Source organism: Quercus robur, chromosome 6, assembly GCF_932294415.1.
Source record: "Quercus robur chromosome 6, dhQueRobu3.1, whole genome shotgun sequence".
NCBI classification, from domain to species: domain Eukaryota; kingdom Viridiplantae; phylum Streptophyta; class Magnoliopsida; order Fagales; family Fagaceae; genus Quercus; species Quercus robur.
The window spans coordinates 27,117,782-27,261,960 of NC_065539.1; the positions used below are offsets into that span (position 1 = coordinate 27,117,782).

The 144,179-nt window shown below is 36.2% G+C and overlaps 3 protein-coding genes and 1 non-coding gene across 6 annotated transcripts; 2 read left to right on the forward strand and 2 right to left on the reverse strand.

Moving 5' to 3' along the window:
- Positions 1–2,632: 2,632 nt before the first annotated feature.
- Positions 2,633–2,739, reverse strand: LOC126690690 (small nucleolar RNA R71). Its single transcript, XR_007644726.1, has one exon. It is a non-coding gene; the product is annotated as a small nucleolar RNA R71 (small nucleolar RNA).
- Positions 2,740–3,430: 691 nt separating this feature from the next.
- LOC126690063 (probable glucan endo-1,3-beta-glucosidase A6) lies at positions 3,431–23,139 on the forward strand. Its single transcript, XM_050385198.1, has 3 exons — positions 3,431–4,685; positions 21,604–22,920; positions 23,102–23,139. The coding sequence occupies exons 1-3, from the start codon at positions 3,431–3,433 to the stop codon at positions 23,137–23,139; spliced, it is 2,610 nt and encodes an 869-aa protein (XP_050241155.1).
- A 17,888-nt stretch (positions 23,140–41,027) lies between these two features.
- On the reverse strand, positions 41,028–41,999 carry LOC126690065 (uncharacterized). The gene is made up of 2 exons (XM_050385199.1): positions 41,508–41,999; positions 41,028–41,459 (listed from the first exon to the last, which is right to left on the reverse strand). Exons 1-2 carry the CDS (start codon positions 41,997–41,999, stop codon positions 41,028–41,030), a joined length of 924 nt encoding a protein of 307 aa, XP_050241156.1.
- A 16,692-nt stretch (positions 42,000–58,691) lies between these two features.
- LOC126688390 (probable acyl-activating enzyme 16, chloroplastic) lies at positions 58,692–117,052 on the forward strand. 3 transcript variants are annotated; one of them, XM_050383059.1, is made up of 18 exons: positions 58,693–58,950; positions 59,527–59,718; positions 61,813–61,927; positions 63,364–63,451; positions 72,133–72,344; positions 73,452–73,570; positions 77,137–77,286; positions 77,518–77,585; positions 88,131–88,236; positions 89,300–89,458; positions 89,939–89,992; positions 90,075–90,155; positions 96,227–96,364; positions 114,201–114,360; positions 114,496–114,575; positions 114,685–114,830; positions 116,527–116,584; positions 116,678–117,052. In XM_050383059.1, exons 1-18 carry the CDS (start codon positions 58,750–58,752, stop codon positions 116,768–116,770), a joined length of 2,220 nt encoding a protein of 739 aa, XP_050239016.1. In that variant the 5' UTR covers positions 58,693–58,749; the 3' UTR covers positions 116,771–117,052. The 3 variants fall into 3 exon arrangements, with proteins under 3 accessions (XP_050239017.1, XP_050239016.1, XP_050239018.1); XM_050383060.1 differs by lacking the exon at positions 89,300–89,458 and having other exon boundaries at positions 58,692–58,950; XM_050383061.1 differs by lacking the exon at positions 58,693–58,950 and having other exon boundaries at positions 59,549–59,718; positions 63,359–63,451.
- The last annotated feature ends 27,127 nt before the right edge of the window (positions 117,053–144,179 follow it).

A 144,179-nucleotide genomic window follows, 5' to 3' on the forward strand; every position in this document is an offset into this window, starting at 1 on the left:
ACTAAATACCTTGAAACTTTTAAATGAGCCTAAAATACTCAAAACCTTCAAAATAACAAAAAATTTTGGGTCATATTGTGTCATTAAGAGGTTTCAGGGATAATGCGATCATTTTTGAGGTTTTAGGATTTTTTTGACAATTTTAGAGGTTTAAGAGTATTTTGGTCATTTCATAGATTTCAGGAGAATACTGGTCCGTTTAGAGGTTTGCGTTTAAAGGTTTCATGGGCATTTTTGGTCATTTGAGGTTTCAGGGATATTTTGTTCATTTTTTAGATTTTGGGGGTATTTTGGTTGGTTTCAAGTTTTTTTATTCATTCTGACGGATTTTAAGGAATTTTGGTCATTTTAACAATGTCATGGTGTATTTTTTTAATCATTTTAGATGTTTTGGACATTTTGGTCATTTATGAGGTATTGAGATTTGACTGTTCATTCTAGCCGTTTCAAGGGTGTTTTGGTCATTTTAGAGTTTTTGGCATTATTTTAGTCATTTAAAAGATTTTGGGGCTATTTTGGTCAATTAAGAGGTTCAGTTTTTTTGTGTGTGTGTGTGTGTGTGTGTGTGTGGGTATTCTAGCAATTTTGGAGATTTTGGGGGTATATTGGTGATAATAGCTTAATTTTGCACATTTATATCATTATTAGAAAGTATTATCTTACTTATTTTGAGTTAATTCATGCATTTTATAGTTGGTTTTGGAATAATGCTAAATAATCAATTTCGTGCTTAATTGAATTTTAATGTGTGAATTTGTCTTTTGTAGGATAATGAAATTAAATAAGTGGATTTGTGCAAAGAAGAAAGTTAATGGACTTTAATTTTACAAGGGTCATGATGAAGTCAAAGAAGGCCAACCCAATTAAATTCAAATTCAATTGGAGCAAGGAATCAAAGGAAATTTGCACTTAATCCAAGTCCAATTCGGATTAGGATTCCAGCCTGTGCACCAGTTAGTATTTGGATCATAACTTTCGGCTCCGATGTCCAATTGAGATGATTCAAGTTAGGCTGGAAAGCTAACTTAAAGGGATACAACTTTGTAGTTTACAAAAAGTCCAAATTATGAATTTAAATGGGGCAAAAAATGTCGGTTAAGTGAAGCCTAGAAACTTGGGATTTCCTCCAAACGGGAATTCAACTTGTAATAGGATTCCTTGACCTATTTATAGGCTGTTTAGGGCAAAATTCAAGAAGGAGAGCTGCTGTAGAACATAATTTAGGTTTTCTTAAAGTTTCTTTACAGTTTTTAGAGTTTTATTTGTGTTATGGCTTGCTAGAAGCCTTGCTAAGGTAAGGGGTGAAACCCAACCATTTATTGGTATGTTCTTAACAATTATTTATTGGTTTTAATGCTTATGTTTTTAGGTTTTTGATTGTTTTACTCATCTAGAAAAGTTTTTAGTTATGTATAATTCTTTGATTTATCGTAGACTCCGGGCATGTGAAATGCTTAGTATTCCCTGTGAACTAATTCACTAGTTTTGTTTTGCCTAAAATCAATCAATTGGATGAAACTACCTTAGACAATTAATTCTTGAGTTTTTATTGTTAATTCATCTGACTAAAATCATCCTTCATATGAATTTTAGTTGAGTTATAAAGTAAATATTGTTAAGACTACCAACAGATGTGTTGTGTGTGGATCCCTAAACCTTAGCACCTTAATATATTGTTATTTTCACTCAATTTAAATTACCTTTACCAAACTACCAAAAATCTCTTTATTTAAACTTTCTTATTTTAGTTTTATTCTCTTGTGGTTTGCTAATCAATTCCCTTTCCCCGGTGGATTCGACCTCGGACTTTCTGAGTTATTACTTCGCGAAAATCCTGCACATGGGAGCATTATTTAAGTCACAGCAAGTTTTTGGCACCGTTGCCGGGGATTAGGCGATTAGAGAAGCGTTCCACTTTGTTTGGAGAGGTTTTCGACATTAAATTTTTTCACATATTTGGTAATATCTCTCCAACTCTTTTATTTTTTAAGTAGTTTAGCTTTCTTTTAGAGTTTTTCTTTCATTTTTACTTCTTTTTATTGTTAAAGGTATTTGTTTTCTTTTCTTTTTCTTTTTCTTTCTTGCTTTACTATTGCATGCGTGTTTGGTGTCGTGATAGTGATAATCGCTTGATTAGAATTGAGTCTGATAATTTGTTTGGCAATTTATTTGATTCTTTTACACATTCTCACACACTTAATATCATGGCGGACTTAGAGAGTAATCATGGTGATGAGAATAATTTAAATAATGAAAACTTCCATGCTCACCAACCCATTAGAACTCTTAGGGATTATTTGCAACCTACTAGGAGTAGTGCACCATCATGCATCATTTTTCCAACTAATGCAAATAATTTTAATTTTAAGCCCGGTATGATTTCATTACTTCCTAAATTTCATGGCTTAGATTCTGAAAATCCTTACCTACACTTTAAGGAATTTGAAGAGGTATGTTCTACCTTCCATGACCAATCATGTAATGAAGAGACCATTAGGTTGAAGTTGTTCCCTTTTTCTCTTAAAGACAAGGAAAAAACTTGGCTTAATTCTTTGAGATCTAGGTCAATTGATACTTGGTAAGAGTGCAAACTCAATTTTTAAAGAAAATTTTCCCAATTCATAGGACTAATGCACTTAAAAGACAAATAATGAATTTTTCACAAAAAGATAACGAGACATTTTATCAATGTTGGGAAAGATTTAAAGATTTGCTTAATGCTTGTCCACATCATGGCTATGAAACTTGGTGTATAATTAGTTTTTTCTATGAAAGTTTAACTCCAAAGATGCGCCAATTTGTAGAGATGATGTGCAATGGAGAGTTTTTGAATAAAGATCCTAATGAGGCTTTTGATTATTTTGATCTCTTAGCTGAGATTGCCCAATCTTGGGATACCACTGATACCTCTGATAGGTTTAGAGCATCCACCAAACCCTTTGGGGATGAGTACCAACTTAGGGAAGATGATGACCTTAGTGCTAGGGTGGCTAGTCTAACTAGGAAGCTTGATGCCATGGAATTAAGAAAGGTCAATGGAATCAATATTGTGCCTAAAATTGATGAAGTTTGTAGAATTTGTGAGGCCATGGAACACCCTACCAATGAATGCCCTACAATTCCAGCTTTTAAAGAGGTGTTGCATGATCAAGCAAATGCTATGAACATGGTGAAAAAATCATACCCTTCCCCCTATTCAGAGACATACAATTCAGGGTGGAGGAATCACCCAAATTTTAGTTGGAGGAATAATAATGTGGTTGCACCTCCTACACATGGTTCTTCAAATTTTGTTCCCTATAATCCCCCTCCAAAGAAGAGTCTTGAGGACACTTTGCAACAATTCATGCAAACTCAATCCACCATTAATAATCAGAACTCATAGGCCATAAATGACATTAGGAGCACTCTCACTAAATTGACCACATCCATGAGCACAAAAGAAAAGGGTAAGTTTCCATCTCAACCACAACCAAACCCCCAAGGTCAATTTTGTGTTAATGATTGTAGTTCCTCTGAAAATAAATTGAGTCAAGTTAAATTTGTAACTACTCTTCGTAGTGGAAAAATCATTGAAAAATATATTCCTAAAAGCAATACACATGATGAGTCTTCCAAAATAAAAAGTTGTGATGAAGTCATTGAGTCTAAATCTAATAAAATTGAAAGGTGTCCCATCCCTGCTCCTTTTCCCCAAAGGTTGATTTCCCCTCAAAAAGTGAATCAAAATTTTGAAATCCTTGAAGTGCTTAAGCATGTTAAAGTGAAAATTCCTCTTTTGGATGCCATAAAGCAAATTCCATCATATGCTAAATTTTTGAAAGATTTGTGTACTGTTAAGCGTAAGCTTAATGTACATAAGAAGGCACTTTTTACTGAACAAGTTAGTGCAATCATTCAAAATAATAGACCTCCAAAGTTTAAAGATCCAAGTTGTCCCACTATTTCATGTGTGATTGGTAATTCAAAAATAGAGAAAGCTTTGCTTGATCTTGGGGCAATAAGTGTGAATCTTTTGCCATATTCAATGTATGAGCAATTAGGTCTAGGCGAGTTAAAACCCACTTCCATAATTTTACAACTTGCCGATCAATCTGTGATTGTTCCAAAAGGTGTTGTTGAGGATGTTTTGGTTCAAGTGGACAAATTTTATTTTCCTGTTGACTTTAATATTTTGGACATGTATCCTGTTTCTAATGCTAATTCTCAAATATCTGTGATTTTAGGACGCCCATTTCTTGAAACTTCTAATGCATTGATAAATTGTAGAAGTGGAGTCTTAAAATTATCTTTTGGCAATATTACCCTTGAGCTTAATATTTTTAATGCTTGTAAGCAAACTAGGGATGAAGAGGATGTGCATGAAGTTAACTTGATTGAAACAATTGTTCAAGACCAAACATTAGAAACTTGTTTAGTCAATTCATGTGATTTTAACTTTGATGAGAATTCTGAAATTGCATACATTCATTGTCTCTTGGAATTTGCACAAGAATTGGAAGTGAGCAATTGGAAATTGAAATACAATGAGTTGCCACCTTGTGAGATAAAGTTGTTCCCATCTAGTGAGCAAGTACCTAAATGGAAGTTGAAACCTTGGCCAAATGATCTTAAGTATGCTTTTCTAGGAACCGATGAGACTTTTTCTATGGTAATATCTTCTGAACTTAATTCCTTGCAAGAATGTAAGTTATTAAATGTTTTGAGTAAACATAAGGGTGTCATAGGGAGGAACATAGCTAACATAAAAGGACTTAGTCCGTTGGTTTGTACTCATAGGATTTATTTAAAGGACAATGACAAACCATCTAGGGAGACTAAACAAATTTTGGAAAAGACGGTTAACCCAAATCATAAAAATTGGTCTTTAAGGTTGAATGATGCACTTTGGGCATACCACACTACCTATAAAAATATTCTTGGTATGTCTCCCTATAGACTTGTTTATGGTAAAGCTTGTCACTTGCCTGTGGAATCGGAACATAAACCATATTGGGCAATAAAGATGTTTAACTTTAACTTAGACAAGGCTAGTTCATTGAGAAAATTGCAATTGAATGAGTTGGAAGAAATTCGGCATGATGCATATGAGAATTCTAGGATTTCTAAAGAAGAAATGAAGGTTTTTCATGACAAACAAATTTTAAGAAAATCTTTTGAACCATCTCAAAAATTTCTTTTGTATAATTCTAGGTTACATTTGTTCCCCTGAAAATTGAGATCTAAATGAACTGAACCTTTTATTGTTAAAAATGTTTTCCCCCATTGTGCCATAGAAATTGAAAATCCTAAGAATGGTAACATATTTAAGGTGAATGGACAATGTTTTAAGCCATTTCTTGATAATTTTTCACAAGAGGAGGAATCCATTAATTTGGAGGATCCCATTTATCAAGACTTGCCAAACAATTAGCACTAGTATTTGTGTCGTAGTTTAGATTGTGTGTGTGTGTGTGTGTGTGTTTTTTTTTTTTTTTTTTTATTAATTTTTTTTTGTTGTTTTGTTTTCTAACCCCTTTTGCAGGTGTTAAACTTTTTTTCTATTCATTTATATTCATCTCTTCAAGGTACTCTCTGTAATCTCTACTCTTTATTGTTTTTCTTTGTTATCATTGAGGACAATTTAAGTTTTAGGTTGGGGGAAGGAACTTGAGATGGTTTGCATTTTGTTTTATTTTATGTTTTTTTTTTTTGGGGGTTGTTTTTAGTGATTTTTGTTTTTGTTTTTAGTCCAATTTCAAAAAAAAAAAAAAAAAAAAAAAGGGTGTTGCTTTAGCAAGAGTTTTAAGTCAAAGTTCTTTATGCTACTTCTATCTAAACAATTCCACTGTTTTTCATGCTTAACTAGTATGCACATGCACTTTAGCCACATGAACATGTTTCTTGGTTGAGAGATAGAGATGACTTTGAAACTCTTGAAAATAAAATGTAGAGACTATAACCCAAGTGAGTTCTTGAGCCATTCATTTTTTTAGAGGGTTATTTTCTTTTGACCTCATTTTTCATTTGGAGGCACATAACTTTGTTGTTGCTTAGTCTCATTATTTTTTGATTTGGTCAAATGCTAAGAATTCATCAAATTTTATGCCACACCTAAATATGTTAAAGTCATGGATTTTGAAGAACTATCCCAATCCTTAAGAGATGATTTTAGGCCATCTTTGTTAATTTTGAGCCTTTATTATTTTCTTTCTTGATACATTACCGCTAGTCACCCATTTGAGCCTATTATTTTAGCCGTTCTTTCTCAAACCCTTTCCTAAGGTGTTCCAAGAATGAATGCAATCAAATTGTTTGATTACGATAAATTTGTGGTAAAATTGTTAGAAGAAAAGGAGGACTCACTCAAAAAAAAAAGAGTCATAAACAGAAAAGGAAAAATGTTGAAAAAAAAAGGGGGAATGTAAAAGAGGAAGAAATAGAGAATGAATTTGTTGATGAAATTTTGAAGAAAAAAAGAAAAAAAAAAGTGAAAGTGCGATATTCAAGAAACTTGAGAGAATAAATTAATTGTCATATATTCAAAAGAAGTTGTCTCTCTAATTATTCTTGGGAACACTTTTTATTTTTACCTATACTTTTTGTTCTAAATTCCTCCTCTTTACCCTACATTACGTACCAATGAAAGCCTTATTTGATCTTAAGGAAGGTATGGTTCGGATCTTGACATGACTAATCAATGTGTGTGGTGTAATATTCTTAGTGTTTGGCATCCTTTCATGAGACTATAAATATCTTTTATTTTGCTTCACCATTCTTCATCTTCTTTATATATGAGATATTAGTCTTTGTTTTATATTATTCTGCTCACATATGTTTGAGAGTGTTACACCCTTTTCAAAGTGATTTTATTTGTTGAGTGTTAACAACTGTGAGATTTGAGTTGAAGCATTACTTTGGATAGAAATTCAAACCATATTTTATCTTAAGACTAAGGTTGTGTTTGTGTTGGCTAAACTATTCACACACTAAGTATTGATGGCATGTGGAATGTCTTTGGTGTTTGTTAGTGTTTTGACCTTTGATTAACTATTTCTACTAAAGTAATATTTTTTTTGTTATTTTGTGTCTTTGTCTTGAGTCGCTTAAATTGCTAGGGACTAGCAATGAGCTGGTTGAGGAATGTGATAATAGCTTAATTTTGCACATTTATATCATTATTAGAAAGCATTATCATACTTATTTTGAGTTAATTCATGCATTTTATAGTTGGTTTTGGAATAATGCTAAATAATCAATTTTGTGCTTAATTCAATTTTAATGCGTGAATTTTTCTTTTGTAGGATAATGAAATTTAATAAGTGGATTTGTGCAAAAAAGAAGTTAATGGACTTTAATTTTACAAGGGCCATGATGAAGCCAGAGAAGGCCAATCCAATTAAATTCAAGTCCAATTGGAGTAAGGAATCAAAGGAAATTTGCACCTAATCCAAGTCCAATTCGGATTAGGATTCTAGCTTGTGCACCAGTTAGTATTTAGAGCATAACTTTCGGCTCTGATGTCCAATAGAGATGATTCAAGTTAGGCTGGAAAGCTAACTTAAAGGGCTACAACTTTTTAGTTTACGTAAAGTCCGAATTATGAAGCTAAATGGGCCAAAAATGTCGATTAAATGAAGCCTAAAAACCTGGGATTTTCTCTAAACGGGAATTCAACTTGTAATAGGATTCCTTGACCTATTTATAGGCTATTTAGGGCAAAATTCAAGAAGGAGAGCTGCTGTAGAACATAATTTAGGTTTTCTTAAAGTTCCTTAACAGTTTCTAGAGTTTTATTTATGTTATGGCTTGCTAGAAGCCTTGCTAAGGTAAGGGGTGAAACCCAACCGTTTATTGGTATGTTCTTAACAATTATTTATTAGTTTTAATACTTATGTTTTTATGTTTTTGATTGTTTTATTCATCTATAAAAGTGTTTAGTTTTGTATAATTCTTTGATTTATCGTAGACTCCGGGCACGTTAAATGCTTAGTATTCCCTGCGAACTAATTCACTAGTTTTGTTTTGCCTAAAATCAATCAATTGCATGAAACTACCTTAGACAATTAATTCTTGAGTTTTTATTGTTAAATCATCCGACTAAAATCATCCTTCGTATGAATTTTAGTTGAGTTGTAAAATAAATATTGTTAAGACTACCAATAGATGTGTTGTGTGTAGATTCCTAAACCTTAGCACCTTAATATATTATTATTTTCACTCAATTTAAATTACCTTTACAAAACTATCAAAAATCTCTTCAATTAAACTTTATTATTTTAGTTTTATTGTCTTGTGGTTTGTTAATCAATTCCCTTTTTCCTGTGGATTCGACCTTAGACTTACCAAGTTATTACTTCGCGACAATTCTGCACTTGGGAGCATTATTTAGTCGCAGCAAGTTTTTGGTGCCGTTGCCGGGGTAAAGGGAATTGATTAGCAAACCACAAGAGAATAAAACTAAAATAATAAAGTTTAACTAAAGAGATTTTTGGTAGTTTGGTAAAGGTAATTTAAATTGAGTGAAAATAACAATATATTAAGGTGCTAAGGTTTAGGGATCCACACACAACACATCTATTGGTAGTTTTAACAATATTTATTTTATAACTCAACTAAAATTCATACGAAGGATGATTTTAGTCGGATGATTTAACAATAAAAACTCAAGAATTAATTGTCTAAGGTAGTTTCATGTAATTGATTGATTTTAGGCAAAACAAAACTACTGAATTAGTTCGCAGGGAATACTAAGCATTTAACGTGCCTGGAGTCTACGATAAATCAAAGAATTATACAAAACTAAACACTTTTATAGATGAGTAAAACAATCAAAAACATAAAAACATAAGCATTAAAACTAATAAATAATTGTTAAGAACATACCAATAAACAGTTGGGTTTCACCCCTTACCTTAGCAAGGCTTCTAGCAAGCCATAACACAAATAAAACTCTAAAAACTGTTAATAAACTTTAAGAAAACCTAAATTATATTCTACAGCAGCTCTCCTTCTTGAATTTTTCCCTAAAGAGCCTATAAATAGGTCAAGGAATCCTATTACAAGTTGAAACTCTGAGGATATTCCAGGTTTTTAGGCTTCACTTAACCGACGTTTTTGGCCCATTTAACTTCATAATTCGGACTTTTCATAAACTACAAAGTTGTAGCCCTTTAAGTTAGCTTTCCAGCCCAGCTTGAATCATCTCGATTGGACATCGGAGCCGAAAGTTATGCTCCTGGTGCACAGGCTGGAATCCTAATCTGAATTGGACTTAGATTAGGTGCAAATTTCCTTTGATTCCTTGCTCCAATTGGACTTGAATTTAATTGGGTTGGCCTTCTTTGACTTCATCATGGCACTTGTAAAATTAAAGTCCATTAACTTTCTTCTTTGCACAAACGCACTTATTTAATTTCATTATCCTACAAAAGACAAATTCACGCATTAAATTTCAATTAAGCACAAAATTGATTATTTAGCATTATTTCAAAACCAAATATAAAATGCATGAATTAACTCAAAATAAGTATGATAATACTTTCTAATAATAATATAAATGTGCAAAATTAAGCTATTATCAATTGGCCATTCTAGTGATTTCAAGTGCATTTTTACCAAAATTTCCTACACTAAAAAAAATTATCTTACTCGTGAGAATACCAAAATATCAAAAAACCGTTAAATACCCCAAAACCTCTAAAATGACCTAAATATACCGTTAGAACTGTCCAAATGACTAAAATCCACCACAAGTGTGACAAATATCAAAAAAACCTAAAAAACAGCCAAAACGCACGCAAAACTTGCAGGACGACCACGATACCCCCCAAAGCTTTTTAAATGACCAAAATACCGTTGAAAGCTCAAAAATAAGAAAAATACAATCAAAGCCTCCAAAATTACCAAAATAGTCGTTGTTAGGACATATGTGATTCACTTATTAGGAACATTTGTCACTATTTTATGTGATTGGCTTATCCTTTGACAAAACGCATTTTACTTGTATTTGGGTAGATCTAGGATGTGTTTAATACTTCAAGAAACTGTGTTTCAAGATCAAGTGTTGAAGACATGCAAATCTGTCCAAGATTCAAGTTGAAAAAGTGATGTTCATTAAAGCTCGACTACTAGCTATCCATCGAGCTTAAGAAGTTGTTCTAGCCCCGAGGCTCGACAACTGCTCAACAGCACCTCGACAGATAACTATCTGTCGAGTTTTATGAAAAACAGAATTCCAATTCTGTTTTGACTCTAATCCGGGATTATGTGTTTGGGCTTTCTTTTCTTCTAACCCTAGACATATAAAAGGACTATTTTAAGGGCCGTCAAAGTGTGCACAAGTGTTGAGCAAAGTTTTGTTCAAGCAATTTGTAACCGGAGACAAAGTTTTGCCCTATTTCATCATTCTTGTGAAGAAGTTGCTGTGTATGTGCACCGTAGGGTTTTGTGACCAAGTATCTTTTTGATCTTCATCGTTGGGATGAACTGAAGAACTTTGCTGCCAACAACCTTCTTTAGTTGGTGATTGAAGTCGCATACTAGGATCCGCGCATTGGTTAGTCACGTACTTGGGAGCCATGCTTCAAAAGGGAAATTATCACTACAGAACAAGTCCAATTGGGTATTGAGGTAAAGGTTCAACTGTAGGTTGGTATTAGGTATTGAGATTCCTTTACTTGTAACCGCTTGTTTTGATAATAGTGGAATTTCGGGAGTGATGACCTGAAAATCACCCGGTGGGGTTTTTGCCGTTAGGTTTTCCCCATTTGTAAACAAATCACCGTGTTATTTATTTTCTGCTGCATAATTAGTTTATTAGTGATTTGTTTGTGCTACCACGCGCTTTGCATATTAATTTAATTAATTAATAAACCTGACTAATTAATCAATTAATTTATCACAAGGAGTTAATTCGTTTTTGGCCTATCAGCCGTAAACTAAACCAAAATACTAACAAAATCTCTCAAACGAACAAAATACCCTTGAAACGTTAAAAATGACCAAAATACCCTCAAAACCTCTAAAATGACAAAAATACCCCAAAAACAAGTGGCTAGCTTTTGTGGCAATGCCTTTAGTAAAGAATTTTTTTCGTCACTAATGGTGACCTTCTGTGACAAATTTATTTTTGTTGCCAAATATGTTCCCAATAAACTTATAGTGACAAAATTATTTTGTCACCAAAATGTTATACTTTTAGCAATGAAAAATTTTGTCGCCTTAGAGCAATTAAGTTTCGTGCTTGACTTTTTGATTTGGCTCCTAACTTTTGAACTTGAATTTTTGGACTTAAATAAATAAAACCCTAACTTAAATCTTTAGCGATGAATTATTTCGTCACTAAAGGTTATCTTCCGCTACAAATCTGTTTTTGTCACCAAAAATTTCCCGCAAGTTTATAGTGACGAATATTATTTTGTCACTAAAAGTTATCTTTTGTGATAAGAGAGAGATTTATGGAAAAGAAAAAAAAATCATACAAAGTAATAAAGAGTAGATGAAGAAAATAAAAAAAATAAAAGAAAACAAACGCCAATTAATCTTAATTGGAAAATAAAGAGGTTGTCAAGACTCAACTGAGTGAAAAATAAAATAGAAATGACCAAATATAGGACATTAAATAACTAACAATTAAATACAATCATACAAAATTTAAACTTAAAACTAATCAAACTTTAACGAGGGAAACGATATTTCCTATCGTAATTAAAAGGGAGATCTTCTCTAGTAATAATAGAATTTACATAAGAAACAAAATCGTCAATTTATTTTCTTTTTTTTTTATTAATTTAAACTTATTTAAAAACACAAAAGATATTAAAATCCTTAAAATGTTTATGATCTTCATACACCATGACTTTTAAAAATCTAATGAACTGTTCTTCTTTTCATTTAATCTCTATGATATGCAAATTATCAGTTGGTAAATATATGATAATGATAAAAAACGTTACAAATGAAATCATGAAAAAAATGATAAAACTAATTAGTCATTATCATTATGGAGTATTAGTCTTCTTTTTTTACGCATCTAAGGATGTGGAATAAATAGAGTTTACTTACGGTATATGTAAAGATTTACATTAAAAAAAAGGGGTATGTAATTTTTTTTTTTTTAAGAAAAAGATATATGTAAGGTTTTTATTAACTTAAAAGACAATAAAAAATCAATTATTAATAACTACAACATTAATTACTCCATAGATCACACACAATACTACATTCAATATTCTAAACATCTTATAAATTACAACCCAAATCCATCATACAACTATACAAATCAAATAGATACTCAAAAAAAAAAAAACAAAAAAAAAAAAAAAAACAAAACTACACAATAAAACCTTGAATATATAACATGAATTACCTTCTAATTTACTGCTTGAAATTTTCACTTATTGGAAGAGAATCGCTAAAGTTCTTAGGTAACACCAAGACAAGGTACACAAATTTTAATTTTCAACTTCCATTAAAGCAAAGATTGTCCACAGTGTTTCATTTAATTAGTATTACTATTGAATTGATACTACAAAATCCCTATTTATCATTTGTTACAAGTAAAATGAGTCACGCGTCTATATAAAAACTTTCGCATGCATGTTTCCACATGCCAATGGAGTATATAGACATTCAACTTCCATGATAGAAGCATACACTATCCACAATATTTCATTTGATTAGTATTACTATTGGTACTAGACTAAAGAGCTTCTCTTTACCATTAATTTGCTACAAGAAAAAATAATTCAAGCTAATATATCAAAAACTTGGCATGCATGTTTTCACGTGCCAAATGAGTATGTCGATATTACACTTGTTTAAGTAGTTTTATCACACCACTAATGTATACAGTAATTTTTAAAATACACTAATAACTAAATGCTTTTTGTAGTATTCTGCAGTAAAATAATGTGTAAAACAAACTACTTTTTAAGAGACAGAGAGAGAGGTTATTTTTATTGGTGACCTTATGGACTTCCTCAAGTTGTATATTACAACATGAATTGGTATTTATTTTTTTCTTTTTTTTTTTCATTATTGGTTTTTATTTTGGTTTCTAGGACTTTGTTTTTAGCTATATGTTTTTGTTATGGAAAAATGGAAATTTAACATAAAATTGTAGGCCAATTCTAACCGTATACAAATTCTGAGCAATATCATTCAAAGTGAAGCATTTTATCATCATATATTGGATGATTTATAATTTTACCTACAAACTAACATTTAATTTCTTTGCTTCATCAAGAATATAATCTGGCTATAAAAGGAAAAAAAAAGGGTTTTTTAACACATCAATTTGTACCAATTGCTACAACATCATATGGCTAGAAACAAATAAGAAAAATTCTCTATTAGAGCTCACAAGTATTTTGTATGAGTCCATTTGGCATCCCAGAAAGCTAAAAATGTAAAAATATTGGAGTGGGTCATTGGGATCATGAATGCTCTCCTTATGGAAACGAGGAATTGCATGTAACTTCCAAAATGTATTCGATTGACTTAGAGATGTACAAATTAGTCAATCGACTATGGTAGGATAAAGGTTTCAAAAATTAAATAAAACAATTCTACAATAAATAAAAAAAAAATGTTGCGATATGATTATGAAATGCATCCTACATTAAATTAGTCCAAATTGCAAAAAAAATAAATAATAATAATAATAATAATAATAATAATAATAATAATGACGATGATGATGAGACCACCTAGAAAAAAAATAGTTTCATCACATGAGCTTTGCATGTGCGATGAGGCTTTTTCTTTTTTTGTTTAATATTATAATTTTCAATTCATTCATCTATTTTCGTACATTGAAAATCTGTAATAAATTTAAGTTTGCTGAATGACTATAAATTTTTCTATTCAAAATAAAAGAGAACATATAAGAAGCAAGAAAAAAAAGTGTGTTTGTTTAAATTTAAAAAATGATAAAGAGTTGTGGAGGAAAATATGGTGTGTCTTAAAAAAAAAAAAAAAAAGATTATAAAATGCTGAGGATGTGACTTTAATGGAAGCTTTTAAATTGTGAGCTTTCATTTTAAGAATTTGTCACCCTTGATTGGAAACTTGTAAGTGAGCAGAGAGTAGATATTTTGAGATATCCAAGATTTAGAGTCCATGGTTTAAACGAGAATTGATGAATTATTTGATTTGTTTTGAAGGTAACATTAATATTAATGCACACAGTTGTAAAATTAATTACAAAGATAACGTTAATATTTTAGAAAATTAAACTTAAGATTATAAGTTTTATGGGCTTCTTGGAAACTAAAGAAATAAGATTTAGTGGGTCATAAACTCAAGCCCAAGTAGGAAACGTGCTTAACGTGAAAGAGCTGAAGAGTAGAGAGTAGAGTCTTATGGTTTTTTGTGTTGAAAGGTAGAGAAAGAGAGACCACGAGATTAAGAGCGAAAGAGTTCTACATCTGTGTGGTTCAAGTAGTCAGGTATACAGGGGCGGAGCCAGAAATTTTTGTTTGGGGGGGGGGGGGGGGGCGATTTGTGTTGCTAATTTATTAGTCTATACAAACTTTTATACACATACACAAACACATGTATCTATACACACACAAAAAATTAGCATCTTTCATAATGAATCCTTAAAACTAAATGTTTCATAGAATTAAATTAATCTTTCACCATCTTCCATAATGAAATCCTTACAGTTTTCATTTTCAATATAAGTTACTAAATTGTCTACCGTTGTGAGTAAAAAAATTTCAATTAAACTAATGAAGTGTTCAAAGACATAAATGATTCAAAACTTTAGAAAATACGAGAATGCATTTTACCATAAAAAATGAATTTGAGAAATAATACATTCTCTATAACTACTAGACAAATTGGACAATTTTTTTTAAGAACATTATTGGACCAACTCAAATAGTTGGGGGGGGGGGGGGGGCCAAGTCCCATTTTTGAGGGCTAATTATGAAAATATTAAATATTTCTATATAGTAAAAAAAAATTTCAAAAATTTTGGGGGGGCCATGCCCCCCCCCCCCCCCCCACCTTAACATGTAGCTCCGCTCCTGCGCGCAGGTATATATCTCTCTCAAAGATCTATGGGAATAACCTATGAAGTTAGTGGTCTAATAGATTTGCATGAAAGTTTCGAGATTTCTCTTACGGATATTCCATACGAACTCATGGATATGTAGTGTTGAGTTCATGACCCTTGTGATCTAGAATATTGTTTCAACTTTCTAAAACTTTTGTTAGTACATGCGACAGATTACTAAGTTTTCTTACAGGTAGAGATCTCTATGGTTGCTATATGATAGGGAGTATTTTGACTAACTCCATAGCTACTCTTCCGGAGTGTGCTACTCTTCCTAAATAAGTTAGTCTTCCGAAGAGCACCTACTCACCAAAAGCGGAAGACCAGATGCGACCATCATGGAAATATGTCATGACCAAAAGCTAATGAGTACGACCAAGCACACTGAACTCATGTTTCAATGCCTACATTACTTAAGACTCTCCCACATGCACACGGCTGCCGGTAATAGGATAAACTTTATCTCCTATAAACCAGTTGAGGATAACTCCTCACTCCTTCTGGATCATCTATGGGATAGTTCCCAACTCTTACACGTTAGCTATGGGATGACCCCATATCCCTACGATTCAACTAATGTGATCATCCAAAAGCTCCTATATAAACATTGAGATACTTCAATCCCAAGGTATGGAAAAATACTCTCAAAAACTCCTCTCCAAAAAGTTCACCATCAGTTTCTAATTTGACTTTTAGAGGGTCTTAGGCCGGCACCACACTGGTGTTCTTTGAAGGTGTTTCTATTTTTTGCAAGTTCACTACACTTTATCTTTCATCGAAGACGGCAGGTTTGGGCGATAGACCTACTGACGATTTTGAGCATTATCACTATATATATATCGGGTTGGTTAGGATCTGCAAGCATGTATTTACTTTGAAGTCAACTTGTACTGGGAGTGTTTCCAAATAACATAGATAATTACACAAGGTTATTTGGCTCATTGGAATTGTACCAGGTAATGATTTTTGGAATACCCGATAAAACAATTATGCCTTAAACTAGCTGTAGTTTCAGAATTAGTTGTAAGATATGAATTTTAAGCGTGCGTTTGCGTGCAAATTATTTTGCCTTTGCATTTTTTGTTGGGTCTCATGGCACTGTTCACGACCCAGCCAAAAACGCAAAAATGTGCATAACCATGCATTTCTGAGTCCCATAACATTATTCACACATTTAAAAATTATTTTGTTACAATGTTTTTAGCAATAAGTTTTCTGTTTTCAACAAAATAAGCAGTATCCAAACAAACCTTAAAAGTGAAATTTATATTTTCGTTGCTGCCCTAGCATATTCATTCTTATTGAGTTGTTTTGTCCTTATTTAGGTTCTAGTTGACATTGTTTCAGACAATTGAGGTGAAGTTTGGTTTAGTGACTAGAGATAAGTGAAACATCTCTCAAGACATGTATTATATATATATATATATATATATATATATATATATATATATATACACATTTGCAAAAGTGAAGTTTCAAAAAATTAAATAATTGTCAATCCATTATACATAATTGAATTTTATTATGTCTTGTAAATTATTTTGAAATTGTATATGTTAAGAATGACTCAAAAACTATATTTTTGAGAAAGTATTCATTATATGATATATGATTGGTATTGGTATTGGAAATACTATAGTAAAGTAAAAAATGTTTTCAAATGGTTAGCTAGACAATCTGCAGCCTTTGTTAACATAGGAATAAGTATTGGTCTTCGGTCGAAGTAGTATTATTGTGGTGTGGTATAGTGTTATTGTTTGTTCTTAGTATTGTCTCTCTGAGGTTATTGTTATTTTTTCCCATGGGAGTCACCCACCGAGTGTTTTAGCAGTTTATGTCTTGTCTAGCTAATGTTTTCTATAGGGATTTATTGTTGTTGGCCTTTATAAGTGGGAAAAATTATTTATTACTATATTATATTTTTTATACATATTTAGTGTATTTTAGCTAACTAAAATGGTTACTATTTTCTTCTTTAAAAAAAATGGTTACTATTTTATTTACTGGTTTCAGTGTAAAAGTTAAAAGTTTCATTTTTGACCATTTTATAAGATATATTATATTACTGTTAAAACTATATATAAGTGTTTTGTAAATATTATATTTTGTCAATGATACTATTATTCTATTTTGAGAGACATCCTCATGTTATATGGTCTCTTATTGGGCTTTTAGTTCACCCTCCCTTTTTCCACCCTTTCAGATTAGAGTCATGGAATCTCTTTTGGTGCATGATCATAGGAGCCATAGATTGAAGACTAAAATTGGAGCTATGTTAGTTAAATGTTTTCTTAGGATAGTGAGCTTAGTGCTGATGAAACTATTTGAGATTGTATTTAAAGACTATATTTTTAAAGTTTTAGTTTGATGGATTTTATAAAATAAACTTGATGGTTTGGTTTCTAATTTGTATATATTTAATTAGGCTCTATTCTATTATTTTAAAATTATATCAATATATATATATATATATATATATATAAATATAAAAGACAAGTTTCATATCTAAATTCTTAGTATGGGTTTAGGGCGTGATAATATATTATCATGCGCTACGCACAAATCCGCTACTAATTAGAAGTTAAGACCCTTGTATGTAAGCATTGAAAGATTGATTAAGGGGAATAAAGTCAAAACATGATTATGATAATCATTAAAATTTGGGTCGACTGTCAGTAGAATAGGAGGAAACGACTGGTGTCATTGATGGTTCTCCCATCGAGGATAGGTGTTTGGCTGGCATATTGAGTTTCTTTGATTGGATTGGCTGGTGGCAGATTAGGTAGCAAGTATGGTGGCATGGTTGCGGTTGTGGTTGTGGTTGCGGCAATGGGAGGTCGGGTTTCTTATGTTGATGCCCTTTCTGTAACTTTTTTTTGTTTTTGACCATTGCTAAGAAAGGCTCCGGGAGTTCAAAGTACGAGGTTACTTAAATCTTGTTAACGATAATTATTGATAGTACCATTAATGAGAGACTCCATTTTTTCAAAATTTCTAGAGAATGAGGAAAAATATTTGGGAAAATTACACTTTACCACCCTAAACTATACCCCATTTTACACTTACCACCCTAAATTATGGGAATGAACACTTACCCCACTAAACTATTAACAATGTAACACTTTGCACCCCACTATCCATTTGTCCGATAAGTTTGACAGAAACCAAGTCAAAGACCAAAATACCCCTATGTCAAAGACCAAAATACCCTTGTCATTCTCAGTCAAACATGAAGCTCTCTAGTCTCTCCCACTCTGTTTCATCGATTAAAAAAAAAACCAACGGAAGAAGATAAGAAAATACAAACAAAAATTTGAAACAATCAAAACCTGTAAATAATTCAAAACCATTTGATGAGATGCATAGAATCTAAAGAGTCCAGCCAAAAAATATGCAAGGACCCACCATCTTCACCGTTTCCTTAAGGTCCTTTGGCACCAGCAAAAAATAAAAACTTAAACTTATAAATTGAGATGAACATCAAACCCAGAAATTTACATGAAATCCAAAAAATGAAATGAACATCGAACCCAAAAATTAATATCAAACAACAAACCCAGAAAAATTACTTCAAACCTGCAAATTTACAACCCAGAAATAAACATAAAGAGAGATCAAGCAACAAACCCACTGAGATGAACAACCCAGAACCCAAAAGCAGCTCCTTATTTCAGTCATCAACAAACCCAGACCCCATAATCTCTACTTCGGTCATCCACTTCGTCAATGGCCAGATCTGAAACGTCACACCGAGTTTAATCCCACCCATTCTTTTAGACCCCTCCACTAGTGTTAATACCCTTTCTCTCACCACCGAGTCACTGAATTGCAAGGCCAACAATGATGGCTTTCGTGACTCGATTTCAACGAGCTCGATCTGGGCTTACCCATTTCATGGCTTTCATCTCTTCAGAAGCGCCACTTAAGACCCACAACCAGCAGCGTGATCAGCTGTCATCAACGTGGACTGGGCAGGCGAAAATGGCCAACTGGCCTTAAAATTGTAACTATCTAGTTAGTAGGTGTTGTTTAGAAACATATTTTGTTTATAGCATCTCGAGTTTTAAAGAGTCGATTTTGGTCTTCAAAATCGAGTCTTTAACGCTCGATTTGTAGCTTGGACCAACTCTGATGTGGCAGAAGTGCCACATGGCATTTACATGGAAATCGAGTCTCTAAGACTCGATTTCTAAGCCCTATATATATCACTCAGACCAAACCAAACACCAGAGAGCATCAGAGGAAAAACCCAGAAAAAAGAAAAGAAAACCAGAAACAGAGAGAGAGAAGATCGAGATCGAAGACCCAGGCGCGCGCGGCATGACCAGAAACTGACCAGCGACCCAGGCGGCCTGGGGCTCGCGCCGGCCAGCGTCGAGCGCGGCCAGGGGCTCGCGCGCGAGCCTGGGTCGCGCGCCGCCAGGGGCTCGCGCGCGAGCCTGGGTCGCGCGCCGCCAGGAGCTCGCGCGCGACGCTGGCCAGCGCGAGCCCCAGGCCGCGCGCGATGCTGGCCGGCGCGAGCCCCAGGACGCGCCGGTGAGGTTCTCTGTTTCTCTCCCTCTGATCTGATCTGACTGTGTGTTTCTCTTTCTCTCCCTCTGATCTGATCTGCTCTGCGTAGTGACTTAGAGTTTTTTTAAAAAAATTTTGGGTTTGAAATCGAGTCTTAGAGACTCGATTTCCAGGTGGAAATCCATGTGGACAAAGTGCCATATCAGAACCGGTCTAAACATACAAATCGAGCCTCAAAGAGTCGATTTTGAAGCCCAAAATCGACTCTTTAAGACTCGAGATGCTATAAACAAAATATGTTTCTAAACAGCACCTACTAACTAGATAGTTATGATTTTAAGGCCAGTTGGCCATTTTCGCCGACTGGGCAGCACCATTGGGAGCGGAGAAAGATTAAAAGAGGGAGAGAGATTGAACCTAAGAGAAATTTGAGAGAGTTCAAAATTGTGTTTTTGTTGAGGGGCATTTAGGGAATTTAGGGCTTCCACTGTAATTTCCGTCCCATCTTAACAGCTCATTAAACGGTGGGGTGCAAAGTGTTACATTAGCAATAGTATAGGGGGGTAAGTGTGCATTCCTATAGTTTAGGGTGGCAAGTGTAATATGATGTATAGTTTAGGGTGGTAAAGTGTAATTTTCCCAAAATATTTTATAAAATTGGTTCTGCATAAATTTTCAGTACCAATTTTAAACTTAAAAAACAACCCAGTCAAATGCCGGTTACAGCTTGTTTTCTTTGTTTCCAAAACTAAAAACTGTGAATCAGGCACTTAAACCTACCAAGACAAAAACCCCTTGTCAACCAAACTACAACAATAGTCCGGAATAACAACTTCTCTATTTAAAGAGTTTTTTTTTGTTTTTTTTTTATTATTATTATTTTTATTTAAGATCCGCTTTATTTGAAGTGAGATGGAATGAGGCAATTTAAGATTAAAACAAAATTATGAAAATTTTCATATAAAAAAATATATTAAAATTTTATTTTTTATATTTAATGACACATATATGTATAATATCATGTCATTTAAAATTTTAAGTGAAATGCATTAGGTATATTATAGGATCTGTAATGTTTATCACAACAATAAAATCAATTCATTTGGAAAGAAAGAAAGGGTCCATTTGGATAAAATTTGTTTTGCTGAAACTGAAAATTGAAAACACTGTAACAAAATAATTTTTAAATGTGTGAATAGTGCCGTAAAACCACTTTTTAATGAAAAAAGTTGCTGAAGAGTGGAATTTGTGGATCTATGAACAGTGCACGGGTGCACTGTTCACCATGAAAAAGTTAACAAATGCGGGCTAAAAAAAAGGGGGGGAAACGCAGAAGAAGCAAAACGTGGACGTGATAAGTTAGATCTAAACAGCACCAAGGTATACTTTTTTTTGCTTTTTTCTGATTTTTTTTTTTTTTTTTTTGGTTATTTTGTTTAACTTACCCCCCAACGACTCTATTTTTTATTTCTTCTTTTTCTCTTTTTAAAAAGTAACAACCCTCCTTGAACTGGGAAAGGAAGGATGAGAAAACAACTAGAATCCAGAAGACAAAAGAAGACCCCACACCCTCTTTGATTTCATGACCTTTGCCGTTTTCTTTATAATTCGTTATTATTAATTGGTCATTTGGGTTTGACGCTTTCTTTCGTATTCTTGTTATAGCACCATAATAGAATCCCATTTTCAATCTTCAACAAACTCACAAAGATGGTTGTGCTATATATATAAAGCTTCTACCTTCTTGAACATCTAGTCTTCACTTATTTACATTAATATATATATGCACGCTTTCTGCATTTTCTCTCTTCTTTAAAAGCAAGCCATTACTACCACCAAAACACCATTCCATCCCATATGCATTTAGGAGCTTCATTATTCAGACACATTTATTGTTGAGCAAAGCAAAAAGAAAGATGGGTCTTGTTATTGTTTTATTTCTCTTATCTCTTCTCGGTCTCTCACGTAAGTTCTTTAACAAATTGATCAACCCATCTTAATTTTACAAAGTAAATATACTAATACCACTTTCTTTTACATGACAGGTCATACAGAAAGTTGGAGCGAGGTTGGCATTAACTATGGCACCATAGGGAACAATTTGCCGTCACCACATGAATCCATTAAGCACATCAGATCTATGAAAGCTAGCCGTGTGAAGCTGTACGATTGCAATCCTGAAATCTTGAAAGCACTATCAGGGACCAGGATCCAAGTTTCCATTATGGTCCGAAACAATGAAATCTCAAGCATTGCTTCAAGCCAGACCGTAGCTGACCAATGGGTCAAGACCAATGTCCTTGCTTACTACCCCAAAACTCTGATCCGAATCATACTTGTTGGCAACGAAGTCCTTAGTTACAATGATCAGAAAATGTGGTGTGATCTTGTCCCGGCCATGCGTAAAATCCAACATTCTCTCAGAGCACATAACATCACAAACATCAAAGTGGGTACTCCCTTTGCCATGGACGTAATGCATTCAACTTTTCCACCATCATCTGGGACGTTCAGGTCCGATATAACTGCCACCGTGATGTTACCATTGCTAAAATTCTTAAAGGGTACTCACTCTTTTTTCTTCATCGATGTGTACCCTTATTTCCCTTGGTCAGCCAACCCCAACAACATTCACATTGATCAAGCACTACTAAAAGAAACTTTTCATTATACTGACCTCGTAAATGGCTTAATCTACACAAATCTTCTTGACCAAATGCTCGACTCTGTGATCTTCGCCATGACCAAGCTCGGGTACCCAGACATACGGCTTTCGATAGCTGAGACAGGCTGGCCAACCGCAGGTGATGCAAATCAACACGGAGCGAATGTCCACTTTGCAGCCACGTACAACCGAAATCTGGTGAAAAAGATTGCAGCAAAACCAGCAATTGGAACCCCAGCAAGGCCTGGCATGGTCATACCAACATTCATATTTGCATTGTACAATGAGAACCAAAAGAGTGGTCCAGGGACAGAGCGGAACTGGGGCTTGTTACACGCAGATGGGACACCGGTTTACAATATCGACTTGAGTGGGAAGCAAGCAGCTTTCTCATCAGACTTTGTACTACCGGTGCCCGTGGGGAATCATAATGTGACGCATAGGCATAGGGGAGAGGCTTGGTGTGTGGCGAAGGCAGAGGTGGATTTGAATGCGCTACACTCGGCATTGTCGTTTGCATGTGGTCTATGTGAGACCTGCGGTGCTCTTGCGCCTGGGAGAGAGTGTCATGTACCAGGTTCAAATTCATTGACTTTACATGCAAGTTTTGCGTTCAGCTCTTACTTTGCAAAGTTCCACAATCTGGGTGCGACTTGTGACTTTAACGGACTTGCTACGCTAACCACAAACAATCCCAGTGAGTTTTTTCAATTGGAACTTAATTTCCCAATCCCCCATTACATCAAGTTTGTTTGATTATATATATATATATATATATATATATATATATATATATATATATATTTATATCATACCAATTAATTTACTCTTCTGCGTGCTTTATTTTCTAACTTATAGTATTTATATATATGGAGCAGGTCATGGATCTTGCATGTTCCCAAGTGTAACTCTTTGAAGATATATGATTGTGATTCTTCCGCAAGTTAAATTGACACTTCGGCAGCTGATACACAGGAGACGACGATTCATTGATATTTTCAAACTATTATTATACATCTTTTTAAGTAATTGTGTTACTCTTTCTCCCCTCCCACCCCTCCTAACTTGTATCACGTCTACTTCATTTAATTGATGTTAATTCAATGACATAATAAATACATATTTGTAATATACTTAAATAGTGTCCGTTAATTTCTAATTTTTTATAAAAAATGTTAACGAATATTTTAAGGGTACTTGTTAGTGAATTATTTTAGGAAAATTTGTATGAAAAAAAAAATTAATATTTCGACATCTTTTTCAATTTTCAATAAAAATTGTGTCAAAACTTTCATAAAATGATTTATTAACAATTGTCCTAAGAATACTTGTTAACGGATCCCATTTTTATATATAGATTAATTAATATGTATGAGCCTTTATATTTTATTTTGGGCGAACTTCTTGGTATTGATAAGAAACCGTAGGAATTCAGGTGGTGCCCAATGGTATTGATACGCCTTGTGGTGTTAAATAACAGTGATTTAAACTCTACCTCCCATTCTCCCCACTTCTATCTAGCATGCACTTCCCTCCCTTTAATTCACATCTGAAACAATATGAAGAAAAATTACTCTTTCATTTCCTTTCAATTCCATGGTTCCTACAACAATCTAAACTTCATATCATAGACTATTCATTTCATTTTTTGTTTTCTTTTTCTTTTTTTGTTACAATTTGATAGTTACAATAATGAGAGAAGGGGATTTGAGACCTCAATGGTTTTCTTGTTACAAATAATAAGAGAAGGGGATTTGAGACCTCAATAGTCTCCTCATTATTACAATTTGATAGTTACAATAATGAGAAAATGGGATTTGAGACCTCAATATTCATTTCATTTTTCTTTTTCTTTTTCTTTTTTTGTTACAAATTGATAGTTACAATAATAAGAAAAAGGGATTTGAGACCTTAATAGTCTCTTTGTTACAAATGCATCTTTTTTTTATCTTTTTTTTTTGGATGGGACAACTGCATCTTTTTGAACTATGGGCCATCAACATTTGGCTCAAGTAATACACACCCAATAACAAACACATCTTTCACCCAATTATTGTAACCCAATGCCACCAAGTTAGTTTTGGAGAGACTTGCCAATACAATATTAGGTTTCCTTTTTTTCTCCTTAAGTTCACTTTTCCTCCAAGTATCCGTTGTAAGATCATATACAGACACGATTTTGTAGATACTTATACCAAATACGTCAAAAACATATATAGTGGAAGAAAATTTTCAACAATAATTGACAGTAATCAAGAATATAAGTTAAAAAAGTCTACGCCATTCTTACAGTTCAAAAAGAAAATATACAGCTTGCAAGTCGTTCGAAATCATCCATGTTTTTTTTTTCTTTTTCTTTTTTTTAAATGTAATTAGAAGGATACCTTTTGACAATTACCCCCATACACATAGGAAAAGAACAAAATGATCTAAAACTTAAATCTAGGAGATGCAAATACATTTTGCCATGTGAAAGAAAAAAAAAAAAAAAAAACCTGATTAGTATCAAACTATGAATTACAATGATTTAACTAATTCATAAGACTTATAGCATAAAAAATTTATTTATAAGGCTCAAAGCAAGAAAAATATTAGTCATTGCAATATGAAATGCTTATTCTATTACAACTAAACCATGCTTTTTTTTTCTTTTTTTTTTTTTTTTTTACACTAGGGTAAAAATAATGCAGTTCCGCATAGTTCGAATCTACATGAGACCACCATAAACTTGACAATTTAAATGGTGACCTGAAACCACACGCACATCAATATCTGTACAGTTATGTATTTTCAACTAAAGCAATTTTGCAAATGTTTACTCTTCAAAAAGCAACTATCTATTAGAGGACCATAATAACAATCTGGTAATAGAAATCCATAGATCAGCTAATCTAAACTAGCGTATTTCTAGTATTAAAAAAGTCAAGTTAGCGCAAGCCATTCTACATATTGTAAAATCCACACCCTAGGCAACAATTTTTTTTTTTGATTAAATGAATACCTTTTTTATTACTAAAACACCTTAGGCAACAATGCATAAGACATTAACGATTATTGTCATAAATAAAAGTAATAAAACAAAAATAAATAACTTAATTAGTGACCCATGGTCCATCATCAAATAGTTTATGCCAATTCATCTATTCCATTATCCCAAACATGTACCCCAGTTGCTCTTGGAGCCTTTTGTTGAACACCCAGTAGACATTGCCAAGAAATAAAACTTGGTTGATCTACCGATGCTGAAAAAGAGGTAAGCATAAATTTCAAGCACCTAAAAATTTAAGAATAAAGTAATGTAAATTAGAAAGCTATTGAGACACCATCATGATGAAAGAGGCAAAGAATGAAAAAATTACATGTATTCATTTTGCTTGAAATTATAATGATTTAAAAATAAATGAAAATATATACTTTAGTTCAAAATAAAATTGAATCAATCATTCCCCCTAATCGCCAATACTTACAATTTCAGCCTTAAGCAAGACATTACAACCCAAGCCCATTAGTTGCTTTTTTCAGGTCATCATCAGAGAATTCATTAGAACAATTAAACAAAGATTTTCTTACATGGGTATAAACAATTAAACCATTCACCACAACACTTTTGAACAAGGTTTTGAAATCTGGACCGTTCAATGAACCGTAAAATGGAGAGGTTCAAGGTTTTTGAGGTTGGACCGAGGTCGAACCGGGGTTGAACCGTAATGATGTCATAATTAATTTAATAATTATTTAAATATAAATAATTATATTAAATTAGTATAAATATAAAAATTAACTAAAATAATTAAATTAAATATAGAAATCTATCTTTCAAATGTATTTTTTTATATCATAACTTTCCCAAAACAAATAAGAAATATTAAATACTAAGTAAAGGTAGATATGGTTGTAGACATCAAAATTTTATGATGAATTCACAATCGTCCGATTGTTCATGATAAAATATTTGTGATCAAATTAATCTCTAATTGATGATTTGGACGATCAGCAAATGAAATCAAATCACGTGGCAACATCAAATGAAGAAAGCCATATGGCAGCGTCAAAAGAAAAGACCTATATGAAAAGTTCTTATTAAATGAAATGCCAAATTAAATTCATATATAATTCAACTCTCAATAAATGCTGAGAGAAAATTCCAAATTAAAACCATTGAGTTGCTTATAAATAAAGGCTTCTCATATGAGAAAAGGGAAGGACACTTAGAGAAAAAAACACTACCGACACTCTGCCAAAATAAAGAGTCATCTCTAAAGTTCACAAGAATTCCATTGTTCATCAAGGCCTATTCCTACTTCTTCAAATCAAAGTGGGGATTCTCCTTTAACCTAGTTCGAGATCAAGCCAACGGCCCTCGCATCAAATCAAACACGTTCAACTATTCATTCAACTTGGAGACATCAAATCACGTATCAAGATCAAGCTTCCTAGCCCCTTCAGATCGTAACGTTTCTTGGAGATCGAATCAGAGGAATTTATTGTCCTCTTTCATTGTAAAGATTCATATAGAGGATTGTACTCACATATATACAAATCAATACAACTTGATAATTTGTTACACTATTTCGTGATCGTGTGATTCTTCTTTTACGAAAAAATACTTGCACTTATTAAAAAAAAAAGTTACACTTATATTGCTTTGGAAACTATATAAAAGCATTTGTTACATATTATAAATCTTATTTTTAATCGTGAATCTAACTATTTATGAGGTTTGAAAAAATTAACTTCAAGAGAACAGTTTGTTTCCCATCACTTTAAGATTTATATTTTGTTTGCTTTAAAAATCTCGTGCAATGCACGGGTTACAAGCTAGTATAATATAAAAGCGAAACATTTAACATTTTTTTGACTACTCCTTATTGTGCCCTGTGGCTACATGATACATTTAAAAAAACCAAACAATTGTGCCTTTTCATTTTTCAATAGGCACATTTTCAGTCAATAGACACTTTTTCATTTAATAGACACATTTTTTGTCAATAGACATTTTAATTCAATAAGCACTTTTTCGGTCAATAGGCACCTTTTGATATATCCAATATGAAGGTTTATGACCTTTTAATAGACACCTTTTGGTATATCAAATTTGAAGGGTTATGATCTTTCAATAGGCACCTTTTGGCATATATATTACAACCTATCTTATATATACCTATATATACAACACAAACTAAACTAGAGACACAACATTCTGTTTTTTATTCCTTCCCACAAAAAAAAAAAAAAAAAAACTAATAAATAAAACAACATTATTTTCTTTTGCCTAACTAACAAAACTATATATACAACACAAACTAAACTAGAGACACAACATTCTATTTTTTATTTCTTCCCACAAAAAAACTAATAAATAAAACAACATTATTTTATTCTGCCTAGGTAATAAAACTTTGTGCTATTTTTTGCAATATCTTTTTTTTTTTTTTTTTTTTAGTTTCATGCATTTTTGCTTACTACTCCAACTCAAAAATAATGGGTTTTTTTCCCCCTAAAACTCATTCAGTAGCTATTTCCGTACATTGAACAGGTAACTAATATAATATAAAAGCGAAACGTTTGACTTTTTGATAATCACTCCTGTACCTTTTTAGACCCCTTAAAACACAATTGGATTAACCTAGTTAATTAGCCAAGTGATTACTTAGTCCAAATTTCAGATCTAAGTTAACACACAATCATATAATCATATCAATGTAAAGTGTGGAATATAAAGAACACAAAGATATGATGACCCAGGAAACCACATCGGTAAAAACCTGGGGAGGATTTAACCTAGCTATTCTCAAGGTAAACTTGAATCAACTATGAAAGAATCGAAGTTTTACAATAACGACTTAGACCACTAACATCCTATTGCTACCCACTAGTAGAAAACTTACTGACACGACCACGTGACAGCTCCGAGACCACGAACTCCTTCTTTCTTGGATTTCGCAGCAAGTACAAGCACTCCTGCTTGTGTATCTTTAAGCTTTTATTGCAGCAACTGAATGATCATTAAGCTCTCAATGAAATCTCCTTCTTGATAATCCTAAGCATGTGTGAAGGCAACCACCTCTTAGATCTCACAAGAGATTCACACACACATCAAATAGAGCAACCTAAAAAATGTGGCTAGGGTTTCCCTTTTATACTTGGGGTAAAATATAAAACCCTACACGTCATATGAGCTTAAGGCTGAGTTAGAAATTCTGCAGAAAAAACATTCTGCCCGACTTTCAATCGGTTGAGCCTAATTCTCGATCGATCAAACCAGACCGAATTGCACAATAAATTCTACAGCAACTCGATTCCAACTTTACATAAAACACATACTTTGAGCAAGTCTAAACAATACTATAAAACCTGTTTTGATCATGGTTTGCCAACAATACAAATTAGAGTTCTAATACATTAGTTCCTAAGTACTTAGAACCTAACAACTCCTTATTGCACCACATAGGTACATAAGTTTATGCCACCTATACATTTAAAACATTGAACAGTTGTACTTTTTCATTTTGCCAATTTTTTTGAATCTTTTAGCAATCATTTGGAAGGTGGAAAGAGTATAAGGGAAAAAAACGTGTTTTGCAAAATAGTAACCAACCATTATTTTTGGGCTTCTGCTCCATATCCATTTTATAACAATAATGCCACAATGTTATCCACAAAAAATAAGAGCATTAGCATATCCATTTTATAACAATAATGCCACAATGGTCTCCACAAAAAATAAGAGTATTAGCATTGGGGTGTAAACTTCTAGTTGCTATTTTACAACCAAAACCTCAAAAAACATGCTCCATCCGAGTATGGGTTCCCATAATTTTTTACAACCGGTGAACAATTGGTTCTTATATATAGAACCAATTGTTCCCTTGGATGTAAACACAAATAATGTATTATATTTAATTTTTTTTCCTCTCTTTCTCTCTCACTTTTTCTCTCTTTTCTTTTTCTTTTCTGCACTTCTGCCTTCTCTTTTCTACCTCAATGCCTCTCACTCTCCGAATCTTTCTTCTCTCTAACCTTGTGGTTGTCTTTTAGGCAAATCTCTCTTCTCTCGGTACTCAATGCTCTTTGTAGTTGTTCCGGTATGGGTATGTGATTATTTTGACTGATTTGGGTTTGCAATGGGTTGATCTAGTGTGGGATTGCTCTTTGTGGGTTGTTCCGGTATGGGTATGCTTTTCGTGGGTTTGCAATGGGTCACAGTGGTAGTAGACCAGTGGTGGTAGTTCAACCAATTTGGGTTTAGGTTTGGGTTGGGCTAATTCAGAGTGGGGGTTGAGTTGATCCGAAATGGGTTTTGGTGTGGTTGTTTTGGTGGTGGGTTTCGTTGGTGGCTGGGTGGTTGAGATTTTTTTGTTGATGTGGGTGGTGGTGGTGGGCTATGGGGAAGATGGTTGTGGTTTTTTTTTTTTTTTTTTTTTGGTAAAATGGGTTTGATTTTGGGATGGGTATTGATTATGGTGATGATGGGTGGTGGTGGCAATTTTTTTGGGTAATTTTGGTGGTGAAGAATTGGTGTTTATGTCTAAGTTTTGGTGGAAGGTGGTTATGTGGGCTTACCGAAGAGAGAGAGAGAGAGAGAGAGAGAGAGAGAGAGAGAGAGAGAGAGAGAGAGAGAGAGAGAGAGAGAGAGAGAGGGAAGAGAAAAAGGAAGGAGAAAGGGAAGATAAGAGTTAGATTTGGCCAAAATGGCCAAATAGCCATAAAATCCTAACTATCTAGTTAGTAGTTCTAGTTACTAAACTATATTATTTACTAGCATCTCAAGTCTTTTAGACTCGATTTTGGCCTATAAATCGAGCATTATAGACTCGATTTCCATGTTCTAATTACATCCAATGTGGCATCTTTTTCCACGTGGACCACATGGAAATCGAGTCTCTAAGACTCGATTTCTAACCCTTATAAATAAGAACAAATCACAAGAAACACCAGAACATTAGAGAAAAACCCAGAGATTCATCATCTTCAGCATCCGATTTCTAACCCTTCTTCAGCATCTGATTCTTCAACAATTCCTAGTGATTCATCATCACTATGTTCTCCAAGGTCTCGTACAAGCAGATTCAACTCATCCGAAGACTCAACATGAGCAATAGTCATAAAAGTTGAATAGTTCCCCTCTCCATCACAGCTCTCTTCAGATTCTGAGTCAGACGAATCCGAGTCACTCAAGTTCGTGGCATACACTTTACCTTTCAATTTCAAATAATTCGGACATTCCTTCTTAAAGTGTCCATGCCCATTACATTCGAAACAAGTGACACCTTGTGTGGGTTGGGATTCTTTTCCATCTTTCTTTTTTAAATCCCTCTTCTCCCTTCCAGAATCAAATTTGCCATTATTTTTGAATTTCAAGAACTTTCTGAAATTTTTGACAAGGTAAGCTACATCTTTGTCAACCACATCTTCTCCCGATGAGTCTTGATCTTCCACCTTCTCATTAATGGTCTTTAGAGCAAGGGATTTACTCTTCCGTTGATTGGGCAGCGACATCTCATAAGTCTGCAGAGAACCAACCAGCTCCTGTACTTTGATGTCATCAAGATCCTTGCTCTCTTCAATTGCTGTCACTTTAGCACGAAAACTTTCCGGCAATGATTGAAGGATCTTCCTTACAATCTTTGAGTCCTCCGTTTTCTCCCCCAAGTTGAACTTACTGACAACCACCTCATTTAGCTTTCCATAGAAAGAGTCAAAAGACTCATCCTCACTCATTTTGAGCTCCTTAAACCGAGTGGTCAGCATTTGTAACTTGGTGTCTTTCACTTTCTTCGTGTCTTCATAAGTGGTTTCCAGAATCTCCCATGCTTCTTTGGCAATGGTAATGTGAGAAATCCTGTGAAATTCATCTGGAGACACACCACAGAAAATAGCATTGAGTGCTTTACTGTTAGCATTAGATGCAGCAAGTGCTGCCTTATCCCATGAGGATTTGGCTGCCTCAGGTTTGGTCCAACCAATCTCAACAGCATCCCAAACGGATTCATCAATAGAACACAGAAAAGCTCTCATGCGAACCTTCCAAAAAGCATAATTACTACCATCAAAATATGGAGGTGCATTTAGGGATTGAGACCTATCCATCTCAAAAGGGAGTCAAGGATCACACAATGGTAATGAAACCAATAGCAGTGTACCCGCTCTGATACCAATTGAAAGTTCAAAAACGTGTACAAAACACCTTTGAACGTTTAGACCCCCAAATTACAACTTAACCAATACAAGCAATATGTCAAACAACTAGTGTGCGGAAACTTAACACATGCTATAATACGAAATTGGTTAAAGACTATCTAAGCCATAACAAAATAAAACCACAGCAGATAATAAAAAGGCAAAGATAGAGAGGAAGGAAGATGCAAACACAAAGACAACACGCGATGTGTTATCGAAGAGGAAACCGAAGTCCTCGGCGAAAAACCTCTCCGCCGCCCTCCAAGCGGTAAACAATCCACTAGAAAATACAGTTGGGATACAAGGACAGCAATAGACCCTCCAAGCCTAATCTACCCAGTGCACCTAAGCCCTCCAAGCTTCTTGCTCCAACGAGGTTGCGCCGAACCTTTTTCTTTTCTAGCTTCCCGGATTCCGCTACTAGACCGTAGCATCAACCAATGAAGATTGGTTCCTTCCTAACTACTTCCCAGAAATCCAAACAGCTGTCTCACAGTGATGATGATGGTGAGAACCAGGTTTGGTATAATGCCTCTCAAGGATTTGACAATGGAGAGGAAGAGAGTTGAGGAATTTGAAGAGACTCTAAGGTAGAGATTGTGGGTGAAACAATCTGGTTTTTCTTTAGGGTTTCTCTCTCAAAATTCTCTCTGGAAGCTCTCTTTCAATCGTGGGTAAAAGGGGTATTTATACTAGAGTGGGAGAGGAATGTGAAACGTCAGGTTTTACAAAACAGGGGTGGCTCGTGGCTTGACTAAGTCGCGAGATCCAGTCGCGAGTTAACCGTATGGCCAGTTGTCCTGTTTTGTCCTGTAGTGCTCCAGCTAGCATGACTGTTCATCTTCCAGCATGCTTGGCACGTGTGCTGCTTCTGGCGGCTTGCAATCGCGAGTCACCCGCGAGTCCCAGCCGCGAGTCTCTGTTTTCTTACACACTCTTGAGCAAACTCCACTCTATCTCACTCACTACCCTTACAACAAGCCCACCTAAATACAGGGTTACTAAATGCTGAATTACAAGCAAATTTGGCACGGAATAAAGCCAATTAGATGGTTGAATAAATTTAACCTTACAAGTGTAGTAAGTTTTTTTGTCGAATCGCATTGATGATGGTCTCAGAATCGCCTTCAAAAATTGAGGTCTGAAATCCAAGTTCTTTGACAAATTGAACAGACCATCATGCCACCAAAGTTTCCAAAACCAGTACTGAATCCGGCATGAGAATTCTTTTTGCTAGAGCTGCTAACAATTCCCCTCTGTCATCGCGGACCACAACACCTATACTTGCTGAGTTGATATCTTCGAACACTGCTTCGTCAAAGTTTGTCTTGACGTTACCTTGATCTGGTGGCTTCCAGCGTGGTCTTTGGGCTTGGATTTTTTTGTTGCGGGGGAGGTCGAGCTTTGTGGAATTCTGCTAGATATTGTTTTGCCACTTCATATAGTCTGTCAAGGGGGTGGATCGCTTCCTCTGCCCGAGCTTTATTCCGTCTATTCCAAATAGTCCAGCAAACCATCGCAAATAGATTGGCATTTTGAAAAGAGTTGAGGAAAAGCTTTAGCAAATCAGCAAAAGAGTGAGTTCTATAAAATTTAAAGGGTAAGGAATTAAAACTCTGGGACCAGACTAGTCGGATTTTTTCACAAGACCAGAAGGCATGACTGACAAATTCTTCATGAGCATTACACAGATTGCAAGTGGACGGGTACTATTTTACGCTTCAACAGGTTCTGTAGAGTAGTAGGTAGGGAATCAGTACTTGCTCTCCAAGAAAAAACTCGACTTTATTAGACACCTGCAACTTCCAAAGACTCTTCCAGAATTTTTTATCATCGTTAGAATTAGATGATGATGCTTCCTCATTGTTCATCGCCTCACAAAGAATATTGTACTCCGACTTAATATAATCTAGTATTTGTATGTGGCCAGTATAACACATCCGGTTAGGGAGAGGAAACAATTAGCAGAGACTTTATCAAGTTGGCTTCATATGGCAGAAAAATCTCATCAATAAGTTCAACATTCCACCCCCTTGTCTCAGCTGTGAGCCATCACCTATCCTCCACTTTCCTCCCATAGTAATGACCTTTCAAGCTTGCAAAATACTCTTCAACGCATAAGCACTTGCCTTAAGTTTTGCGTCCCAAATAGTGCCTCTTGGAAAATACTTAGATTTAAAAACTTTGAAAAAGAGGGAGTCTGTGTCATGGACAAGCCTTCACACCTGCTTTGCTAGCATAGCTTCATTGAATTTGTCCAATTCTCGAAAGCCCATTCGCATTTAGATTTTGGTTTACCTAGAACCTCCCATTTTTGCCTGTGAATTTTCCTCCTATGTCCACGTTGTCCCCACCAAAATTTTAGAAATCATTGCTTTTATATCATGGCAGAGTCCCACAGGGAGTTTGAAACAACTCATAGCAAATGTGAGAATAGCCTAAACCACTGCTTTAAGTAGAATCTACCTACCTACTGAGATAGTAGTTTCTCCTTCCAACCTTGCAATTTTCCCCACACCCTCTCCTTAATATAGTTGAGGCTAGCCCTTTTATTCTTCCCCACAACTGCAGGAAGCCCCTTACCTTTCATATTCCTTGATCTCCAGAACCTGTAGGAAAGTTTTTATGGCTGCTTTGGAAGAGGTAGACACCGATTTTCCAAAGAAAATATTTGTCTTTTCAAGGTTAATCTTTTGGCCAGATGCTAATTCATACTCCCCCAAGAGCTTTTGAATGACCTACACCTCTCTTAGTTCAGCCCGACAAAATAGAAGTATGTCATTTGCAAAGAATAAGTGAGATATTTAAGGACCATCCCTGCATAGAGAAAAACCCCTGATGTCATCGGAACTCACTTTCTTCTAGATTAAACCATTTAGCCACTCTAAACATAGAAGGAATAGGTAGGGAGATAATGGATCCCCTTGTCTAATTCCTCTCGTAGGTTTAATATCTCCATGAGGTTCACCATTCACTAGAACTGAATAAGAGACTGAACTAATGCAACCAAAAATCAAATTGATCCATCTGTCATGAAAACCCATCCTCTTCATCAAACAACATAGGAAGCCCCATTCAACCCGATCGTAAGTTTTACTCATATCAAACTTCATAATCATAAAACCTGATTTACCTACTCTCTTGTTCTTCATATGATGCAAAGTTTCAAAAACCACCAAAATATTATCAGAGATGGCTTTATCAGATTGGAAAGCACTTTGTGTGTCTGAGATGATGTCTAGTAAAATTTTCTTAAGCCTGTTTGCCAATACTTTTAAAACCAACTTATATAAAATATTACACAAAGCTACAGGGCAGAATTCAATGACTCTTTAAGGACTTTTTACTTTAGGGACTAAAGTAATGTAAGTATGATTCAATCAAGGAAGAATGGTACCTGAGTTTAGACAAGATAGGACAGCTTGAGCAACATCTACACCAATATTGTCCCAATAATGCTGATAAAAGATTGGCGACATCCCATCTGGGCCAGGAGCTTTTAGAGGTGACATCTGCTTCAAAGCAAGATCAACTTCTAGTTTGGTGAAGTTTGCCAAAAAAAAGCTTGGTTCATCTTAGTGGTAACAGTCTGTGGGGTGGCTTGTAAAACAGCTTCAATGTGTGTAGAATTCAAGTTTAAAGACTGAAATAACTGTTGCAAATAATCCACAGACAAATTTGCAATTTGATCCTCATTTTCACACCGTGAACCATTAGCATGCTTCAACTTTCTAATCTCATTCCGCTTAAACCGATGAGTGGCCCGATTGTGAAAGTACCTAGAGTTTTGGTCCCCATCTTTTAGCCAGGCAGATTTTGACCGCTGCTGCCACAATTTTTCCTCCATTACTAATAGGGAATGAAACTCCTGTTTTAAGAGAACCACCTGACCTCCATCACCTCCTCTTGTAGCTTCCAATTCTACTTTTTTCAGCCTTTTTTGGACATCAATGAGATGTTTTGTAATATTTCCAAGTGAGTGCCGACTCCATAATTGTAGCATTGTTTTGCACTTGTCCAGATTTTCATTTACAACAGCCAATGAAGGCAGCCCCTAAGCAACATGTTTCCAAGCCGATTCTACTGTTGAATGACACCCCTATTCTTGTAGCCAAATATGTTCAAACTGCCAAGGACATTGTCAACGGATTGGTAATCCCAATGGGTGGATAATTATTGGCTTATGGTTAGAACACACACACTCCAAATGAGCGACCTTTGTGGTTGGAAACAAAGATAGCCACTCATCAGTTGCTACTGCTCGATCAAGTTCTCCCAAACTATGATTCCCCAATTGACAGTTTTATTCCAAGTGAATTTATTTCCCACAAACCCTAGGTCCATGAAGCTACATTCATCTAGAACATCATGAAACTCCTACGTTTGCCTATTTGGTCTTGGCCTACCTCCCATTCTTTCATGAGATTTTAAGATTTCATTAAAATCTTCAGCACATAACCATGGTAGTTGAAATCCGAGGTTCAAACGGAGAAGGATGTCCTAAGATGTCGAATGGTTTTGAGTCTTAGGAGCACTATAGAAACTGGTAAATCGCTAGGCATCGTCCTTCCCTTCATCAACAAGTGCATCAATATAGTTCAGCAGGGAAGAGACTACCCTAATATTCACACTATGCTTCCGCAACAAGATCAAACCACCACCCTACGTTGCTTTTGTTACTACATGCATTGGTCCAAAATCTAAATTCTTCAAAAAAAGTTTTAGCCTAGCTTCAGTCGGCCATGTTTCGGTAATGAACATGATTTCAAAATCTTGTGCCAGAATTAAATCTCCGAGCTCCTGAACTGTCTACATGTTCCCAAGCCCACGACAATTCCAACAGAGGAGTCTCATTGTTCCTAGCGGGGCTGAGATGCAGCCGCCGCCAATGAGATAGAGTTTTCCTTGGCTTGAAGAGAAACCACTCTATGCTTAATGGGTAACTCATCGTAGACTTCTTCACCACCACTTCATTTTGAGAGAACCAATTTTCCTTTACCATTTCCCTCTATTTTTTCAGTTTGAGGGAGTCGAGTCCACTTTGCCTTGGTTTCTTTCACTTCTGTGAGTGACTGATTTTCAAAATTTGTGATAACTGGTAAGACAGAAGGGGGAGCATGTCAAAAGAAATATTATTAATAGGAGCACTTGATATGGGATAAGTACCTATTTTAGGCGAAACAGGAGTCATGGCTGGTGCTAAAACATCTCCAAAATTATCCCCCCCCCCCAAACTTTTCAAATAAACGTAACTCCTGATCAATTTCCAAGTTTTCTGATTGAGGAAATCTCCTTGCACAGCTATATCCCTAAGAATCAGGTTTAACACTTTATGATTGCCACTAGGATTTTCCATAAAGGACGCCTTTAAATCATGAATACCCGTATTTTTAGGAGTCAAAGGAGTGATATCTGGTGAAACTTCTACCACAAAATCCGTCGTATCCATATACTGCACTGGAGCTAACTGAGTTGACCTCTCAACATTCTTAGTCACTGGAGTGGACATCGGAACACCTTGAGGCTTATCTGATTTCATCTTCTTTTTCCTTGCTTCATAAAATCCTTGAACTATTATCACTGAATTTCTAGGATTAGGAGAATGGGATTCCCGTATGCAAGGTCCACAGGCTTGATTTTCGGTAGTTAGCGTGCCAATACTCTTAACCCAAAGTTCGCAATCCCTATCGTTGTGATCAAGACGTCCACACCAATAACAAATATTAGGAAGCCTCTCGTACTTGAAAGCAACCCAGTCTTCCAACCCCTCCTCCAAACAAATAATCCTTCCTCAATATAAAGGCAGGGTTATGTTAATTATGACCCGAACACGCATAAAACTACCACTTTCCATATTAGAAAATCAATAGTTTTATCGACTTCCCCAATCACTGAGCAAATATCTTCTACCACCCTTCTGTTCATAAAACGAAAAGGAATATCATGTAGTTGCACCCAGATGAAGACCTTCGAAAATTTCAACTCTCGCATAGGAGAGTGATTTTCATATGGTTGAAGGACGACCAAATGTTTATCAAAACTCCATGGTTCTCCCTTAAGAATCTTATCAATCACCTCTTTATTATCGAAAACAAATAGCACAATATGGTCACCGACATTCCTTACTTTGAAACCATTCACTGCTCTCCACAATGGATTAAAAGTCCAAATGATCGCCTCTATATTCAACACTCTATTTGTCAGGAACTTTGCTACTTAAATAAATTCAGACTAGCAGTTATTTTTATGAAAACTCATCTTAACACCCTCCCATTTATTAAAAGATAGGTTGTTCCAATGTGTTGTTAGAGCATCCATGATAGAAAAATACCTTGAAAAAAGACTGAGAAAAAGAAGGAGACAAGGAGATGGAAAAACTCACCCACACGTGTTTCCTTTTAACCCTAGAAAGGAAGAAACCACAAAGCCTAAGAGTAACTGTGTTACCCTAGGAACCACAAGCCTCTTACAAGAAGGAACCAAATATTCTACTGCCTAAGAGAAGTTTGGAGAAAACCAGACTTTCTTAGCGATAGAGAAACAAATAAATTAAAGCAGATAAACGTATCTTAAAAGCACAACCTTGCCTTTAGGGGTGTTCACTAAACCACAAAAACCGCACCAAAATCGCCTGTAAAATGGAATAACTGCACCACACAGTACCTATTCTTGATGCCAAGATCACTACAAAACTCGTGAAAGGCCCTACTGTCGAACTACAATCCATTATCAGATATAAGAAAGCCTAGCACCCCAAATCTCGTGATTATATTCTTCCACACGAACTTTCTAACATCCACATCCCGAATATTGGCTAACGCCTCTGCCTCCACCCACTTGGTGAAGTAATCAACAGCCACTAAAACAAACTTTCGATTGCTAGTGGCCTGGGGAAATGGGCCAAGAATGTCCAGCCCCCATTACGCAAAGGGCCAGGGGCTGCTGACCGAATTCAGTTGGCTTGCGGATTGGTGGATCAAGGGGGCATGCTTTTGGCATTGTTCACACTTACGCACATACTCGGCGGCGTCCTTCTGCATCTGTGGCCATTAGAACCCCTGAGTCATTGCTCGATGTGCTAATGAGCGTCTCTCTACATGACTGCCATACACCCTGTCATGTAGCTCAATAAGGAGCTCATTAACTTTCTCAGGGTGTAACCACAAAAGGTACGACCCCCCAAAAGACCTCCGGTACAGCTTACGATCTGCCGACAACTAGTACCGAGCAGTTACTCGACGAACCTTGTTAGCTTCCTTTTCATTATTTGGGACTCGATCCTTGGCTAAGAAGTCAATGATCGGGTCCATCCAGTATGGCTCGGTTGACGAAATCACTGCAACACTAACTACGGTATTAATTCTTGGCTCCCCTATGAGCTTTATCTTGATTAACCAAGGTACATCCTCCGTCGTTGATGACGTCAACGTGGCTAGAGAGTCAGCGTGTTTGTTCTGTCCTCGGGATACTTGGGCCAAAGTACAAAATTTACTCATGACTTGCTTTACCATCTGCAAGTACTCATTCATTCAGGAATCCCAAGCTTCAAAACTACCCTGCACTTGGCTAACCACTAGCCGAGAATCTGAATAAATCTCTACATCCCAGGCACCCATACCTAAAACGGTTCTTGATCTAGCAAGCAAGGCCTCGTACTTAGCTTCGTTGTTAGAGGCCCTGAATCCTAACCTAAAAGAATGCTCCAACCGTATTCCTTCTAGGTTGATAATGACAATCCCGGCTCTAGCCCCCATAGCATTTGATGCGCCATCCACGAATACCTTTCACGGGCAACATTCCACATGACAAACCATCTCCCTTTCGTTCTTAGGAGAAAACTTTGCAACAAAATCAACAAGAACTTGGCCCTTCATCGAACTTTTTGGCTTGTACCTTATATCAAAGGATCCTAGCCGAGTCCCCTATTTAGCTATCTGGCCCGTAAAGTCAAATCTTTTCAACAATGACTGTAACGGGTACTCGGTCAGGACGTAGACGGTATGAGCTTGAAAATAATGAGGCAACTTCCTCGTAGCATGTACTAGTGCTAACACCAACTTTTCCAAGGGTAAATACCTTGTCTCGGCGTCAACAAAGGTCTTACTAATGTAATACACAAGCTGCTGCACCCCTTGATCCCTTAATAGCACGGCACTTACAGCATGATCAGACACCAAAAGGTACATGAATAAGTCTTCCCTAGGTTCTGGGGCTGTTAACATGGTGCTTGCATCAAATACTCCTTTAAATCCTGAAAAGCTCTTTCACATTCCTCGTTTCACTTGAACCCCTTCCATTTCTTCAAAAGTTGGTAAAATGGATGACAACGATTGGCAAATTTAGAAATGAATCGATTAAGGGCAGCTAACATTCCGGTCAACACTTGTACTTCCTTCGGATTGCCCAGCGGCTTAAGGCGCTGCACGACTTCAGTTTGATTGAGGTTGACCTCTATCCCATGGTTAGTGATCAGATAACCCAGGAACTTGCAAACCCCCACCCCAAAAGCACACTTGTCTGCGTTTAGGCGCAACTTATGTTGCTGAAGCACTTCAAATACTCCCTGGAGATCCTCTATATGCCGCGTCTCTTGTTTACTTTTTACCACCATGTCGTCAATGTACGCCTTAACTATGTGCCCAATCTTGTCCCGAAACATTTTAGTCATCATTCGTTGATACGTTACCCCGACATTCTTTAACCCGAAGGGCATCACGGTGTAATGGTAGTTTGCATCAGGGGAGATGAATGCCGTCTTCTCCTGGTCCTCGGCAACTAGGGCGATCTGATGGTAACCTAGAAAGGCGTCCAAGAAACTCATCCTCGAGTGCCCATAGGTGGTGTCGACCGATTGATCTATCTTTGGCATAGGAAACGGGTCCTTTGGGCACGCTCGGTTCAAATCCATGAAATCTACACAAACTTCCCACTTGCCATTCTTCTTCCTGACCACCATGGTATTTGCCAACCATTCCGGGAAGAAGATTTCCTTTATTGCCCCGGCCTCTTTTAACCTCCCGACCTCCTATCTCACTACCTCAACGTGTTCCTTGGCCGACCTTCTCGGCTTCTGCTTCTTTGGGGGAAATGACAGGTCTACGTTAAGCTTGTGAACGATGAACTCGAATCAACCCCGGACACCTCATATAGGCTTCAAGCAAACACATCTATGTTCTGTATAAGAAATAACATTGTTTGTACCTTATCCCCATCCCTCATACTTGGCGCTATCTGAAAACACCGGTCAACATTTGGAAGTATCTTTACTCTAATTAATTCGTCAGCGCAATTAGCCCCCATTCCCTCTCGGGGCTCCTGTAATTGCTATAAAGAGACCTCCTCGGCTGTTTCCTTCTATTTAGCTTGATGGTGCTTCCAATCGACCACGGCCATCAAACATTTCCTGGCCGCCTGCTGACTTCCCCTTACTATAGCAATGCCCTTCTCGGTGCGGAACTTAACCTTCACATGCAGGGTGGAGGGGACTGCCCCCATCGCATGGATCCACGGCCTTCCCAGAATAGCCATATAAGGAGAAAACGAAGTGACAACTATAAAAGCCACTGTTACTTCCTTTCCTTCCATATTCACCAGAAGTAAAATTTATCCCTCGGGAATCACCACCTAGCCATCAAACCTAACCAGGGGCGTATCGTATTTTGAGAGGTCCTCCTTCTTCAGTTCAAGCCCTCTGAACAGATCCAGATACATCACATCGGCCCTACTTCCCTGGTCTACCATTACCCTCTTTACTATGAAACCCTTTATGTGGGCTGTCACCACCAACGCATCATTGTGCGGCTGAATTGTTCCTTCTAAATCATCGTCGTTAAAAGTGATGGGCTCCTGAGCAACCTTTAGCTTCTTCTCGGGGGGTTGCTCGCCCGAACCATTTTCCACGGGTGTTTCAGTCAGCACTCCTCTCCTCCCGATCACTGTAGTACGCCTTGGGGCAGCGTGGATAACTTCGATCACTTCTAATGGGGGTAGGAAAGGGTTCCCCCTTTGCTGAGCACTTTGCCTAACATTCCTATTCCTTGAATCTGCCACAAACTCCTTCAGATATCCCACATTCACCAATTTCCCTAGATGATCCTTTTATACCTGGCACTGCTCGGTGGTATGCCTCTTATCCCTGTGATAGGTACAGTACAAATTCTGATTCCTACGGGATGGGTCACCCCCCATCTTGTTCGACCATCTGAAGGATGGCTCGTTCTTGATCCAGTCTACGATTCTGTGCACCGACTCCTTAAACGTCACGTTCACCTCTCCCAGTCGCAGCTTTGGCTCTTGTATTCTTAAATCCTTTCGAGGCCTTGGCTGAAACCTGCTCGACCAAGGACGATTCACTAACGGGGCCTTACCCTTACTTTGCAACCGATCATCCTCCAGGTGTTTGTACTCCTCAATACGCCTTATGAGCTGCCTCATATCCTCAGGAGGCCTCCTCGTCAATGACTCCCATAGTTCAGAATCCTTAAGCAACCCCATCCTAAAGGTGCTCGCCGCAATCTTCTTGTTGCTCCCACCGATCTTATTATAAAGCTCCCAATACCGACTGGTATACCTACGAAGGGTTTCCCTAACCCTCATCTTCATAGATAGTAATGCATCCACTGGTTGTGGTACCCGGCTTCAAGTTATGAACCGAACACCGAATTCTTAGATCAACTCTGCAAAACTGTGAATGGAACCCTTCCGTAACCCATTAAACCATCTCAAAGCAGTAGGCCCGAGGCTTGAGGGAAATACCTTACACATCAGCGCGTCATTATAAGTATGCAGAGACATCATCTAGATATAATGGCTGACGTGTTCTACTGGATCCATTTTCCCATCGTAGGAATTGAATGGTGGGCTCGTAAATCTGCTCGGCATTGGGGCCCGTTCAATGTTTTCTGAGAATGGCGATCAAGCAGCTCTGCATAAGGCGTGGCTCAAAGCATCCATGGTCGCATTAAGGGGTCGTCGCTCTTCTGGGGAATCTGATCCCCGGTCTGCGTACTCTTGTGAACGTTATCGATCCTGACGTTGACGGGACTCCCATGAGTGTAAACGGTCTCGGCGTCGACGGGATTCCCGTGAATATGAACGATCTTGAAGTCGACGAGAACCGGACTGATTGGACCTCACCCCATAACAATTTCTCCCACTATCAGACCTCCCTTCTTAGTTGTCTCGGTCCCTTCTTCGATGCCCACCCCTTACTTCCAACTCCAAATCTCTCACTAGTCTGCGTAGCCGCTCAAGTTCTTCATCCCTCTCGTCAAATTGCTTGTGCCATGAAGCACCGGATATCTTCCAATGGGTTTGGTACGATCCCTCTCCAAGGCCGAACCGCTCTTCCTCTTATTCACAATCCCTATCTTCGCACCTCTTATGCCTTTATTCTTGCCAGGTGGATCCTCGAGAAGACCCTACCGAACCACTTTCAGCATAACTCCTCGAACGTCTTTCAGACATTTTCCCGAGCGTGAGTCTCAGTTGAACCATGACTTTGTAGGAGATCCCCACAGGCGACGCCAATTGTGCGCGCCAAGAGTGAGGCTAATGGGCTAGACCTCACTTGAGCTCACAACTTATTTGTAAGGTGGGCTTAGGATTTCCTACTTTGGGTTATTCTCAGCACAGAGACCCAACGGAACTGTCTTTCCCTTTAAACTGTTTTCCTCTCTCTATCCTACTACTGCACTGGCTTTATTCTTTCTTACTCTCTCTATTCTCAGTTTCCTTGTGAGCCTCCCCCCTCTTTTCATCTCTAGCTTCTCATATTTATAGCCTAATAATTAGTGGGGAGTTATGATTACTTTCATGGTTAGTGGCAAAGAAGGTCCAATGTCGTTAACCCTAAGTGGGTGTTTAGGTGGGAGTGGAGTGTGGTACAAATGGCCTTGGAACTGGTTCCCACCTCAATAGAGTTACTCTGTAACAGACGCCCTGAGGCATTGCTGGGCAACCGAGAGATAGTACCCCCGAGCAGTTGTCTCTTTGCTCAGGAAGTGGTTCACCAAGCGTGATCCAGGTGACGTAGCGTGGCATGTACTGATGAAGATCATTTGCCCAATAGGCTTTAAGGTGGCTTGAGGGCTGGGCCTAGGGGCGGTATGGGCCATACTATCGGGTTAGAGCTCAAGGCCTAAATGGGCCCAGATATCCCAGTGCCATACAGGTGTGATTATGATTTTGGCTAAACCGCACCGCAAAATGTGGTGCTAAAAATGGCTAAAAACCGCACCGCAAACACCCTTACTTGCCTTTGAAGAATCTGAGAGAACCCCTTGAACTGCGCGATTCGACCTAAAAACTGTTTGAACCGTGAGAGTTGACTTTATTTTAAAATAGAGAAATTGGTGCCGTGGGGAACAGAACTTGATATTCGGTGCTAAATTGAGAACAAAGACTAGCATTATTAGACCACTTGAACTCCTTGTGTTTAACTATGTTCTATTATTATATTTATTTTATACTTACATGATTTATAATTTCTCAACTTATTATATCACCTCTCTCTCAATTTATTAAATATTACTAAATTATTTTTTTCTTTGATAAATTTACTTGTGATTTAATAATAATTCATTTGCATGAGAATTTACTAAATTAATTAAAAGTGATTTTTTTATTTAATCAAAATGATTTATACTTGAAGAATAATTATAAAAGTTATTTTCATGCTTATTTATGTTGTATCATTTTCTATTAACCTTATAATATCATGAAAATTTATTTGAAAGTCTGTTTCAATTTTGGCGAAAAACACATTTTGGTCCCTACATTTTGACCCGATTCCCATTTTAGTCCCTAAGTTTTTTTTTTACCTCTTTTAGTCCCTCTCCAGAAAAACGGTTCCATTTTGGTCCCTACCGTTACTTCATAAACGAATATTGCTGATGTGGCAAACGGCATTGGTAGTCAATAATAAAATAATGTCTACAGTACCACTGTTAGTTACTCCCGCCCTTACTAGTCACTTGCCACTCACGTGACGGTCCCTAACCAAGCAAAACCCCAAATCACCCAAATAGAAATCCCTAACCCCCAAATTTCCTCAACTCCTCGCTCATTAGTCACCACACGAATTGAAGTCCCTCACCAGTCACGAACTCAAAAACACCTTCAAATCAATTGCTCCTCGCTCACCACACAACCGAAAACCATCTTCAAATCAACTGCTTTCCATGGATTCAAGCTCGATGTCATCGAGTGGAAGCTTGAGGAAAAGGGGCCCAACCCGATGCTTCTGCTCGGAGAGACCCGTTGTGGTCGTTTCGTGGACATCTGACAACCCTGGAAGAAGGTTCTACAATTGTCCAAATTACTGGGTAAGGTAGTATCTCTCTTTGTAATGTTTTTAAATTTCTGGGTTTTTAACTTTGGAAGCACTTCAGGTTCATTTTCGTTTCAATCTTGCTTCAATCTTGCAATCCCCTTTAGTCTAAGTCTAACCCAGAATTTCTTTTCTTAAATAAATAAAAATTTAAAAAAATTTAAGGAAAAAAAAAAAAAAACTCAGCTTGTTGCTGACAATATAAATTGTGCTAATACAAGAACATTGTGCTAATACTATTTTAGTTTCTGGTAAGGTAGTATTTGCTAATACTATTTGTTACTGTTTTTCATGATTTTGGATATTCATTTAACATCATTTATCTGGTCCTTGGGTGTCAGGTTGGACTCAAGTGTAAATTTTTTCAGTGGCTTGATGATGAAATCTGCGAGCGTGGGAAGGTGCTGATTCCGGAGCAGAGGCAACGGATTTTGACCCTTGAAGCTTCCATTGTAGGCTACAGGAAGAGAGAGAAGAGGCTGCTCATTTGCCTGGGGCTGTCTTTGGTGATAAGTGGGATGCTACTTTGTTTGATGCTTCTTCTGGTTGGCTAAATAGGTGGGGGGGAATGGGTCATTAGGTGGGTAGGTGTTAGTGGAAAAAGGCCTGAATTTTGTTGTATGTATTAGTGGCAAAAGGCCTGAATTTTGGTGTATGTATTAGTGGAAAAAGACCATAATTTGTGTTGGAATGTGTTTGTTTGTAGTAGTGGGAAAAGGCCTGATTTTTTGGTGTAATTCTCTTTGCAATCCAAGACTTTAGCAATGGAATATGGTCTTTTTAATTAATCTATGATTTGTGTACCAATTTATTACATTATTGTTAAGTGTTTGTGTCAAAGCAGTTTGTGATATTAACTGTGCATCAACTGTCAATTTGACACTGCAATTTTGAATGGAAACAACAATTTGACACAGCAATTTGACACAACAATTTGACACTGCAATTTTGAATGGAAACAGCAATTTGACAAAGAAATTTGATACTGCAAATTGATACTGCAATTTAGAGAGCAACTGGTTGCAAAATAAAAGAGGCAGCTCTTTATGTATTAAAGGAGCTGGCTGCAAAATTTACCAAACCTGCATGCATCACCAGCAGCCTGCATAATTTACCAAACCTGCATAGTTTCTGCATAACTTACCAAACCAGTAGCTCTTTATTCATACATCATTACACATTTATTCATACATCATACATCATTACACATTAAAGTGGCTACTCCCAGCACATTAAACTCCAATGCTCACCAAATCTGCATAATCACCAAACTGCCTAGTAAAGCTAAAAACCAGCAAATTTGAGTTTAACCATTTTAAAAACCAAAGCTAAAAACCAGCAAAGCAAATCTAAATAATGGAAGCTGAATCATCATAACAATGGGAGAATAATTACAAAATATTTAACACCAATGGTAGTTTTTGGTGTACCACAATAATTACAAAATATGGTACAAAGCACATTCATACAAAAAAGGATTTGGTCAGCCCATAAACATATGCCAATTGTTCTAGCAGTTACATAAATATATGAAGAGTGCTTCAACACATAGCACAACAACAAAAAAGGTCCTGCTTCAGTTTGCTATCTTTTAGCAGATCTCATTGCTGCCATATATCTTGCTGCATTCCTAGTTGCATTCAAGGTTTCAGTAGTGACTGCACTTCTCTTCCTCTGTTTTTTTGGTCTTCGATTGGATTGGTTATCAGTGGGGGGTGGAGGTGCACTTGTGGTCACATCATCATTAGAGCTTGGTTGTGCCCTGTGTACTGTTGGCTGAGCATCCTTGGCTACCTGCAAGCATAAGCACAATAACAATTAATAGTTTGCCAACTGAAAAACAAAACAATGAGGATATCTAAGTCAAAGTGTATACTTACCCTTCTAGTGGTCCTACTGGCTTAGGATGCACTCCCAGGCAAGGAGGAGTTCCCTCCTACTTCTCCCTTGCAGCTCCTCTTGTTGTGTCCTAATTTCCCACATAACTTGCATTGTTTTGAGATGCCTAAGCCTCTTTTTTTTCTGTGACTTCTAGGTTCATCAGGCTCCAGTGCCCTCTTCTTCTTAGGCCTGCCAGGAGGTCTCCTCTTGATAGGGGGTTGCACAGGTAGCAGTCCACTAGGATCCCACATATTCTGGTCATTGATGGGCTCTATAATGGGTTCATAGCAATCAATGTAGGTAGTCCTTTTGTAGCAAGCATTAACATACTTTTCAGCATCTTCTCTGTTGAAAAATATGCAAGAAATGGCATGGCAACATGGTATGCCAACTATGTCCCACTTCCTACAGCTGCATTTCTTCTCTTCCAAGTCCACAATGAAACTCTCAAGCCCATTCTTCACTTCAAACTTCATACGACCAGCCCAACATGCTATTCACTTGTTGCATGCCAACTTCTCCTTGTACAGCCTCTTCCTTATCTTAGGACACAACTCAGATTCCACCTTCGTAATCATTTCTCTGTTTGCTTGAAATCTAGTCATCAGATATAGTCTAATACACTCAAGCTGCAAGCACATAGAGAGAAAGGGAGAATTAATCATTCATGAATTACATAGGTCTATGGATCATAATGCACATGAAAGGGAGAATTATGCATACCATGGTGATTATAGGTTTGCTCCTGAACTTAACTATCGTGCTGTTGAAGCTTTCACACATGTTGTTCAAGACCGTGTCACTCTGCCCATCACTTTTGAACATGTGCCTAGCCCAGATAGTTGTTGACTGAGATTGCAGCCATTTGAATGCATCTTCATTCACCTCCTTTAGCTCATTCATTGCCCTCTCAAATGCTTGCCGATAGGTAGCCTTGGCTGCTTTCCAAAAAAGGTCTCTAATAATGACACCAGGATGATTTTTCCTCAAATTTTGGTATAAATGTCTGCAGCAGATCCTATGTTCGTACTGTGGCCAATTGTCAACAAAGGTGTTCACCAACCCCTACAAAGCACAATCATTTAATTCAGCAAGCAATGAAGCTACCATTAACTACAAATAATTCAACAAGCAATAAAGCTACCATCATACCTTCTGCTGGTCAGATATGAACACCCATTACTTGTCATCTCCTATGTCAGCAAGCAATAAATTAAGAAACCAGGTCCAACTATCCTTTGTTTCAGCCTCTACTACTGCATATGCGAATGGGAAGTATTCATCATTGGAATCTCTGCCAACAGCACACATCAGCTGACCAACTGTCTTGGTCTTTAGATGGCATGCATTTAGACCAATGATTGGCCTGCACCCTGCCAAAAAGCCCTTCTTGCAACCTTCAAGGCAGATGTAGATTCTTTCAAAATATGGCAGCCCGGTTGCCAATCCATGCTCAGCTGCCAAATCACCATCCTCATAAGTATGCACCTTCATCAATATTGTGCTCCCAGGACTGCACCTTCTCAACTCATCACAGTACTCCCATAGTTGGTTGAACTGTGCAGTGTGGGTCCCATCAACAGCATCTTGAGCTCTCTCTCTAGCCCTACTTGCCTTGCCTGCACTTATGTCAACCACATACTTCTCATGCACAGCCTCCTGAATATCCTTAAGCTTTATGCCAGGCTGTCTCCTAACCCTCTTCACTAACTTCTTCCCAATGTATGATGCTGTGCACCTTGGATTTCTATAGCTTCTGCTGCATGTGTGTTCCATGTTCAGTATTTTCAATCTAAAACTCTTCTCCCTTGGCACCTTTGCAAGGTAGGCAACAAAATTGCACCCTGGCTAGCATCGGGCTCTCACTCTCACCAAGTCATTTTTCACAAATTTTATACCCCACCCACCATGGACTGCATAATCAGTTATAGCAACTTTAAATTGTTTAGCTGAGATGAAGAACATATCCTTTTCAAACCTAAGGTTCTCAGCTTTGGCTACTGGCCTAAAGATTGGATATTTGCTGCTTCTAATAGAATTGTCAACCTCAGCAACAGGGATGTCATCATCACTTGAATCATCACCACCCTCACTGCTTGATGATGATTCATCAAGGCTAAGCAACTCCTCACTCTCATAGTCAGAATTCATGACACCACCACCCATTTGTCCTGCTTCAACCTCAGCATTTTCAGCTTGATTGTCCCAACTATCCGGACTATCTTCACCAATATTCATTGGTTGCACTTCTGGTTCTGGCTCTGGCTCTTCTTCTAAGTCACTCCTCTCATCCTCATTACCCTCACTGCCCTCACTGCCCTCACTACTCTCCTCAACTTGGTCATCAACAACTGGTGCTTTACCAGCCCTCCTAGCACAAACTTCCTCATCATCTACCTCATGTGGCTCACCATGGTCAACATTAACAAATTCAGCATCATCATGGCCTCCAAATTGTGAAAAATCAAGTCTGTACTCTTCATTATCATTTTGAAGCACTCTGTCACTATCAAAAACCTCTACACCTACACCTTCTACTTCACTACCAGGTACTCCAGCAGCTAAGGGATCAAAATCCTCCATTGGTAACTCAACTGGTTCATGCACTGGATGCTCCACAAAGACATGAATCTCCCTATATCCCTTCACCAAGTCAGTCATGAACATAGCAGCATCATCATCAACCACCTGATGGAAATTTGACCGCTCTGGGTCCACACCAGGCATTTTATACCATAGCTTATCTACTTTAGAGTAGCCAAAATCCCTACATATACTCTCAATCTCTACTTTTGACCACCTATCTGGGTCACAGTTATCCACTATATCAATTGTCCCTCCCACATACGCTTGAGGGTTCCACATGAAATGCCCACCATGGTGGACATGCAGAGTAAAAAGTTCATTCATCCTGCATGCAAGTCACGGGAAGAAAACAGAATGAAAATGAAAACAGATATTAATAATACTTTGTTAGGCTAATAAACAAATAAAAAAGCATATAATACCGTCAAAGGGATCACATGGACCCAGCCACTTCTTGAAAAGCAAGACACAATACAGACAATCAGTGCAAATACCAACACAAAGATTCCATGGTTTATCAAAGGTCAATATAGTGGTCCCTGATAAACAATAGTGACACATAATACAGACAAACAATGCAATTGCCAACAAAAATACAGTCAGTAATGTGGTCCCTGATAATGTGGTCCCTAATAAACAAAAGCAAAACAAAAGCTATAAAGGGAGACGCAAATAACAAAAGCAACACACAACAGCCAAACAATATTCCACTATCACGGTCAGTATTATGTCCACTACAAAAGCTATAAAGGGAGAGAGGAAGAGAGAGAGTGAAAGTGAGACACAACGAGAGAGAAACAGAGATAGATTGAAATTCCAAAGCAATAACAAAACACAACATCTCAAAATTCCCAAATTCTCAAAGCCCAACAACTGAGATTCAAACCCAGAACGATTACCCAGCACTTAAAATGGCATTCATAATATAACTAAAGAGAGAGAGAGAGTTGGAGAGAAATACAACCTTCGCAATCTGCTCAGCACAAACACACTGAAGCTTGCCGATTTGTGGGATTTTTATGCTTGCCGATTTGTGGGTTCTTTGATCAGTCTTGTGATGAGCAACGGGTAAGGTAAGGTAAGAGATTAGGGATTTTCAGCAAGTTCGCCGTTAGATCTCATCTGACTGATTTGGGGTTTTGTTTGGTTAGGGACCGTCACGTGAGTGTCAAGTGACTAGTAAGGGCGGGAGTAACTAACAGTGGCACTGTAGACATTATTTTATTATTGACTACCAATGCCGTTTGCCACATCAGCAATATCCGTTTATGAAGTAACGGTAGGGACCAAAATGGAACCGTTTTTCTGGAGAGGGACTAAAAGCGGTAAAAAAAAAACTTTGAGACTAAAACGGGAATCGGGTTAAAATGTAGGGACCAAAATGTGTTTTTCGCCTTCAATTTTTTATAGATATTTCTAGTCAATCTTGCAAATATTTACAAATTTAATGCAATTATTTTAATTTTAATTAATTACTAAATTAATTATAACATCATCATGGTTCGACCTCAATCGAACCTTAGTCCAACCTTAAAAAATTTGAACCTCTCTCTTTACCAATTCTTTGAATGGTTTGGGTCTGAAAACCATGTTTTGTACATGATTACATATTCTTTGTAATTCTTTAGACTTCTTTGTGTTCTTTGCATATGAAATAGTCTTTCTTTTCTTTTTCAATAAAATGTCTTTATAATTTAAAAAAAAAAAAAAAAAAAAAAAAAAAAAAAAAAGCAATTCTATAAGATTTTCCCTTTAACTTTATGGGTATTATACAATTACATTAGTGGATGCAAAAAATTTGGAAAAACCATTTGATGATGAGGAAGTCTTTTACAACAGTTAAAAAATATAGGGTTTATCATGTAAGGAAATACGCTTATCTGGTAAGGGAGACAAAGGTATGTTTGAAAGAAGCCCAAATGCCACTTTTTGTCTCACTTATTAGTAAAAACTCAGGGGCTATAGACATGAAAGTCTCAAATATTTTAGATCTACTAGGCTCATCAATGGTGTCAACAAGAGTGTGGCAAAAGCTTTGGCCAGTAGACTAAAGATAATATTGGAAGCATTGATTTTAGATACACAAAATATTTTTTTACGTGGAAGGAAAATTCTAGATTCTGCCTTAATAAGAAATATTTGCACCCACACAAGAGTTGCTAAATGGTTACTGTAGACACCATATTTTGTCCACCTTCAATTTAAGTGCCGGACCCCGAAAATTTCAAAAATATTATTTTTTCTCCATGGGGCCACAGAAACATCTAGATTGACGTGGCGTAACCCATTCGGGCATCGGAGCACTCGAAGTGCCATTTTAAGTCAAATTGATCAAAATGCCCTTGGTCAACCTTGTGTTGACCGAAAGTCAAAGTGAGTCAAAATCATCCCAAAACAACACTTTTCATGTTTCTACATCAAACTCACATCAAACTCGAGCTACTTGGTGATTTTTGTCAAGTTTGACCCAAGGTTGATTCCTAAGAGGACCAGAAACCCTAATTTTGATCCAACCATCAGATCAGTTGGGACCAGTGCCATTTCATCAATTCCCTTTACAAAACTATTCATGGGTTGAAATCGGAGTTAAAATAGTTGAGATATCCAGAAAACCATAAAAAGCACATCAGCACACTTCCCAAGGCCATAACTATTGATCCGACCATTAGATTTTCAATTTCTTTAGTGTTCTAGAAACTAGACATCCAGAGCTTTCTAAGGACACTAAGATCAACTTAATCCGAGTTTAGGAAAGCCTTCAAATATGCATCCAAAGTTGAACTAGGAAAATGCCATAATTGTTGACCTTAGCAAGGTGGCCGGCGGCCCTTGAAGGTGCGCCGGAAACTGAAGGGTCACTTTTTCATTATAAATACCCCCAGACCCCTCATTTTACAAAAAATAAAAATAATAAAATAAAAATAATTCTAGGAAGTTTTTGTGCAGATTCTCTTTCTCTTCTCTCTCTTATTCCTCTCCTAAACACATCAAAATACCTTATAACACCAAAACTTTCACATTTTCTCTACAGGCTTCAAGGTAGTGTTCTTGCACCTAATCTTCCTCTCCTTGGTTCCATACCTTGGATTTGAGGTTTAGGGGTGTGGATGTAGCTTTTTAGCTACAATCCACACCCCTTTCTCTTTCTTGCTTCTCCTTGCTCTTTTTGTTTAAATAAAATGCTTTATTTGCTTGTCCTAGCATGTTTTAGCTTCCTGGAATGTTTTATAGTTTTCCTAGCATGTCTACTTGCTTTTTTCCATGATTTATCATTTTGATGTTGTTGGCCTAACCTTCTTAGGACTATCTTTGGATAGGTGTCATGGGGTGCCTAACACTTTCCCTATATGTAACCAGACTTCCGAACTCAAGAATCATGATTTTTTTTCCATCCATATTAGATTAGGAAAAACGATCTTTTTCTTAGCCTAGGATCGGTTATAAAATCAAATAGAGTTAGGTGACCAATCACACATTAGAAAAAACCTAATGATTGGTGGCAACTTCATTTACCCTTGGTGATTTCCTTAAGATCGACTCAAATTCCAGTCACACACCCGAGGTACAACACACCTCTTCCACATATGCGCTCAAGCGTCACTGCGATGGGTGGTCGACATGAAAGCCGTGAGGTAAGGCGTCGATAGTTACTACAAATTTTTTTTAAGGATATAACCAAGTTTATTGGGTTCTACAAATAGAAATTTTGGAGAAGGCTCATAGGTTTCTTGGGTTTCTAAGAAAGATGAAAGAGAAGAAATCACGAAATGAATATGAATCACTATTTATACCCAAAAGTTTATGACCCTTCAATAGGTATTTTTTTTGGTCAATAGACACATTTTCGATCAATAGAAACATTTTCATTCAATAGACACATTTTCATTTAATAGGCACCTTTTTTTATCAATAGACACTTTTTCGTTCAATAAGCACCTTTAATATATATCCAATATAAAAGGTAGCCTTTCAATAGGTGCCTTTTAGTATATCTAATATGAAAGATTATGACCTTTTAGTTGGCACATTTTGGTATATCTAATTTAAAAGGTTATCAATAGGTACCTTTTGGTATATAAATATTACAAACTATCTTATATATACCTATATATATAACACAAACTAAACTAGAGACGTAATATTCTGTCTCTTATTCCTTTCCACAAAAAACTAATAAATAAAACAACATTATCTTCTTTTGTTTAACTAATAAACTTTATACTATTTCTTTCAATATCTTATTTTTAATTTGATGCATTTTTGCTTACTATTCAACTAAAAAATAATGGATTTTTTCCTTTAAAACTCATCCAATAGCTATTCTTGTACATCGTACGGGTTAGCGACTAGCTAGTATATTCTTATTCATAAAACAAAAAATAAGTTGGTATATGATTGGTTCAAATGTGTGTGTGTGTGTGTATATATATATATAATATGAGTTTATGAATCGAATAGTAAATGACAATTGATTGGCATGAATATTGGTATAAATGTTAAGAACATATAAAATATATAATCCAGCAGTGTAATTTTAAAACAATAAGACACCATTCAATATTTTTTAATTGAATGCAAATTTTAATAAATCCACTGTTAGATTACATTATCTTCGTGCATTCTCCATACTTGCAAAATTTCAAGATGATTAAATATTAATAGTCACGTCATCAATCAATTATTTAAATTCAAGTTTTTGAAGTTTAAAATAATGAATAAAATATGAGTTTATGTATCGAATAGTAAATAACAATTGATTGGCATGAATATTGGTATGCATGTTAAAAACATATAAAAGATATCATCCAACAGTGGAATTTTTAAACTATGTTACACCACTCAATATTTTTTAATTGAATGCGAATGTTAACAAATCTATCGTTAGATTACATTATCTTCATGTTTACAAAATTTCAAGATGATTAAATGTCAATAGTCATGTCATCAATCAATTGTTTAAATTCAAGTTTTTGTAGTTTAAAATATGAGTTTATGGATTGAATAGTAAATAATAACTAATTGACATGAATATTGGTATGCATGTTAAGAACATATAAAACATACTAACCTCATCACACGCGCTTCGCACGTGCGATGAGACTCTTTCTTTATTTTGAGTTATTGTAATTTTTCAATTTGAATTTATCTACTGTTAGTAAGATTACACAGGAAGAGATTTTTAAGAAACTCAAATTTAGGATTTGAAGTAAAGTAAACTGTTGGGTTTAGCGTGTGCTAGTTTTTAGAGAAAAAATGTATCAAACGTGTGTAAGATATATTTAAATTGAGAGTCTGCTAATTTTTAGGAAAAAATTTCTCTGGTAGTTTTTTCGATTTTTAATTTTTTTTTAATTTTGTTGAATTACAATTTTAACCATTTATTATTTTTTAAGAATAAAAATTATCTAATTAGATTAAGGGTATTTTTGACATTTTTTGAAGGTATAACTAACTTTCTAAATCCTCTAAATATATAAAGATAATTCAATAGTGAAAATTTTAAAATATGAATTCAATAACAAGTTATTAGGTGGAGTAACATTGTTTAAAGTTACACTAAGTTTAACTTAAACCCAATCTCTCTCTCACTCTATGTATATACACACACACAAATTTTATATGATCAAAAAAAAAAAAAAAGAATAATTAATTCTCCTAATAAAGCCATTTAAGTAGGTAAAATATTGATCCGATCCAAGTAGTTTGATCTTTGATGTGCCAGGGATGATTTATTTATTATTATTATTTTTTTTTTGCCTTTACTCTTCTATGATGTTTTATTCCACCTCATCTACTTTTCTATGCCACATAATTGGGTGGGGGCAGCAGCCATCAATTCTGGTGGATTTATTAGGATTGATGGCAAAATCAAGGGTTTATTATTATTATTTTTTATACAAGATAGAATTTCCACTCTAGCCTAATCTAAGCATATATGTGTGCAAAACTCCTTTCTGGAGATTTGAATCCCAGCCCTTACCCCCTCCCCACACCCCACAAGCATTTATACTTGTGGAGTGACTACTGCACCAAGGATGTGCGCGGTGGAAGGGTTTATTAATATAGAAGTATTATTTATGAAAAAGAAGGTTAATGTTAATAAGACATAAGCCTTCTTTCATATCTCTTATACCCATGAAAGCTGGAGCTTGCAATTTTGGCCATTTTCATCCAATTATCATGTGCAATGTTTGCTATAAAGCTTGAAGAGGATAAAAATCACCCTCATCCATTATATAGCAAAATAATAGAAATACAGCATTGTCCATTAAGCCTGCATCATCCATGTGATGAACGGCTATAACATACATTAAATGAGTTCCCCATAAATGACATGAGTAACAGTTAATGTGCCAGAAAGGCAAAAGCGAAACTGACGGACTAACAGGCAAAAGACCATTGAAGTCTATAATGCCTTTGTATTCATTATTGATAAGTGTTAATTTATCAAAATCATCTATCTCTTGACGAAAGCATAAGATGCCATTCAATGCAAGGTGTAATGTACAGACATCAATGACGGACGAAACCATAAAAGACATTCAATGCCTAAGACAGTTAAAGAGTAACACACGGGTACCAACGGACGAATAGTCGTTGGTAGACAATAAAAGTCAGCCATTAATACCAATGGCTCCATATCCCATAAATGCAAATATTCATTCAGACAATGAATACAAGGGCTATAAAATCTACACAAACCAAAGAGAGAGAGGTACACAATTCTCATCCCAAAAACTACTCTCAAGTTGAATCTTTTGCGATATACTTCAATTGAATTCCATTCTAACTTAACATTGGAGGGTTTTTGGCAAACACCACACCAATGTATTTCTTTCTCTCTATTTCATATCTTATTGCAAGTTCGTCTCTGGACAAATCCAACGCCATTGTTCTTCTACATAGACGAGAACTCAAATGATGATTTTCTGCATCATCAAATCTATTTCCAAGATCCTAGTGAACAGATTAAGGCCTATGTTGACTCGAATGATAGATCAAGCTCTAGTAGCTTTTGTTCCAAATAGATGGATAGCTGAAAACATTATTCTAGCTCAAGAAGTTGTTCATAGCTTCAAAAAAAGGGGCAAAAAAAGAGGGTATCTAAGAGTCAAATTAGATTTCCAAAAGACTTATGATTGAATGGAATGGAAGTTTATGATATCAGTACTCAAAGCCTTTGGATTCAATGATAAAACTCTTACATGATGTTTTATTTTGAGGAGTATAGCAAGTACTAAACAACTAATAGGTAGATGGGCTTGCATCTTGGTAGGCAGTGGAAATTCCATTAGAACATGAGATGATCCATGGTTCCCCAATTTGCCCCATTTTATTCCAATCCCAAAGGAGGATGCCAATGCAAATAACGCATTGATTGTCTCTCAACTCTTCACCCAAGACAAATCTAGCTGGGACTCTCATAAATCAGAAGAGTTGTTTGATGATGTTACAATTAATCATATACAAAAATACCCATTTCACCATACTTCCACAAAGATAAATGAGACTTTATCCAGCTTAGGGGAATTCTCAGTGAAATCAACCTTTTGGCTTTATAGAAGTGAAAATCCTCCATCCAATCAAGATCCATCTAGAGGCAAAAATTGGAAAACTCATCTACATGAAAGGTGCAAAACCCACTTATGGAGAATTGCAGCTAATTGTCTCCCTACAAAAGAATTTCTTTGTAGGTTCATAAGCATTGGGGACTCTACTTGTCCTTTGTGTAAGACGGATGTTGAATTTTGTCTTCATTTAGTTGCTTTATGTCCTTTTGCAAAAGCAATTTGGTATAATAGCCAATGGGGTTTGAGAATGGATAACATGGGGCTTTCTTCTCTCCTTCACAATTAATTTAGATCCATTTGATGAGAAAGCAAGAAGATTTCCTGTTATTTGGGGTGATTGTTTGTGATTTCATATGGAAGAATTGGAACCAAGTTCACTTTGAAGGCATCCCACCAAATCTCGATTATATCTTCGCAAAGATTTTCGCTCTGACGAAAGAACATGGGAATACAAGATCCAACCTTTCTAGACAACTGTTTTCCCTCTTTCAACCCTCCTTGTGTCTTGTCCAAGGCAAGAAGATCAATGTTAAAAATCAAAGATGCAACTTTAAGCACATTTTATTCTTCCATTGTTGTCGTGGCTAGATATTGGAGAGGGCAGTTGGTATTTGCTTGCTCCATGAAGGTAAACACCAACCTCCCTCCCTAAGCGAAAGCGGAAACTTTAAAATGGGCTATTTGCCAACTTGGTCTTTGATTTCATTTTCATTGAGAGCGACTTCAAAGTTGTTGTTTAGGCTCTTGCAAAGCCGGGGCTCGAAATCGGAAATTCCATGGAGAATTTACAATACCTGCTCTGACATGTCTCTTCTACTCTCCCAATTCACAATCATTTCTATAAATTGGATTCTTAGAAATTCTAATGGTGTAGCCCACATCTAGGCCAAATGGTCGCTCGATGATAATGTATTTGGTCCTTTTGATAATAGGCTGTTGTCCCCTTTATTTTGAGTCTATTATCAAGGTTTAGGCAAGTAGTCTTACTTCTTTGTAGATGGTAGTTCATTTGTTCTGTTGATTTGTTTTAATAAATTCTTCTTTTCTATAAAAAAAAAAAAAATAAAATGTTTTCTTGGACAAGACTAATTTAGAGTTATTTCCAATCTAGCATAGTGCTTCTTGTATAATTAATAATTAATAAAAAATATATAATGCGAGCGTCTCACTCACACAGCGTGGAATCCCACCACATGCGACAAAATTAAGGAAACAATTATTACTATGTTATAACAGCTGTATTTCCTCATCAAAAAAAAAAAAAAAAAAAAAAAAAAAAAAAAAAAAAAAAAAACAGCTGTATTTTGGTAAACTACAACAGCTGTATGCTAGTATAGATATTAATAATAGGCTAGTATTAATTTGACTGCGCAGCCTCCTAGCTTTAGCAAAAAACAAAATTTGTATATGAAAGAAATTCACAGAAAACATAAAGAAAAGGTTGGGGAGTCTGAGTAATATTATTTGTAATTTTTTGAAATATATGTGGATGGAAAAATGTGTGTAATATTGTTTAAAAACTAAAAATAAGTTGTTTAACAACAGGATTAAATGTGCGTTTGGGAAGCGCGTTTTGTGCTTTCTATGTCTGTTTTTGTTTGTATTTTTTTTTCTTTTTTTTTTTAAAGTCGTTAATGTTGACTTTTCTCGTAAATAATGCATACTAGTGGGTCTATGCATCGGGACTCATAAACTTCACATTTTAATAATTTTTTCATTAAAAATGAGTTCCATGATACTATTTATACATTTAAAAATTAATTTATTATAGTATTCTCAGTTATTTTGTAACTATATTTTTTAGTTTTCAATTTTCAATTGTATTTAAACGTGCTCAAAAGATTACTTTAGACGGAGAGATTTTTTTTTTTTTTTTTCAGTTTGTCACGGGCGGGTACTTCAAGATTGCACTTCGATTTCTCACTCTACAAAGATACTAACTCTTTCTTTCTCTCTAGAGAGAGAGAGATTCATCATCATGTTTGGGGCTATGCAGCATAATCATCCAATTTCATCATCTTCCATCCAAATCACAACCTCCTCCAACAACAACATTAACTACTTAATACAACAAGTCTCTTACAATTACAAAAAATTCACAACTACCAAAATCAAATATGCTAGACTCCGACGCGCATTTTCTTCCAAACCTCAATTCCGATTTTTTTGCCAATCCAAGGTATTCATTCTTCAACGCCCTCTGCTCTATTATATTAACCTTCTTCTTTTTTATAATTATAATAATTATTTTATTTATTTATTTTTTAAAAAGGTGTTTCTATGTTTGAATTCACTTGTTTTGCTGCCTGCTATTACTTTTGCAATATTATATATATATATACATATATTATTTTCTTTGTAAATTGCTAAGACACTGTTTAATTTGGATTTTCCTATGTCATATGTGCGTGGATGATTCCTGTGAAAGGGGAGGATTTTTAGATTAAATAATTTAAGATTTACCATTTTCTAATAGCTTGGGACAATCGCTAATTTATCAAACAAAACCTGCTTCCTCCTGAATACCTTACTTAATAGTTGATAATTCACAAGTATCAGGACTGCTGATCTTATAGCAATGTTCTTGTACTTTTCTTTCTTTTTTTGGTTAAGAAATCAAAAAATTTTAAAATTTTTTGGAGCTTCTTGTGAGCTTGGAAAAACATAGAATAACTGGAGTGTAATTTTGTGATACACACTGAAGAAGCATGGTTACAGGGACTAACAATTATTTGTGTTATGTTTTGTGTTAAAGACAGAGGAAATGCAGATAAGAAAGTACTCTCCTTTCCTGGAAAGTTCATTCTTGTCGGCTAATGGCGCCTCGGCCTGTCATGAGTGGAGAGCCGTTCCTGACATCTGGAGGTCTTCAGCAGATAAATATGCTGATCGGGTAGCACTGGTCGATCCATACCATAATCCACCCTCAAAATTTACTTACAGACAGGTCAGAACTTTTTTATGTTTCTTCATTCTTTGTTCTTATTAGATGCTTCTTATTGTCTCTATATTCCACAAGTGTTTAAAGAACCTCCCTTTTATCTTTTTTAAAAATTGGGTAATTAGTAATGCCAATAACCTTTAGTTTAGGTCACCTTACACTTTTTGGTGTTTTCAACAGAGACGTCCAAGGTTTGAATCCCTCACCCCCACTTGAAATGTATCAAAAAAAATTGGGTAGGTAGTCTGTAGAATCACTTTTGGCCCCAAAAGCTGAAATAATATATCAACTACAAATTAATTATTATTATTATTATTATATTTTTGGTTTTGTTGTTGCACTTGTCCCTCATCTGTTATTGTTTGTTTCTTGGTTTTTAGATAACTTATAATCTTTAGAGATAAACATGATTGTGTTGTGCTTTGAAATGGTTACAAGATATCATACTCAAAAGATATTTAGATTCTAGATGCCGGACATGGCTATGTTTTTTCCTTTTTGCATTTGCTTGTGGGAAAATTACCCATAAATCATAATATATATTTTTTCCTGAGTAATTACTCATAATATGCTTTCCTTGTGATTTGGAAAAACCACGAAAAGAATTGCTTTATTTGACTATGTACATAGTTTAAACTTTATATCACTTCTTAAGGAGAACCTTGTCATCATAATTTACTAATAGGTAGGTGACACTTATCTCTCCCCTGGCACAATACAAGCACTTTCCTCCTGATTCTGAAATTAAACTTCAGTCCCCTCTTATATTTGTTTCCATCAAGATGTCTCCCCTCTCCCTGTTGGTCAGTTGTCATTGACGTGGAAAGAATTTGGTGTTGTTCATGCTCTAAATACAGGAATGAGTGGACTCTAGGATCAATTAAGCTACCTGAACTGAACAGCTTCCATTTTGGCCCTTTAGTTGTTTGTCCATTAAAATTCTGTTGTTAGGTATGCCTAGGATACTAATGGTGTCAGGTATTGAGGATCGTATGATATAAGGTAAATTACCATTTAAATTATGGGATTATGATCTCCACCATTGTAGCTGTTTTGAAGAAAAAGTACGAAGTGCCAAACTATCTAAATTGAGGATGCATACCATTACCTCTCCCTTAACACTTTCATGCCGGATGTATGAATAAACCTGTTAGAGCGATAAAGTTGAGGCCTACTGCCATAAAAAATCTGGATGGATGCCTTTGATTTAACTTTTAAGTTCAAGCATGTTAGAAATCTCTCTCTCTCTCTCTCTCTCTCTCTCTCTCAATGTAGGGTAACCGTTGGCCTCTTCCAGCTAGTGTGGGAGATATAATGTTGCAGGTTATATTGGTTAGTCAAGTTGCCAATACTTAAAATATAGAGATATAAAGCCTTGAATCTCAACATCATATTGCAAGCAAGATTTTCTATCTTAAATTAATGGGTAAAAACCATATATAAACTTGAAATGGAATCTCTATGTTGTTTACTGTGAAAGTGTTTTAGGGTTTGATAAGTCAACCCTAACACATAAAATATTATTTATATATAAAGTACATGATATTACTGTTTTGCCCCTATTACTCATAACACTCTAAAAAATAATACACTCAAAAAAACTTAATTTCTAGTTTGGTAGAGGACATGTGGACAAAAAACTACGGTTGAAAATTCATGAAAAAAATTCTTCAACTACACCAATTGTCCCAATTTTCCTCTGGCAGCATCAAGATATTGAAACCTTGATGTTTTTAATGTTCTACAACTTTGGGCTTTGGAACCATTTTTTTGAAAATGTAAAAGAAGACAAAACAGGTAGCCACAGGAAAGATTGAAAGCAGAAAGCTTTTGGTAAAGGATTAAAATGATCTAAACAATGGATATTTGATTGCTTTTAATTCGTTGTTTAATATATATATATATATGTATATTTTTTTTCATTTTGTCAATTCAAGTTTTCAACTTTTAAGAGCTTGTGCAGCATTTTAGGTTTCCAATTGATTTATAAAAAAGGGGGGGCAGGGGGATGGTTATCTATTCCGGTGTTCATAAAAACATGTAACTATTTTGGGTTTTAATCTTTCTTTTCTAATCCTTTTCCCCTCTTTAAAATTGCAGCTGGAGCAGGAGATCCTGAATTTCTCTGAAGGCCTAAGAGCTATAGGAGTAAAGCCAAATGAAAAGCTAGCACTTTTTGCCGATAATTCATGCCGGTGGCTTGTTGCAGATCAAGGTATGCAGCAGTTTCTTTAACTTCATTTCCTAAAGATTGTATAGTCCCTTCAATCCCAAAATGAGTGACTTCTTTTAGAGGGGCTCAATTTTTAGGAAGAAAAAAAATTTGTTGACACCCCTTAGTATTGTTCTTCAAACTTTATTTGTATTCTTATATTAGATGTTGAAAAGTACATAAGGGAAACATATATTTTAGGTAAGGTATATGGGAAAGTAAAAAACTGAATGCTTTTCATGCAGCCATGGAAGATTAATTTGTTCCTACTTCACAAATTTGCCTATTCAAGATTTATTTTACGTCCCATACATGCCCAATTGAAGTAAAGATCATGTTGTTTTAAAGGTCTAGGTTGTTTTTTGGATAAATTGTTTTAAAGGTCTAGTTATGTGTGTCTTAGGGTTAAGACAATTTTTAATTTGAGTTTGGGATTTTAGTTAATAGGTTGTGGTTAACTATATATTCAGGGGCAAAACCGTAAGTTATGTCACCCTAAAAATTAAGAGTATTTTGTTAGTTTAATTGAGTTTAGAATTTTCTAGAACCTGAGAACTTTCAATGTAGCTTTATTAGGGAAGTGGTTATGGAGATTTGGGCAAGAAAGGGATGCATTATGGCGTCAAGTGATAGAGGTGAAATATGGTTGTGATTGGGGTGGTTGGTGTTCTAGCTCTTCCTTTGGTCCATATGGAGTCAGTTTGTGGAAAAATATTAGAAGGGGGTGGTACTCTTTATCTCGGTTTATTCTGTATGAAATTGGAGATGGATCAAAAGTGCAGTTTTGGCTAGATAGTTGGTGTGGATCTTCTTCTCTCGTTGACCGCTATCTTGAATTATTTAGGATTTGTTGTAGAAAAGAGGCAAGTGTGGCGGATCTAATGAGGTACACCAATGGAGTCCTCCATTGGGAGATACATTTTATTAGGGATGTGCATAATCGGGAATTGGAAGCTTTCAGGAGCTTCATCAATACCATTTATAGCACTCTTATATGGGGGATTGGGGAGGATAAGAGATGTTGGCTGCCTTGTAAGAGTAAGGGGTTCACGGTTAGTGCATACTACCATTTTCTAGTTGGCCATAGTGAGCAGTTTTTCCCTTGGAAAAGCATTTGGAAGCAGAAGATTCCCTCTAGAGTGGCTTTCCTTTATGGACCGCTGCCTTGGGGAAATGTCTGACAATTGACAATTTAAGGAAAAGAAAGAAGATATATGTTTGAACCCTACCACCCTCCCTCCCTCTATTTACCTATCCAAAAAAAGAAGATATATGCATGTATGCATATGTATATCTATATGACAGTTTTAGAATATTATACATTTATTCAAATACAAAATAAAATAAAAGGCAAATATATATTTTCAGCAGTTGTCCCTTTCACTAGTAGCTTAATTTCTGGAACTTCAAACTCACTTTCTTGCTTTATTTTAGTCTAGGTATAATGGCCACTGGAGCAATCAATGTGGTAAGGGGCTCAAGGTCTTCGGTTGAAGAGCTATTGCATATATACAATCACTCTGAAAGGTTCGGTTCATTTCAGTCAGTTTGTTTTGCTTACTGCAATCAAACTTGTCATTGTGATCTTTGTGTATATATTTATTTGTTTTTCCATATGCATAGATTGTATTTGGGATGAAATTGCCGACTTTGTTTGTAATGCATATTTGGGCATCTTCTATATGAGTATTAATTGAAGAAACAAAAGAAACTAGTAACAAGAGAAGTGAGGAATAAAAAAAATTGCATTATTGCTTTCCTATTCCATTGTGTACAACTTTGATTAAATAGAGAGACTCTATCACTTATAATAGGAATACAATAGCAGAAATAGGAAATCAAATAATCTCTAATTACTCAGTTTCCTTCTTTGAATATTTCCTTCACCTTCATTTCCAAGATTATACCATATATAGCTTTCCACACATACCATACATAGAATCTGTTAACACTCCCCCTTTAAGCTAAGGCGTAGATATCTCTCATGCCCAGCTTGTTTGGAATTTTGTGGAAGTGAGTAGTTGCTACCCCCTTTGTCAAGATGTCTGCGAGTTGATCTTCAGTTCTTACATATGGAGTACAAATGATGCCTTTACGTAGTTTCTCCTTGATTAAGTGTCTATCAATTTCAATATGTTTCGTCCAATTGTGTAGAACTTGGTTATGAGCAATATTAATCGCTGCTTTATTGTCACAAAACAGCTTGATGGGATCCTTACTGTCATATCAAACTCCCCCATTAATATCTTCATCCATAACATCTCACATATCCCATGGGTCATTGCTCTAAACTCAGCCTCTGCACTGGATAAACGCTTTTATTCCTCAAGACTTTGTTTGAGTGGATAAACGCTTGGGTGCTTTTACTTTCGTTTCTTTGCCTAATTTAATTGATAGTTGTACTTTTCATGCTTCTTTTGATGCTTTTTTTACTTTCGTTTCTTTGCCTAATTTACTTGAGAGTTATACTTTTCATGCTTCTTTTGAGTGACCCTATGTTGTTTCCTTAGTGCGCTACCTGTGTACTTGGATCCTTTGTATTCTTGATTTTTTCTTCGATAAATTTTTATTACTTATCAATATATATATATATATATATTTCTTGTATGGTTTTCATATTCTATAAAGTTCATAGCACAAGAGTTAAATTGTCAACTATAGAGATTTAGGTTAGAGAAGTAAGAAGAAGGGGAAAATAAAGGGAGAGAGTAACAGTGAAGAAAATAAGGTTTAGGCATTAATTTGTCAACCTTAGCATATATTTATATTAGGCATTAATATGCTAATAGAACAAGTACCGAGAAAATAACTCTAACACTCCCCCTCAAGCTGGAGCATTTAGATTAAACATGCCTAGCTTGAAAGATAGTCATTGAAAGGAGGCACGAGTTAAAAGCTTGGTGAAAAATATCACCTAAATGATCATTCGAAGGAGAACAAAGGGGGTGACTATCTGTTTCTTAATCATTAAATCCCGAATGAAATGATAATCAATCTCAATTTATTTGGTACTTTAATGGAACACAAGATTGCTAGCAATATAAATAGCAACCTGATTGTCACAATACATCTGCATAGGAGTAGGAACACCAACACCCAAGTCACGAAGAAGAAATTGAACCATAACATCTTAGAAGCAGTATGAGCCATAGCTCGATACTCAGCTTCAGCACTAGAACGTGCAACAACATTATGCTTTTTGCTACGCCAAGTAACAAGATTGTCACCAACAAAGGTGCAATAGCTAGACGTGGACCACCGATCAGAAAGACTACCAGCTCAGTCAACATCACTAAAACCTGTCATTGATAGAGAAGGAGAGGGCTTGTACAAAAGTCCTTGTCCAGGTGCTCTCTTCAGATAACATAAGATACGACAAACAGCATAAAAGTGAGGTTGTTGAGGAGCATGCATATACTGACTAACCACACCAACTGCATAAGTAATGTCAGGATGAGTCATAGTAAGATAAATTAACTTCTCAACCAAGTGGCAGTATCAACCAACATCACCAAACAGTTCACCTTGCTTGCCATCAAGTTTAACAGTAGAATCCATAGGAGTATCAGCAAAACGAGCACCCAAGTGACTAGTTTCTGACAAAAGATCAAGAACATACTTCTTTTGAGACAAAACAATACCTTGAGAGGAACGCGCAACTTCAATCCCTAGAAATAATGAAGAGAACCCAGGTCCTTAGTATGAAACTGCAAACCGAAATATCTTTTCAAGTCTACAATACTAGCATAATCACTACCAGATATAATAATATTATCCACATAAACAATTAAAACAATAGTGCTAGTGGAAGAGTGACGAACAAAGATAGAATGATCATAATGAGAACACTGGAAACCATACCCAAGTACAACAACGCTAAATTGATCAAACCATGCACGAGGAGATTGCTTCAAACCATACAACGCCTTTCTTAATCGACAAACAAGGTGTTTACTATCAGAAACAACATACCTAGGGGGTTGATCCATTATACCTCCTCCTTAAGGTCTCCATGAAGGAAAGCGTTCTTGATATCAAGTTGATATAAAGGCCAAGAACGACTAACTGCAACAAAGAGGAGAATCTGAACAGAGTTGAAACGAGCTACAAGAGACAAAGTCTCCTGATAATCAATACCATATGTTTGTGTGTATCTTTTGGCAACCAACTGCTCCTTAATGCGCTCAACAGAGCTATCAAGGAGGTACTTGATGGTGTATACCCAACGACAACCTACAATTTTTTTTTTTTTTCTTTCCAGGGTGAGGAGTAGTGAGCTCCTAGGTTTGATTCTTGTGAAGAGCACGCATTTCCTCACCCATAGCATGTCTCCATCCAGGTGAAGACAAGGCCTGCTTATAAGATGAAGGGATGGAAATAGAGGACAGTACAAGCAAATGAATGCAGACAAGGTGAAAACACAAGGATATGACACAAAATTTGCAATTGGGTTTTGAGTACAAGTGCATTTACCTTGTCTTAAAGCAATTGGTAAGTCATCAGTCTCTAGAATGGGAACAGATGGAGCTGGAACCTCAAATGAAGAAGATGTAGCATTGGGGCCATAAGATACAACACGCCTATCTCGAGATTGCTGATAAACTTGCAAGGGAGGATTAGAGTGGGAAGCCAAAGATCTTGGAGAATGACCAAGAGAAGACAAGGTTAGTCCCCTCACGATGAGATTAGATGACATACCTTGACTAGGTGAGGAAAAGAATGAAGTGGATGCAAAAAAGGCAAAATCAGCACTCACAAAGGAGTGACGAAACTCATGATTATAACAACGGTAGCCCTTCTGGGTATGAGGATATCCAAGGAAAATACACTTATGTGCCCAAGGAGATAGTTTATCTCGACTAGTATCAAGGACATGAACAAAGGCAACATAACCAAACACACAAGGAGTAAGTGGGAAAGGAGAGCGAGTAGGATTAATAAGATGACAAGCAGTAAGACAGTGTCACCTATAAATATTTTGGTACTTGCATATGGAATAACAAGGTACAAGCAACATCGAGTAAATGACGATGTTTTCTCTTAGCCATACCGTTTTGTTGGGAGGTGTGGGGACAACTTAGTCTAATGAATGATACCGCGATCAGTACAAAAGGAATGCATAATAGACTGTGTATACTCTAATGCATTATCAGATTGAAGAATCCTAATATGTTTATTAAACAAAGATTTCATTATAGAATGTAGAAAAACAACCATGTCATTCGAGAATAATCATCAACAAAGATAAAAAAATAATGATATCCATTCAAAGTAGAAACACGAGAAGGGCCCCATATGTTCGTACTGACTACATCAAAAGACTTAAACTGACTACTATGATTACTACTCGAAAAAGAACTATGATGATGCTTCCTTAATTGATAAGCTTCACGTTCTAGATTGGGCACATTACTTAATGTTGGAATGGAAAACTTAAGCTTGGCCAAAGAGGGGTGATCCAAATGAAAATTCCACTAGAGAGGAGACACGGTAGCACTCAAAGTTGAGAAGGTGTGGAAGATAGAATCATTAAGATCCAGAAAATATAAACCATCTTTCTCATGCCCTGAACCAATCATCATCTTGGTCTTAAGGTCTTGTAAAACACACGAAGTAGGATCAAAGGTGACGGAACGTTGTAAGGCTATGATCAATTGACTAACAGAAAGTAAATTAAAGGGAGAACTAGGGACAAAAAGACTAGATGGTAAAGATCATGACAGTAGGATGAAGAACACCTTTCCCATGGACAGGTTGAGAAGAACCATCAGACAAAACAATATGAGGTTTAATGGGAAGTAAATCAGAGAAGAGAGATAATATGCTAGATGTATGTTTATTAGCACCGGAGTCAATGACCCAAGATGGAGAGGAACCAGCCACACATGCAACATTACCTGAATCAACTAATGTAAAAATAGAAGTAGTGCACAATTGTTGAACAAGCTCACTAAGCTGAGTCGTAAGTGCATCACGAGAATCAGACCTAGAAGTTGTATGCCCAAGTGGAGTCGAACTAGGTTGTGGCTGAACACCACCATCAACGACTTGATTCACATAATCTGGCTTCCCATACTTCACCCAAGTTCAGTATGATTAAGACCACCACAATGATCACACTTCTTGTCACCACGACCACTAGTACGACCACCACCACAAGAATTACCACTACCCCCACTACTTGAGAGTAAAGCTGAAGAATCCAAGGAAGTGACAATTGAGTTTTGTCCTAACGATGAGTGCAATAGTCGAGAATAGGCATTAACAGTAGTGGGTAAGGTCTGACTGGCAAGAATTTGGAATTTTTTTTTCATTTTAACATTAGATTGCTAAGAATTTCGTTAGTTGCCCAATTTCAAAACAAAGTGGAAAAATAGCATCTCGAGTTTTTAAAACTCGAGTTCTAGGTAGAAATTGAGTTTCTAATACTCGAGATCCTGAGCTACAAAAATCTGACATGGACTTTTTTCCACGTGGAGCCACGTTGAAATCGAGTTTCTAAAACTCGATTTGTGATCATATTTCACCGCTTCAGCGTCCAGACTAGAACACTCTCGCACCCAAACATACAAACCCCAACCTGAGACAAGTGCAGACATCAAAAAACCCATCGGCGGAGACTCCAGAACACTCTCACACCCAAACATACAAACCCCAACCTGAGACAAGCGCAGACATTAGAAAACCCATCAGCAAACCCATCGGCGGGGCAGAAAACCCATCAGCAACCTCTCACTCAAAACCTCACTCAAGTTTCACTTCTTCTTCCTCACAATCTTCTGAGTTCTTCGTGCAGATCAGACTCAGATTGTCCAATCACCCACTTAGATTTGTTCTCTGTTCTTCGTCGCTGTTCCTCGTCATCAGATCGTTGGTTCTTCAAGTCTATTCTTCATTGTTGTTGTTTAAGTACCAAAATCGAGTCTTAGAGACTCGGTTTTGCTTTTTAGAACTCGAGTCTTAAAGACTCGAGATCTATGTGGCATTTTCTGTCCAACTCATCCAACACAAAGACTCGCAAAGCAAGTCTTTGAGACTTGAGTTTTAATATAGATCTCGAGTTTCTAAAACTCGAGATGTTAGTTTGCTTATACGTTTCAAACGCATGTTAACTTACTACATTGTAGACCCTTACACAACTAGTCTACAAATATCCCCCAAGAATTTGATCTTTGAATCCACGTAAATCAGAGTCTAAACCAGATAGTAAAGAAGCAATCATAAAATCTTCCCAATATCACTTCTGTTGTTCCAAATTTGTGGTAAGAGGCCACTGTAATAACTGCTCCATGCTATTCCACAAACAACTCCTAATTTGTGCATCTTCGGCTCTCCAATCAGCAAATTTAGAGTCTGTAGGTACAAGAGGATCCTTAATCACGTAATCAAACTTCTTTCTACCAAGAAGAAAGACTTCAATTGCCTGTGCCCACTGAGCATAATTACTACCATTTAGACAAATGGAGGTAATTGATAACATATCAGGAGATAAGAAATAATTAAGGGGCTGAGCACTGTCTTTGGACTCCATAATAGCAATCTGAAGAACAAACTAACACTAAAGAAATATGTTGAACTGAATTAAAACAAACTCCAACCAACAACCAATGTACTTCAACCAATTAGCCACGCCAACAACAACTCATCTATCAAAGAATCAACACCAAACTATTCCAAAAACAAGGCAGCAACAAATCCATATCAACACCAAAACGAAATGCCCAATCCACCACTAAACATCAACCTAAGGCTACCTGAACAGATAATCAGAGAATGTATTGAAGAAGAGAAGAAAAATCAGACCATGATTGAAACCCTCAATTGAAAAACTCCGACGGCGGCGCTAGGGTGCAGGAGCAGCGGCACAAGGACCGGCGAGTAATCTAGGCTGGGTCTCCGGAGGAGGGCAAGTAAAACCCTGCCTCTCTCGCGGTCAGGCGACGTCGATCTGGTGTCGCGAGACTGGAGAAAGGGTCACCGGCACTGGACAACTCCTTCAGCCACTAAATCGAGATCGTTGGTGGTCTCTATTAGGGTCGTTGGAGCTGGTGAGTAAGGTTATGGTTGTCGACGACAACAATATTGGTGGGTGGTGATCGGAGGGTTAACGACAGCGGCAGGTTGGTGGCTCTGATACCATATTGTTAACTGTGAAAGTGTTTTAGCGTTTGATAAATCAACCCTAACACATAAAATATTATTTATATATAAAGTACATGATATTACTATTTTGCCCCTATTACTCATAACAAGTAGCAATGTGAGGTTCCATAACCATCCCATAACAATTGAATCTTCACTCATCCAATCCTCATAATTTGAAGCTTTCACATCAGGTTGTGGATAAGTCAAATGTTTCAATTTCTTTTTCCCACGCAAATAAACTTTCACTGCATGTGCCTAAGCTAAATAATTCAAACCATTCAATCTTTTTGAAGTAATGGATTTAGGCATATCATCATCTCTAATCAGTGACGATTTGTTCTCTGCCATGACAGTGGTGGTATTTTCATTAGCCATGCAAAACTCAAATCAACAGTTACAACCCTGTTCTTGTGTTCTAATTGGTTTTAGGGTTGGATTGAGATGCTCTGATACCAAGTTAAATTGTCAACTATAGAAATTCTGGTTAGAGAAGTAAGAAGAAGGGGAATAAAGGGAGAGAGAGACAGTAAAGAAAATAAGGATTAGGCGTTAATCTGTCAGCCGCCACCTTAGCATATATTTATATTAGGGTTTAATAGAACAAGTAACGAGAAAATTAACAAGTTTGAGTCCATGGCCAAGTAAATGATGACTTCATTTGCATTCTACTTTCTAATTGGCTTTGCATGATTTGGAACTTGAATCTCTTGATGATTGTTTTTACAAATTCTATGTGGGGGAAGGCAATGGGAGGGGAATGGATAGATTGGCTTGGGTTAGTGTCAACAAAATCATAATTATTATGTAAGGTCTTATTATCAGCTTTGCGAGAAGTTTCATTGTCGGATTTTCAACATGAATGGTGATGAAGAATGCAAAGGTTTCAAAAATTGGCTTTATATACTTGGACAGCAGCACAAAATAAAATCTTAACAGTGGACTAGCCTAATGCAAGGCTTTGTGCGTGCTTAAAGAATTTTTATTTTTTTAATTTCATTGTGTAATACTTCAAAATAAGTAACTTTGGGATGTGAAAGAGTTTTGAAAGTTTCATTGTTGACTTGTGTGGTATGTGAACAAAAGGGAAGACAATTAACCGTCTTTTTTTGTGTTGTGATATTGCTAGGAAGCTTTGGTTGTTAGTTTTCGATTTATTTGGGGTTTCTTGGGTAATGCGTAATATGGTGAGGGAGCTTTTGGTATGTTGGAGAGATGGCTTCAAAAGACATCAAAGTTAGGATGTGTGGAACTCTATTACTTCATGTTTGATGTGGTGCATTTGGAGGGAGAGAGTTGCTGGAACGTTTGATGGAACTGAAGTTCCATTACTTAAACCGAGATTTTTATTTCTGAGATCACTTTCCAATTAGATGAGAGCAATTAGGGGGTTTTGCTTTTTCCTCTTTTTTGGATTTCTTAAATCTTATAATTTTAGATCTTAGGTTCTTGTTTGTTTGTTTTGTTTTTGGTGTGTGTAGTAGGTTGTATTGGGGCTATGCCCTTTTCTTCTTTCTTTATAGCACCTTGTTGATTATTGTTAGAAGTATGTGGTTAAATAATTAAATTTACCATATCCCAATAGCTTAAACTTTTGGGACAATTGATAATTTAACAATTATCAAGTAATATATTTCACAGCTATATGGGCGGATATATAAAGTCTCTGCTGGGATCTTCAACAGTACCACTATCTTAAATAAACATTCTGAATATTATTTGCTTCTATAAAAAAAAAAATGATTCTGTTTTATCTAATGATGTAAAAATAATAGTTTGTTGTAACTATGTTTTGATGGAGTAATGATTCTGGTTTTATCTCTTTTCTATAAGTATTTTCATTTCATTCTTTAACGTCTGGGATGTAACTGATGCCTACGGTAGTATATTTGCTGATATCCTGAAACCTCGGAAGAGTTGCTGAGAGCATTAGAGACCACTAGAACCTATGCACATGTACAATATGTGTTGTAACTTGTTCTTGAGAATTTAGTCAGTTAGATTTCTATGTCCATCTTTAATGGCTCTACAGTACATTAATGATTTTGATGTTATTGTTACTACAGTGTTGCACTCACTGTGGACAGTCCTCATATGTTCAATCGAATTGCTGAAACATTCTGTTCCAAGGCTGCTATGAGATTTGTTATTCTACTTTGGGGAGAGAAGTCATCCCTAGCTTGTGAAGGAATAGAGGGGACGCCTGTTTTCAATTATGAGGAAATTGTAGTTTTGGGAGAAGAGAGTCGCAGGGCATTGTTTGATTCTCATAATGCTAGTAAGTCAATGCATAGCTGTTTTTACTTAAAGAAACTCAATGTAATAGCAAGAATTTTTGGTTTCATTGTTCATACTAAAACCTTGTCTGCAGATATCTTCTTGTCACTTGGTTTCTCAAAGCATCAAAACAAATTAATTTAATTGACAGGTCCATGAGGTGGAATCAAAATTTCATAATAATTGATAAATGTTCTGGCAGATTGCTAGTGCATTATGGTCTAAGGCACCAGACTCAAGTTCTGATCCTCTAACTAGGGTGTGATTTCAGATCCCAGTTCTGACAAACTGCTACAATAATTTACTTACAGAAAGATTGCCTGTATACTATGCACATTACAGTTGACAGTACTGAATAAAGGCAATGGACTGTAAAGTTTTTGCTTATTGCTGGTATTATCAGTGTAGAGTTTTAACTATTTCAATCTAGACTTAGTGTTGCTAGACCATGTTTTATTAATCATATTAAAATATGTCAACCTAAAATTTTCCCCCAAAAATCCTGAAAATTTATATACATATATAATATTTTGTATAAGAAATGTCTGTAGAGGGTTCAAGATTATATAAAGTTTGCAATGAGCTCTAGTTCAAATGGCACCTCCTCCTTTTATAAGAATAAGGTGGAGGATGAGGTTGTGGGTTCAAGACCCACCAGGTGTGTATCTAATACCTAAATAAGAAAAGAAAGTAATATGTTTGTGTTGTTAGCTGGGATTTTATTATCATTAAAATTTAAGGAATCTGCATAACTGAGATTATTAAAGTTGAAATGTCTATTCCTTAAAAATTATAAAGCAAAACTGAGGCCAGAAGTAGGATAGGAGTTGCTGCCAAACAAAGTCCTGCATCTCTAGGAGGAAGAGAATAGAGTAAGTATGTAGGAATTGTTAGGATTTCAACCAAATTTATTGTCATACACTGCTACCCTAGTGAACAAACATTTATTCATATCTAAAACTGAATACCTTTTGCAATACACTCATTCTGATGATTCAAAATTGTCTGTAACTTTCTTTGATGTATATGTATCAATCTTTCATTTTGCATGCAATTAATGTACAATAAATAAGTTTTGAAGTTCTGAAACTAACCATTCTGCTTGCAGGACAGCATTATATATATGAAGCCATCAGCTCTGATGATATTGCTACACTTGTATACACAAGTGGAACCACTGGCAATCCGAAAGGTGTTATGCTTACACATCGCAATCTGATGCACCAGGTGTGAGTGCTTAATTTGGTTTGTTCTTTTCTGGTAGTGTTACTTTGGCATATGTTATATCAACTATAATTTAAACTCCATGCACTGAATTATTATTTTCTCATGTTTGTACTGTATGATTGAGCTACAATAACATCATCATCATCATCATACTCGTTATCACTAATTTTATTAGACCTGTTGGGATAGTTGTCGCCTTCAAGGCCAAGTCCTTCAACCCTTATTAATAGATTGCTTGGAGGTCCTATGTACGTACACATGAAATGATAGAGAAAGTGATCAGGGGCTAATATGGCTGTTGTGGGGAAAACGTGTCTTGGCATTGTTAACTAAACCCTAACACATAAAATATTATTTATATATAAAGGAGTACATTGATATTACTATTTTGCCCCTAGCATTATACCCATAACACTACCCTCAATCACAGCTTGTTACATGATAAATCCAAACGAGTTTTACATGAAGCTTTGGTAAACATATCAACAATTTGGACTCTTGCATAAACATATGCAGTAGAAATTACACCATCTACTTTATGCCGAGTAATGAGACAATCTACTTCTATATGCTTGGTTCGCTCATGAAACGCAGGATTGGAGGCAATGTGAATTGTTGCTTGATTATCACAATGCATATTCATAGGCACCTTCACAACAAATTTTATTTCCTCAAGTAAATGCTTAATTCACATAAGCTCACATGATGTGTGTGCCATGGCTCTATACTTAGCCTTTGCATATAACACTTTATTTCTTACTTTTCCAAGTAATCAGGTTTCCTCCTTGAAAAGTGCCACATCTAGTAGTGGATTTTCTATCTTACGGTGATCTTGCCCAATTGGCATCAGTAAAGGCTTCTAATTGTCGGTGACCATTAGCTTTATACAAAAGACCACAGCCTGGATGTACTTTAAGATACCTCACAATTCGAATAACTGCCTCCCAATGTGAAAGGCAAGAAGCTTTCATATACTAGTTCACAACACTAACTGCAAATGATATATCTAAGCGAGTAATTGTGAGATAATTTAGTTTACCAATCAGTGACGATATCTCTTAGGATTAGATAATAGCTCCCCCTGATCTTCATACAATTTGACATTATGATCCATAGGGGTCTCCACTGGTTTAGATCCTAACAAGCTAGTTTCTTCCAAAATATCCAACACATACCTTTTTTGTGATAAATCGATACCTTCTTTAGATCGTGCTACCTCAATACCCAAGAAATAACGAAGTTTGTGCAAATCCTTAGTTTGAAATGAGTTTTGGAGGAATGTCTTCAAATCATGAATACCCTTCCTGTCATCACCAGTGATTATGATATCATCAACATACACTATCAATAGAATCTTTCCTCTTTCAAAGGTATGAAAAAATACAGAGCAATTAGATTGGCAACATCGCAATCCAAACATTAAAATTGCTGCCCTAAATTTTCCAAAGCAAGCTCTTGGAGATTGGTTAAGACCATAGATGGCTTTATGTAGCTTGCACACCTTCCCAAACTCCCCCTGAGCAACAAACCCGGGTGGTTTCTCCATGTACAACTCTTCCTTCAGATCGCCATTTACAAATGCATTTTTAACGTCCAATTGAAATAGTGACCAACCCAGATTAGCAGCTAAGGAAATTAAAATTATGATTGAAACATTTTTAGTAACAGGAGAGAATGTCTCTGCATAATCAACACCATATGTTTGGATATACCCTTTGGCAACAAAGCGAGCCTTCAAACTCTCAATAGAACCATCAAGCAAGTACTTCACAATATACACTCAACAACGGCCAACGGTAGTTTTCCCTGGAGGAAAAACTAAAGCCCAAGAGGCATTTTGAGATAAGGCAAACATTTCTTCTTCCAGAGCAACTTTCCAACTAGGAATTGACGTAGCCTCCTGTACAAACTTAGGAACAACAACAAAGGACACTGACGTAGTAAAAGCAAAGAGTGCTAGAGATAAAGGGCCATAAGAGACAAATTGGGAAATAGGATGTACAAGTATGCTTACCTTGGAGCAAAACAATGTGAAGAGAGTCAAGGTCAAGAGGTGGATCACTAGGCGGGGAAGAAGTCTCAATTGGAGGTTGTTTCTGACTACAATTCACTTGGAGTGGTTTCTAAGGAGTTATAGCTAGAGACACGAGGGGTAAGCAAGTAGACAGGGGAGAGAATTGTCACTGCCAACGGAAGGAGAAAAATAGGGTTGAGATTCATGAAAGGTGGCATTATCACTAATGAAATGAAGACAAAGAGTAGGTGAGTAACACCAGTATTCCTTCTGAGTATGAGAATACCCAAGAAAAACACATTTAATTGATCTAGGATCAAGTTTATCACCCCCTAGGCCTAAGAGATTAAATAGCGCACACAACCCACAATTTTAGGAGGAAGAGAAAATAAAGGTGTAGTAGGAGATTGCACAATATAAGGGATTTGACAACCTAGAACAATAGAAGGCATGTGATTGATCAGGTGACAGGCAGTGAGCATAGCATCACGTAATCAAAGTTCTTTCTACCAAGAAGAAACACTTCAACTGCTTGGCCCACTAAGCATAATTACTTCCAGTAAGACAAATGGAAGCAATAGATAACTTGTCTGGAGGCAATAAATACTTAGTGGGTTGAATGCTGTCTTTGGTCTCCATAGCAGCCATTTGATCAACAAACTCACTATAAATAAATAAACCAGTGGACCTGAAACCAACTAACTACAACTAGACAAATTCAACACCAATAATTCCAATAATCAACAAGTCCAACAGCCATTCACCACAGCCACTCCAACAAGGCCAACAAATATCTCCTCAGCAACACAAACAACATCAAACCTACACTAGGTATTGACCAAACCATAAAAAAAAGTTCCAACAACGATTACCCAAATAGAAAATCAAAACATATTAGACCAAAAACAGCAATTTGAACCATAGAAAATCAGATCAGTACCCAAGGCTGTCCGGCAGCAGTGCGAAGATCAGAGTTAGTGTTGGTGGCAAAAAGGTGTGCCTGTGGGCCGCCGGAGGAAGACAACTAGACCCACAACAGCATTGCGGTCAGGCAACGGCGAAATAGTATCATGCAAACCACGAAGTAGTTGTCAGAGCTAGTCGATGCCTCCAGCCAGCAAACTTGGGTTTGTTGTGGCCGTCAGTGGCAGAAAGTAGTCCGGTTGTGGTTGTTGGCAGCGGAAAATGGGTGGGCTATGGCCTTCTGTGGTGGAAAGGTAGAGGGCTGTGGTTGGTGGGGTTAACAGTAGATAGAGGCTTGCTCCAATACCATGTTTTGGGGAAAACGTGTCTTGGGTTTGTTAATTAAACCCTAACACATAAAATGTTATTTATATATAAAGGAGTACATTGATATTACTGTAGCCCCTAGCATTATACTCATAACAATGACATTATGCACCAGTGAATAGTATATATTGCACTTTCCTAAGCTTTCATTGGATTTTGGCAAGCCATTTCGCTTTTCAACTTTTCATGATGTTACCACTGAACGCAACACTTTAGTAATTGGCTTATTAATGAGGCTATTTCTTTTTCAATTGTTTTCCAGATAAAAAACTTGTGGGACATTGTACCTGCTGAAGTTGGTGATAGGTTTCTAAGCATGCTTCCATCTTGGCATGCATATGAACGAGCTTGTGAGTATTTTATCTTCACACATGGAGTTGAACAAGTATACACGACTGTGCGAAACTTGAAGGTAGTCTTCTTGTGATCAATTATTATTATGCATGTTAAATTTGACTAGCTTTCGTTAGTCAAATGTTTTTGTAATAATTTTGAACAACTTTAAGAATTAATATTTCCTTAATTGTCAAGATGTTAAAGAGTGTAAATATATTTAAGTTCATCTATTTACAGTTTGGTTTCAAAGTTTATATAATACGTAGCAAAAAAAATTATCCATTTATTGATATTTTATTTTTGATAGGATGATTTGCAACATTATCAACCACATTACATAATTTCTGTTCCGTTAGTATATGAGACACTCTACAGGTATGTCCTTTTCTTGGGAATTATATTGATCCTAGTGCATCATCACAGTAATATACTGTATATTCATCAACTAATGCATGGCTGGTGGAAATTAGAAAATCCATTTTCTATAGTAATGCATGGCTGGTGGAAATTACTAGACTTGTGTGTGATCTCTATTAACAAGACAGAGTCATGCATTTATGGTGACAAGCTGCTTGAACCTTCTATTTTTCTTCTCTTTGCTGTGAGGGGCTCACACAGTCTATTTAAACTTTTGGGCTACTTTTAAATTGCTGAAAGATGATGAAATACTGTGAAAATACTGTAGGGATCCAGGTCCAAATGGTTTTACTATGGCATTTTTTCAAAAGTGCTAGAGGGTGGTTTAAGGGGATGTCATGGCTTTTTTTTTTTTCCTGACTTTCCATAGGCTTTGTGTTTTTAAAAATTCCCTAAATGCCTCTTTCCTTGTGTTAATTCTCAAAAAGAATAATGCAGTGAATATCAAGGATTTTCACCCCATTTGCCTTGTGCATAGTGTTCATAAGGTGTTGGCTAATAGATAAACTCATATCCAAGTCACATAATGCTTTCATTGGAGGCAGACAGATTTTGGATTGAGTTCTTATTGCCAACGAGTGCCTAGATAATAGAGTGAAGAGTTGTATTCTGTTATGATCCTAGTGTCTCACATGGATTAAGTGTAAGCTCAACCATGTTTTTATAAGCTCTTGGACACCCTCCTCTTCCAAGCCGATTTTCAAGGGTGAATTCTACCTATGGATTTGTAAGATATTTCGAGTTATTGCAAGCTGGACATTGAGAAAGTCTATAATCAGGTGAATTGGGATTCTTTGTTCTTCTTGTTGGATAGGATGGGTTTTGGGGAAAGGTGGAGGAGCTGGATGGTTGTTTGTGTCTCTACTATTCGGTTCTCAGTTTTGGTTAATGGTTCTCCTGCAAGAGTTTTTAGTATTTCAAGGGGCTTAAGGCAAGGAAATCCTCTATCACTAGTTCTATTTATTCTGGCCATGGAGGTTCTAAGTCGGATGTTGAGAAGATTGAGGAGGGAGGTTTTATTCTTGGTTTTTAAGTGGGACTTAATGAGACTGAAAGGTTGAATATTTCACATCTTTATTTGCTGATGATACAATTCTATTTTGTCGTGCATCTACACAGCAACTCCTATATATCAAGATGGTTTTCATCTGTTGAAGCTGTTACAAGTTTGAAAGTCAATGTCGGTAAAAGTGAGGTAGTCCCAGTAGGTGAGGTGGATAACTTGGTTGCATTAGTAGATAAGGTTGTAGAATTGCTAGTTTGCCAATGACGTATCTAGGAATGCCTTTTGGTGCACACTTTAAAGTAGTTTCAATGTGGAATCCTATTTTAGAGATGGAGAGGAAACTTTCAGGTTGGAAGAGACTATACTTTTCTATGGTGGTAGACTTACTCTGTTGAAAAGCACTTTATCAATTTACGCAACCCATTACCTTTTTTTATTCACTATCCCTAAGTCTATGGTGGACAGGTTAGAAAGGATTCATAGGAATTTCTTGTGGGGGGCTTTGGAGGAGGAGTTTAAGTACCCGTTGGTAGCGTGGGTCAAGGTTTGTTCACCCATTGAGGTAGGTGGTTTAGGGATTAGGATGATCGGGAGCTTTAATCAAGTATTACTAGGGAAATGGTTGCAGAGATTCGGGCATGAAGCTATTCACTTGTGGCATTGGGTGATTGTCTCCAAATATAGTGAGGGTAAGGGTGGATGGTGCGCAAAATTTAGTAGAGGACACACATGGGTGTAGTGATGGAGGAAAAATGGTGAAAAAAAAAGGTTGTTTTAGAAAGCTAAGTTGCTTAGAGAAAAGAATGAATGAACTAGCTCTTCAAGAGACACACTCTTGGAATAATACCTCATAGGTAGAGATTTCTTGGATTCAAATTCAACTAGTTACAATGAGGGCAGCCTTGCTTATTTATAGATACATAAGCAAGTTGCTGATTGGCTAGAAGGTTAGTTACAAAAACCTACCATGTGACTGCCATGTGATTGGCCTAAGCGTAACAAACATCTCTAACTAACTGATAGGCTATTTGCACTTATCACTAACAATCTATCAACTAACTAAATTTCTGTTACAAGTGAAAGGATCTTCTTATCATACAAAATTTTTTTTGATAGATAATAAGAGTTTTATTGATGAAAAAGAACAATGTGTTTACGATTGTAAACACACTGCCCTTGAAACAGATACAGTCAAATCATAAGGAACTTATCATACAACATAAGCACTAGTAAACAACTAGCTTTAAAAATTAACTGCATCATGTAGTTTGTGGAGGAGTACTAGATTGGGTTCGGATAGTTTCTTCCAACATGTGGCTTTCGAGGTAGGTGAGGGAAATCAAATAAGGTTTTGGTATGATCTATGGAGTGGCGACCTTCCTCTTAAGGATCTACACCCTGATCTATTCGAGTGTTCAAAGGAGGACAAAGAAGCACTAGTCTTTAATATGTTGCAATTTCAGATCAAGGTTAGGTGTTGGAATTTGCAGATCCACAAAGATTTTCATGATTAGGAGTTGAAGGCAGCTTATTTTGTTTTTGATCATAATTACTATCAGATGCCTAGAGGAGAGGGGGTGGGTAAGGATGATATAGTGATTAAATGGGAATGACAATTTTGATATTCAATCTTACTACAAGGCCATTTGCAGTACCAATGATCATTCTTTTCCATGGAATAGCATTTTGAGAGTTAAGGCCCCAAAGAGGATGTTGTTCTACTTGAGGATAGCAGCGTCGGTTAAGATTCCCACTCTTGATAATCTAATCCAGAGGGGTTTGTCATTAGTAAGTTGGTGTTTTATGTGCCAGTGTAGTGGGGAAACGGTGAATCATTTGTTACTTCATTGTGATGTTGCATATATTTTGTGGACTAGAGTGTTTAGGATGTTTGAGTTCCAGTGGGTGATGGCATGGACTGTCCCTACTCTATTATTTTGTTGGAGAAATTGGTTTGGGAAACACTCCTCTGATGTATGGAATCTAGTGTCGGCATGCTTGATGTGAATACTATGGAGGGAATGGAATAGTCGTATGTTTGATGGCGTTGAGATATCTCTTAATCAATCCTTGATGATGCGTACCTCATTTGATTGGTCTTTGACATGGTGTTTTACACATTGTTCTTCCATTTTTGAGTTCCAAAACTCCCTTAGATTTTCTATTTGATATTTTTTGTAATTTTTAAGCGACTTTCCATCGTGACCATAGAGTACTTTTCATTTTCAACAAGTATTTTACTAATCAAAAAAGATTCAATGGAGTAATAGATTATCGTTAGCTCAAACTATGAAGGTTCACTTGGTGCTAGGAATAAGTTCAATGTTATCAGAGGTTTTACATTGAGGAATGAAGGGCCATCTTAGAGAATCTGTCTACTACCACTAAAATTGAATCATGCTTCCTAAGAGTACATGGGAGTCCTAGCCTGAAATCCATGTCTTGTCAATGGGAGTGTGGCACAGGTAGTGAGGTATAAAGGCTAGTGTTCTACTTTTGGTGTTTGGCCAATTGATATACAACTAATAAGCTTAGCAATGTCTCTCTCCAGGATTGGCTAGTGAAATTGGCACTTCTTCAATGGTCTTATCATGCCCAAAATATCTGGAAAGGCCACAAACATGAATTCCCCACACTAGGGAGTCTCTTTGACTGTGTAGTGGTCAATGATAGGGCGCTGCCAGTTGCTCAAGGTTGTATATATCATTCTAAAGACTAGGCACAACTCATAGTTCTCCTTATGCCTTTCTAACCCTGTGATTTTTATGCTCATCACTAAGACTAAGGCTATTCTGCGAGTAAGAGCATTAACCACTTTGTTCTCAACTCCTAACCTATGCTTCAACACAAAAGAGTAGCACTGTAGGAACTTGAACCAACTACCATGTCTAAATTTCAGCTTCTTTTGGGAGTTGAGGAAGCTTAGGGTTTCATGTTTAGGACAGAGGAAAAACTTTTGTGGTATAACGGCATCAATTCCATAAAGCTTGTACGATGCATGGAATTCCTTGTCACATGTCAAGTAACTTTGCTTAGCCTTTTTAAGTTTCTCTCAAAAATAGGTTGTCAAGTGACGCTCCTAACCAAATACTCTACCTATGCCAACATCAATGTGTTGCACTCCACTTCAAAAACATTTGTGAAATCTGGGAGGCACATGATAGTGCTTCTGTCATCTTTTTCTTGGTCTCTCTAAAGGCTTTGGCAACAACCTTTGTTCATTTAAACTCAGCTTGATTCAAACAGTCGATGATGGGAGACATGATAGTGCTAAACCTTTGTAGAGTTTACTTGACTTCGCATAAGGGCATTTCTAAGTACTTCTCTTGGTATAAAGTGTTCTTGTACTTATCAAGATATAGGACCATTTTCTTAATATTGTATTCTTCTTCTACAAATTCTAGCTGCTTAGTCCATATGTAATATTTTCAGAAATTCAGTTACTCAATCTTCTTATATACATACTATGGAGGAATTTTCGTTCTGAACATAATTTCTATTTTCTTATCCTTTCAATTTTGCAGTTCCCCTTTTTTTTTTCTTTTTTTTCTTAATAGTGGAATCATGAATGCACTGCTTGGCTTTCTAGTATTTGCTAGAAAGGCTTTGGTATGATAAATGGTGTGAACACATTCCTCCAAAGGATCTGTACCCTAATCTGTTTGAGTGTTCAGCAGATAGGGAGGCATTAGTCTCTGCTGCATTGGATTATCAGGTGGAATATGTTTTTCCACATACTTTCGTGATTGGATGTTGGAGTCCATGTATTGTATTCTTCTTCTTCTTTTTTTTTTTTTTATTTTTTTATTTATTTTTTTTAATCATATTTATTCTCAGGAGCCTATATGGGAGGAAGTGTCAAGATGAGATGGAGTTTGAATGGGAGTGGTAACTTTGATGTTCAGTCTTATCATAAGGCAATTTGTGGCATCAATGACCATTCCTTTCCTTTGATGAGTGTTGTTAAGATGAAAGTGTTTAGGGTTTGATAAGTCGACCCTAACACATAAAATATTATTTATATATAAAGGAGTACAATGTCATTACTATTTTACCCCTAGTTTAAACTCATAACACTCCCACTCAAGTTGGATAGTATATATTATACAATTCTAGCTTGTTACATAATAAACCCAAATGAGTCTTACATAAAGTTTTGGTAAACATATTAGCAATTTAGACTCTTGTAGAAACATATGGGGTAGCAATCACACCATCTTCTACTTTATCCCGAGTAATATGACAATCTACTTCAATATGCTTGGTTCGCTCATGGAACACAGGATTGGAGGCAATGTAAATTACTGTTTGATTATCACAATGCATAGTCATAGGCAGCTTCACAATAAATCTTAATTCCTCAAGTAAATGCTTAATCCACATAAGCTCACATGATGTGTGTGCCATGGCTCTATTTTTGGCCTCTACACTAGATCTGGCAACAGCAGTTTGTATCTTACTTCTCTAAGTAATCAGGTTTCCTCCAAAAAAAGTGCAATACCCAGTAGTGGATTTTCTATCTAACAGTGATTCAGCCTAATCAGCATCAGTGTAGGCTTCTACTCGTAGGTGACCATTAGCTTTATACAAAAGACCATGGCCTGAATGTGCTTTAAGATACCTCACAATCCAAATAATTGCCTCCCAATGTGGAAGGCGAGGATCTTTCATATATTGGCTCAAAACACTAACTGCAAATGATATATCTAGGTGAGTAATTGTGAGATAATTCAGTTGACCAACTAGATGACGATATCTCTTAGGATTGGATAACAGCTCCCCCCGATCTTCATATAATTTGACATTAGGATCCATAGGAGTCTCCACTGATTTAGATCCTAACAAGCCAGTTTCTTCCAAAATATCCAACACATACTTCCTTTGTGATAAACTGATGCCTTCTTTAAATCGTTCTACCTCAATACCCAAGAAATAACGAAGTTTACCCAGATCCTTAGTTTGAAAGGAGTTTTGAAGGTATCTCTTCAAATCATCAATACCCTTCTTGTCATCACCAGTGATTATAATATCAACAACATATACTATCAACAAAATCTTTCCTCTTGCAGACTCTTGCAAAGGTATGAGAAAACATAGAGTGATCAAAGTGGCAACATTGTAATCCGAACTTTAACACTATTTCATTGAATTTACCAAACCAAGCTCTAGGATATTGTTTAAGACTTAGACCATAGATGGCCTTGTGCAACCTACACACTTTTCCAGACTCCCCTTGAGCAACAAACCCAAGTGGTTGCTCCATATACACCTCTTCCTTCAAATCGCCATTCAAGAAGGCACTTTTAACATCTAACTGAAATAATGGCCAGCCCAAATTAGCAGCCAAGGAGATCAAAATCCGGACAGAAGAAATTTTAGCAACAGGTGAGAATGTCTTGGCATAGCCTCCAGGATAAAGGAACAACAGTAGAATTCAAGGATGTGGTAAAAGAATAGAGAAATGAGGACAAATGACCATAAGAGACAAACTGAGAGATAGGATGAGAGGTACAAGAACGCTTACTTTTGCACAAAGCAATTGGAAGAGAGGTAGGATCAGGAGGCGGATCACTAGGCAGGGAAAAAGTCTTTGTTGGAGGTTTCTATCGATGACGATACACCTAGAGTGGTTTCTAAGGAGATTCAATATGAGACACAGGTGGTAGGAGAGGAAGACAAGGAAGAGAACTGTAACTAGCAACCAATGGAGAGAAATAGGATTGAGATTCATCAAATGTTACATCAACAATAATGAAACGACAACGAAGAGTAGGTGAGTAACATCGGTATCCCTTTTGAGTATGAGAATACCTAAGAAAAACACAGTTAATGGATCTAGGATCAAGTTTGTCACTCCCTGGACCTAATGTAAGCATAGCACACACAACCAAAGATCTTAGGAGGTGGATGAAACAAAGGTGCATTAGGAGAGAGCACAATATAAGGGATCCGACCACGTAGAACAGTGAAAGGCATACGTTTAATCAGGTGACAAGCAGTGAGAACAGCATCACTCCAATATGATTTGGGTACATGCATATGAAACATTAAGGCACAAGTTACCTCTAACAAATGACGCATTTTGCATTTAGCAACACTATTTTTTTGTGGAATATAGGGCCATGAAGATTGGTGAATTACCATGATCATCAAAAAATTGAGACAAAGATGTATGAAAATATTCATGAGCATTATCAGACCGAAAAATACGAAGCGAAGCATTAAATTGAGTCATTATTTCCATATAAAATATTTTGAAAATTGAGTACAATTCAGACCTTTATTTCATAAGATAAAGATAGGTAACTCTAAAATAATCATCAACAAAAGTGACAAAATATCTAAATCCCAACAATGAGGGAGTGTTTATTGGACCCCAAATATCATAATGAACTAAATGAAAAGGACTACTAACACGACTCTCATGCTTGGAGGCAAAAGGCACCCTATGGTGTTTACCCAATTGACATGCTTCACATTGTAAGGACTCAATTTGACAACACGACAAGACTAACGACTTCAAATTTTGGAGAGATGGATGACCAAGGCGACAATGATGCTGAAGAAGCAAGATAGACAAATGAGAAGCCACTAAACTAGAAGAACCACACCAATCCAAGTAATAAAGTCCACTAGCTTCATGCCCTCCACCAATAATCTTCCTTGTCTTGAGATCCTAAAAGATACAATGAGTGGATAAAAAAATGGCAACGCAATTCAAAAGTTTTGTAAGCTTACTAATGGATAAAAGATTAAAAGGAAAATCAAGAATATATAAGACAAAAGAAAGAGAGATTAGGAATGAGATTGGTAGTGCCTAAACCAGAAACTATAGTGGCTAAGCCATCTGCCAATGTAACATTGGGAAGACTACTAGAGTGCTCAAGGTCAAAGAGTAAGCCTTAGGTACTTGTCATATGATCAGTAGCACCTAAGTCAATGACCCAAGGGTTCTGAGTGGCAAGACAAGCAGTGGAAGTACCTTGGTGAGCCAAAGTAGCAATAGAACTAGACCCAATGGAGTTAGATTGCATAGATAGGAGGTGATTATACTCTTCCTCTGGTATAAAGACTACTTTGGATGTTGGTGGAAGTGACTGTGAAGGCAATTCTTCAACTTGAAAACTGGCTTGGTGAGCCAAGGGTTTTCCATACAACTCCCAACAGAATTCAACTATATGATTCTTACCACAACAATAAGTGCACTTACGAAGCCCACATCCTCTACCACGACCCCCTTGTTCACTACCACGGCCCCCTTGGTCAGAACCTCCACACCTCAGCCCCCACGATGTCAACCTCCACGACCACCTCTATTACTCTTCATATAAGTGGCAAAGGCAGGTTTATCACCAGAAGGTAGTGCATCAGTGCTGGGGAAGGGGCAGTACTTGAGTCAAATAATGTGGCCTGTCTAAGTCTACCAAAAACTTCACTCAATGAAGGGAGGTTTGGACTAGGTAAAATTTGAGACTTCACCAGATTCAAACTTTTAGGTAATCCAGAGAGGAAGCGAGCAACATGAATAGAATTTTGTTGTTTCTTCATTGTTTTAACATCAAAGGAGATGAGCTGATAAATATTGAGTTCTTCACATACACCCTTGAACTTGTTATAATAGTCTTCCAAAGACAAATCACTCAGACTCAAGTAGAAATAATTTTGATGAAGATCATAAATCCGCTTCAAATTGTTAACTCCAGAGTAAAGTTTCTTAGTCTGTTCCCAAACAAGTTTAGCAATTGGTAAGAAAACCAAACTACTACTGATCTTAGACTCCATGCTATTCCACAAGCAAATCCTAATTTGTGCATCTTTAGTTCTTCAATCAGCAAATTTAGAGTCCGTAGATACAAGTGGTTCACTAATCACGTAATCAAACCTCTTTCTATCAAGAAGAAATACTTCAACTACCTGGGCCCACTGAGCATAATTACTTCTATTAATATGAATTGAAGTAATAGATAACATTTCAGGAGATAAAAAATAATTAGGGGGCTAAACACTATCTTTGGTCTCCATAATAGCAATCTTAAGAACAAACTAACACTAAATAAATATGCTAGTGAACCTAAAAAAGAAAAAGAAAAAAAAAGAACCACATTGACAAATTCAACACGAATATGCTACAACCAGTCAACAAATCCAATAGCAACACATCAGGAGATAAGAAATAATTAGGGGGCTGAACACTATCTTTGGTCTCCATAATAGCAATCTGAAGAACAAACTAACACTAAATAAATATGCTAGTGAACCCCCAAAAAAAAAAAAAAACCACATCAACAAATTCAACACCAATATTCTACAACCAGTCGGCAAATCCAATAGCAACACACACAATTCCAATCAAGGCAGCAATCAATCCATAACAACAGTAACATGCCCACTCCACCACTAAACATCAACCAACAAAATTTGAGGGACTGCCTAAACAGAGAATCAAAATGTAGGGAAGAAAAAATAATAAAATCAAACCAAATCAATCCATGGCCGAAACCCTGTTTTGAAAACTCCGGTGGCAGCGCTAGGGCACAGAAGCGGTGGCGTGAGGGTTGGCAAGTGGGCTAGGGTGGGTCGCCGGAGGAGGGCGAGTAAAACTATGCCTTCTCACAGTCAGGCGATGTTGATTTGGTCTCGCGAGACCCGAGAGAGATCACCGACGCTGGGTAACTAAATCGAAGTTGTCGAAGCTAGGTTAGGGTCGTTGGAGCTATGGGTCGACTATTATGGTGGCTAGCGGCGGTGATAGCCGTGGGTGGTGGTCGGAGTGTTAATGGCAGTGGGTAGCATGCTCTAATACCATGTTGTTAAGATGAAAGTGTTTAGGGTTTGATAAGTTGACCCTGACACATAAAATATTATTTATATAAAGGGGTACAATGACATTACTATTTTGCCCCTAGTTTAAACTCATAACAAAGAGTATTTGGTGTGTTAAGGTCCCAAAGAGGGGGTTCTATGTAGTCGATGGTGTTGTTTGTGTCGGTGTAGCGGGGAAAAAGTTAATCATCTATTACTCCATGTTGCTTATATGTTTTGTGGAGTGAGGTTTTAAAATGTTCTGAGGTTCAGGCCATTGATAATAGTAGCTCTATTATTTGGTTGGCAAAATTGCTTTTGGGAAACATGCCTGTGGATATATGGAATCTAGTGCTGGCCTGTTTGATGTGGTCACTATGGAAGGAAAGGAATAGTTTAGTTTTTGAGGATGCGGAGAGATCTCTTGATCAGTTGCAATCCTTGTTGATTCGTACTTGTCTGATTGGTCTCGGGCTTGGGGTTTCATGCATTGTACTTCCATTTTTGAGTTCCAAAACTCTCTTACATCTTTTTTTGAATTTATTTATTTATTTTTAAGATCTTTTGTGTTCATCATCGTGAATATGAAGTTTTCGTCTATTCAATAAAATTCATTATTAATATTTAAAAAAAAAAAGGGCTAAGCTATCTTATTCTTGTAGAATTTTTTATTGATTAATTTATTCTTTTTGCAGTGGGATCCAAAAGCAAATTTCTACTAGCTCGCTTTTGCGTAAGCTGATTGCACTTACATTCATAAGGATCAGTTTAGCATACATGGAGTTGAAGAGGATTTATGAGGTTTGATCAATTTTTACTATGCTAATGAGCCATCAAAATATCTTATTTCAATTGTTTGCGGGGCTTCATGCATTATTTGAAGGTGATCATCTCTCTCTGATATTATCATTTGGGAGCCACATATGGTTTTAATACAAAATCTATGGGCAATAGGTGTTGGTCTGCTGAGCAATGGCTGCCACTATCTACGTGTTCACAGCTTCTTATTGTGGAACCAGGACTGCAAAAACTAGATAGTTAAATAATTGATGAATTTGTCACAGATTCATGGTTTCAATCCCCTCACATTTTCCCAGTTTAGAAACTTAAGGCAGGGTGCCCAGTCAACCAATGCTCTACCTCAGGCTTTTGTTCTTGGTCAGAAACTCATTTCCTGGAGTGCTAAGAAGCAGGCTGTTCAGTTTATAATGACTTGGTTAATATATCCTTCTGTGGCATACTATCCTAACTTAATATACGCTCACTAGTCCTTGCTTTCCTACGCTATGCCAGTGGCACTTTATAAAGTTGTCTGTGTTGACTTCTATGAACTCCATTGGTAGCCTAAACGTGATTGGTTGCTTTGATCCTGTTGTTTTACTTGTCCATTTTGACTAATACAAAAGTTCAACAATTAATTAACACATCTTGGTGGTCATCATACCAAAGTACAATTTTTAGGTAGAGGACCAACAATGTATAGCAAGTATAGTTTCACTGGATGCCTTCGAATTTTCTTGTACCTATGTTGTTCCATTATGTTAAGTCTAGTTCAATAAGCTATGAGGATATAGTAAATTTAATCATTTAACCAATACTTCTAACAGTCCTCCTCACATGTGGGCTCAAACTCCCTTTTAATAGGTGAGGCCCAACACGTGAGATTTTAAATGGGAGGAAGAGTGGAGGAGTCAAGGATCAAACTTAGGACCTCCTACTCTGATACAATATTAAATTACCGATTGTTCCAAAAGTTTAAACTATTGGAATACAGTAAATTTAATCATTTAACCAATACTCCCAACAGTGACTACTACCCATTCCATTTCTGCTTATTGCTTATATAATTTTAATTTTGTTCTAGGGAAAGTGTCTAACAAGGAATCAGAAGCAACCTTCATTTCTTATTTCAATGTTGGACTGGTTATGGGCAAGATTTATTGCAGCAATATTGTGGCCTGTGCATTTGTTGGCAAAGAAAATTGTTTATAGTAAAATCCACTCTTCTATTGGAATATCAAAGGTATTATTTTCTATTTATTAATTTTCCTCTTTCTTAATAGTACTAAATTTTGTGGAAACAAGCACTGGTTTTTCTTCATGCTATTGTGTCTGAAGAAAGGGACATTCAAAGTTTCCAGACAACTCCGTACTCTGAGAAAATGTTATGATCAATTGGTGTGTTCTTTCAAACAATTTCATGCCTTCCTATTATTTTGGTCTATGGTTTAAGTCAGCAAATGCTTTGAACATCTCTTCTATTTAAGTTGGTGAACTTCTTAGCAAGTTCTCTTCACTGCAAATATATAATTTTATTATTTCTCCATTTTGTGTAAAATCTCTTTGGCTGCAACAAATTCCTATATTTTTCCCCTAATCAGAAGTGACTTTTTTCACTTCCCTTCTTAGCTATAGCTTCAATTTATCTTATAAATTTCAAAATTACACCATAGATTTCTGAGAAGGGAATGACTAAGAAAAGCTATCTCTGGCAATGCTGCAGGCTGGTGTAAGTGGAGGTGGTAGTTTGCCTTTGCATGTTGATAAATTTTTTGAGGTTAGATGATTATGCGTATTTGGCTTACTATACAGGATGTTTGTATTCATCCTCCCTAATATTAGTGTAAAATTGCATGCAGGCAATTGGTTTGAAAGTGCAGAATGGGTATGGTTTAACAGAGTCTTCTCCTGTTGTTGCTGCACGGAAACCTTCTTGTAATGTAAGAAACACATCTACTTAGTGTGTTACTTAAACGGTTAAACCTGCAATAGTTTGTGATTACATTAACTAACAAAATACTGGAGAGCTTTTGGAGAAATTTTTAGTTTCTTCTACAATGCTAGATCCAATATTATGTTTGGAGGGAAAAGTTTGCAGACTTTAACTGGACATTGACAGATTCATTATTCATTTATCCCTTCCCAGACCAAATATTCCAAGTATAGCTGCGAGACTTGATTCCTCCAAAATTGTCTCAATATGCTTGGGAACATTTGGGCTGCACTGTTATACTTGGAATATGTGTGAATTTCTTTACTTTGCTACCTCCTAGACTGGACAAAATGAGTGAGGATTAAAAAACGCATGAACCCACCTAGAACATTATGACAAGCATAAATTACAAGCTATGGCTTCTTGAATTCCATCAATTCTTGAATGGAAGCTCTTAATGATTAATAAAACCCTTTGGGGCACGTTTACTACATAGGAATAGACACTTAATGGAATAATCATTCCCTATTGTTATTTGGATTCAAAGTTGTTAAATATGTGGTTAAATGATTAAATTTACCATATCTCAATTGTTTAAGCTTTTGGGACAATTGGTAATTTTACATGGTATCAAAGCATGAGATCCTGAGTTTGATCCTTATCTCCTCCACTCTACCTCCCATTTAAATTCCCACATGTTGGGCCTCACCTATTAAAAGATAGTTTTGGCTCACATGTGAGGGGGAGTATTAGAAATATGTGATTAAATGATTAAATTTATCATATCTCAATAGTTTAAACTTTTAGAATAATCAATAATTAAACAAAAGTGTTTAGGGTTTGTTAACCCTAACACAAAATATTATTTTTAAATAAAGGATTACATAGTGATATTACTATTTTACCCCTAACTTATAACCTCACTTCTCTCAAGCTGGAGAGTATAAATCATACAATCCTAGCTTGTTACATACTAAATCCAAACGAGTCTTACATAAAGCTTTTGTACACATATGAGCAATTTGGACTCGTGTAAAAATATATGGAGTAGAAATTACACCATCTTCTAATTTCTCCCAAGTAATATGACAATCTTCTTTTATATGCTTGGTTGACTCATGGAACACAGGATTGGAAGCATTGTGAATTGCTGCTTGATTATCATAGTGCATAGTCATAGGCACCTTCACAACATATTTTAATTATTCAAGTAAATGCTTAAACCACATAAGCTCGCATGATATGTGTGCCATGACTCTATACTCAACCTCTACACTAGATCTGGCAACAACAATTTGTTTCTTACTTTTCCAACTGAACAAGTTTCCTCCCAAAAAAGTGCAATATCTAGTAGTGGATTTTCTATTTGATGGTAATCCTGCCCAATCAGCATCAATATATGCTTCTACCCGTAAGTGACCGTTAGCTTTATACAAAAGACCACAACTTGGATGTTCTTTAAGGTACCTCACAATCTGAATAACTACCTGCAAATGACATATCAAGGCAAGTAATTGTGAGATAATTTAGTTTACCAACCCAACAATGATATCTCTCAGGATTAGATAACAGCTCCTCCTAATCTTTATACAATTTGACATTAGGATCCATAGGAGTCTGCTGGTTTAGATCTGGCTAGTTTCTTCCAAAATATCCAACACATACTTTCTTTGTGATAAACTGATGCATTCTTTAGATGGTGCTACCTCAATACCCAAGAAATAATGAAGTTTACCCAGATCCTTAGTTCGAAAGGAGTTTTGAAAGGTATCTCTTCAAATCATCAATACCCTTCTTGTCATCACCAGTGATCATAATATCATCAACATATACTATCAACAAAATCTTTCCTCTTGCAGAGGTGCGAGAAAACACAAAGTGGTCAGAATGGCAACATCGCAATGAAAACTTTAACACTACTTCACTGAAATTACCAAACCAAGCTCTAAGAGATTGTTTAAAACCATAGATGGCCTTATGCGACCTACACACCTTACTAGACTCATCCTGCGCAACAAACTCAGGTGGTTGCTCCATATTCACTTCTTCCTTCGAATTTCCATTCAAGAAGGCATTTCTAACATCTAACTGAAACTTTGGTGAGCCCAAATTAGCAGCTAAGGAGATCAAAATCTTGACAGAAGAAATTTTAGCAACATGCGAAAATGTCTTTGCATAGTCAACGCTGTATGTCTAGGTATGCCCTTTGGCAACCAAGTGAGCCTTTGAGTGCTCAACAAAACCATTAGGAAAGTACTTCACAATATACACCTAACAATAGTTTTCCATGAAGGACGAGTAACTAAAGACCAAGTAGCATTTTGAGAGAAGGCTAACATTTCTGCGTCCATAGCAGACTTCCAATCAAGGATGGACATAGCCTCGTGGACAGACTTAGGAACAACAACTGAATTCAAGGATGTGGTAAAAGCATGGGGAGATGAAGACAAATGGTCATAAGAGACAAACTAAGAGATAGGATGAGAGGTACAAGTACATTTACCTTTGTGCAAATTAGAAGAAAGTCAGGGTTAGGAGGCGGATCACTAGGTAGGAAAGAAGTCTTTGTTGGAGGTTTCGATGATACACCTGGAGTGGTTTTTGAGGAGGAAATGCAGTAAGAGACACAAGCGGTAATCGAGGGAGACAAGGGAGAGAACTATCACTACTAACCAAAGGAGAGAAATAGGATTGAGACTCATCAAAGATAACATCATCACTAATGAAAAGACGACGAAGAGTAGGTGAGTAGCATCAATATCCCTTTTGAGTACAAGAATACCCAAGAAAAACACATTTAATTGATCTAGGATCAAGTTTATCACTCCTTGGACCCAAGATATGAACATAGGACACACAACCAAAGATATTGGGAGATAAGATATGAACATAGAACACACAACCAACGATATTAGGTGGTAAATGAAACAAAGGTGCATTAGGGGAGAGCTCAGTATAAGGGACTTGACCACCTAGAACAGTGGATGACATGCGATTAATCAAGTGACAAGCAGTTGGAACAACATCAGTCCAATATGATTGGGAACACGCATATGAAATAGTAGGGCATGAGAGACCTCTGACAAATGCACATTTTGCATTCAGCAACTCCATTTTATTGTGGAGTATGGGAGCATGAAGATTGAAGAATTATATCATGATCATCAAAAAATTGAGACAAAGATGTATGAAAATATTCACGAGCATTATCAAATAAAAAAATACAAAGTGAAGCATTAAATTGAGTCTTTATTGTCATAAAAAAAGATTTTAAAATTGAGTACAATTCAAACCTTTCTTTCATAAGATAAAGATAGGTGACCCTACAATAATCATCAACAAAAGTGACAAAATATCGAAATCCCGACAATGAGGGAGTGTTTATTGGACCCTAAATATCAGAATGAACTAAATGAAAAGGACTACTGACACAACTCTCACGCTTAGAGACAAAAGGTGCGCCTATGGTGTTTACCCAATTGACATGCTTCACATTGTAAGGATTCAATTTGATGACACTACGGGTGTAACAACTTCAAATTTGAGAGAGATGGATGACCAAGACGACAATGATGCTAAAGAGGTGAGATAGACAAGTGAGAAGCCATTAGATTGGAAGAGCCATGCCAATCTAGGTAGTAAAGTCCATCGGCTTCATGCCCTCCATTAAGAATCTTCCTTGTCTTTTGATCCTGAAAGTTATAATGAGTGGATAAAAAAATGGTAGCCCAATTCAAAAGTTTAGTAAGCTCACTAATTGACAACATTAAAAGGAAAATTCGGAATATATAAGATAGAAGAGAGAGAAAGATTAGGAGTGAGATTGGCAACGTCCAAACCGGAAACTAGAGTGGCTAAGCCATCGGCCAAAGTAACATTGGGAAGAATGCTAGAGTGCTCAAGGTTAGAAAGTAAACTTGAGGTACTTGTCATATGATCAGTAGCACTTAAGTCAATGACCCAAAGATCTTGAGTGGCAAGACAAGCCGTGGAAGTGCCTTGTTGAGCCAAAATAGCTATAGAGCCAAACCCAACAGGATTAGAATGTATAGATAGAAGGTGATTGTACTCTTCCTCAAGGATGGACACTACTCTGGATGTTGGTGGAAATGATTGTGAAGTTGGTTCTTCAACCTGAAAACTAGCTTGATGAGCCAAGGGTTTACCAGACAACTTCCAATAGAAGTCTACCGTATGATTCTCACCATGACAATAAGTGCACTTATGAAAGCCACGTCCTCTACCACGACCCCCTTGGTCATGACCACCTCTACTACTTCCCATAAAAGAGGCAAAAGCAGATTTATCACCAGAAGATAATGTATTAGTACTAGAGGAAGGGAATGTAGCAGTTCTAGAGTCATATAATGTGGCTTGTCTAAGTCAACTAAAAAGTTCACTCAATGAAGGGAGGTCTTTACTAGCCAAAATTTGTGATTTCATCACATCTGTCGGGGTCCACTGAGCATAATTACTTCCATTGAGACGAATGGAAGTAATAGATAACTTGTTTGGAGACAATAAATAATTTGTGGGTTGAACACTATCTTTGGTCTCCTTAGTAGTCCCAATAAATAAATAAACTAGTGGACCCAAAACCAATTAACTACAACCAGACAAATTCAACACCAAATGAGTCCAATAATCAAAAGTCCAAGGGCCATTCAGCACAACCACGCCAACAAATCCAACAAATGTCTCGTAAGCAACATAAACAACATCAAACCAGCACTGGTATTGACCATACCACAAAAACAAAAAAATTTCGGCAGAGATTACCCAACAATCATAAGGGTATTGGCACAATAAATCAATCCAAAGCTTCCAAAAACAGAACATAATATTTGACTAAAGTGGAAACATAAAATCACACTGATTCAAATCTTACAGTCAGATTGGAACCCTAGACTAAGAATCTGGCAGCAGTGCAAGGCTTGGACCTATGGCAATGGCTACAATGTGCCGCAAGAGGCCGAAGAGTAGAGCAGTTACTGAATCATGGTCAGGTGACGTCGATTCAGTGTCACGAGACTCAAGAAACAGTTGCCAGAGCTGGGCAACACTATTGGGAAGAGATTCAAGATTCGATTACCATGTTGACTAGATTCAAAGTGTTTGTTAACTTAACCCGAACACATAAAATATTATTTATATATAAAGGAGTACATAGGGATATTACTATTTTACCCCTAACTTATAACCATAATACTTACGAATAGCTCTTATGTTGTTGGGTTTTGTTTTCCTAGCAAGGAATAGCTATTCCTAAAATGTGGAATAACTATTCATTACCAAAAGGACTGTAATAACTATTCTTTAACCTATATAATAGCCTTAAAAAACACCCTAAAATATACATAAGCTGCTGCTCTCCTCTGAATCCACAAGCTCTCTCTCATACTATGTTTATGATATTGATATCTAAAAATATTGCTTATGGCTTTTTTTTTTCCCTGGTTGAGTTCTACCAAGTTTACCAAAAGTATAACAATCTTCTGTAACCTTATGAATTTTTTGTTCTTTAAATATGGTTTCAATGATTGGTGTTGATTTCAACGATTTTTTTTTCTTTCAAAAGATGGTTGAATTCATTTTATAAGAATAAGTTTTATGTTTTATCATTTCTGAAATGTTTTTATATGACATCATGATATTCAAATAGGTGAATATAGACTTTAATGTTCTTAGAAGATGTTATCTTTAATATTTAGAAGATGTTCCAATATAATAATTATTACAGTATACTAAACATATCCTTAATGTTTGATCCTGTTTTAATCACTAGTCATGCTATAAACAAGTGTTGATTCACTAACCTTATCAGTTATCATAAGATTCATCTCCCTCATATTTAAATCAATTCTAGCTGGTTAAAATAGCCTTTTCTCAAATTGTGCACTAATTGTTTAGTAATATCACAATTCCAACCTTATGTAAGATAGCCCTTTTCACATCACTATGTTCAGTTCTCTTCCAGTAGCCTATTTTCATCATTCACTTTGCTTTTTGGTGTAATCACATCTATTCCTTCATAGATTGGTGCGTGCAATGATGATAACATAGAATGATCTTTTGAAGGTTCTTGGCTCAGTAGGGCATCCAATTCAACATACAGAGTTCAAAATTGTAGATTCTGAAACAAATGAAGTTGTCCCACCTGGTTCAAAGGGAATTGTAAAAGTTAGGGGGCCGCAGGTGATGAAAGGTTACTATAAGGTAGTTATTCTTTCCTCTTAATTAATATGATAATTATATTTCTTTAAGGTTTTTCAGAGAAATACTAATAAACTAATAGTTTTTTTATATGAGTAAAAATTTGGACCAATTCTCTATTTATGCAAAAATAATAGAATTAACATACAAATATTGATCAAGGTTCCCTTACATAACAATTTTATGGGTAATAGCTTACATAACTTGAAAAACAAAAGGCTATTTTTTTTACATTTCATTTAATGGTCAGTGGCAAATTAAAACATGTATCCTGGTATTTTAGTTTTGTGAGTTGAGTTGTAAAGTATGGAAGATTAGGGTTAAGTGAGAAGAAAGGAGCGAATAATGAACAATTATAATGAGTAGATATTAGGTTTAGGGCTTCATTAATTCGTTTCTTAACCTTAGCATGTATTTATATTAGAGTGATATGATACGATTACAAGAATACTAGGCCAATATAAAAATAACTAGCACTTCCTTCTCCTATAATTATGGGATGGACGATGAGGTCATAGGTTTAAAATCCACTGGGTGCATGAGTAATTTACTATTAAAAATAAAATAAAAAGTGAAATAACTAAAACTCCCCTTCAAGTTGGAGGATCAAACATGCCCACCTTGAAAGACAAACATTGGAAAGAAGCACAGGCTAATGACTTCGTGAGAATATCACCCAACTAATCATTCTGCGAAAATAGGGAGTTTTATGAGTAATAGGGGCAAAACAATAATATCATGTATTTCTTTATATATAAATAATATTTTATGTGTTAGGGTTGACTTATCAAACCCTAACACCTTCACCGTAAACAACATGGTATCAGAGCCACCAACCCACCACTATTGTTAATCCTCCGACCACCACCCACCGATACTATTGTCGCCGGCAACCATAACAACACCTCGCTAGCTTCGACAACCCTAACAAAGATCTCTGACTATCTCGATTTAGTGGCTGAAGGAATTGTCCAGTGCCAGTGACCCTCTCTCGAGCTCACGACACCAGATCGATGTCGCCTGACCGCGAGAGAGGCAGTGTTTTACTTGCCCTTCTCCAGCGACCCATCCTAGCCCACTCACCGGTCCTTGCACCGCCGCTCCTACACCCTAGCGCCGCCGTTGGAGTTTTTCAACTGATGGTTTCACCCATGGTCTGATTTTCTTCTTTTCTTCAAAACATTGTCTGATTATCTGTTCAAACAGCCTTGGGTTGACTTGTTGGACTAGACTTTGTTGATTGATGTGTAGTGGTGGATTGGGCCTTTTTTTTTTTTTGTTGGTGTTGGTATGGATTTGTTGCTGCCTTGTTTTTGGAATAGTTTGGTGTTGATTCTTTGATAGATGAGTTGTTGTTGGAGTTGCTGATTAGTTGAAGTACATTGGTTGCTGGTTGGAGTTTTTTTAACTTCAGTCCAGCATATTTATTTTGTGTTAGTTTGTTTTTTAGATTGCTATTATGGAGTCCAAAGATAGTGTTAAACCCCCTAATTATTTCTTATCTCCTGATATGTTATCAATTACTTCCATTCGTCTTAATGGAAGTAATTATGCTCAATGGGTACAGGCAGTTGAAGTCTTTCTTTTTGGTAGAAAGTAGTTTGATTATGTGATTAGTGAACCCCTTGTACCTACAGACCCTAAATTTGCTGATTGGAGAGCTGAAGATGCACAAATTAGGAGTTGTTTGTGGAATAGCATGGAGTCTAAGATCAATTGTAGTTTGGTTTTCTTACCAACTGCTAAACTTGTTTGGGAATAAGCCAAAGAACTTTACTCTGGTGTTAACAATTTGAAGCGGATTTATGATCTTCATCAAAATTATTTCTCCTTGAGTTTGAGTGATTTGTCTTTGGAGGACTATTATAACAAGTTTAAGGGTATATGTGAAGAACTCAATATTTATCAACCCATCTCCTCTGATGTTAAAATTATGAAGAAACAACGAGATTCTATGCATGTTGCTCGCTTCCTCTCTAGATTGTCTAAAAGTTTGAATCTAGTATAAATTACAAATTTTAGCTAGTCAAGACCTCCTTTCATTGAGTGAAGTTTTTGGTAGATTTCAATAGGCCACATTATCTGACTCGAGTACTACCCCTTTCTCTTCCTATAGTACTTATGCATTCTGGTGATAAATCTGCCTTTACCACTTATATGGGGAGTAATAGAGGTGGTCGTGGAGGTCGAGGTCGTGGGGGCCGAGGCCGTGGACGTTGTGACCCAGGAGGTCGTGATAGTGAACAAGGGGGTCGTGGTAGAGGATGTGGTCTTCGTAAGTGCACTTATTGTCATGGTGAGAATCATACGGTAGATTTTTGTTGGGAGTTGTATGGTAAACCCTTGGCTCACCATGCTAGTTTTAAAGTTGAAGAACTACCTTTACAGTCACTTCCACCAACATCCAAAGTAGTCTCTATTCCTAAGGAAGAGTACAATCGCCTTTTGTCTCTGCATTTCAACTCTGTTGGGTCTGATTCTACTACTACTTTGGCTCAAAAGGTACTTCCGCTGCTTGTCTTGCCACTCAAGACCCTTGGGTCATTGACTCGGGTGCTATTGATTATATGACAAGTTCCACAGGTTTACTCTCTAGCCTTGAGCAATCTAGTAGTCTTCCCAATGTTACATTGGCAAATGGCTCAGCCACTACAGTCTCTGGTTTGGACACTGCTAATCTTAGTCTTAATCTTTCTCTCTCTTCTGTCTTATATACTCCTGATTTTCCTTTTAACCTTTTGTCAATTAGTAAGCTTACTAAAATTTTGAATTGTGCTACCATTTTTTTATCCACTCATTATATCTTTCAAGATCTCAAGACGATGAAGATTATTGGTGGAGGGCATGAAGCCAATGGACTTTATTACTTGGATCGATGTGGTTCTTCCTGTGTAGTGGCTTCTAATTTGTCTATCTCACATATTTAGCATCATTGTTGCCTTGGTCATCTATCTCTCCAGAATTTGAAGTCAATAGTTCTATCGTGTTGTCAAATTAAGTCTTTACAATGTGAAGCATGTCAGTTGGGTAAACACCATAGGGTGCCTTTTGCCTCTAGGCGTGAGAGTCGTGTTAGTAGTCTTTTTCATTTAGTTCATTCTGATATTTGGGGTCCATTAAACACTCCCTCATTGTTGGGATTTAGATATTTTGTCATTTTTGTTGATGATTATTCTAGAGTTACTTAACTTTATCTTATGAAAGAACGGTTTGAATTGTACTCAATTTTCAAATCATTTTATATGGAAATAAAAACTCATCAGCTTAATGCTTCACTTCATATTTTTCAGTCTGATAATGCTCGTGAATATTTTCATACATCCTTGTCTCAATTTTTTGATGATCATGGTATAATTCACCAATCTTCATGCCCCCATACTCCACAACAAAATGGTGTTGCTTAACACAAAATGCATCATTTGTTAGAGGTCACTCGTGCCTTAAAGTTTCATATGTGTGTTGCCATATTATATTGGAGTGATGCTGTTCTCACTGCCTATCACCTAATTAATTGTATTCCTTCCACTGTTCTAGGTGGTCAGATCCCTTATACTGTGCTCTCTCCTGGTGCACCTTTGTTTCATCTAGCTCCTAAGATTTTTGGTTGTGTGTGCTATGTTCATATCTTAGGTCTAGGGAGTGACAAACTTGATCCTAGGTCCATTAAATGTGTTTTTCTTGGGTATTCTCGTACTCAAAAGGGATACCGATGTTACTCACCTACTCTTCGTCGTCGTTTCATTAGTGCTGATGTCACATTTGATGAATCTCAGTCCTATTTCTCTCCTTCGATTGCTAGTGACAGTTCTCCTCCTTGTCTTCCTCTCCTACCACCTGTGTCTCCTATTGAATCTCCTCAAAAACCACTTCAGGTATATCGTTGTTGGCAAAAACCTCCAACAGAGACTTCTTCCCCGCCTAGTGATTCGCCTCCTGATCCTGCCTCTCTTCCAATTGCTTTGTGCAAAGGTAAGCCTTCTTGTGACTCTCACCCTATCTCTCAGTTTGTCTCTTATGGTCACTTGTCTTCATCTCTTCATCCCTTTACCACCTAAGTCAGTCCAGGAGGCTATGTCCATCTCTGGTTGGAAGTCTATTATGGAGGCAGAAATGCCTGCCCTGTCTAAAAATGCTACTTGGTCTTTAGTTACTCGTCCTTCAGGGAAAACTACTGTTAGTTGTCGTTGGTTGTATACTGTGAAGTATTTGCTTGATGGTTCTATTGAGCGTTTGAAGGCTCGCTTGGTTGCCAAAGGGTATACCCAGACATACAATGTTGACTATGCTGAGACATTCTCACTTGTTGCTAAAATTTCTTCCATTTGGATTTTGATCTCCTTGACTGCTAATTTGGGCTGGCTATTATTTCAATTAGATGTTAAAAATGCCTTCTTGAATGTCGATTTGAAGGAAGAGGTGTATATGGAGCAACCACCTGGGTTTGTTGCTCAAGGGGAGTCTAGAAAAGTGTGTAGGTTGCATAAGGTCATCTATGGTTTTAAACAATCTCCCAGAGTTTGGTTTGGTAAATTCAGTGAAGTAGTGTTAAAGTTTAGATTGCGACATTGCCACTGATCACTCTGTGTTTTCTCATATCTCTGATAGAGGAAAGATTTTGTTGATAGTATATGTTGATGATGTTATAATCACTGGTGATGACAAACAGGGTATTGATGATTTGAAAAGATACCTTCAAAACTCCTTTCAAACTATGGATTTGGATAAATTTCGTTATTTCTTGGGTATTGAGGTAGCACGATCTAAAGAAGGCATTAGTTTATCACAAAGGAAGTATGTGTTGGATATTTTGGAAGAAACTGGCTTGTCAGGATCTAAACCAGTGGAGACTCCTATGAATCCTAATGTCAAATTGTATGAAGATCAGGGGGAGCTGATATCTAATCCTAAGAGATATCCTCATCTGGTTGGTAAATTGAATTATCTCACAATTACTCGCCTAGATATATCATTTGCAGTTAGTGTTTTGAGCCAGTTATTTGGATTGTGAGGTATCTTAAAGCACATCCAGGCCGTGGTCTTTTGTATAAAGCTAATGGCCACCTACGGGTAGAAGCCTACATTGATGCTGATTGGGCTAGATCACTGTTAGATAGAAAATCCACTACTGGGTATTGCAATTTTCTGGGATGAAATATGATTACTTGGAGAAGTAAGAAACAAACTGTTGTTACCAGGTCTAGTGCAGAGGCTAAGTACAGAGCCATGGCACACACATCATGTGAGCTTATGTGGATTAGGCATTTACTTAGGAACTAAGATTTGTTGTGAAGCTGCCTATGACTATGCATTGTGATAATCAAGCAGCAATTTATATTGCCTTCAATCCTGTGTTTCGTGAGCAAACAAAACATATTGAAGTAGATTGTCATATTACACGGGAGAAAGTAGAAGATGGTGTAATTACTACTCCACATGTTTCTACAAGAGTCCAGATTGCTGATACGTTTACCAAAGCTTTACTATGCATTGTGATAATCAAGCAGCAATTTACTTTGCCTTCAATCCTATGTTCCATGAGCGAACCAAGCATATTAAAGTAGATTGTCATATTACTTGAGAGAAAGTAGGAGATGGTGTAATTGCTACTTCATATGTTTCTACAAGAGTCCAAATTGCTAATACGTTTACCAAAGTTTTATGTAAGACTCATTTCAGTTTATTATGTAATAAGCTAGGATTGTATGATATATACTCTCCAGCTTGAGGGGGAGTGTTATGAGTAATAGGAGTAAAACAGTAATATCATGTACTTTTTTATATATAAATAATATTTGTGTTATGGTTGACTTATCAAACCCTAAACATCTTCACTATAAACAACAAGGAGTAAAAATTTGTTCCCTCATCGATAAATTCCAAATAAAGTGACAATCAACTTGGTATGTTTTGTGCGCTCATGTAAAATGGGAGTCTTAGCAATAAAGATAGTGGTCTAATTGGTACAATACATCTACATCAGAGTAGGAATATCAATAACAGTGTCTTGAAGGAGAGAACAAACTCATAACATCCCTAAAGTTGTATGAGCCATACTTCTATACTCAGCTTCAATACTAGAACGTGTAACAACTCTTTGCATTTTATTAAGCCAAGTGACAGGATTACCTCCCAAAGGTACAATAGCCAAAGGTACACAACCTATTGGAGCAACTACCAGCCTAGACTCAGCTTCAATACTAGAAAGAGTTACAGCATTTTTCATTTTATTAAGAAAAATGACAAGATTACCCCCCAAAGGTACAATAGCCTGGGGTGCACCACTTATCAGAGCAACTACCAGCCTAGTGATCTCTAAAACCTATCATTGATATAGAAGCAATGCGCATGTACAACAATCAGACCAGCAAGATATAGCAAACAGCTTTAAAGTGAGATTGAAAAGGGGCATTCATATGCTGACTAACCTCATCAACAACATAATAATGTTAGGGAAGTGTAGCGGAAAATTAAATCAACTAGTCGCGGACCCACACAATGCGTGGAAATAGATGATTATTTTAAGATGTGGTCTAATATATTATTTACTCTTTAACTTAATTGTATATAATTTGTTCTTCCGAAATATTAAACAATTTCTAAAAATAATTTCTAGCTATCTCTCTATTTTTACAAATATATAAATTTATCATTTTTGGTGTTTTTGTTTGATATTATCCTTTTGATTGAAGTAGTCCATTTTCCTCTAAATATTTTTATTATGAATTATATTTTTCTTAATTTCTTTTAGTACAACTAAAATTTTTAAATTTAAAATTTATTATTTAAAATTTTCATTCTCTCAAAGATATTATCATGATAATAAAAAATTATCACATAATTACAATTGACATTATTCAAATACTTGATAGGCACATTTAAATTCATGATAGTCATGTAGATTGTGTTTTGATATAAACTCAAATTCTCACTTCCAAGCTAACTAAGGATTAACTCAAATAAATATCAACCCAAAACTATAAGAGGGAGTAAAAAGACTTGTGATGCGAACTCAAAAAACACAACACCAAAACATATCAAGAGTTGCAAGAAAGAATTATATATATATATATATATAGAGAGAGAGAGAGAGAGAGAGAGAGAGAGTATCACATTTTTTTGGGGAGAGAATAACAAATATAAAATAAAAGATAATGAGAAGAATATTCAAAATAAAAGATATAGTTGTAAACACCAAATTATTAGAACCATGCTATGTAATAGAATAACATAATATTATTATATAATATATATTATAATAAAATAGGACCACATCTAACAGTCAGAGGAAAAAAAAAAAAAGATAACAGCTTAAAAACACAACCAAATTAGATAAATACACAACCAAATTAGATCAACTTAAAGTAGAGATGTAAGATTGAATTAAAAATACACCAAAAGAATACACACATGCACATACATACATAACAAAGAGAGAGAGAGAGAGAGAGAGAGAGAGAGAGTAAAATTCGCTACCCTACAGTGGAGACGCAAGAAAGAGACCCACGAAAAAAAAAAAAAAAACAACTATGAGTGAGAGAGAGAGAGAGAGTTATCATATTCTGGTGTGGGAAATATGGATTGAATGAGAGACAATAGTTTATTTATAGTAAAGAAGATGGGATAAGAAGAGTCAAAATAAGAGGAAGATGAATGGATAGAGAAAGAGTAACGGTAGGGTAGAGAGGAGTGGGAAGATGAAAAAGTAAAAGTTAGAAGGAAATGTTGGAGAAAGTGGGAAATTAATAAAGGGAAGAAAAGTTAAAAATGAGAGAGTAAGAGTTGAAAATAGGTGGATAATGCGGCACAATAAGAGAGTAGCAACATTAAATTCTACGTTTCAGCTTTTAGATATATATAGATTTCCCAACAAGTCATAATCCACATTAGTACACAATTTTCCTCGCTCACCGTGAAATTTAATAGTAGTCCATATGAGCATTAATATGTCAAGCATCCAAGAAATCCAATAGCAAATCATGTATTTCTTTTGAGATAGAGAAATTATTTGAGAAGGTGCAACTTCAATCCAAAAAAAAATAGTGAAGAACACTCATGTTTTTAGTTTAGAATTGTTGACCAAATATCTTTTCAAGACAATCAACAAATGGTGACAATTGAAGAGTGACAAAGAACAATGATCAGAAGAGAATGCCCAAAACCATACTCAAGCACAACAAGATTGAATCTATTAAACCAAGCATGAGGAGACTGCTTCACATCATACAATGCCTTTCACAACTAACATACAAGGTGTTTAATGTTCACCCCAACCACAATATACCCAAGTAGTTGATTCATGTATACTTTCTCCTGGAGATCTCCACAAAGGAAAGCATTATTTATATCAAGCTATGATAAAGGCCAAGAATGATTAACAACAATAAAAAATAGAATTTGAATAGAATTGTGAAGAGCCATGTGGGAGAAAATCTCTAGATAATCAACATCATATGTCTGTGTATCCTTTGGCACCAACCATGCCTTAAGAGCACTAACTTTCGAGGTTTATTTCTTATGACGAGCACTTATTTCTTCATCCATTTTCCATCCAGAAAAGATAGTGCCTGCTTATGAGATTAAGGAATAGAAATAGAGAGTATAGTACAAGCAAAGGAATGCAAGAAAACTTAGGTAGGTCAATCGTCGCTAAGGGTGTTCTCTCATGTGAATTGATTAATCCATAAAATGGGCATGGTGAAATATAGTAATACGATACAAAATAAACAATAGGGTGTGGTAAGTCATTAGTGTCCAAAGAAAAGTAGCAAGGAATAGGAACCTCTAACAAATAAAATAGGGAATCAGAGATAAGAAAGAACGTAACTATCCTAAGATCTATCTTGAGATTGGTGATAAATTGGAGGATTATGCAAGGAAGGTGAAGAAAAATAAAAAAGTTTGAAAGAAAGAATGAAAAGTTGAGGGAGAAGCAAAGTAGAATTCTCTAGAAATTGTATTTCTGAGCTTAAACTAAAATTACACACAGTCTCTATTTTTAGGGCTCTATAATTGAGCACGTTGGTTTCTCACCCTAACAAACTTCTAACCAACTATTCTAACAAACCCTATAAATATCTTAGTTTGTTACAAAAAAATATCTGGACAAAAAATATCTCAGAAGCTCAAGTGTTGAGACAAAGAGCAGAGCTGAAGAAGATTGATGAAGGCACTCAAGAGGACGTTGTGTTGTTCATCTAACACAAATAACATGACACACTCCAAACGGTGTCGTGCTACGTATGGGACAACGATGTTGTCTTGGGAATAAGACAAACACGGCTGGACTTAACCAAACAATTTCGTTTATTCTTAATGAAAAACATCACCGTTTGGTAAGTGACCGTTAGCTAGCTGTTGCATCTACATTTGAATTTGGTCTTCTTCTTCTTTCATCATCCCCCCTCAAAGTCATGGGGGCTAAGGGCAACATGATTTTGGAACGCAGGAAGGAAAAACGGGCAGAAGGAAGACTCTTGGTAAACATGTCAGCAAGCTGATCATTTGTAGCAATGTATTTAATCAGAAGATCCTTTCAAAGCACACGATCTCAAATGAAGTGGTAATCTACTTCCATGTGCTTGGTCGTGGCATGAAAGACAGGATTGGAAGCAATTGCAAGCACAGAAACGTTGTCACACTAGAGTTTAGGAGGAGTAGAAAGGAAAATGCCCAAATCTTTCAACAATTGACGAAGCCAACAGAGCTCAGCTGTAGTGAGGCTAGAGCACAATATTCAAACTCAGTAGAAGAATAAGAAATAGTTAGTTGTTTCTTTGCACTCCAAGTGATAGGATTGTAGCCCAAATACACCAAATATCCAGTGGTAGAGCGACGATCATAAGGGTCTCCAGCCCAGTCAAAATCAGAGAAGGCAGAAAGAGAAAAAGGACCGGGCTAAAGAAAATTCCCAAAATTTGTAGTGCAATTGAGATATATAAGAATGTGTTTAGCTGCAACTAAATGAACATCAGTGGGCTTAGACATAAATTGACAAACATGATGAACTGCAAAATTGAGATCAGGCCTTGTGAATGTCAAATAATGTAAAGAACCAACAAGACTTCGAAAGGGATGTGGATTAGAGAGAACATTGCCCTCATTGGGAACAAGTCTCATGTGAAGAACACAAGGAGTCTTTGCAGGCTTGGATGTAAAGCATATTGTTTTTGACAAGCAGATCATGAGCATACTTAGCTTGATTCAAAAACAATCCCTTGGCAGTTCTTATGATTTGAAGACCAAGAATATAATGAAGATCACCAAGGTCTTTGCAAGGCATCAGATTCCTCATCCATGGCTGAACACCATTGAGGAAATTGAGCTGCAACTTTATATGTAGGAGGTTCAGTAAGGGTATAGTCAATAGAGGAAGGCTTAGCAACGTAGGCTTTGGGTTTTGAGATACCAGCTTTGGACCTTGTGACCATGGGGTGAGTATTTGTGGTTGGTTTGGCAATGGTTTGTGGAGGTATAGCAGGATGTAAAGATGAAGAAATAGTAGTGTCAGGAGGTGGAGACTGTGTAGAAGCAGAAGGGGAAGACACAGGTATTGAAGTGACAGGAGAAGGAGAGGGTATGACAGTGTCATGTGACTGAGAAGAGACCTGAATAGTGGATTGTGAAGAAGTGTCAGTAGACTAAGTAGGGACAGGTACAATAAGAGGTGAGGGCTGTGCAGTAGAAGGAGAAGTGTGCAAAAGATAAGACAACCAAGCTGGAAAAGTGGAAAACTGTGATGTAACTGCAGAAAGTGAGGAACCAGTGGACAAAGGTGGAGACTCAGGACACAAGAACTCATTTTCATTAAAAAGAACATGTTTGGAAATATTTATTCGATGAGAAGAAGGTTCAAGGCAGATGTATCCTTTAGAATAAGCAGGATAGCCAAGGAAAATACAAGGCTTAGTGTGAGGTTGTAGTTTGTGAGTATTATATGGTCTGAGTAATGGAAAGTAGGTGCAACCAAAAACCCTTAAATGTGTTCAATCAGGAACAGAATGAAATAATAGTTCCCAAGGAGACCTATTGTGCAGACCTGGAGTAGGAAGTCTATTGATAATGTGAGTTGCAGCTGCAACTGCATGACCAATATGAGAGAGGAAGTTTGGAAAGTGACAACATGGTGAGGGAACACTCAACGAGATGTTTGTGTTTCCTTTCGGCTACAAAATTTTGTTGGGGAGTGTGTGGACGAGAACTAATGAATAATGCCTTGGGATGAACAAAATTCAGCAAAATGTTTAGATGAGAATTCTCCACCACCATCAGACCTAAAGGTCTTTTAATTTTGAGATTAAGTTTTTAGAATTATGGTTAAGTGATTAAACTCACCATTTGCCAATAGCTTAAACTTTTGAGACAATTGGTAATTTAACAAAGTTGATTCTCAATTGTGGCTTTGAAATATTTAAAGATATTAAAGACATCTGATTTGAGTTTAAGCAAGTAAACCCATGTGAATTTGGTAAAATCATCAACAAAGACAAGATAATATCTAAAATCATTGATAGAAACAATAGGTACAGGACCACATACATCACTATGAATGAGTTCAAGAGGTTCGTTAGATTGAAAAATTGATTTAACAAAGGGAAGTTGATGCATTTTCCATGAAGGTAATGCTTACAGTGTGTTACAACAGCAGAAGTGAATTTGAATACATCAGAATGCTCAAGAGCAACAATGGCAGAATGTTGCTCTTGAGCTACTGAAGTTGAAAGCAGAAGGAGAATGATGCGGGAGATGCAAGAAAATTATTATTTAGTATTATTTATGTTTGTTAGTCAATTGTATTTTTATGTTTTAGGTCCTATTAGTTTATTGGGTTATTAGTATTTTAATTTAGAAGCAAGGGTATTTTTGTAATAAGGCAATTAGGGTTTCCTAACCAATTAGAACTAGGGTTTAGTAATCCTTTATAAGCAACCTATTGTACTCCTTGAGGAGTTTGTTGATATTTTGATGAATGAAAACAATGGTCGTTTGGTCTTTCTTTGGTCTGGTGCTGACTCCAGGTCTACCCTAGGTGCTGACTCCTAGTGGTTTCCCCGCTTGGTGCTGACTCCAAGCAAGGTCTAGGTGCTGACTCCTAGGTCATATCTTTTATTTTTCCGTTATTTCAATTTTGTTCTGGTTGTCCTGCATCAGTTTTGGTATCAGAGCAAACACCGATCTGTTGAAGCATCACCGCAGGAAAGAGCCAGAAAATATCACCAAAAAAAAAAAAAAAAAAACCAGATTTTGAAGCCAACCAGAAACCTCTAATCCAGAACCCACAATCAAGTTTTCAAATCCCTTGCAACCACAAAGAAAGAAGAGACCCACGTCGAGACCCATCGGCAACCTCGACCAACCACCGCTGATATTGACCCACTAGTTGCCGAAACCCACAGATTAGCACTTAGCTGCCGCCAACCCATCAGCCAACAGACCAGAAACAGAGGAGTTTGAAAGTCAACAAGAGTCGCCAATGGGATCAGGCTGCTCCCACCATGCTGCTTCATGCGTCACAGGTTCCATCGAGCTCCGATCTGCACCATTGAGCACAGCCGACAGTGACCGCCGGTGAGCCCATACCGCTTCTCACCCATTGACTCCAGCGCCGCTAGTGATTGCTCCGCCGCTTCCCTTCTCTTTAGTTTCTTTTGCTTCTAGTTTCTAGTTTCAGTGTTTTTAATGTTTGAACTTGGCAGATTTAGTTTTAAGTTGTAACTCTTTCTTTATTGTGTTTCACCCAAAAAAAAAGAAAAAAAAGAAAAAAAAAAGACCAAGCAGAGTCCAGGCCCGTGACAGACCAGTCCAAGCCTAGTTCCAGCATTACCTGTCCAGAGAACATCACAGCAGCCCAGGTTCTTGTTCCAACTCCAAACTATTTTTTGACGCACTATTTTAGAGAATCATGAAAATATTAGAAGCACCTTATTTTGATGGTTATGAAGCTTATCCACGAGATTTTGTCAACTAGATGAATGGGATGGAGCAATTCTTTGAGCAAGCAAATTTTGCAGATAACATAAAGGTTAGGTATGCCAAGTCGAAGTTAATAGGTAAAGCACAGAGGTTTTGGGAGAATCTTGAACATTTCCGTTATATGGATTATGAACCTGCCATTACTGTGTGGGAAGATATGAAAGAAAAGCTTTGTGATGAGTATTTGTCACCATACTATCGAGCTAAGTATCTACCCCAATCTCAGTGTGGTACTTTTCAAGTTGAAGCAAATGCGATGAATCCTCATCCTCATCCAATATCTTGTCCTCAGCGCACTTTTGAACAATCTACCAAGGAATTATCTACCAGGAAAGTAACGGAATTAACTGTAAAGCTCATGAAAGAGATTCAAGACAGGATTGCTCAGATGAAGCAAATGAAGACTCAACCCGATTCAATTGGGAAACCAAGGATAATTGATCACAATGAACTTATTGATGCCCCCATAGAAGACAACATTGATGGTGATATCTTGGTCGTGGAGAATCCTCCAGCAACACCAAAGCCTAATGTTGACATAGACGTACATGCCTCGACAAGTGTTGCTTTAACAAGCATGCAAGAAAATGAATCTATTGAAAAACGGCAAGGTGAAAAGATGGCGCCTAAAGAGAGTATTATGTTAAAGGGTGCACATGATATGAAAGTTGAAGTTGTTGAATGTGCTTCTAATCAACCCTCCACAGTCCTTGAAGATCTACATCTTGGTGAAGTCGAAGAGGTTAAAACCACAGTGCTTCCTATGGTTCATAAGGTTCAAGAAGCGATTATACTGATTCCACACATTGATTTTGTTATTCCAAATGAGTTTGATGTGGTGGAATTCAAGGTTTTTGTTTTCCCTATGCTCCCTAAGGTGATTTCAGACTTGAAACAAGTGTTATTTATCAGCATCCTAATCCTTTAATGTTTTAAAACTCGAGGTCGAGTTTTCTCCAACCGGAGGAGAATGATGCGGGAGATGCAAGAAAATTATTATATAGTATTATTTATGTTTGTTAGTCAATTGTATTTTTATGTTTTAGGTCCTATTAGTTTATTGGGTTATTAGTATTTTAATTTAGAAGCAAGGGTATTTTTGTAATAAGGCAATTAGGGTTTCCTAGCCAATTAGAACTAGGGTTTAGTAATCCTTTATAAGCAACTTATTGTACTCCTTGAGGAGTTAGTTGATATTTTGATGGATGAAAACAATGGCCGTTTGGTCTTTCTTTGGTCTGGTGTTGACTCCAAGTCTACCCTAGGTGCTGACTCCTAGTGATTTCCTCGCTTGGTGCTGACTCCAAGCAAGGCCTAGGTGCTGACTCCTAGGTCATATCTTTTATTTTTTCCGTTATTTCAATTTTGTTCTGGTTGTCCTGCGTCAGAGAAGCTTTAGAAGCTGTAGTGGATGAACCATGTATGAAAGAAGGAAGCTTGGATTGAAGCTTTGAGTAGATAGGATAGACACCATTCTCACTAAGCCCCTGTAGAGGAGTCTCCCTGTAGGAATATCCTGGATTTTGAGCTCATTAGCATCAAAATGACATGAACAATTGTTGTGTAAACAAAATTTGTGCACAGATAAAAGGTTCATAGCAATTCTAGGGACATGCAACACATCTTTGAGAATGAATTTGTGGAATTTGGTATGGATAGAAGAGTTACCTATATTGTTGATTGGAAGAGCTTGACCATTCCCTACTGTGACTTGTTCAGTACCCTTGTATAGAGACTGAGTTGAGAGATTGTTCAAGTTGGCTGTGAGATGATCTGAAGTACTAGAATCAGCCAACCGTGGATCTTGATTACTGGTGATAGCAGCATTAGAAGCAGTAGCCATAGCTGCTAGTTTAGTTGGAAGATTTTTGCCTTGGTAAGAAAAATCCATCCTGTGATAGCAATGCAGTGCAAGATGTCTAGATTTTCCACAATTCTGACACACAGGCCAATTAGAATCAGTTCTATAGGATTGATTTCCAAACTGTGAATTAGTCTAGTTCTGATGTGGAGAGAAATTCTGGTGTGGAGAATAATTCTAGTGTGAACCACCATTGTTGTTGTTGTATCTACCACCTCCCTTGCCTCTATTAGAGTTATTTTGACCTCTTCCTCTACCAGAACCTTGATTCTGAGAATTTCTTCCATTAGGCCTAGAATTAGAAGCAAACATAGCTAGAGATTGAGGTATAGTCTCAAAATTCTCTGCCATTGCCAGTTCTTCACTTTGCAACATAATAGAAAGTTGCTCATAAGTGATAGGATCACTTCTAGTGTGTATAGCTGAACAGAAGTGAGCAAATTATTTAGGCAAGCCTCGAAGAACAATACAGAGCAGTTCTTCATTATCAACCACAACACCTACTGCGAGAAGCTTGTCCCTTGCAATCTTGATCTTCTGCAAGAACTCATTCACAATATCACTTCCTTTCTTGAGGCTTTGTAACTCAAGCTTCAAATTCAGAATATTGGCTCTTGAAGTAGAGGTGAATCTTTGTTCTAAATGATTCCAAACCTCTCAAGAACTTGTAATACCAACCGCAAGAGAAAATACTTGTGGAGTCAGTGTGATATTGATCAAAGAAAGTAAGGCTTTGTCTTTGATTTTCCAAGCTAAGTACTCAGGATTCACATTCACAGTGGAAAGACCTTGAGTATCAAGAAAAAACTAGCATGGCTGTGGCATAGTGCCATCGATGTGATCAAACAATGAATAGGCTTCAAGAATGGTGACAAGCTGATGCCTCCATGGTATGTAATTCGTGTAGTCTAGCTTGATTGACATCAAGTTCAACATGTTAGAGAGAAGTAACAGTGGAGACTGTAATGGTGGAGTGTGAGTAATGGAAGGTGAGCTAGTGCTGGTTGAGGAAGCTGTGGAAGCCATGGATGATGGCTCTGATACCATGAAGAAAAACAAAAAAGCTTGAAAGAAAGAATGAAAATTTGAGAGAAACGCTGAGTAGAATTCTCTAGAAATTGTATTCCTGAGCTTAAACTAAAATTACACACAGAGTCTCTATTTATAGAGCTCTATAATTGAGCACATGGGTTTCTCACCCTAACAAACTCTATAAATATCTTAGTTTGTTACAAAAAAATATATGTACAGAAAATATCTCAGAAGCTCAAGTGTGAAGACGAAGAGCAAAGCTGAAGAAGATTGATTAAGGCACTCAAGACGACGTCATGCTGTTCATCTAAGACAGTGAACTTGACACACTCCAAACGGCGTCGTGCTACTTATGGGACAACAATGTCGTCTTGGGAATAAGATAAACACGGCTTGACTTAACCAAACAATATCGTTTATTCTTAATGAAAAACGTCACCGTTTGGTAAGTGACCGTTAGCTAGCCGTTGCATCTACATTTGAATCAGGTCTTTTTCTTTCATCAATAGGTATATAAAGAGTAGGAGAGGGTAAGGTTTGGGTAAATGAAGAGTAGGAGAGGGTATGGAAAACTCTCCCCCATTACTAAAGATAAGATTATAATTGAGATTAGTAGACAAACTCTGGCTTAGTAACTATCAAAAAAAATATTTATAGATGTGTATTTTTTATTAATTGTATGTAATTACTCTATATATCTAAAACTAGAAGGCACAAATCTAACAATTTTCCCAAGGTACTCTAGTACCCAGAAAGGCTATTGCATACTATCTCCTTTATGACTTAATGAGATGGTATGCAGTTCAAACAACATCACCCCAAGTGTTTAGTACCTGGATATTGAACTATAAGGTGCGAATAACATCCAAAAAATAGTGATGCTTTTGTTTAGCAACACCATTTTGTTGACAGGTGTGAGGTTGTGGCATGACTAATCTAATGAGTAATACTAAATTGAACTGAAGAACATCAATGCACTTATTAAATTGGACATATTCATTTTTAGAATTCAAACCTCCCATTCAAAAAATATTCAAAAAATAAAACTACGTCATTTGAGAATAATCATCAACAAAAATACATCAAAATAAAGAAATTTATTCAAAGTAAAAATGGGGAAAGACCCTATATGTCTGTGACTATATCAAACGATTCAGATTGACAACTATGACTAATACTCGAAAAGGAACTACAGTGATGCTTTCCTAATCTCGCTTCTTCACACTCAGAGAAATATTACCATATTTCTCATGAACCTAATAAACATTACTTTGATGCGTAAAAGATTTTGCAATGGAGTCACCAATTTTTCTTAGAAGAGTTGCAAAATTTTATTGGACATAAAAATGGAATCGTAACCATCCCCATCTTCATAAATTGGTACCGTGTATTAAAAGGGTTATTAGTCAAATATTTTAATTTTCGTTTTCCAAAGAAATATTTTCACATTGTGTGCTCAAGCTAGACACTTTCAACTGTCATTCTACTTTCTTGAGGTCATTTTTTAGGCATAACATCATCCTGAGCCAATATAAAATAATAATAAATAACTCTTATGTTGTGCACATCTAAATTAATAAATACATAATCATAAAGTTATATTGTCTGTTGCTAATCCAAAACTTTCTTTTGTGGGAGTGGATTATCTCTAAGGAAGTTTGAATGTCCATGATTTAGCTGCTATTCAGTAATTCTTTAGATCAGGAATCTTGTGTTTTATTTGATATCAAACTTTCTTTCTACAAGACATTGAATTGAGTTTTTGAATTGATTGGAATTTTGTTGCTAGTTTAAGAATCCACATTTGCATTGCAGGTAATCTTCCAGATTTTTTTTCTTTTTTTTTTTTTCCTTGAGGAAGCTAATATTAAATTTCTGAACTCCTATCTTTCCCTTTATTAATGAACTGGTTTTGTATCAAGTCACGTTAGCCTGTCATCATATTGATAATCATGTTAAGTGATACTTGTGTTAAAGAATCCGTGGGCTACAAAGCAAGTCTTAGATGAGGATGGTTGGCTAAGCACTGGTGATATAGGTTGGATTGCTCCTCACCATTCAACAGGTCGAAGTAGTCATTGTAGCGGTGTGGTTGTTCTTGAAGGACGTGCCAAGGATACCATAGTACTCTTGACTGGTATACCACAAGCTTAAAATCATTAACACTGTGGTCATAGATCTTTCTTGCTAACAATTTAGACTCTCTCTCTCTTAACCCTGCTTCTCACCATTTTCTCATATTAATTAAATTTATTTATGTTGGAGAAAATAGGTGAAAACATTGAACCAGTAGAACTTGAAGAAGCTGCCCTTAGAAGTGGTCTAATTCAACAAATAGTTGTTTTCGGCCAGGTGGAGTTTAACGAACTTTGTTACTGCCTTTGTGCTCACTTTCTTGAGTTTTAGTAGACTAAATTCTTCCACTAATTATCTGTTATACGGTGGCTTTCATATCATACAGGATCAACGTCGTCTTGGAGCTATTATTGTTCCAAACAAAGAAGAGGTTCTATTGGCAGCAAAGAAACTGTCTATTGTAGATGTCAATGCCTCTGATCTAAGTAAGGAAAAGATGACCCGCCTGTTATATGAAGAATTGAAAAAGTGGTAAGGCTTCTTTTATCTTCAAATTTTTTTTTTTTTAACGCGCCGCCCCGGGGGGGGTGGGGTTCTGTTTATGAATTACATTAAAGTGCCCCTCAAGTTGTTAGAGAGCACTTGCTCCTCCCATAATAATGAGATGGAAGGTGAGATCGTGGGTTCAAGATCCACTGGATGCATGAGTGAATTATTTTTTTTTTAAAGTAATAATTAATAGCGGTTTTTGTGTGTGTGTGTGTGTGACTTACCAAAAAACATCATGATCTTAAAAGATTTGGATTGTTTATTGTGCATTTGAGAAATGATTTTGGGTACCAATGACCTCGTATTGGCAAGCAAGGAATAACTAAGTCTTAATTTGCCACACCCTTTATAATTTATAATTTTCTGAGCTGTGTTTGAATTATGCAAAGTATGAGGGAGGGGGTGGAAATTTTTTTTTTTCATTTGCTTGGCAATTAACTTGTGCACCTGGCAAGTTTAGAACCTACGATCTCTCCACACTTATGGTGAGGTGCAAATATGCCATTAGGCTCAAAGATCATTGGTTAGGTGAGGAACATGATTGAAATTTGCTTACTTTATCATGCACTTGAACCAAATTTATTTCCTATGCATCACACTTTTTTGAGAGGCGAATGGAGTTTAGTAATTCAAAATAAATGTTAAATGGAACTGTTAAACTGCTAGTGTATCTAATAATTCCTTCTAGATTTCTAAAATGATATAGCTAAGATAAAGTATTTACCATTTTGAATTCAGTGGATTGAGCATCTTAAAAAAATAAAAATAAAACAAAAATGACAATTCCTTTGTTAAATGAGATGTTAAAGAACTTCCACTCCTCTGTTCATCCTTCCCCCAATTTAATTATAGGGAGTACTTGTTTAATAGAAGTAGAAACCTTGATAAGGGGGAATGAAAACTTGACCACATAGAGATATTAAAGATTGATCATTTTTAAGTATCTTGAATCAATAATTCATTCATATGGAAATTGAGGAGGGTGTGGCCCATAAAATAAGAGTAGAGTAAATGAAATGAAGAAACACATTAATAGTATTATGCGATCAAAGAATACATATTTCTATTAGACAAACTATACTTCATGTTATACATTGTTGGGCTTTCAGAAGCAACATATTCATTAAATAAGCATAGTTGAAATTAGAATGTTAAGACAAGAAAGTTAAAATCCTAGGAATGATAAGGAATGAAGTTTAAAGGTGGAGGTGGCCCCTTGAGCAAAAGATGAGGTAAAGTGGCTGAAAATAGATAAGACATATGCAACAAAAACCAATTAATGTGCATAAGAAAGAGGAAATTTAATTCAAGTTGGAGAAGGCGTTGAACAAATACGGTGAACTTAGTTAGAAAAGGATGTGATGAGTAGAGAGGAGATAAGGAATATGATTTTACATAAGATGGAATGGCTGGAAGGATAAATCTGGTGAAGAAAAGACTGACTCAATTGAGTTGAGTAGCTATTACTGGAATTTCTTTATGGCTTTCTTTGATTCTCTTGTTATAAAGATTGCTTTTTTTTTTTTTTTTTTTTGTATGACTACACATGTTGAAATTGTGCTTTTTTCTGCTTCATCAAGGCGTTAAAATTATATTATTAGGGAGAAAAAGGTAATAGATTTCACTGTGCTAAAGTTTTTATCAGTTTTATGATTTTGTTTTTTCCTTTTCCATGCAGGACTTCGGAGTGTTCATTTCAAATAGGACCAATGCTCGTAGTGGACATGCCCTTCACGGTAAGATAATTTAACTAGCATTAAATCATAAAATGCCATTAACATGTCTATTTAATCTATAAATGTCATACTCTGATAACTATTTGATTGCAGATTGATAATGGTTTAATGACTCCAACCATGAAAATTCGAAGGGACAAAGTTGTAGCTCAGTACAGAGAGCAAATAGACAAGCTCTACAAGTAAAATTTCCTCTGATAAATTTACCAATATGCCATGGACCTTATGTATGAACCATATATCAAGTCCTTGAGACGGCCAGTCCCAGTCTTTGCAAGTTACCAGCTATGATTTCTATCTCTATTACACAATTAAAGCTGCGTTTAGTAACTATACTTTTTAATTTTATTTTGAGATGGAAACTCTACTTGCGTAATGTATTTTTATGAAAAATTGCATTTTGCATTATGTTGAAACTTTTACTAGAAAGTAATTTTGTTAAATGAAATTGTGTTTGGTTTTTATGAATTGCATAGTGCATTTTTCCACATTAAACCAAAAATTAATTGGATGACCATGGTAACAAAAAATAATAATTATCATAAATTGTACACATTTAAATTCACATTCATTACATAAAATCCAAAAAATAAAATTTTCAAATATTGTGCATAAAATTGGTGATAATTACTTATATACAATCACCATCAGTGATAGAAATAAAATAATAACATCAAAATACATAATGCCTGTGAAATTACAAAGACAACAATAACAATTGTATATAATCCAATATTGTTCTCCCTTACGGGATATTGAATATATATGGTGTACTTGCATCGTGCATGTATGTATGATTTATGTGATGTTGTATGTGTCTTCTAATGTATTAGAATCCTCTCTATTTGAAATTGATGCATTTTATATTTCAGAATAAATATTACAAATTTGAAGGTGTATATAGTCAATTGCGGTTTCAGGAATATTTTCCAAGTTCGTCATTAAGAAATTTAAATTATATAAAATTTAATAAAAAGAGAACATATATTGACCAAAAAAAACAAACACAAATATGTAAAGTCTTACGATTTCTTTCTACGAATTTTCTTATTTTGAAATTATTGCATGATAATCTCATTATCAATGCTGCAAGTTATATCTCTTTCAAAATTTTAGTTAGATAAAAATTTTCTTGGACTTTTTCTTTTTGTTTATAAGGACCTAATATATTGTTAAATGGACCAAAGTTTAAGAACAAAATTTTGCTACAAATTTAGTTGTATCTTAAGGCTACAATTTTCACGAAACAAATTAACATGGTTATATATTTTGAAAATCTAACTATTGAATTGCATGTTTATTATGTTCTTAAAATACATGTAAATTTCATGTCAATCGAATGTTATTTACAATTTAATCCATGAACATATTTTTTATGTATAATTTTATATTACAAAATGTCAAAATTTAAAAATTTAATTGATGGCATAGCTATTGATTTTTTATCTTCTTGAAAATTTTCAAATATGGAAGATATAAGAAGAAAATGTAATTCAATGGTGAATTTGTCTCAATTCATATCCAATAAAAAAAATATTATATTGAGTAGAGTTGTAGCTTTTGTTTACAACCAAGTTTGTTGTCATATTTAATTATGTTGGCCCAAACAAATTTTAGGGTGGTCACAAATATTTTTTAAGGATAAAAAAATCATTTTTTTTTTTTAATTTATGTATAATAATTATTTTTTTCCCAAGTCAGGATGGTCCTGTGAACACCCTAGACTCAATGTGGAGCAACTAGTGTATACAATACCATATCATTTAAAATTTTAAATAATATAACATATGTACATTATCATATTCAAATAATAAAATACTAACCTTGTCGCACATGAGAACTCTGAGGCTTTTTTATGTGTCATAATTTTTCATTCATTCCAATTTAAGGTGCAAACTTACTGATATAGCCAAAAGTTCATGAGGCTAGCTAGCTTCAAAAAATGAACAAATCCACACACAAACATATGATTTCAATGCTATTTCGGTTAGGCTAGTAAATTATTGTCTATATTATCTATATTATTATAAATTCAAGGTTGATGTATTTTATACTTACAAAAATACTTAGAAGTGTGATGTGATTTATGAATTTGTGGGTGTATTACTTTTTTTTGTGCTATGTCAACCATGAATTATGATGAATGGAAACTATTGACATTTAAAAAAAAAAATAGTAGAGCTTTTGAGCATGCGCATAGCACGTGCGAAGACGCTAGTCTATAGTTAATGTCTTTAAAAATATTAGGAAGTAACACACATTTGAAACTCCTGTCATCAACATATACTTGAGCCACAAGGAGATAATCTTCATCATTTTTGACAAACAAAGTCTTATCGGCATATCCCCTTTTGAATCCTCTATCTAGGAGGTAATGTGTAAGCCGATCATACCAAGCTCTAGAAGCTTGTTTTAAGCCATAAAGGGCTTTCTTCAATCTCAACACATGTTCAGGAAAGTGAGGATCCTCAAAGCCTTTGGGTTGTTCAACAAACACTTCTTCATTTAGGTATCCATTTAGAGATGCACATTTTACATCCATTTGATAGAGTTTGAAGTTCATAGTGCATGCAATAGACATAAGAATTCGAATAGACTCAAGTCTTGCCATAGGAGCGAAGGATTCGTCAAAGTCTACTCCTTCTACTTGAGTATATCCTTGAGCTACTAACCGAGATTTATTCCGTATTATCTCTCCATCTTCATCGGTTTTGTTTTTGAATATCCATTTAGTGCCTATGACATGAACATTTTCAGGCCTTGGAGCAAGTTCACACACATCATTTCTCACAAATTGATTCAGCTCTTCATGCATTGACTCAACCCAATTCTCATCTTGGAGAGCTTCTTCTACCCTTTTTGGCTCAAATTGAGCAAGGTAGCAATGGTATGTTACATGATTGGCCAAAAGGATATTTCCTTTTCTGAGGCGAATACCTTCATCTAAAGACCCTATAATGTTGCTATCCGGATGGTTCTTAATCACTCTTGATGATGGCTTCTTTGATGTGGAGACTTCATCATTCCGTGAGATGGGAGGATGAACTTCCAGAGGAGTGAGAGGGCTTGATGTTCTAGATATTGATCTTGTTTCCATTCTTAGGTTCATGGGAGTTGATTCTTCTTCCGGTGTAGATCCTTCAACTTCTATATCAAGAGCTAATGAGTGCCCTTAGGGCATCGGTTAATAATCCATTTAAAGAAAGTTTTTATGGGAAATGAAAAAAAAAAAAAGTAATTAATATTTTGACAGTTTTTTTCATTTCCCATAAAAGTGGTATCAAAACTTTCCTAAAATGGATTATTAATGAGTGCCCTAAGGGCACTCGTTAGCATGACCTAATTTTGTATTATAAAAAAAAATAAATAAATAAATAAAATAAATAAAAATAAATAAAAAAAATAAAGTTAAATTTGTTTAGCATATAATTTTAACTACTTTCATTTTATATCCTAGTACAAATAACAACAAAAACCAAATAACAACAAAATTACATGATGTCTTTAATATGTAGTAGCAATAAACCAATATCTTGATCCTACAAAAAACAAAAACAAAAATACTCTCTCAATTGGCCATTAAAACTGCACAAAATTCTTCTCATTGGCCATTGCACAAACTTCTTCTCTTTTGGGCTTTACACGGCGGTTTCCTTCATAAAAACTTGTACCCTCTTCCAATTTTTTACAATACCATCTTGAGTCTTCAGCAGGAGAGGCATCATGGTTTGTATTATTTTATCATTAACCTTTTGGAACTTTAGACCCATTATCACTGGCCAATGAATTGAAACTCAGCAGTGGTGATGTTCTTGCAATTCGATTTTAATTGCAGCAATGGCAAAGAGAATGGTAAAAACTTTTCAGACTTGAGACGATGGTGCTCTGTTAGGAATGTAACCTCTGTAATGAACTTTAGCAGTTTGGGTTGTCAATATGAAGGGACTTTAAAATGGTGGCACCCTCATTTGTAATAGTGACTTCACTTCCTCTACCCATCGATTGCACAATTTTATCCTAAAAAACATAAAACAACGTTACTTAAGTTCATTACATAGGCTACATATAATTTTGTAACAACTTTGTTGTTATTAATTATCTAGCATGTAGTCACCTGTTACCAAAATGCAAAAATGGTTATTGCTTGTGGTTTTTGGTATAAAAAGAGAGGACTTGAGGATTGGGATGAGGAGAGATTGGGTAACATTATAACTGTTTGATGATAATGAGGGTGGAAGTTCGAAGTTGTGAAACAAGATTTCCCACCAAACTAGTTTGAAGAGAAATTCTTCAAACTCCTCCAATATATTTTTATTGGATGTGAATTTTGAAACTCTTAACTATTAAATTTCATGTTCTTTATATTCTGCACACTTAAAATTCTGTTTAGATCGGATGTTATTTATTATTTAATCAATAAACTTATTTTTATGCATAATTTTAGATCAAAAAAACTTGAAATTGAAATATTTAATCGATGACATAGCAATTGATCTTTAATCTTTTTAAAATTTTGCAAGTATTGATTATATAATAAGAACATTTAATCCAACTGTTAAATTTTCAAAATTCATATCCAATAAATATATAGAAGGGGTTTGAAGGGATTCTTTCCAAACATTTTCTGAAGTTGTGTGTGTTAGAATTTCTAGAACATTTCAATTAGTGGGGGATTTTATTTATTTATTATTTTTTAGTAAAAAAAAGGGATAATTGATTATAGTTTATCCTATCCAATTGTTAAAACTTTTAACTTTAAATGGAGACTAAAACATGGGTGTACGACAGTTAGTATTTTTTTTTTTTTTTTTTTTTTTTTTTTGAGAACGAAATAAGCCATTATATATTCATTAAAATTGAGTCCTGGTACATAGCTTCCAAAGCAACTGGAGGTGCATCTTCCATCCAATACTTATCCTTATTTAAGTTACTAGCATATTTGGCTAAGACTGAGCTGCCCTATTACAATCCCTTCTAACCCAATTGAAAGAAACCCTTCTAATCCCACGGATGAGCCATTGAATATCTACAACCACATTCCCACAAACTGACAGGTCCGGACTTGGAGAAGAAAGTGCTCTCATGACATTAATGCTATCACCTTCAATTATTAGCTCAGAGAAACCCGCATCAACAGCAAACTCCACGGCTTTTCTGCATGCCAATGTTTCTGCTTCTTCACTACCTGAAACTGATGGCCCTATTGCAGAGAACGCAGCCATTACCTCTCCTCGTTCATTTCATATCACAGCCCCAAAGCCAGACCGATCTCTCTCCTTGAATATGGCAGCATCAAAATTCAGTTTGAAGAAAGGATGAGGTGGTGGACACCACACATTTCCTCCCATTTCCCTCGGTATTATAGCAAGTTGCTCTTGCACTTGTGCGTTCTCCTCCAACCATTCCTCAGCCCTTGTATTCAACCATTCAGGATCCTTAATCTTCCCACCATGCATCACACTATTCCTTTGGTTCCATAACATCCAGGCTTGCTCCAAGAAGAGCTCCATTTCCTTAGGTTCCAATCTGTGCATTAAAACATCAAAAAGCTGTAACACATCTTGCTGGCCGAGTGAAAATTTCTACAGCTTGGTCCGACTTCCAGCCCACACATCCTGGGCAGCAGGGCAGTCCCATACCACGTGCACTTCAGTCCTGGGCTTTGCAAGCATATCGGGCAACCAGTGTCAGCAATTATATTTTGTTTTGCTAAATTGTATCGGGTTGGCAAAATTTCATGACAGGCTCTCCATCCGAAGATTTTGATCTTGTTAGGAATTTTCATCTTCCATAAAGCCTTCCACACCTTCTGCTCATCATTCCCCCTTGAACATTCTGCCATATTCACATTCCTCAGAACTTGCCAAGCCACATAATATCCAGATTTCACAGAATACCTCCCATTCCTATTATGCATCCAGCTTATTGAATCAGCCACACGCCTTCGACTTAATGGGATTCAACAGATGGCCTCCACATCCTCACTACGAAAAGTTGCCATGATAAGCTCTTGCTTCCAACATTTCATGTCCGGTTCAATCAGGTCTGCCACAAACCATTCTCCCACATCCACATTTGCCGGATAAAGGACCCTATTAGTAGGGTGATTGGGAATCCATTTGTTGACCTGAATTCTTATTGAGGCCCCGTCTCCAACCCTCCAACAGTAGCCTGCCTTTAGAATAGGTAAAGCAGCCAAAATACTTCTCCAAACATAGGAGCAGTTAGGCGACTCAACAGCATCCAGAAAATGAGACCGAGGAAAATATCGGGCTAAGAAACATTTGTATAAAAGTGATTCCTTTTGTTGCAGCAACCTCCATCCCTGCTTGGCTAGCATAGCCAAATTGAAAGTTCTCAAGTCACGGAACCCCATTCCACCTTCCTTTTTTGCAATAGTCAGCTTATCCCAGCTCCTCCAATGAATCTTCCTTTCATTCCCCACCTGTCCCCACCAAAATCTTGTGCACATAGAATTTAACTCATCACATAATTTTATTGGTAGTTGGAATACTCCCATAGTATAAGTGGGAATAGATTGGGCTACCGCCTTGATGAGAACTTCCTTACCTGCTCTTGATAGCAACATTGCTTTCCACCCTTGTAGTTTTTTCCACACTCGATCCCTTAAGAAAGAGAAGGTTTGGTACTTGGCACACCCAATAAGTGTAGGCAGTCCCAAGTATGACTCAAACCTCTCCACCTCTTTAATACCCAAAGTCTCCATGATCTCTACCATTTTATCATTCTGAGTATTACTATTGAAATACGCTGATGATTTATCCAAATTTATACTCTGACTTGAAGCCTTTGCATAAACTTGAAGAATATCAACAATTACCTCAGCTTCATTACGGGTTGCCCGACAAAATAATAGAGAATCATCTGCAAATAACAGGTTAGAAATTGTTAGTGCTCGTCTAACTCCATGGATACGCCCTTCCAACTCTGCCTGTTCCAACAAGGAAGTAAAACCTTCTGCACACAAAAGAAACAGATATGGTGAAAGAGGGTCTCCTTGTCAGATTCCTCTAAATGGATGAATATTACCAAATGACTTTCCATTAATAAGCACAGAAAAAATGGCTGTAGTAATACATCCCATCACCCTTTTAATCCACCCTTCCGGAAAACTCATCCTTTGCATAATGCCTTATAGAAAAGGCCACTCAACTCTGTCATAGGCTTTGCTGATGTCAAGTTTCAGTGCTATCGAACCCTTTCTGCCCTTTTTCCTACTATGCATAGCATGTAGAGTTTCATAAGCCACCAGAACATTGTCTGTGATGAGACAACCAGGTACAAATGCACTCTGAGTTAAAGAGATGATATAGGGAAGAACCTGTTTCAGTCTATTAGCTAGCACCTTAGAAATAATTTTATACACAACATTACACAAGCTGATAGGTCTGAAATTAGTCATTTTCTCAGGATTTTTCACTTTAGGGATAAGAACAATATTGGTATGATTAATTTTAGGAACCATGATTCCAGAATTTAAATAATCCAAAACTGCAGCTATTACACTATCACCCACTATATGCCAAAAATTGTGTTTTTAAATTCATCAAAAATTTTAAAGTTTAGTTAAGGGATAAGAGAGAATTCTGAAAATTTTAAATTTTTTTTATAAAAATAAAAAATAAAAGATAAGGAATAGAAGCTAAGAGTAAAGCTTGAATTGAAATCAGGAAAAATATATTTGAATTCAAATGGGAGAACATGCACGTATGGTGGTGGGAAGTTTGTATTTGTGTAGAAGTTGTGAACATTTTAAATTTTAAATTTTGAAGAGGTAAGCTAAATTATAGAAAATGAGGTGAATTTGTATCTTAATTTTTACAAAGAATTAATAAGAAAACAAGTGCTTCAATTCTACCCTCTTTTATTTATTATTTTAAAATAATGTTAGGTAAAAAATAAAGTTGGTTTAAAGAATTCAAAAACAGGTAACTAACCCTCCAAATCCTGTTAATATATAGAGATTATACATGAACGGAAGAGGATCATGTTCCTCCACCAATTGTATTGTGACCAATATAAGTATGATATGTGAGAGCCAAAAGAAAAGGATAACAAGCAAAACATAAACAAAACCTAATTACAAGGAAAAATCACATTTTACCACCCTAAGCTATACCTCATGTTACACTTTGCACCCTTTTCGAATGCACTTTTTTGCACCATAAACTATGACCCTTGTTACACTTTGCACCCCGATGTTAAGTTTTCCGCTAACTTGGATGGAAAAATATGACACTACATGATTCAGCCTACTAGAGGTATTCGACAGGGCAACCCTCTCACCCCCTTCCTCTTCCTCCTTTGCACTAAAGGGTTACATGGACTTATAAACAAATCTGCAAGTCAATGCGATATTAGGGGTTATTCTTTAGGTAAGAATAGCCCTAAACTCACTTACCTCCTTTTTGTAGATGATAATCTTTTGTTTTGCAAGGCAACAAATCAGCAGTGTCAAAAGGTTTTGGACATTCTAGATACCTATGGTAGATGCTCAAGTCAACAAATTAACAGAAGCAAAACAACTATTTTTTTCAGCAAATCCACTGCTAAGGATACTAGAAATCAGATCAAGTTGGCCTTGGGGTTCCAGTAATCATTTAGTATGAGAAATATTTTGGTTTGCCATCTCTTGTAATTACATCAAAGAACGGGTGTGGTAAAAGATTCAAGGGTGTAAAGAAAAGCTTCTACCTCAGGCTAGGAGGGAAGTCCTAATTAAGGCAATGGTGCAAGCTATACCTACGTATACAATGAGTTGATTCAAACTACCTTTAGGACTTTGCACAAAAATTGAAAGTCTCATTAGAAAGTTTTGGTGGGGTCAGAAAGGTGAGCAAAGAAAAGTCCATTGGGTTAAGTGGGAAACTCTTTGTAAACCAAAGTGAGGCAGCATGGATTTCAAGGATTTAGCTCTTTTTATTGATGCCCTTTTAGCCAAACAAGCTTGGAGATTATTACACCACAAGGACTCATTGTTTTACAAGGTTTTTAAGTCCAAATTCTTCCTGGATTGCTCTGTCATGGAGGCCTCAGAAAATAGCTTGAGTTCATATGCTTGGAATAGCATCTTGAAAGGATCTTTTGAAGCGTGCTAGGTGGAGAGTTGGTTGTGGGGAATCCATAAATGTTTGGTCTGAATCATGGCTCCCATCTAATGACCATCCATGGGTTTAATCTGCCATTGTTGCTGGTTTTGAAGACTTGAAGGTTTCAGACCTCCTTGATCCAGTTTTCAGGGACATGGGATTCTAATCTGTTACATGGTCTTTTTATTCCATAGGAAGCTGATATGATCATGAGTATCCCTTTATGCCAATCCTTTGCTCAGGATAAATTAATCTGGCCTTTCTCTCCTTTAGGTATTTACACTGTGAAATCAGTTTCAAAGTTTCTGGCAAACAAAAGTAAGCTCAGTTCTGCCCCTGGGGATTCATCTTAAAGCAATCGGGTTTGGAAAATTATTTGGGAGCTCTTACTGCCTAACAAAGGCAAGAATTTCATGTGGCGCTCCTGCAGAGATGCAATTCCAATCAAGAAAAACTTAATGTGGAGGAAACTTCTATCTGAAGATAACTGTGAGCATTGCAAACAGCCCTTGAAAAATTTCCTACATGCACTTTGGGAGAGATCAGAACTTTCGGGCTTATGGAACTCTAACCCAGCTTTTTTTATTTCGCTTAACACAGTCTTTTTCTTCTCTTTGTGACTTAGTTTTCTATGTTCATGAGAAAGGAAAAAAATCTGGAATTATTGGCAGTGATCATGTGGACAAATATGGCATCGGCAAAATCAGATCAGAACTAGTGGTAAGGATTATCCACTCTCACAGGTGATCCCTACAGCTACGTAGGTTTAGTCAGATTTTCAGCGAGCTATCTCCCCCCACTTCTATCTTCAACCCCAGCAGCTCCTCAGGTCTATTGGGATTGTAATTCCCAAAAAATAAAAAATTAAAAAATTAAAAAAATAAAAAAGATTTAGAAGGAGGGGTATTTAAGTAAATTTGTGTATGGGGTCAATTTTATAATTAATATTACTAAGGGGTTTTTAGAAAATAAGGTTGAAACTCTAGCTATATAATGATAGATATTTTGAGAAAAAAGACTACCCAAAATACTCAAGTAGAGAAGGTTTGACTGCACAATTGAGGTAAGAATCTAAGAATCTATTTCTTGTCAAATCTAAGCTTTATTTGGAATTAGAGTTTTTTTTTTTTTTTATGTGGGTATTTTGACCAGTAGTGAAACTATTTAATTATTCAAGAGTTTTAATGATGCAATCGAAGAAAAGTTTGGATTAATTTTTGGTATACTGGACACTGTTCTTGCAGATTTTTCTATGTTCAGTAACTTAATCTTTTTCTATACCTTTATGTGTTAAGCGTAGATAGAAGCCGCAAAATTTTCTTTTAAGGAGTTAGGTGTTTTTCACAAATTTTCTTTAAGTAGCAGTGAAAAAGTAGGGGACTTGATGAAAACAAAAGGCCTATTGCGCCTAGACTTTGAGTTCTGACATGCCATCATGAAAAAAAATAATAATAAATAAATAAATAATAATGGTTGATTTTCCATAAGAGCATTCCCATCAGCTCTCTTATAAAAAATGTCATTTTGAGACACCAAAAGCCTACTTTATTATTTTAACACACCATTTTACAATTCACCATTTATCACATCTTCTATTCTTCAATTCTATACATTAAAATAATATATACAAATATTAAAATAACATTAAAAACTAACAATATAAAAAAAATACAAAATAAAAAAACCATTTCAACTACTCACCGCCACACACACCACAGCTCACCGCCACCCACCACCACAGGCCTCCCCACCACAGCCAACCATTGTTACAAACCCATCACCATAACCCACAACCCACCATTGTTACTAACACACCACCATAACCCACAACCCACCATTGTTACAAAAAACAACCTAAAATGCAAAACAAAACCAAAATCAACCCAACCACATGCAGCAAAAATAAACCCAGCAAACCACAATACCACCAGCCAAAACCACCACTAATCACCACCACCTCAAAATACCAAACCTACAAAACTACAATCAAATTTCTCAAACCAAACCCAATCCCCAAAATCAACCATAAACAATCCAAACAAATAAGGGGATTCAGATCTAAGTGAGGTCAAGCAGATTTCGGCGGAGGCGAAGCAAGCTGCTTGGCAAGTAGCAAGCGGGGTTGGTGAAGGCAAGCGGCATTGGCATCAGAGGCAAAGCGAGCTGCTTGGTGAGTAGCAAGCGACGTTGGTGGAGGCGAGTGGTGTTGGCACCAAAGGAGATGCGAGCTACTTGGCAAGTGGAGGAGGCAACCTCTAGCAAGTGACGGAGGCAAATGGAGTCTTCAAACTAGAGGCGATGGTGGCAGTTTGATTGGTGAGGGCGGCTTAATCTGTGAGGGATCGGTAAGGGTGAGGGAGGGTGAGGAAATGTGATTTGAAGAAGAAAGAGAGAGAGAACACAGGTTGGAGAGACAAATCTATGAGAAGAGAGAGAAAAAGTTGAATAAAAAAAAATTTAGCACATCTGTCCGTACCATTCCAAAGATGGAACGATACTGTTCACGTATTTCAAAATTTATAGGATTTAGAACACCTCATGAGAAGGGTTTTTTGGTGTTTGGTGTGTCAAATGCCAAATATTTGGTATTTGGCACACCTATTGGTAATGCTCTAAGGCCATGTGCCTAACTTGTACTTGGTGTTATCATCATCTCAAAAGATGATAAGTGGCAGGTGGCATGAGATTTTGAGATGACAATGGTGGCAGGTGGTTAAAAAAAAAAAAAAGTGTACCTGAAAATGAGTCCACCTGTTGCTCTTCTTTTACAAGTGACTTTTACTCTTTATGCATTCTATATGCCACTTATTAGTGGCATATGGTGAATAAATGGATTTTTGCTTTGAGATAATAGTGGAAAATTATGAGATATTTTTAATAGTCTCTCTTCTGGCCAAGTACCGTTATAAGTTTTTTTTTTTTAATTATTTGATTATTGAGTAAATGGTGCTTTTAAATTGTTTAGGTTATATCTAAAGATTTTAGAGAAAGTATTAAGGAGAAGTTCTTTGTGGTGAGCTAGCTGAGGTAAGTAACCTTATCCTAATTAGTTTTCTTTTGCTTATACTACTATATTTAACTACAGAAATTTGTTTATAATTGTTACAATTTTATTTAATTGTTTTAGCTGCATTGATTTAGAGTAAAGAATAAAGATTTATCACAAATATATTTGATTACTAAATATATGATTTTATATATGTATTGGAATGAAATATATTTTTGTTTGAACTATAATTTGATATATATGATTTTAGATAATCTAACTATATTTTGACTCTGATACCCAGCCAATGGGGGTTATTCATTGGTACTCTAATACCCAGCCAATGGGGATCATTCACTGGTACTAAAACTAGTTCTATCTGGACCAAGCTAATGAGAGATATACATTAGCACGGAACTAGTTTCATCTGAATCTGATGCCTAGACATGGGGATATAGCGTGACCATAGTCGTAAAGATTGTTAAGAATATAAATTATGTTTAAATATTTGTTTTAAGTTCTTGAAACTGCTTGTGTTTTTGGAACCTATTGTAAATTACAACTTTTGATATATGGAAAACTGATTATTTTCTGATCCACCTATGATATATTTGTAAAATTTAAAATATTTGATCTCTATACAATTTATTATTTTCCAGATCTATTTGCTTGATAGAACTTATTAGGACTTTGGTTACTTATTGAGTTGTCAACTCACCCCCCCCCCCCTCTTTCTCTTTTCTGATTCTGATCAGGAAAAGTGCATGTTTTTGGGCTTCCGCTGGGATGTGCGTATGAGTGAAGTTTAGGAATCATTGGAATAAGATTTGTACTTTTAGGTTTAATATTGTTTTTTGTTCAGACTTTAGTCTCAAAGATTTAGTTTATTTCCTTTATGATGTTGGAAGATTATTATTTTGGAGATTCTTTGAGAATTGCACTATTGAAGATATTTTTGGATTTATTGATGAAATTTTCTTTAAGGATAATTCTTTAGTTGTTAAGAAGGTCTTTCACACTTGTAAGGTGTAAACTTTATAAGTGTATGGCTATTGTCACATTCCTAACTCTTACTTGGGTTTGGGGCGTGACAGGGATCCTCTTCCCAATGGCTACCTCAAGATCAATTTCGATGGGGCAACTTTCAAAGACATTAGGAAGGCAGGTTTAGGGTTAGTAATACGCAAAAGTTATGGTCAAGCCATTGCATCCCTCTCGGAACAAGCCTCACTGCCTTACTCATTTGATATTGTAGAGGCAATGGCAGCAGCAAAAGCCATTTCCTTTGCTCATGAACTCAGCTTCACATCTTACATCATCGAAGGTGACTCAGAAACTAGGATCAAAGCTCTCCAAGCTGATGACGTTTCTCTTTCTCCCTTTGGTCATATCCTAGCTTTCGCCAAATCCACAATAGATGCCAATGATAATATTTCTTACTCTCACGTTCGTAGACTTGGTAATTCTGTTGCTCACAACCTAACTAAACATGCTAGACATGTTAGGGGTTTCTCGATGTGGATGAAGGATGTTTCTCCACACTTGTTTTCTATTCTTTTCGCCAATCACAGCTGATTTTCTTAATAAAATTCAAATTCTTGTTTCTCAAAAAAAAAAAAAGTTTGATAGTTGCAAAATGCGAAGACAAAAGCTCAGTACAATTGTCTGCTCTGCTTTATGGGGAGAATTAAGGTTCGTTTAATTGAGAAAATGGAAAAGTAAGATGATAGAAAATGGAGAGGAGATAGAAAAGTGAAGAGATGGAAAAGATTTTAGTTTTCCTTATTTGTGATTGGTTGGAGGGTGGAAAAGTGGAGGGATAGATTCTGCTAGCCAAACTAGGCCGAGACAGGCCAAAAAAGAGAAAATAAAATCATTTTAGGTACCGTTTCTGCCTAACCCAGGCTAGAGCATTCCTAAAAACATTAAAAAAAAATAGTAAAGAAATTCAAAAAATAAAAATAAAAAAACGTCATTTTCGCTTCATTTCTAGCCAAATTGGGTTGGGACATGACGAAAAAGAGAATAAAAATTTTTTCCAAGTACCTTTTTTTCCCAACCCGGGCTAGAGCATTCCCAAAAAATTCCAAATAAAATAGTAAAAAATTTATTAAAAAAAAATGACATTCTGGCTTTAATTATAGCTAAACCATACCGAGATAGTCCCAAAAAAAAAAATGTTCTAGGTACCGTTTTTGCCCAACCAAGGCTGGAGCATTCCCAAAAAAAAAAGTAAAAAAAATAAAAAGCGTCTATTTGGCAGTACTAGCAAAACCGAGCCAGAACAGACCGAAAAAGAGAAAGTAAAAAATAATTTGTTTCAAGTACTGTTTTTGCCTAACCTGGGTTGGAGCATTTCCAAAAAAATTTAACACAAATAGTTAAAAATTAAATAAATAAAAAGTCATTTTGGCTTCATTTCAAGCCAAACCAGGCCGAAAATAATAATAATAATAATAATTTCGTTCCGAGTACCGTTTCTGCCTAACCCAAGCTGGAGCATTCCCAAAAAAATTAAAGAAAAACTGTAAAAAATCCAAAATTTTTTTTTTTTTTTTTAAGTCATTCTGGCTTCATTTCTAGCCAAACCGAGCCGGGAAAATTTCATTCTGGGTATCGTTTCTACCCGACCCGAAATAGATTATTCCCAAAAAAATTTTAAAAAATTCAAAAAATTAAAATATATCATTCTAGCTTCATCTCTAACCAAACCGGGTCGAGACAAGCTAAAAAAATTTTCATTATGGGTATCGTTTTTGCCCAACCCAAGATGGAGCATCCCCAAAAAAATAGTAAAAAAATTCAAAAACGTCATTCTGGCTTCATTTCTAGCCAAACCGTGCCGGGACAAGCTAAAAAAAAAAATCGTTACGGATACCGTTTCTACCCGACCCAGGTTGGAGCATTCCCAAAAAAAAAATTACAAAAATAGTAAAAAAATTCACAAATTTCTTTTTAAAAAAACATCATTCTGGCTTCATTTCAAGCCAAACTGAGCAGGGATAGGCCATAAAAGAGAAAAAAAAAATTCCGTTCCAGGTGTCATTTATGCCCGACCCAAACTAGAGCATTCCCTAAAAAATTCAAAAAAATAGTAAACAAATTCAAAATTTTGAAAATACATCATTCTGGCTTCATTTCTATCCAAACCGGGCCAGGACAGGGCAAAAAAGAAAAAAAAAAATTCCATTCCAGGTATCGTTTCTACCCGACCTGAGCTGGAGATTTCCCAAAAAAATTCAAAAAATAGTAAAAAATTCAAAAAATTAAAAAAAAAACGTCATTCTTGCTTCATTTATTGCCAAACTAGACCGAGACAGGCTATAAAAGAGAGAAAAAAAAAATTCGTTCCGGGCTAACCCAGGCCGAAGCATTCCCAAAAAAATTCATAAAAAATAGTAAAAAAAAAAAACGTCTTTCTGACTTCATTTCTAGCCAAATCGGGCTACAACAGGCTGAAAAAGAGAAAAAAAAAAATCATTTCAAGTACCATTTCTGCTCGAACTTGGCTGGAGCATTTCCAAAAAAAAATTCAAAAAAAAAATAGTACAAAATTTTTAAAAATTAAAAAACGTCATTCTGGATTCATTTCTAGTGAAACCAAGTTGGGATAGGTTAAACAAGAGAAGAAAAAAAATTGTTCTGGGTACCATTTCTACCCAACTCAGGCTAGAGCATTCCCAAAAAATTCAAAAAAATAGTAAAAAAATTAAAAAAAAAAAAAAAAAAAAGTCATTTCGGCTTCATTTCTAGCCAAACTAGGCCAAGAGAAATTGAAAAAGAGAAAAAGAAAAAATTCATTCCGGGTACCTTTTTGACTAACCCAAGCTGGAGCAATCTCAAAATAATTCAAAAAAATTCTTTTTTTAAAAGTCATTCTGACTCAATTTCTATCCAAACCGGATCGGGATAGGCTGAAAAAGAGGGAATTTTTTTTTTTTTTTCAATTTGGGTACCGTTTCTACTTGACCTAGGGTGGAGCATTCCCAAAAAAAAAAATTAAAAAACGTCATTTTGGCTTCATTTCTAGCCAAATCGGGCCGGGACAAGATGAAAAAAAAAAAAAATTCATTCTGAGTACCATTTTTGCCTGACCTAAGCTGGAGAATTCCTAAAAAATTTAAAAATAATAGTAAAAAAATGCCAATCTGGTTCATTTCTAGCCAAACTAGGCAGAGACAAGCTGTAAAAAAGAAAAAAAAAATTGTCCTGGTTCATTTCACAAGCATATTGTGAACCAGGGACATATGCCCTAGTTCATCTTTCTATTCAAGAAGCTGCTGTGTTTGTACACCATAAGGTTTTGTAACCAAGGAGTTTCGTGATCTTCCTCGAGTTGATGAACTGAAGAATTTTACAGCCAACATCTTTCACAAGTTGGAGAGTAAGCCGCGTACTAGGATCTGCGCATCGAATTAGTTAGTCACGTACTGGGAGCCATGCATTAAAAGGAGAGATTGTCACTACAGAACAAGTCCAATTGAGTATTTGGGTAAGGGTTTAACTGTAAGTTGATATACGGTATTGGGAGCTTCATGATCTTCATCAAGTTGATGAAATGAAGAATTTTCTAGTCAACATCTTTCACAAGTTGGAGAGTAAGCCGCGTACTGGGATCCGCGCATCGAATTGGTTTGTCACATATTGGGAGCCATGCATTAAAAGGAGAGATTGTCACTACAGAACAAGTCTAATTAGGTATTTGGATAAGGGTTTAACTGTAAGTTGATATACGGTACTGAGAGCTTCGTGATCTTCATCGAGTTGATGAACTAAAGAATTTTGCAGCCAACATCTTTCACAAGTTGGAGAGTAAGCCGTGTACTGGGATCCGCACATCGAATTGGTTAGTCACATACTAAGAGCCATGCATTAAAAGGAGAGATTGTCACTACAGAATAAGTCTAATTGGGTATTTGGGTAAGGGTTTAACTATAAGTTGATATACGGTACTGGGATTCCTTTACTTATAACCGCTTGTTATGATAATAGTGAATTCTCGGGAGTAGTGACCTTAAAATCACTCAATGGGGTTTTTGCCATATAGGTTTTCCCCATTCGTAAACAAATCATCATGTCAATTTATTTTTCGTTGCACTTTAACTTAGTTGGTGATTTGTTTGTGCTACCACACGTATTGCATGCAAATTGAATTAATTAATTAACTTGACTAATTAATTGGTTAATTCATCACAAGAGGTTAATACATTCTTGGCCTATCAAATATAATTCTAACTTCATTTCTAACCAAACCAGGCCAGGACAGGCAGAAAAAGAGAAGAAAAAAAAATTTTCTTTCGGGTACTGTTTCAGTTCGACCCAAGCTAGAGCATTCTCAAACAAATTGTTAAAAAAATAAAAGAAACTAAAAAAAATGTCATTCTGGCTTCATTTCCAGAATGTTTCAAGTACTGTTTATGCCCGAACTGGGCTAGAGCGTTCCCAAAAAATTCAAAAAAAAAAAAGTCAAAAATTAAAAAACATCATTCTAGCTTCATTTCAAGCCAAACCAAGCTGGGAGCATTCTCAAAAAAATTCAAAAAAAAAAAAAGTCATTCTAGCTTAATTTCTAGCCAAACCGGGCCGGGACAGGCTGAAAAAGAGAAAAAGAAAAATCGTTTCGGGTACCTTTTTGCCTGACCCGAGTTTGAGCATTCCCAAAAAAATTCAAAAAACTAAAAACGTCATTCTGGCCTTGTTTCTAGCTAAACTGAGCCAGGACAGGCTATAATAGAGAAAAATAAAATTCGTTATAGGTACCGTCTCTGCCTGAAATGAGCTGGAGCATTCCAAAAAAAAAGTACAAAAATTCAAAAAACTAAAAAAAACCTCATTTTGGCTGCATTTCTAGCCAAATCGGGCTGCGACAGGTTGAAAAAAAGAAAAAAAAATTGTTCTAGGTACCGTTTCTGCTCGACCTTAGCTAGAGCATTCCTAAAAAAATAGTACAAAAATTCAAAAAAGGTCATGCTGGCTTCATTTCGAGTAAAACCGGAATGGGACAGGTTGAAAAAGAGAAAAAATAAAAAATAAAAAATCGTTTCGGGTACCATTTCGGCCCGACTCGAGCTAGAGCGTTCCCAAAAAATTCAAAAAATAATATTCAAAAAATTAAAAAACGTCATTCTCGCTTCATTTCTAGCTAAACCGAGCCAATACAGGCCAAAAAAGAGGACAAAAAAATTCATTCCAGGCATCGTTTGTGCCGGACCTAGCCTTGAGCAATCCTAAAAAATTCAAAAAATTTAAAAATGTCATTCTAACTTCATTTCTAGCCAAACTGGGCCAAGAGAGGAAGAAAAAGAGAAAAAAATTTCATTCCGGGTACCATTTCTGCTTGACCTGGGTTGGAGCATTCCTAAAAAAATTCAAAAAAATAGTAAAAATTTCATTTACAACTAAAAAAGTTTAAAAAAAATTAAAAATTAAAATTCATTTTTTGCCAAACCGGGCTGGAATAGGCCGTAAAAAAATAAAAAATAAATAAAAAAGTTCATTCCAAGTACCATTTCTGATTGACAGGTGCGGAAGCATTCTAAAAAAAATCAATGAAAATAGTAGAAAAATTAAAAATTTTAAAAAACGTCATACTAGCTATAATTCTAGCCAAACCGGGACAGGACAGGCCAAAAAGGAGAAAAACAAATTCATTTTGGGTACCTTTTTGCTCGACCCTGGCTGGAGCATCCCTACAAAAATTCAAAAAATAGTACAAAATTTTAAAAAAAATTAGAAAACCTCATTCTGGCTTTATTTCTAGTCAATCCGAGCTGGGACATGCCGGAAAAGAAAAAAAAAATTTCTTTCCACTTACCATTTCTGCCCCACTCGGGCTAGAGCATTCCCAAAAAAATTCAAAAAAATAGTTAAAAAATCCAAAAAAAAAAAAAAAAATCATCATTCTGGCTTCATTTCTAGCCAACCCAGGCAGGGACAAGCTAGAAAGAAAATTGTTCCGCGTATCGTTTCAGCTTGACCCGAGCTAGTGCATTCCCAAAAAAATTTTAAAAAAAATAGTAACAAAATTCAAAAATTCAAAAACGTCATTCTGGCTTCATTTCTAGCCAAACCGGGCCAGGACAAGCCGAAAAAGGAAAAATAAATTTGTTCAGGGTATCGTTTCTACCAGACATGAGCTGGAGCATTCCAAATAAAATTGAAAAAAATTAGTAAAAAAATTCAAACAATTGAAAAGCATCATTCTGGCTTCATTTCTAGCCAAACCAGATCAGGTTGGGCTGAAAAAAAAAAAGAAATAAAAAATTCGATCCGGGCACTGTTCCTGCCCCACTAGGCCGGGAGCATGCCCAAAAAATTTCAAAAAACAATAGTAAAAAAATTCAAAAAATTGAAAAACTTCATTCTAGCTTCATTTCTAACCAAACCAAGCCGGGACAGGCTGGGAAAAAAAAAAAAAAAAAAATCATTCCGAGCACCGTTTCTGGCCCACCCGGGTTGTAGCATTTTGGAAAAAAAAAATTTAAAAGTAAAAAATTCAAAAACATCATTTTGGCTTCATTTCTATCCAAACCGGGCCGGGACAGGCCAAAAAGGAGAAAAAATGAATTGTTCCTCATATCGTTTCTACCTACCCAGGCTGGCGCATTTCCAAAAAAATTCAAAAAAAAAATAGTAGAAAATTCAAAAAACTAGAAAACATCATTCTGGCATCATTTCTAGCCAAACCAAGCTGTGATAGGCTGAAAAAGACAAAAATAAAAAATTTTGTTCTGGGTAGCGTTTCTACCCAACCTTGGTTGGAGCGTTCCTAAATAAATTCAAAAAAAAATAGTAAAAAATTTTTTTAAAAAAAACATCATTCTGGTTTCTTTTTTAGCCAAACTAGGCTGAGATAGGCTAAAAAAAGAATAAACAATTTTCATTCCGGGTATCGTTTCTACCCAACCTAGGTTGGAGCATTCCATAAAAATTCAAAAAAAAAAATAGTAAAAAAATTCAAAAACTAAAAAACGTCATTTTGGATTCATTTCTAGTCAAACTGGGTCGCGATAGGCCGTAAAGGAGAAGAAAAAAAATTCGTTCCGGGTACCGTTTCTACTAGACCCGGCTAGAGAAATCTCAAAAAAATACAACAAAATAGTGAAAAAAAATTCAAAAACATCATTCCAACATCATTTCTATCTAAACTGGGTCAGGGTAGGCTAAAAAAGAGAACAAAAAAAATTCGTTCCAAGTATCGTTTTTTACCAACCCGAGCTGGAGCATTGCCCAAAAAATTAATAAAAATAGTATTAAAAAAAAAAAAATTTGTTCCGGGTAACGTTTCTACCTACCCAAGTTGGAGCATTCCCAAAAAAGTTTTAAAAAAATTGTCAAAAAATTTGTAAAACTAAAACACGTCATTCTTGCTTTATTTCTAGCCAAATCAGGCTACAACAAGTTGAAAAAGAGAAAAATAAAATTTTTGTTCCGGGTACCATTTCTGCCCAACCATGGTTGCAGCATTCCTAAAAATATTGAAAAAAAAACAGTAAAAAAATTCAACAAACTAAAAAACATCATTCTGCCTTCATTTCTAGCCAAACTGGGTTGAAAATAGGCTAAAAAAAAGAATAAAAAAAATTTCATTCCAAATACCGTTTCTACCCATTCAGGGCTGGAGAATTCCTTAAAAAATTCAAAAAACTAAAAAACATCATTCTGGCTTTATTTCTTGCCAAACCGACCGCGATAGGTTGTAAAAGACCCAAAAAAAAATTTCGTTCCGGGTACCATTTCTGCCCAACCTTGGCTGGAGCATTCCCAAAAAAATACAAAAAAAATAAATAAATAGTACAACAATTCAAAAAATTAAAAAACGTCATTTAGGCTTCATTTCTAGTCAAACCGGGCAAGGAGAGGCCGAAAAAATATATATATATATATATATATATATTTTTTTTTTTTTTTTTTTTTTTTTTTTTTTTTGAACCGGGTACCATTTTTGCCCAATCCTAGTCTGAGCATTCGCAGAAAATTCAAAAAAAAAATTGGAAGAAAATTCAAAAATTAAAAAAAAAAAAAAAAAAAAAAAAAAAACATCATTCTGGCATCATTTCTAGCCAAACCAGGCCATGACAAGCGAAAAAAGGGAAAATAAAATTTTTGTTCCCAGTGTTATTTCTGCTAAACCCAGGCTAGAGCATTCTAAAAAAATTCAAATAAAATTGTAAAAATTCAAAAGTTTAAAAACGTAATTCTGGCTTCATTTCTTGCCAAACCAAGTCGAGACAGGTTGAAAAAGACAAAAATAAAATTTTGTTTTAGGTATCATTTTTGGCCAACTTAAGCTGGAGCATTCCTAAAAAAATTCAAAAAAAAAAGTAAAAAAATTCAAAGAACTAAAAAAACGTCATTTTGGCTTTATTTCTAGCCAAACCTAGCCAAGACAGGCCGAAAAAGAGAAAAAAATAAAATAAAATTTCATTACCGATTTTGTTTCTGCCCGACCCAAGATGGAGCATTCCTAAAAAAAATAGTAAAAATAATTCAAAAAACTAAAAGGAGTAAAAATATTTTCAATCCGGGTACCATTTCTAACCAACCGGGGCTATGCATTCCAAAAAAACTTCAAAAAAAATAGTAAAAAATTCAAAAAAACTATATTAAATGTCATTTTGACTTTTGTTCAAGTAAAACTAGGCCAGGACAAGCCATAAAAGAAAAAAAAAATCGTTTTGGGTACCATTTTTGCCTGACCCAAGCTAAAGCAATCTAAAAAAAAATTAAAAAACGTCATTCTGGCTACATTTCTAACCAAACCAAGCCAAGGTAAGCCAAAAAAGAGGAAAGAAAATTATTTTTCTGGGGACCGTTTCTGCCCGACCCAGGTTGTAGCATTCCTAAAAAAATTCAAAAAAATTCAAAAAATTGAAAAACCTCATTCTGGTTACGTATCTAGCCAAAACTGCATTGGGACAAGCTGAAAAAAAAAATAAAAAAAAATAATAATAATTTCAATCCGAGTACTGTTTCTGCCCAACCGAGGCTGGACCTTACCCAAAAAAATTAAAAACAAATAGTGAAAAAAATAAAAATAAAAAACTAAAAAATCTCATTCTAACTTCACTTCTAGCCAAACTGTTCCAAGAGAGCTGGAAAAAGGAAAAAAAAAATCGTTTCGATTACCATTTCTGCCCGACCAAGGCTGGAGCATTCCCAAAAAAATTCAAACAAAAATAGTAAAAATATTCATAAAACTAAAAATAAAAAAAAAAAAAAAAAAAAAAAACATAATTCTGGCTTTATTTCTAGCCAAACCGAGACAGGACAAGCTGAAAAAGAAAAAAAATTCGTTCCAAGTACCATTTCTACCCAACCCAGGCTAGAGCATTCCCAACTAATTCAAAACAAATAGTAAAAAAACTTAAAATTAAAAAACGTCATTCTAGCTTCATTTCTAACAAAATCAGGCTGGGACAAGCCGATAAAGAAAAAAAAATTTCGTTCCAGGTACCGTTTCTACCTAATCCAGGCTGGAAAATTCCCAAAACAATTCAAAAAAATTTTAAAATTCATAAAACTAAAAATCATCATTTTGGCTTCATTTCAAGCCAATCCGGGCTAGGACAGGCCATAAGAGAGAAAAAAAAAATCATTTCGGGTACCGTTTCTACCCAACCACAGTGGGAGCATTCTAAAAAAAATAGTAAAACAAAATCCAATAAATTATTAAAAAAAAAAAAAAAAAAAAGAAGTCATTCTGCCTTCATTTCTAGCTAAACCTGGCCAAGACAGACTGAAAACCAAAAGAAAAAAAAAAAAATTTGTCATTCCAGGTACCGTTTCTGCCTAATCTGAGCTAGAGCATTCCCAAAAAAAATTTAAAAACAAATAGTAAAAAAATTCAAAAACTAAAAAAACGTCATTCTGGCTTCATTTCTGGCCAAACCTAGCTAGGACAAGCCGAAAAAGTGAAATAAAATAAAATAAAATTTCGTTACCGGTACCGGTACCGTTTCTGCCCAACCCAAGTTGGAGCATTCCAAAAAAATTCAAAAAAAAAATAGTAAAAAAGTTCAAAAAACTAAAAAAACATCATTCTAGCTTCATTTCTAGCCAAACCGGGCTGAGATAGGCTGAATAAAAGAAAAAAAAATTTTCATTCTGAGTGCCATTTCTACCCAACAGGGTCAAGACAGGTTGTAAAAGAAAAAAAACAAAATTTGTTCCAGTACTGTTTCTACTCGACCCGGGTTGGAGCAATCTCAAAAAAATAGTAAAAAAATTCAAAAACGTCATTTTGACTGCATTTCTAACCAAACTGGGCCAGGATAGGTCGAAAAGAGAAAAGAAAATTTTCATTCCAAGTACCGTTTAGGCCCGACCCGGGCCGAAGCATTCCCAAAAAAATTAAAAAAAAATTAAAAAAATTCAAAAAATTGAAAAACCTTATTCTAGGTACATTTCTAGCCAAACTAGGGTGGGATAAGCTGAAAAAAGAAAAATAATAATTTGATTCGAATACTGTTTTTGCCTGACCGAGGCTGGAGCATCCCCAAAAAATTTAAAAAAAAAAAGTAAAAAATTCAAAAAACTAAAAAACACTATTTTGACTTCATTTCTAGCCAAACCGTTCCAGGATAGGCTAGAAAAGACAAAAAAAAAAAAAAAAAAAAAAAAAAATTCATTTCAGGTACCATTTCTGCCTGACTGAGGCCGGAGCATTGCCAAAAAAATTAAAAGACGTCATTCTGATTCATTTCTGGCCAAGACAGGCCGAAAAAGAGAAAAACAAATTTCATTCTGGTACCATTTATGCCTGACTCGGACTGAAGCATTACCCAAAAAAGAGTAAAAAAACTCAAAAAAAAAAAAAATTATCATTTTGGGTTCATTTCTAGCCAAAACGGGCTGGGAAAGGCCGAAAAAGAAAAATAAAAATAAAATTTTGTTCCGGGTACCATTTCTGCTCAATCGAGCTGAAGCATTCAGAAAAAAAAATTCAAAAACAAATAGTAAAAAAATTCAAAGAATTAAAAAAGTCATTCTGGCTTCATTTCCAGCAAACCAGGCTGAGACAAGCCAAAATAGAGAAAAAAAATTCATTCTGGGTACCGTTTCAACTAGACTTTAGCTAGAACATTCCTAAAAAAATTCAAAATATTAGTAGAGAAATTCAAAAAATTAAGTAACATCATTCTGGATTCATTTCTAGCCTAACCAGTCCGGGATTGGCTAAAAAAAAGAAAAAGAATTTTGTTCCAGGTACTGTTTCTACTAGAACTGGGCTGGAGCATTTCCAAAAAAATTCAAGAAAAAATAGTAAAAAGAAAGTTTGGTGTGGATACATCCCCAAAACCCTTTAGTACCATTTCTCATCTGAAAGAGACTCTTCATCCTTCTGAGACTCCTAGTCGTCCGACTTTGGTTGAGCGTCCAAGAGCACTTGGTCGAGGAAAGGGTCCTTTTACTCCCCCCAAACCTCCGTTGCTCATGAATGATGCTACCTATGCTATGGAGCAAGTCATGTCCATTATCAAGGAGGAGGACATTGATGACTGTGACGAGTATGCTCTTACAGCTATTGGGGAGTCTAGGCTGCATGACCTTGCTAAGGTATTCCCACTTCATCCTTCCTTTTTTCTTTTCTTTTTTTTAACTTTAGCTGCTCGTCCCCTTCATACTCATTCCTTACTTATTCATCTCCTCACTCATCTTCTTCTTACTCATCTATTCGTCTGTTTTTCAAGCTATGGTGAGAATGAAGACTCTTGAGTTAAGGTGTGGGGACTATGAGGACCAAATGGTCAACATTTGAAAGCGTGTGAAAAGTAATAATGAAGTCATCAAAGAGCTGGAGGGGTCTGTTACCCCCTTGATGGAAAAAATTTGCTTTTTTGGAAGGTAAAGTGAAGGAGCTCAAGGAGTAATGCTCTTCTCAGGCTGACCTCTTCGTTACTGCCGAGAAGGAAAAGATACATCTCTCTAAGGAGTTAGAAAAACTTCGAGGGGAGTTGAGCAACGCTGAATTAAATGCCATTGCCAAGTGTTCTTCCTCACAAGAGTACCTTAACGATTTGGGCATTCAGTATGTACGAGGGTTTGAACAATTCCGAGCTCAAGCTTCTGCAACCTTCAAGGACTTAGATTTTTCCAAGATTGAAATTCATGCTGAAGAGGGTTCTACTGCTACTATGATGAGTGATGGTGTTGACCAAGAAGTTGATGGTGCTGTTGAAAAGGACAAAGGAGACAGCCAAGCTGGCTAGTAGACTTAATTTATTTTCTAGCATTTTCATTTTCATACCTTCATATTGGATACCTTTATTTGAGACAATGGGTCCTTAATTTTTGGACATGTTTAACTTTATTGAATGTATGAACTTTTGTTAATTTTTCAATTCGCTTCTTCTTGTCTTTGGTAGTCTTGGTATGACTAGCATAGTTGGTGTTACTCGTCAAGCCTTGTAGGGCTTAGGAGTAGACGACTTTCCTACTCGTCCCCTTTTTACTTGTTAGATCTTAGGAGTAGGCAAGTTTTCATGCTCTTGCACTTTTGTTGCTTGTTAGGTTCCATTGGGGTTTTAGGAGCAAGTCTTTTTATTCGTCAGCTTTTCTAGTCGTCACCTTTTAGTGGTTACTAGGAGTAAGTCTTTTTACTCTTCAACTTTGCTGGTCGTCACCTTTTAGTGGTGACTAAGAGCAAGTCCTTTTATTCTTCAACTTTGCTGGTTGTCACCTTTTGGTGGTAACTAAGAGCAAGTCCTTTTACTCTTCAGCTTTGCTGGTCGTCACCTTTTGGTGGTGACAAAGAGCAAGTTTTTTTACTCTTCATCTTTGATGGTCGTCACCTTTTGGTGGTGACTAAGAGCAAGTCCTTTTACTCTTCAGCTTTGCTGGTCATCACCTTTTGGTAGTGACGAAGAGTAAGTCTTTTTACTCTTCAGCTTTGCTGGTCGTCACCTTTTAGTGGTGACTAAGAGCAAGTCTCTTTACTCTTCAACTTTGCCGATCGTCTGTCCACCCATAAGCAACTTTGTGTAGATCGTCCACCAGTAGGCGACTTTGATCGTCTATCCACCTGTAGGCGACTTATTGTAGATCGTCCACCCGTGGGCGACTTTGGTCGTCTGTCCACCCGTAGGCAACTTAATGTAGACCGTCCACCAGTAGACGACTTTGGTCATCTATCCACCCATAGACAACTTTGGTCGTCTATCCACCCGTAGGCAACTTTGGTCGTCTGTCCACCCATAGGCGACTTAATGTAGACCGTCCACTTGTAGGCGACTTTGGTCGTCTGTCCACCCGTAGGCAACTTAATGTAGACCGTCCACCAGTAGGTGACTTTGGTTGTCTATCCACCCATAGCCGACTTAATGTTGACTGTCCACCCGTAGGCAACTTTGGTCATCTGTCCACCCTTAGCTGACTTAATGTAGACCGTCCACCAGTAGGCGACTTTGTTCGTCCACTTTCATACGTCATAATGGGTGAAAAATAATTTAATAATACTTCCTTAGATGCTCGGCATTCCATGGGTGAGGTAGCTTCCGCCCATCCAATGTCTCCAGGTGGTAAGTGCCTCTCTTGAAGTAGTCGACGACCTTATAAGGTCCTTCCTAATTTGGGCTCAACTTTCCTTGCGTTGGGTCTCTAGTGGAGAGGGTTACTCTTCTCAGGACTAGTTTTCCTTATTGAAGTGTCTGGGCTTTACCCTCTTGTTGTAGTGCATGGCCATGAGGTTTTGATATCAAGCCAACCTCTACTCTGCAGCTGTCCTTACTTCATCCAGCAAGTCCAGGTTGATGTGCAGTTCTTTGTTGTTGCTTTCCTTGTTGTAGTGATCCAATCTGAGGCTAGTAAGCCTTACCTCTACTGGTATCACCACGTCGATGCCAAATGCAAGCTTGAATGGGGTCTCTCCAGTAGGAGTCCTTGTTATACGGTATGCCCAAAGGACACTGAGGAGTTCGTCCAGCCATATTCCTTTTGCTTGCTCAAGGTGACTCTTGATTAGTTTGAGTAGGGATCGGTTCGCCATTTCTACCTATCCATTAGCTAGAGGATGTGCTGGTGAAGAGTAGTGATTCTTGATCGACAGCTACTGACAAAAGTCTCGGAACGCCTCATTGTCAAACTGTTTTCCGTTGTCGAAGACTAGCATTCTCAATATTCCAAAGTGGAAAACAATGTTTTTCCATATGAAACTCCTAATATTCCTTTCTATGATGGTGGCTAAAGGCTCAGCTTTCACCCATTTGTAAAGTAGTCGATGCCAACTACGAGGAACTTGAGTTGCCACGCTGCTGTTGGGAATGGACCCATTATGTCTAGTCTCCACTGCACGAAAGGCCATGGAGATGTCATAGGAGTGAACTGCTCTAGCGGCAGTCGAAGGAAGCTACTGAAGCTTTGGCATTTATCACATGCTTTGACATAGGACTAGGCGTCCTTTTGCGTAGTAGGCCAATCGTATCCGGCTCACATGAGCTTTTGAATAAAGGAGCGGGCCCCTGCATAATTACCACAAATACCCTCATGTACTTCTTTTACA

Bases quoted from the DNA above. Each gene is read 5' to 3' on its own strand.
- LOC126688390 (XM_050383059.1), top strand. From the start codon at position 58,750: ATGTTTGGGGCTATGCAGCATAATCATCCAATTTCATCATCTTCCATC. The intron at 90,156-96,226 runs GTAAGAAACACA...GATCTTTTGAAG, and splicing joins CACGGAAACCTTCTTGTAAT to GTTCTTGGCTCAGTAGGGCA. The intron at 114,576-114,684 runs GTGGAGTTTAAC...CATATCATACAG, and splicing joins AAATAGTTGTTTTCGGCCAG to GATCAACGTCGTCTTGGAGC.
- LOC126690065 (XM_050385199.1), bottom strand. From the start codon at position 41,999: ATGAGGGTTAGGGAAACCCTTCGTAGGTATACCAGTCGGTATTGGGAG. The intron at 41,460-41,507 runs GTATAAAAGGAT...GGATATCTGAAG, and splicing joins ATACCACCGAGCAGTGCCAG to GAGTTTGTGGCAGATTCAAG.
- LOC126690063 (XM_050385198.1), top strand. From the start codon at position 3,431: ATGAGCACAAAAGAAAAGGGTAAGTTTCCATCTCAACCACAACCAAAC. The intron at 4,686-21,603 runs GTAAGTTATTAA...TTTACATGACAG, and splicing joins ACTTAATTCCTTGCAAGAAT to GTCATACAGAAAGTTGGAGC. The intron at 22,921-23,101 runs GTGAGTTTTTTC...TATATGGAGCAG, and splicing joins GCTAACCACAAACAATCCCA to GTCATGGATCTTGCATGTTC.